The following is a 121,896-nucleotide window of genomic DNA, read 5'->3' as shown; positions in this document are numbered from 1 at the left end:
GGGGAAACTCTTTATTCCAGCAGCGCCTTGCTTCCTGTGCAATGTTTTGAAGTCCCAACACCTGGACTTCAAAGCACCAAATCACCTGTGACATCAAACTTGCCAAAAAAGATCTGGCCTATGCAGCCAAGTAGGTCACTCCATCCCCTAACTACTACACTAAGCAGGCTCTCACTTACTTAACGTGGCAGAAGGAAGAAGCCCCCCCCCCAAAAAAAACCAGATCCAGTTGGGTGATATTAAATTTTGTTTATTACACGGATACAGAGTTAAGAACAGACGTAACCTGAATCATAATGTTTACATCTTTCACAGGTCAAACATACAGTACATTTAGAGAAAGCAGGAAACAGCGAGGGAGTCGGGGACAGCATGCCGAAACAAGAACAGAAAAACAACCTTCCTATCACATTGTTATTTCTCTGGAATGGCCACAGAAACCCACAAACACCAGGGGAAGATGATCGGGGGATGGGGTGGCGGGAGTTGGGGTGGGGAGTTAGGGTTTTATTTCCTAAAATTTTTGTTTTGTTTTAAATTTCTATTAATTCTCCTCTCTTTAAAACCTCTTTGCAAACACCCACACACACGCGCACCCATGCCCGTCTGTACAAAGCCACGTCCTCCCCTCCCTCTTCTTCACAACACCCTCGGATTCAAGTATTGCACGGTTCTAAATGTGACACACGCTTCCCAAACACCCTGAGAATGGTGCTTTCCTCAGCCTGGCGGCTGCAGGGCTCACATGCAATGCCACCGGTCCGTTTTGTTTTTGAGTCTTTTGGCTGAGCTGCTCCAGGAACAGCAGAAGGCCCAAGAATGAGCCACTTCTCGTCCAGATGCTGCATCCCTTCTGGCCAAGAAAGGAGCCAGCCTTGGGACATACGCCAGCGAAAAGAATCAAGGAAAGGAGTCCTTTGGTTCCCCCAGAATTGCTTTGATTAGGTCATATCCACAAAATTTTGGTTGGCCTAATAAAGGTATTGCCCTAATATGGACTGTGTGAGTATATATATATATATCTTTTCTCATAGCCAACAAGGCCACCTTAACTTTATTTATTTTTAAAAAAGAAATAAGCAAAGGCTGGCCAAGGTTGTGTATGCATTCTAGAAGGATTTGAACCAAGTTCTCCTCCATAACCACTCCTGAGCCTGGCATTATTATTATTTTTTGGCTATAGAACTGTTAGAGCTGGAACAGTTCTCAGAATTTTGCCCATATAATAATGAGGTTGAACAGAAAGTCTTTAAAGCTAGATTGGCCTTGCGTTTATCTTTCTGCGGGGCTTCTCTGTACCTCCGTTTCCCCTCTCCTCCCATTTGCTTCTAACTCTCAGAGCAAAGGCTTTCCCCCAAGAAACCGAGGACCAGTGATAATGATGATGATAATGACACCTTTATGTCTTAATGTGTGCCGAAAACATACCATGGGAAGAGCATCTGTTTCCAAGGCAATGTGGGTGACCTCAGGTCCTCCTTTCAGAGTCTGACCCCAAAAGCACCCTCACTCAACACACTCAGAATACATCCTCCGGTTCCCACATTATATTTTCACACGAATTAAAACGTGGGGGGGACGGGGGACGGGACCCATCTTTTCAAAATATTCACCTGCATGATACAATTATTTTGGGGGGGGGGGAAATCACATATACCACCATGCATATTGCTTGTCTCCTGCCTGTTTGTACTGCGGATGAGGGGGCAAATTCGCAGTCTGAGCATTTGTATGGCAAACTGCATGGGAGGCGGGTGCTGTCGGTGGGAGGTGCTGAACATCTCATCACACCATCTCTTGGCAAGCAGAAGTAGAGAGGGGCATCAGTGGCAAATGAAGCACCACTGTTTGTCAATGGACCCGGTTTAGGAACATAGGAAGCTGCCTTAGACAAAGACCACTAGTCCATCTAGCTCAGTATTGTTCACAGTGCCTGGCAATGGCTCTCCAGGGTTTCGGGCAGGGGTCCTTCCCTGTCTGACCTGGAGATGCTAGGGATTGAACCTGGGATCTTTGACATATAAAGCATGTGCTCTGTGACTGAGCTATGGCCCTTCCCCATGTTGGTTGCTAGGGATGATGAAGCCTGCACACACACAAGAGACATTCGGTGCTTCGTTTCATGATGACCCTGGGACTGTATGTACAGAGCAGGTGAGGCCAAGTCAAGAGAAACAGCAGCTGGATGGTCTTTCAGAACAACAGATGGATGGGACAGAAAATGAGACTTGAGAGGAACCCAAAGTGATTATAGTCGGTGAGCATGGAGAAATAGTTTTTTGTTCCCCAGGTGGTCAGGCCTACAAAATTTTGGAAGTATCAGGGGAGGGAGGGAGGGACCAAAGTAGATTTTATAAGAATCAGCACCCAACCAAAGAGTGTGACCTCAAAAGATACCTGACATTTTGGTCAAAGGGAAAATTGGACTATCAACCCCCAATTCAAGAAGTTAAGAAGGATGATCAGTTGGCCATGTTTCAAGACAAGTTGCCTCTTTTCCATGGAACTTTGGTGCCTTCAACTGGCAAGACAAAAGAATGGTTCCCTGTGTCCATGTTCAGCCCATTTCTCAAAGGTCACGAAAGGCAATGTGAGCCACAGGGTGAGTCACAGTATAATTCTGTGTGAATTGGATGCAGCCTGTCCAAAAGGTCATGTCTGACATAGACATCCAGCAGGTCAATGCTGCCGTTCAACCAACTTTGGTTGGGAACAACATAAAGCATGCTGAAGGGGTTGAATTTGGAAGAATGCCACAATGTAACTGAAATTAAAGAGAGGGCCTCTCAGAGAAAGCATCTTCACAAGGGATGCTAAGGATGGACCTGAAGTTTCCCATGGACCTGAAGTTTCCCATCCTTTCTGTTAAAAAATGTCTCTCTTCTACTTTCTACTTGGATTTACTTCTGGGTAAAGCATGCATAGGATTGGACTGTTAGCTTCATTTGTGTGAACACCCAAAGACTATTGGGAGAACATTTCAATGAAAGAAACCATTTCAGCTTGTTTTTCACCAAGAATTCACCCTCCACCCACTTTTTTAAACCAATGGGCACGTTTGGGCCAATGGACTTGAGGATGCTTCACAGACATTCAAGGCCATGCTCTCATAAAGACAGAGGATGGGCTGCTCTGGCTTCCCACTCCTGTAAGTTACAAAGCCATCACACCAGTTAATCCAAGCCTTAGTGATCTTCCTCTTTGCTTCTCTCCCTAACTTTGTCAGAAAACCATTGACAGATGCTGGCAACCTCCTCACCTCTCACCTGGGACACCCATGGTCACATACCCATAATTAGAACCATGTGCTCTGTCTTAAATGACTTTGAAATAGTTGCCACCTGCTGGCACCTTATTCAGTCTAATCAGAGTTAAGGGTATGACAGGGCGATTATAAGGAATTAAGGAGCGTTCAGAAGAGCTTGGCTGCTGGATCAGGCCAGTGACTCATCTAGCCCAGCATCCTGTTCTCACAGTGGCCAATCAGATGCCCCTGTGGAAAATCTGCAAGCAGGACCTGAGCGCAACTCCACTCTCCTCACCTGTGGTTTCCAGCAACTGGCATTCAGAGGCCCTCTGCCTCCATCAGTGGACTGTGTTACTATAGATCAGCAAATTGACAAAGGAGTATCTTGGAGAAAACCACACCTGAGTGCAGAACCACCTGAAGAGGCTGTGCCTCCATCCATCGTCACCAAACAGCTTTTTCATGAAAGGCCTAAAGGTTCTAACGTAGGGTTCATCCACACTTCCTCTTGTCCCACTGCTTTTCCCTGAGGAAAACCACTCTTTAGCATTCACTTGGAGCAAACAGCAATTTGGGCTTTCTCCGGATTGATGTTTACTCTGATTTCGTGCTAAAGAGCAGATTTTATCTAGGAAAGGAGTGGGGCAAGGGGAAAACCGCTTGGAGCCATGTTTTCTAGGCACGGGACAAGTGGAAGTGTAGACAAACCCTTAGGGTGCTACCAGAGGGGGACTTAATTTGCAAACAAGTCATGGAGATATTGCAAACCAGGTCAGCGGCAGCAGACTTTATAGCTTACTGAATTCCCCCCAGAAAGGTCAAATCTGGAAGCAACTTGAAGAGGAGACAGATCACAAGACAACCCAGTTTTAGTGCGGTGGGGGGAGTGGTTCCTTCCCTCCTGGAATATCCACCTTCTCCAAGTCTCTTACACCTTCCGGCAGGGTAGGTGCCACAGTTTGAGAAATACTGTCTTAGCTCCATGCTTTGTAAAAACTGGGCCACCTCTTCAGCTTTACAGAGGTGACACAAGTGAGGCCATGAACAGAAGCTGTCACAACACATGTCTCTAGGAATACTTGTGCCATCATGCAGCCTGCCCACTTTACTTAGAACAAATGGCTGTGAAGTTCTCAGTATTGGAGAGTTCTCCCTGTCTGATGCTATTATTAAACCCACCCAGCTGCTTTGTGCTCTGGAGGGAATACCACTTTTGCAGTTGGCAGGTAGGGAGTGGAATCTGAAAATGAGCAGGATGCGAAGGGCAGACACATTCACGAAGTAGAAGGCCTCCTTGCCTGATGCAGTTTGGAACAGGAAATCTCACAGAAAAATGACTTGGAAAGCAAGCCACCCCCCACCCCGTAACAAAGTAAGGAAGCCCCCCCATTGAACAATTAGCATTGTAAACGAAGCCCTTATTTGACAACAGAAACACTTGCATTGGTTTCAATCATGGAAGATCAAAGCCCCACCTCTGCCCCTTCTTTTATAGCTGCCTCCCACTTTTTGCTTGTTTCTTGTTGCCCACATGGGGGGGGGGCATCATTTTGGAAACCATTGAGATGAGGGTAGAGAGGAAAACATGCATACACCAGAATACCATACTTTAAAGCTATCAGATTTGGGACAACTGTTTGAGGCTCTGATGGAGGCAATCTCCCTCCTTTAGGATTTGGTTTGAATGTAAGCTTATTTCATTCCTTATCCATTGGTATATTGTTAAATTCCTAAAGGATTTCTTCTGTCTGTGGTTTCCCAGCCAGTCAGAGGTAGCATTACGAGGTCCAGAGATGCAGAGCAGACGAGAAAAATGGCCTGCACAGACAGAAACGCCGGACGTGACCCCCGTAATCATGAGATGAAGTTTTGGCAAACTAAGGGATGAGCCAATGAGCATATCTGAAAACACTCCATTTATATATTACCTCTTTGCATGAGAAAAACAAATAAACAATATACACATATAGTGCAGAGAAACAAGCAGGACACCCTTACAGCAAGAGGCTGAAATTCAGATCCATTTTGTTGTCTGTCTGCTTCTAAACAACCCCAGCTAGAGGCAGGCAGGCAAAGCAAGGCCCTATGAACCACCATGCTGCCACTTCACTGCCATGTGGCAACAGTGGAGGACTGCAGTTGCAAAGGGGAAGATCTCACAGGTTGGGGAAGATACCTATCTCACTCAAAACCAGCCTGCTGACTGGGGCTGATGGGAGTTGTAGTCTAAAACAGCTGGAGGGCCCTCTGGTTGGGGAAGGCTGGGGAAATTTTAAAAAATCGCCTTGTAACAAGGCTGCAAGGGAGGAATGAAGCAGTTGCAAGGGGAATTTGGGTTTTCTCTCATTCAGAGGCCTTTGGCTGCATTTACAGCAATCCCACAGACGCATACCTGGAAGTAAGTTTGATTGAACTCAATGGGATTTACTTCTAGGTAGACATGCATAGAGTTGCACTTTAAAATACCAAGACTGCTCAAACAAATTCCCAGCAAGGGCTCCAGACTGGTTCAGACACTGGAAGTAGCAGGCCCAGCTGTTTTGCAGTAGACAGCTGCCAACAACCAGCTTGCACATTCTTTCCTGCTTTCACTGCCTCACATCAGCTGTCTCACATCGATAAAAGCCTCTCCTGCCGAGACCCTGAGCAAAACGCACCAGATCAATGACATGTTGGCCTACTGTAGCTGCGGAGGAGACCTTTGGGTGTAAAAACAGAAAAACACTTCCAGCGATAGTTTTACAGGCACAGCTACGGTCACAGGCGGTGTAAGCAGCTAACACAAATGGGGCAGCTCAGCCCAGATGACAGAAGGAACTGGATAGCATGCTGCTTATGTGACAGAAGAGATTTCGGGAGGAGGTTCCTGCCCACCAGGTAAAGCAATGCTGTACTACTGGTTTTGCACGCATGGAGATGGAGTAAACGCAATAGTCCATCTACCCTAGACCTGTTGTTCTGAGTGGCAACAATTCTCCAGGATCACAGGAAAGTACTGCCTCAACACCCAAAATCTTTGTAAATGGAGATACTGACAGGACCCTCAGCATGCAGATCTACTGCTATCTTCTTCCCCTCTCCTGGTTTCTGGAGAGCGCAAAGAAGATAGCAGGAGTTACTTTGAAGATGGAGTGGCAGAAACTAAACATTCCATCATGCATTAAACAATTGTCCATTCCATTTCCCCACCCCAAGGCAGCTACTCCGTAGGCTACTGACTGCAGCAGAGAGCTGTTGGCCACAAACTGGAATGCAGGTCAGGAGGCCAGAAATTTGGTTGCACAAGAGAATCATCTCATCAAGGAGATCAGTTTGTACTCTTCTCTTGCCTGCTCCTTGCAATGAGACCCTTGTACTCCATGGCACAATATAAAGCTAGGGTTGCCCAGTGGCTCACTTTTAGAGCAGTGCCTGGCAGCTGGATCAGGCCAATGGCCCATCTAGTCCAGCATCCTGTTCTTACAGTGGCCAGCCAGATATCCCAATGGAAAGCCTGTAAGCAGCACCTAAGCAAAAGAGCCCTCTCCCTTCCTGTGGCTTCCAGCAACTGGTATTCAGATTATAATCCTCAGTTTGACGTTGGACTTGATTTGGAAGGCTATCTGGCCCAAGTCTGGTTTAAAGATAAAGAACCCCAAGAAGGGAGAGCAGAGAGCTATCCAGGCCACCTGCCTACAGTCTTCGGCCATTGTGGTGAGATGAATGGCATTTCTATTTAACTCCTAAAAAATATTTCAAAATTGGCACCTACACATGAATTGGCATATACTCTCCCCTTTGCAAATCTGTGTCATCTTGGATGCTGTTCCAGTGGCCACTCTAGAGCAAGCCTTACATGGTTTCATAAATGAGAACAGGACCTCACTTTTGCCCTGGGCCTTTTGTGCTTTTAAAGGAGAAGGCTCAGCCAGGGCTCCCCTGTTGGGACCATGCCACACCTTGCAGATCTGTCTTCAAGAGGCTGAAGCACCACCAGTAACATGGCTGTGCCTTTAGGAGGTTGTCTCGTGGAGCCAACATTGAACAAACAGCAACTGGCTATAATAAATCCCTCCAACATGCAGGGACACGTGAATGATCTGCTCTCGCCTTCCTCCTCCCTTGTCAATTTTTTTGTAATGACCTAGAACCAAGGAAGGGAATCTTGAAATTGTCAAATCATGGATCTGCTACGTAGAAAAGTGGAAAGGGATTGAGAAAGGAGAGAACGAGTGGAGGTTTGTAGAACTTAGTATCTTCCCTTCTCATTTCAGCTGTAGTGGAGCCTGGTCCATTGGGGCAGGTGTGGCACCACCCCTCCAACCTCAGTCTGCTGCCACCTACCTGCCTGCCTTATTTACCACCAGTCCAGTTGGCAGCACTGCCTGCCAGTGTCCTCCCCCTCCTCCTTAGGCTCAGTACTGCCCTTGTTGAACAAAGCAAGGAGGATGGGAACAAAGCTAGAATGAGTTGACTCCGCCTAACATTGGCTCTGGTGCCATCTATAGTTGGGCCTCCTGCCTTCTGCCCTACCAGCTCCAATGGCCAGCCATGGCCACTGACTCCAGGCATGCCTTTTTCCTAGGGCTGGGGTGGGGGTGGGGAGAGAGATGGAAGATTACGTAGGTGATACAAAAGTGGGAGGGAGGGAGGGACCCAGAGGGAGAGGGAGAGAGAGTGGTCAAGGGGAATATGGGTGGGGCAGCTAAAAAAAGGAAGAAGTAGCTGATATAGCCTCTCTAGGCCCATGGTTCAATTGTCCACAGTGCTGCCATATGCTGGGACCTGGCCCTTTCTTTCAAAATCCCTCCTTTGGAAAAAAAGAAAAGCACAAAGTATTCTGTGAATTCCGGAAAACTACACCTCCTAATGACCCCGTAAGTTTGTCTTTCTTTGAAAACCTATTTCCCAACTGTTAGCATACTTTTAATGGTTTGTCTGTGTGTTTTTTAAATTATTTGGCAAAAAGTCTCATTATTATTATTATTATTATTATTATTATTATTATTATTATTAATTATTAGTATTTTTGGACCTCTGCAAATACTATATACATTCACATTAAAGGTACAACGTTTCTGCCCTGAGCCCATGGCTGGGCAGCCTCCATGAGGGTCCCCCGCCCTCCGTCCCTACAGCCGTGCCATTTCCCCCCATATTGCACTACCGTCCTCAGCGCTTTGTACAACGATGCATGAAATGTGACAAATCGACATTGTCTTCTCCTCCTCCATCATATCTAAGGACAAGCATCTGTTGGTTTCCTCCCAGAAATAATTGTAAAACCCAGTGGGAATGGAAGACGAAAAGAGGCCTGAGGTGGGGTGGGGAGAGCAAAAACATACCAAGAGAAAGGGGGTAAGGGAAAAAGAAAAGAAGGGGGGGCAAAGATGTTTTTTGTCACAGGACATTTGAAAGATGAGACATGTACACACACACACATAACGAGAAGCCAAGGGGTATCTACAGGCCATGGACGTAGGAGGGAAAATGAAATACTTCCTTCGATTCTCGTGGGTGTTTGGAAGAAGTCAGGATGACAAAACTGCAAAAAGAGACCGCCTGGAGTTTGGGAGGTTACGGAGAGCAGAGAGAGGTAGTGGAGGAAGGGTAGAAGCTCCAGGCGGAAAGCCCTGGGTACAGTTATTTTCTGCTCAAGAACAGGCAGAAGACGATCACAGGTTTTTCTGGAACAGTGCTCTCTCTCTCTGGAACAGGCTGGGTGGGTGTGTAGGTGGCTGTTTATAACTCTTTTTTTTTTTTTTTAAACAAAAAAGCTCTTTGAGAGAAAAAAAATGCAACAGATTTATAATCCACCAAGGGAGGAGGGGCTTCCAAGAGTCACTTCTGCCTCTTGCACACACACACACACGCAAACACACACTCTCCGCACACGCACAAAGTGGTGGATTGAATATAATTTTTTTTGCTTTTTTTTGCTTTATTCTACGAAAATTTCTTTCGATCCCACAGTTGCACGTCTAAGTCCTCCTTCAAAGGGTATACATCGGAACGGTGAAGGTCCAAGTGCATGAAAGCCCCCTCCTCCCACCCCCAACTGCCCACCCCCCTGCCCACCCCCACCCCATCCAAGAACGCAAGGAGTTGAAATGAAACCCAGCAGGAATTGCTGTCGGTCAGAACGGCGCAGTTGGCTCTCCGGACCTGCGATGATGCGCATGACTCCTCGGTTCGCAAAAAACCGCAAAAATAAATAAGAAGCCCCCCAAAAAACGAGGAGAAAGAGGGAAAAGAGGAAGAAACCAACCAACCGAAAACGAAAACGAAAAAGAAAGAAACTTTGGCAGTGGAAAAAAAGTTTGGATTTTTTTTTTCTGTTTTTGGATTTCCTTTGGAGCAGAGGTGAATCTGGTATCTTCTTGGCTAGCTAGCAAGGTAGTTTACAGGTAAGCTTCCTTCACTTGGTTTTTGTTGGGTTCTTTTTGGATTTTATCTTTTCTTTTCTGTTTTACTTAAAGCCAAAGAGTTTGATGATTTTTTATTGTTTATTTATTTTTATATTTTTTTTTACAAAAAAGAAAAAAAAACTTGCTTTTTGTAACTGAAATCCTTTCTCTTTTCTTTTCTCTTTTTTCCATTTCCCCACCTTCTCCCTCTTCTCCTTTTCAGGGAAGAGGGGGGTTGTTTTTGTTTTTTTCCAGTTCCTTCATTTCCTCGAACACATCTCCAGCAGAAGGACGGGCAGAAGCACCTTTTCAGTTCCCTTCTCCCGCCCGCCCCCTTCCAAGTCAAGATGCACGACGCTTGCAGACAAATTCCTCATCCAAAAATAAAAAATAAAAAATAAAAAGTAATAATCATAATAATAAATTTCCCCAAATCATATCTGTAAGAAGAAGAATTAAAAGCAAAAAACCAAAAACTGACGAGTGAACGGAGAAGGTTGGTATTTGCCTTAACTCCACTTAAAGCCCAGGTTTGAGGATTCGTGAGGATTTCGTGTGAGAGATAGAGGTCGTTTTGGAGGTCAAATACGTGTCAGGTAGCTGAGGGTTTGCATTGAATGCAGTTTTTTTTGTTTTTGTTTTCATTTGGAGAGAAGTGGTAGCAGCAGTGACAGTTGTTGGTCGGCTCCCCGGTTCCCTTTCCCCTTCTGCCCGCCTTAGCGGGACGCCGTGTCCAGAGGAGCCGGCGTGGCCGGTGTGCCGGAACGCGAGGCGGCGGCTGAGCCGGAATCGCTGGGGCTGCCCGCCACGGCTACGCTGGTGATGGAGGTACTCACAGCCACCACGTCTGGCTGAGCCGACGCTACGCCCAGCCCCGAAGAGGCTGCCCCGGCAGAGGCCGGGAGGCCTTGGAGAGTCTGCCCACACACGTGGTGATGCTTCTCCCAATCTTTGTGCTGGCAGAAGGAGCCGCAGTAGCGCGCCGTGTTGCATCCGCTGCAGGTCTCGCTTGCCTTGCGCCCGCAGTTCCAACAGCTCTGCAGGAGAAGGCGAAAGCACACAGATCAGCGCGGACCGAAAGACAAGCGCGGGGCTAAGGGGCTCTCTATACTCTCTTCACCGGGGCCACCGAGCGCAGTCTCTCCCTCTGGCTGCATTCGCACTGGGCTTTGGCTCAGGTCCAGATGGAGCTCAACGTCATACATTTAAGGAATGGAAAGTTAGGGGGGGAGGAAAAAAGGACCGTCCTCACTGTTTCCAGCCCACTACTCTGGTGCCAATATCCACGTTGGGAGAGGGTGTCACTACCTCACTGGAGTCCTCCTGCTGGTTAATGACGGTCAGCGCATCCTCGGAGGCCTGGCGCTTGGCTTCTGCCAGGGCTCGCTCCATCTTGGCTCGCTCCGTCGTGATCAGCTCATGGGCTTTCCTCTCCGCGTCGGACACGGCCTTCTGGAGCTCGGACATGGCCTGCCGCTTCACCTCGTTCACAGCTTCTTCTGAAAGGAAGAGCACAGGGCAAGGCAGGAGTCATGTAGGGGGCGCTAAGCAAGGGGCGGCACACTCAGTCTGCAGCCCAGGAACTTCAATGTTGGCGGGCAGCTCGCCGCTCTTCCTTAGACTGGACAGGCCTTCAAACAGAGGGCCGTCCTCTGCAAAATAGGACACTTGGCCACCCTGAGGAGTCCATAACTGAATGCGTCTTTTCATTTAACTTCCAAGGTTGTGTGAATGCTAGGGATAATGACCAGGATCACAGTAGGGATCTAGGAACTGATGGATTCGATGATTTCTGGCTCCAGCTATGTAGTGCAGGAGTTAGTTCTGTTCTTAAACTATTTCCTCATTTCCCAAAAAACTCACCAGCTTTCCTCCAGATTTCCTCCGGCATGTAGCCAGACAGGGGCCTGGATACAAACTCGCGGTGAGCATCTGGGAGAAAGACAGATGGAGAAAATGCTGTTAAGAAATGCTAAACATTCAACCTGATTTAAAAGCAAAACAAAACACGAAAGCCTAGCAACATCCTCAGCAGATCAGTGGTGGGAGAGCTCTGGCCTCTACACTTACCTTCTCGACACCTGATGCCATGTATGGCATCATATGTGGAACAGGTAAAGACACAAGTGGGCCAGTTCCCCCCCCCCAAGCCCTATTGCACTGTGATTTGCAAGCACTAAGAATCAGCTGATCCTTGGGGCTTGCAAAGCTCAGTGCACAGCACTGTGCAAAATGCCAGGTGACTGACAGGCAGGTGGCCCTGTCTATCTGTTACACCTGTCCAGCCAGGGGATGGGGCATGCTTAAGTTATGACTGTGTGTCCAGCTGTTTGGTACAGGACTATCTGTCCCCAAAGCTAATGGTGGATGGAAGCTAGTTTTATGGCAGGGGGCCCCTCTGCCCCTGTGCAAAGTCAGTGGCACAAAATGCCATGCAGTGAGGAAGAGGGATGGCCGGGATTAGTCTAGGAAGCAAGACTGAGAATGTTAGCGGAGTCTTGCTGGAAGAGAGCAAATGAGGACCCAGCTACTCTTGCATCCCACAGTGGCCAGCCATATATGTCCAGGAAGCCCAGTGGTGGGGAGGGAAGGCAACAGCCCTCCCTGAATTCTTTCAGTGCCTATCATCTTGTATCGATGAATGGACTCAAATAAAAGAAATATATCCAGAGGCAAACTGCCTCTAAATGTGGAGATTCCATGCAGGCATCATGACTAATAGCCATTGACTACCACGAATTTGCCCAACCCTCTTTTAAAGCCATTTAAGGCAGTGGCCACCATCACCGGCCCTTGTGGCAGTGAGTTCCACAAGTTACTTGTGAAGCAGTACTTCCTTTGGTCCACCTGTAACCTCCTCGTTCCTTTCATTGGGTGATCCCCAGATTCCTGTACTGTGACAGAGGGAGAAAAGCTTCTCTCCATCCTCTCTTTCTCCATAGGTTCTCTGTTTGTGATGCAGTCATGACAGATGTTGGAGAGGTTGATTGGAAGCTGAAGGAAACTAGCTCAGGGGCAGAGCACCTGCTTGGCATGCAGAAGGTCCCACGTTCAAATCTATGTCACCTCCAGCTTAAAGGCATCATGTAGCAAGTGATGTGAGTGACTTTTTAAAAAAAACAACCACCTGAGATCCTGGAGTGCTACTGCCAGTCTGAGCAGGCAGCACTGGACAAGATGGGCAGAGATGGACATAGGAAGCTGTTTTATACCAAGTCAGTTCCTTGCTCCAAATAGCTCAGTGTTGCTGGCACAACTGGCAGCAGCTATTTAGGGTTGCAAGCAGGATTGCTTCCAGACCTACCAGGAGAGGCTGCCAGGGATTGAACCTGGGACCTTCTACATGCCAGGCAGCTGCACTTCCCCTTGACTTGGGGCACTTCCAGCCTGTCACTGTTTTGGAGGTGGGATTCAATCACATCCCTGCATTTTCAATCTGCACAATTAAAGCTGATTTGCAGCTCCTGCAGAACAAACCCGCTTCCCTCAGAGACTGGACTTTTTGCAACAGGCGGGAAAGGCACCTGGAAGCGTGTGATGAGTCTCGCATTGAGGCCACGTCATCTAGCCTCCCTACAAACAAATAACGGGAAATGCTCATTCATTAGCTAACATCGTGTAGTCGCCCAGCAAAAAACAAACCAGGCCGAATGCTTAGGAGCCCAACCTATCCCTCGCATGGATACCTAGAGGGGACGCCTCGGTGTTGGCAGTGCTATTGTGAGGTCGCGTGGCAGGGCTGGGCCCCTTCTTCATGTCCTCGGCGTCACTGTAGCGACGGATCCAGTGGTTCAGCTCCTCGCGGTCGGCTTCCTGGCAGCGGCGAAGCACGGTGAGCGAGCGGCGGGTCTTCTCCACCATGTCCATGATGCAATTCAGCAGCTGCTGGGTGGAAGGCCACAACATAAGATCTTGGGTAGCCTGGGGTGGGGGCACCCTCCATAGCCCTGGCCTGGTGGATCTGCCCAGGCACCATCAACCTCTACAGGCCGTGGTGGCCTACTTTACAGGGTTGCTGTGAGGACGGCAAGAACTAAAACCGCATCCGCAGCATGCATTTAAACCACATTCACACCACTTTCACAGTCATGGCTCCACCCAAAGAATCCTGGAAACCATAGTTTTCTCACCCACGGAGCTACAGTTCCTAGCACCCATGAAAACTATAGTTCTCAGGATACTTTTTTTTGGCAGGGAAGCCATCTGCTTTGCATATAGGTTTGCATACGGGTCACATTCCCCTACCTCCTTTTCCAGATAGCTTTTTTTTATTAAAAAAAATTACATTTTCCTTTTGAAAGATCACTTTGATCCTATTTTAAATATGGTGGCCAAGTCAAGTTGCTCCTGCTGTTTCCTCCTTGAAAGTTTATGTTAGGCTGCTGCCGTTTGTTCATTTGTGTGCTATTTTTATTGTCTATTACTGTCTTTTCGCCTGATCTGCTTTATATGTTGCATTTGCTAACAGTTTCTTTATTGCTTGTAGGAGGGCTTATTTCAGTATTTGTTCTGGGCCCCCCACCCAGAACAACACAAATAAAAACATACTAAAACATCAAACATTAATAGTAACAATCCGATCCAATATAAAGTCATAATAAGAATTATGACAATATTAATAAACAATAATAATAAACTACTTTAAAACTCAGAAGAGCTGGTATCACTGGATCAAGTTCAGCAGTTTTGCTGAATTAATTAAACTGAATAGTTTTAATTGGATTTTGAATAAATGTGCAATTAATTGTAACTTTTTTGAATTTTACTGTGTTATTATCCTCCTTAGCGGGTCGTGGAAACTGCTATTCTGAATAATGCTTTTTATAGGGTGGAGTTGGGGGCCCCAGGGGTGTGTTTGTGAAACCAAGGGGATGGTGGCCTGAAAACATCTGGGAACCGCTGCTCTAACCACTACACCCCTCCACTGCAGGCAGGTGTGTCTTCCCTGTCACCTGTTTTTCCAGCCAGTGGATGGTACCTGGAAGAGCAAAGCTAACGGGTTCTTTTTGTCAGATGGCCAGCAAATGTTCTCCAAGGCACAGGGACATCTTGTTTGCCTGCCACCCTGGCAAAAGCTAGCAATGAAAAAGTCCAAAGTGCATAAGTGACTGGATGCTGGCCAATACCAAGGGAAGGGTCTTTATCTCTGTGGCCCCTGTGCCAACGCAGCATCCTTCTGGAGCACAGCTGTGTATCAATCACTTCCCTCCCCTAGGGGTTCAGCAGGCAAAACTGTTTTAGTTGCTCAAGCTGTCCTAGGGATATAATTATGCTGCTTTATCACGTGGACGCCGCTCCTCTGCCAATTTCTGTCCGGTTAATTGTTTGGTGTGTTTCATCCCGGTGTTGTCCTAACCTGTTGCCAGCCTCCCTAGGGATTGTGTGATCGGAAAGCAAGGGCGTAGGTCTTGACAATCAATATGTTTATATAGAAAGGTCTGCGCTACAGCTTCTGCCCCACACCCAGATTCCATCCCAGCCACCGCAAGCCATGCGGTGGGATTTGGTACATACATTGTTGAGGTGCTTCCATTCTTCGGCCCACTCTCTGTCTGTTAACCTGTGGTCGATGACTTCCTCCTGCCGGGAACTGTGCACAGCTTAAGGGAGAAGAGGAAAATATCACCAAACAGGAAGGCAGGTGGCACCTTAAACTTTTGGCATCAGGCCCTTGAGAGCAGTTGCAGAGGGGTGGGCCTGGCCACCCCACATGACATGCCCACAACACACCCACACATATAGGGCACACACAGGTAGGGATGGGCCAATATGCCAATTCAGTTTTTCTCTGTTTCTCCCTTTCACAGACCTAAGTTCAGCTCTCTGCTGTTCCACAGTTTGCAATATATTAAAGTTATCACAAAAACTTACCAGCTAGCTAGTGTAAATTTATCCTAGTTCAGAATATACATTTCTGAATGCAGTTTTGCCTAATATGCACAATTTTTGCAAAGGAAAAGGTTATTTCCACTAATGTGTGCATTTATATGCAGACTTTACCCCAGCACATGCATTTCTGTACACGTGGCTCAGCTGGAGAACTGCACTGCAAAATTCAGCTACATTTTGGTCTGCATACTGTTTTAGAAAGTGCAAATTGGGTAGACTTGCCTTTAAATGCAAACTGAATCAAATTTCTCTCCCCCCCCCCCGTCCTTATCCATGGGGACACAGCAGCTCCTGGGTCCAAGTGCCCCATCTAGGCTCCTCAGGCATCCAGAGCCTTAAAAGCAGAGTCCTCTGGTTGGCACCTGGTATTTTGATCACTTCTTCAGGAGCAAGCATTGGGGAACATGAGGGTGTTGATCCCCAAAGGGATCTGGCCAGGTTGTTGTCTCCATCCTTTGATTGGCCGAGGGTACTGAAAGACCGGCCTCTGGCTGCCCTCGTTCTCTGCTCTGTGGTTCTTGAGCTTGGATTAGAAATGCCAGCTAACTGCCCACTCTGGCTATCAGCTCAAGACATAAGGCAGGGATGGGATGCTGAGGATTGAACCTGGGTCTTTTTAATGCAAAGCATGCTAATTCCCTTCCACTTGCTAGACCTGCTTCCTCCAAGTTCTTCTGTGGGCTCAGCCTGGCCAGGAATGGATAGCGACACGTACCTTTAAGACCACATTGCTTCAAGGGACATGCATTTACAGTAAATTTGTCTCCCTTTCTGGCTGACACTCTGTGACAGATCCCTCATGCCTCGTCTAAGGATGGAGGAGAATTTCATTTGGTCAAGTTGTTAAGCAAACCAATTTGTACCTCCTGAACTAATGCACAGATCAGAACATCATTACCCTTCAGATTTCACACCCTTCCAAATGTTGCTATACAGTTCTCAGCTGAAAAACATCCCCAAATGCATTTTTTTAAAAAATAGTAATATGGATTTTATGGTAAAGTACATTCAGGAATACATACACTGAGATGGATTCAAGATGACCTTAACAGAATAGAGAACTGGATCAAAACTAACACAATGATTTCAGCAGGGGCAAATGTAAGGTTCTACACTTTAGCAGGAATAGTTAGATGTGCAAATATAGGATGGGGGACACCTGGCTTGATAGCAGTGCATGTGAAAAGGATCCGGGGGGTCTTAGTAGACCACAAACTTAACATGAGTCAACAGTGTGATGCAGCAGCAAAAAAAGCTAACACTATTCTAGGCTGCATCAACAGAAGTAAAGTGTCCAGATCAAGGGAAGTAATAGTACCACTCTGTTTTGTCTTGGTCAGGCCCTCACAGTTTAAGAAGGATATTTAGAAACTGGAATGTGTGCACAGGAGGGTGGCCAAGATGATGGGGTTTGGAAACAAAGTCTTAGGAACAGTCAAATGAGTTGACTGTTTAGCTTGGAGAAAAGAAGACTGAGAGATGATAGGATAGCCATCTTTGGCGATCACTCGTAGCCAAGTAAGATTGTCTTCCATTAACATGGTCTTAACACTGAGTCCGTAAGTGACTGTGGAGGCCAATTCCGGATCCACACGTCCTTCCACAGTGGGGACATAGGTTTCTGGATGGGAGTTGATCATGGTGAGGGTTTGCCAAACGAGGCTTCGTCTTAACACGTATCTCCCTTTCGTCCTGAGTTCAAGTGTCTTCAAAGTCCATGACACCTTTGGTAAAGGCTGTTCTCCAACTGGAGCATTCACAGGCCATTGTTTCCCAGTTGTCAGTGTTTATACTACATTTTTAAAGATTTGCCTTGAGAGAGTCCTTAAACCTCTTTAGTTGACCACCAGCATTACGCTTTCCATTTATAAGTTTGGAATAGAGTAGTTGCTTTGGAAGATGACAATCAGGCATCTGAACAACATGACCAGTCCAATGAAGTTCAAGTTGAAGAATCATTGCTTCGACACTGGTGATCTTTGCTTCTTCCAGTACACTGGCATTAGTTTGCCTGTCTTCCCAAGTGATGTGTAAAATGGTTTGGAGACACCGTTGATGGAACCTTTCAAGGAGTTGGAGATGGCGTTTATAAGTGGTCCATGTTTCACAAGCATACAGTAAGGCTGGTAGTACAATAGCTTTGTAAACAAGAATGTTGGTTTCCCTGTGAAAGTCTTGGTCCTCAAACAACACTCTGCACTTCAATGCTGGTTTTCGGCATCAATGTCGGCCCTTGTGGAAAGATAACAGCCCAGGTAGCAGAAGCAATTGACACTTTCCAACGTTACACCATTGAGTTGGATCTGTGGTGCTACAGAGGGGTTGTTTTGTGCTTGTTGGTGCAGCACTTTGGTTATTTGGATGTTAAACAATAGGTCAAGCTTTTTGTAAGCTTCTGCAAAGATATTTAGAATGGTTTGGAGGTCATCCTCTGAGTGTGCGCACAGTACGTTGTCATCAGCATACTGAAGCTCTATGACAGAGGTTATGGTAACCATACTCTTTGCTTTCAGCCTACTCAAATTAAAGAGCTTTTCATCTGTCCGATATATGATTTCTACTCCGGTGGGGAGTTTCCCTTCGACAAAGTGTAGGATAATGGTGATGAAAATAATAAATAGAGTTGGGATAATAACACAACCCTGTTTAACACCTGATCCCACTGTGAATGGTTCACTTTGAGAGCCATTGTTATCTGTGATTGTTGCTGTCATATTATCATGGAGGAGCCGAAGGATGTTCACAAATTTATCTGGGCAGCCAATTTTAAAGAAGGACAGTCCACAGGGCATTAAGATTTACTGTGTCAAAGACCTTAGTCAGGTCAATAAACACCCTATACAGGGGTTGGTTTTGCTCTCTGCATTTTTCTTGAAGCTGTTGAGAGGTGAAAATCATGTCCACTGTCCCCCTAGAAGGTCAAAAACCATTTTGGGATTCAGGAAGGGTAGCCTCAGATATTGTTAGGAGATGGTCTGCTAAGATCCTTGCAAGAATTTTGCCGGCTGCAGCTACTGAAGGGCTGCCTGAACCTTGTTTTCTGCTCCTACGGAGGGTAGGACCTGAACCAATGGATTCAAATTACAAAGATAGGAGATTCCAACTAAACATTAGGAACAACTTTCTGATGGTAAGAGCTGTTTGGAGTGGAATGGACTACTTTGTAAAGGAGTGGACTCTCCTTCATTGGAGGTTTTTAAGCATTGTTTGTATGTCATGTAATGTCATTGAGATTCCTGCACTGCAGGGGGTTGGACTAGATGACCATTTGATCCCCATCCAACTCTACAATTCTATGATTCTGTGAGTTAAAATAAGTTTGCAAATACATTTTCTGTGGTAAAATTTAAAATTAAAAAAGATATTGGTAAAAGAAATTTTTTTTGAACGGTTAATAATAATAACAAACAGATAACTGTGAAAACTAGGATGGGATGGGCACAGAACAGAAACAGGCAGCTCCTCCCATCCACCCCCCATGCCACTTACCAGCTTGCCGGTGGCGTTCCCTCAGCTCCCGAGGGTCAGGGTGCCGGTAGGCGTCCCGGTAGTGGTGTGCTATGGCCATGTCCTCGAGGCGGTAGTGCTGGGGAGGGGGAGGTGTAGGGTGGGGCAGCCCATTGGGCTGGTGGCTGATCCCATTGCTGGGACTGTAGCGCTGGGCGGGGCTCATCGTGCATGGCCTTTTGGTGAGGTGTTCTGGGTGCAGAGGGTCACGGTCCAAGCCATTGTCTTTGGTCCTGTCCCGGAAAGAGGGTGGAGCGTCAAACGGCTTTTACAGAACCAAGCCAACCTTAACCAATAGTTCAGAATAGTAGCAGCAGGGACAGAACTAACAGTCAGTCCTCAAGAGCCAGGCCCACTTTTTGAAAGGAGCACAGTCCGGGTCTATGGATATAGCACCTTCCTTTGGAGCAAGAACAGCCAACCTGGTGCCCTGTGCTAATGTGGTTAGGGGACTACAACTCCCATTATCCACAGCCATTGACCAAGCTGCCTGGGGCTGATGGGAGTTGGAGTCCCACAATATTTGGAGAAAAGCATGCTGCCTTTTCTTGCCCCAGAGTCAAAGTTGAGGATGCTGTGGAACAAGACTCCCATTAGGTTGGGGGGAAAAAGGTGTCCCATCCCATCTAGAGGGCACCAGATTGGCAAAGCCTGAGCCAAAGGCACAAAAGAGTGGTTTCCTGCATTTTGCACTTCTTGCTCCAAGCTGCCTTGGAGATCCTTTGATCGAAAGGCAGCCTGCAAAACGTTCCCAATAAATAAGAATTTGTTGGGGCCAAGCCTCCACCCAGCCTAGCACACCAACTCTGGCCAATCCCACCCCCTGGCTTTTTACCCACGGAGGCCTGTACCTGTCTGGTGTCCTTCTTTTGCCCCCCTCGTTGACCTCCAAGAGCAGCTCTGAGGAGTCGATGGGGGAGGAGGCGTTGGCGTCCAGGAGGAGCTGCTCGTGCTGCGCCAGGTATTGTGCCGGCGTCTGCTTGGCCATGCGGGCGCAGTGGAGGAGCTCGCGCTGCAGCAAAGGCAAGTTGGCCTGGAAAGAGGGCAGAAGGTGGAGAAGGTGAGGAGCGCTCTCCTTAAGAAGGAAAAAGAACAACAGGCTGTGGTTTCGGTATAAGCAACTATAGCCTGGTCTGGATACTGAACGACACGGCTTGGCATTTTTTTCAGCAGGGGGCCAGTCCACCTTCTCTGTCATGAATTTGTCCAGTCCTCTTTTAAAGTGGGAGGTCATCAATGTCTCTCGGAGGAATGAGCTCCACAGTTTTAACCATGCCCTGAGTGAATAAATACTTTCTTTCACCTATCCAGAATTCTCTAACATTCAGCTTCATTGGATGTCCATGAGAGAGAGAGAGAGAAACTTTCTCTATTCACTTTCTCCATGCATCACTTCTACCATGTCACTTCTTTTCTTTGAACTTAAATGGTCCAGAATCTGAAGGCTTTCTTCACAGTAGCTCCAACCCCTGGATCATTTGGGTTTCTCTCTTCTGAACCCTTTGCAACGCGGCAGTATCTTTTTTTTTTTTTTTTTTTTGAGATGAAGGGCCCAGAACTGTACATAGCATTCGAAATGTGGTCATGCCACAGATTTGCATAATGTCGTGACGATATGGGCAGTTTTATTTCCGGTTCCTTTCCTAATCATCCCATAAACGGGGAGCCACTGCTGAAAAGGCCCTCTCCCCTTGTAGTCCTCCTCTGAGCCTCCCTGAAAGAAGGGACTCGTACTGGAAGTGGGCCTAGGAAGGGGCAGAGCTGTGTCAGGTCCTGCAGCCTGGGGAATGCGGAGTTCACTTGAGCGGGGGCTGCTCTCATTGCTCCATTCAGAAAACAATGCCCCCTAGACAGCCTCAGCGTCTATCAATGAGACTGTGCTGGCTCTGCTCCAGAGAAGCCTGCGAGGGTCCCATGGCCCTACGAGGTCGTTCCCATCTCTCCTTTGCACAACGGAAAGTGTTTGTAAATAAGCTTTCTCCCCTTTGCTCCTTTGACTCCTCACCCCACCCAGCGAGTTTCTCACGAAGCTCCAGCCCTCCAAGAAGAGCATCCGCAGGAGCAGGAGCAATTAAGCAAGCCCAGAGCAGAGCTTTGTGCCATCAGCCAACCCTGGTTTCCTATTTAGGCAGCTGATCGCCAGCCAAATCCCCATCTGTTGGACATGTTAGAGCGAGGACTGATGAAATCCACTGCTGTGGATTCCAGGGCAGCAAACATCCCCCCCCCTCCGCTCTGCCGCCACCCCCCCCTTCGTTCTTCCTCCATCTCCCTCCTTCCCTCTCTCCCCTGCCCTCTCCACCCCCCCACCCCCAGTCACCATCACATTTCAAGAAAGAAAAACAATGAAAAGAAATAAATAACATCTCTGGGAAAGGCGCGCCGGAGGCCGCCTGGTTGCAGTTAGGGTAATGAGAAGCATCTGGAGCCCTGGGTGGAAACAGCTGGAAGCAGGGTGGGTGCCGGAGAGAGGAGCAGGAGGGGAAGAGATGGGGGAGAGGGCTGTCAAAGGGCTCCTTTCTCATTCAAAACACTGAGTCTCTCTCCTCTCTCTGTCTCTCTGCTGGCAGAAAGGCGCCAGGCTTGTGGTCTGCCCCCCAAAAACTCTGCCAGGAAGAGACAAAGTGGTGGTGGTGATGGGGTGGGGGTGGGGGTGGGATAACGGACCTGTTTTCCCAGGAGTTGCTCAGCATTAGAGCCAAACCAGACATGGTGTTTGATGCAAGGAATGACTTTGCGCTGTTTGGCCTTTTTGCTAAGGAAAAGAAAATATACTACAAGCCCTCTTTCTCCCTCCCCCCCCCCCACCTGAATTGGGACTTTAGTCTGGGGTTAGTGGGCTTTAAATATTTGCCCTTGCCACAGCCCCAATGAGAATTGCATTGTCTCTCCTCCATGGCTTGCTATTTGCAAGTGGATGAAAGCTTCCATTGGTGGGAAATGGATTTTCAACGGATTTGAGTGTGGGCTGGGTGGGCTGCCATGGTCCCAGTCTGTCTCAGACCTCTTTGCACTGGTTGTTTTTTAAAAAAACAAAACCACCCAAAAAACATTACATGCAGGGCCACATCAAGTGACAAATGCCCATGCTTTGGATGCAGAAAGGTTTCAGATTCAGTCTCCGAGTGTGCCTGGGAATGACTTCTCTGCCCCTGAAACCCTGAAGAGCTGCTGGCCACCAGTTTTGGCAACACACTGCTAGATGGCCCAATGACCGGACAGGGCTTAAGCCAGCTTCCTATGCTCTTAATGGTGCAGCTGATAAGTTGCTGAGCGTGTACAACAGTAGAAAAACCATAGCATAGGCATCCCCCTAAAGGTCATGTGCAGAGTGTCCTTCTTCTTCCCCCCAGGGATCGAAAACCTGCCTGGAAGCCATTCCATCCTCATTCTAGACATACAGTGCCTCTCTGTGGTTAATCGCATATCCTCCAGCTTCCCGCTGATCAAAATCGGGACACTTGTTTTTTGGTCCCAAGCTGTCATGGGAGCCAGGTGACCTTCGTGAGAGCGAAAAATGAGCTTCTTTTGGTCTGGCACTCTGCTTGCACCAAAGCGTTGGACCAAAAAATGGGACATTCCAGGATGTAACCAGAAGTCGGGATGTCTTCTGTAATTCCAGGATGCTCCACTTAAAATGGGACAGTTGAAGAGTATGTAATTGGTGATGACAAAAATGCACTCTGCACATGCTCAGAGGCAGGGCTAAGCTCTAGCAAGTTCCAGTTTGCCTACATCTGAAGGAGTTTGGGTTTCTGCTTAGGCCAAATGGCACCTTATAGCAAGCATTCAGCTAGCTATTGCGTGCTTGTTTTCCTGTCTTAAATAATAGCCTTGAAGGAGGCAAGGCAGGGAAGAGATGATGAAGACTGGGGCCCTAAGGCAGGTAAAGGACATGTCATTCCCTTGCTTTCCCGCTCGGCGGTCCCGATCCTGATCAGCTCCCTCCAACTGCTATTCAGCAAAGACTGCACATCGCTACTTACAGGCTTAACGTAACATGTGGTTTGACCCTGGGTCAGCATTTCTGGAGGGGCTACATGGGTCAGCAGGAAACCTTCTCTGCTCAGGAAATATTTTTTTGCTGCTTCTCTAGAGCCATGGAAATCACAACCCCATATAAGTGGGAGGGTGGGGGGTGGGGAAGAGGCAAAAGGCAAGTCTTCTGTCTTTCATGCCTCTCTGATAAACAAGGGCAGCTGAGAGCAGCCTTTGCAACTTCTGCTAGAGAGATCCCGTCTTGCTTGCTTCTACAGAAATGCCAGGGCTCAACAGATCCTCAGATTGCAGGATGGGCCTGGCACTAAGCAAGAGAGACACATGGGAAGACGCTGATCAAAGCTCAGAGACAATTGCTTGATATATTCTCTCTGTCCTGGCCACTGCAAAGAGGATTTGTTTTCTGAAAACAGCAGACTTTGCTATGCAGCAGAAGTCAGTGCGGTGGGAGTGAGAAGGAAAGGAATGAAGGGTTGGGGGGGGGGTCACGGCCAGCCCTGGCATTAGACAGTGAGGCAGATCTTACCTTTGAGATGACACATCCTGAACATTTTTAATTGTGTAATCAGCTCCAAAGCTTGAGGTAAGCCTCCCTCGGGAGCTGCTGCCAGTCTCCATAGGAGAAAACAGCCTACCCATCCAATCCCTCTCACAGAAAGAGTCATAGCTCAGTGGGAGAGAAGGTCTCAGGTAGGGCTGGGAGTTTCCCCTGCCTGAAGCCCTGGAGAGCTGCTGCCAGACAGTTTAGATAATGCTGAGCTAGAACAAGAGTCTGACTCAGTAGAAGGTAGATTCCTCTAGTCCCATTTTAACCAGTCCTTTCTTGAGAACCATGAGGACTGGAATCTTATTATTCTGTTTGAGGGTAGAACATCTGCTTTATATGCTGGTCTAGACAGTACATAACCAGAAGGGGCACTGAACTGGCTCAGTGTAAGATAGCTTCCAATGTTCCAGGACATATCTTGACCCATCTAGGAAGTAGAGAACCAACCAAGCTTTATGTGTGGATGATGGTTCCTGGAAACCATCAACTTCTTCCAAAGGGAAGGACCTGCCAGGACCTGACACAATGGTGTCTAGGTGCCTCTGAGAGAGAGAACAAGTTGGCCCAAGCATTCTACGATCCAACTTGCATTCAGTTGTGTGAAAAGGTGTCTATGCAACAAAGAACCTTCCCAAAATTATGAAGCTGGTATAAGTTCAAGTCGTGCAAGACAGAAGTCTTATAAAAGGTCTACCTTCAAGAATGGGATGACGAAAGGACGCAGAGGGAAGTTTGTGGCCTCCTGGAGCTTGGAGTGGAATTCCTCAATGGTCAGCGTGGAATTCTGCAAAGTAGAAACAGCACGGGGTCAATGATACTGAGGACTGTGGATTCATGTCCAGCAAATTCTCTTCACTGGTCTGGCTCGTACCTTACTTTAAACCACTGCAGCACCCTGGTGGAATGGAAGTGTGGCAATTTTCTCTCCATGCACCAGCATGCTTGCTCTTAAACCATAGTTAAGCTGAACTTAACTTTGGAGAGGGGGCCATGGCTCTCTGGTGGAACATCTGTTTTGCATGCAGAAGGTTCCAAATTCAAACCCCGGCATCTCCAGGTAGGGCTAGGAGAGACTCTTATCTGAAAACCTAGAGAGCAACCTCCAGTCAGTGCAGACAACACTGAATTAGATAGACCAGTAAAAGGCTGCTTCCTATGTCTCCTAAATGTGATTTAAATGGATGCTGTCAATCATATTGGGGTTCTTTAATCATGTGCTGCCCCATGCCCCCACCGCCGGTTTTTATCAGAACCGCATTGCATAGGGAGTTTTTACTGTGTATTGATGTAAACTGATGCCCCTGCCATGCTGCAATTAGTGATATGGGGGAAAGCCCCCAAGGTGCCAATGGGGGCTTATTACCTGTCACTAATTGCAGAACTGAGGGGGTGATTTGGGCAGAAATCATGGCTGGGGAGGAAAAGGGGGAAACTCCTTTCCTCCTTATAAGGTGAGGGCCCATTAAAAAAAAATCCCTTGGTTGATTGTTAAGGAAACATATACAAGCAATTGGAAGTCACGCATTCAGTCATGCCTCATTAGGCCCTCTGTGTTCGTACATCCTTACACATCTCTGCCAATGACATTCCCTCTTCCACTGTCCCCCACATCACCCAGAGGTCTCCTGCTCTCCCTCAAATGACTCCACCCTTTCCCTCTTGTTTTGCCCAGCATGGATATCAGCACAAATCACTGGCTTACGTTTGCAGCTCAGGGTGTTGCTAAAGGCACAAGAGCCACCAAGAAACTGGCAACACCCCTGCCAAAATATGGATATGGTTTGCTTGCCTTGCTGACAATTTGACAGGGGCAAGGGCACTTAATTTTTTTTGTATCGGATGACATAACCCTGTCCAGCTAAGCAAAGAAATTAGCGCTAAGTAATATCAAGCTGAGCAAAGTATTACAACATTGCATGACCATAACTTTCAGACTATGAATCTGTTGCAGCGCAAATGACAAAGAATATTGGGGGTTAGCATGCATCTGGTGAAAGGGACCCCAGATTACGCTCTAATAACTGGTATCCGAGGCAGTGGTGGGGAACACTTTTTAGCCCAAGGGCCAGATTTCCTCACATGCAATCTTTCGGGGACCACATGCCAGTGGAGCCAAAGGCAGGTGTAGGTGGAGTGACAGATGTGACCTTCGTGTGGTCAGTCAGAGGTTTGTGGATAATCCACACCCCACACTCCTCCCATCCATGTAAGCAAGAGGCAGGATCCCAGTTCAGGGACACATTCCAGCCAGTCAATGCACTCAAACAGGCTGCAGAGTAGGACCATTGTGGGGTATGCCCTAAGAAGAGTCCCCTGAAGGGCCATATTTTCCCCCTTGCCCTGACATTTCCCAGCCCTGCTTTAAGGTGCCCCAAATCTCCACAGTGCACCTGTAGCAGGTGTAATGAGCAGAGTAACGGCATTGCAGTTTAACAGCACCCACTGCTGCCTTCTTTGCAAAATGTATTTCAACCAGCTGCAATGGCTACCAGGTCCCCCCCGCCAGCAAAGGATCTCTGACTGAAGACAGGGATCTTGCCACCAAGGGCAGAGCACACAGTCTGCGAGCTTACCACGAGGCCCAGCACCAGGGCACGAACACGCTCCCCGATCTCCGGCGAGATGTCGTTGCCGAACTGCTGCAGCGTGGTCAGGAAGCGCTTCAGTTTGCTCAGCTGGCGTGCCCCGCAGGCCGGAGGGAGTTGGTGGTTGGACAGCGAGGCCGTGGAGGAAGTCGCAGGCCCATTGCTGAAGCCATTGGGGGTGGAGGGCGCACCGTTAATCGCCGTCGGGGAGTGGCTGCTTCCATTCATTACTGCAAGGGGGAAAGGGAGAAAGCGGTAATAAGAGGGGGTTTGCTATTGCAATCTTGCATACAGTAAGGCACTGTGGGATAAGGGGAACAATCGTAGTGGATCCCAGAGGCACTATGTTAGTCAACAATGGGACAGAGTTGCAAAAATGGCTATGGCCCTTTGGGGAGAGGTTTTGCAGGAGGATCCCAGGCAAGGGGAAGGCTAGGTCTTTTAGCACCAACAAACCCCATGAGCTTTTCAGGTGGAGGCTAAACCAGTTGGAAAAAAAGACCAAGCAAGATTGGCAGATGTGCATCCCCATAAAAAGGAATAAGATCAGCGGAGTTAACCCTGGCTGGTTCGGAGTAGGGGTTGGCTTTTTACCTGAAGGGGTTTTCTGTGCATGAAAGCTAGGTCATTTGAAAGAGGCATACTTTTACAGTAAATCATTTTGCAGATGCAAACAAGCAGTTATTTTTTCCTCCTCCCTGAAAAAGAGAGCAACCCTAAAGACACTCTTCTCAAATGGGTTTCTCTCAGCTCCACAAGACCCCAGCTGCTTCCCTTAGTCAGTGAGGGTGGAACAAGAGGAATGAAACAGTCTTATCCAGCTGGAAGGAACGCACAGGGTTAAATCCTGCTCAGAACTGTCAGGCTGCAGAAAGATGTCCCAAAGGCAGATTACTGACCACTGTCTGGTCCTCTGCAATGTTACTAAAGTGAACGGGGACTTGTGCAGGAGACATTTTCTGGTGGATTGGGACCCGGCTGCCTAACACAAGAGAAGCAACAGTGCTTTAAGAGTCAAGGCAGAAACTGTAATATCCTGATGCTGAGATTCTAAAAAGCCAACACACCCCATTTACTAGGGAGCAAGTCCCATTCTTGGGCCGATGTGCTTCCAAGAAAAGGAGTGTTTTTCCAAAGAAGCAAGTCCCTCCAGCTAAGTGTGGATAGGATTGTGCCATAAATATCCTAGAATCATATTCCAAGGCTAATTGTCTTCCTGACGAGCCCTATGGCTTCCAAGACCTTTCCACACAAGATGCTACACCCCCCAACGCCCAGCTGACCTCCCCACCCTGAAGCAGTAAACAAGAGCTGAAAAGCCGGCCTACAACAACAAATCTTACTGCGCTGAACAGAGGCAACATATTCCCAGACTGCAAAAACTGCCTTCCAGCCCTGTGCTTTAACACGTGTTCTTAGGCCAGAGACTAATGACAGATTTTGAAGCGGTATGAAAGAGATGTTGTGGTTCTCTCTCTCTCTCTCTCTCTCTCTCTCTCTCTCTCTCTCTCTCTCTCAACTTTTGATCCTCTCAAGTCAAACAGGTGTTGCAGGTTTTAAAAAACACACCACAGGAGCTCCCCTGCAAAGCCTGTTTATCAGAGGTCAGAACCTAACTTGTTTGCCCATCCCCTTGCAAGCAGCCATCCCTCCTCCCCAAGGACCCTCAGAAAATGTCGAAACGCCTGTCTCTCCGCAGTCAGGGCTGAGAAAGAGCAGGCGACAATGTGCCCCGGGCAGACACTGTCCCCTGCCTTGGAGGGAGAGCCTCAAATCCCAGCATCCTTCTTGGGAACAAAAAGAGATCCTGGGCAGTCCTGGGAAGGTGCCAAGTTTGCCTTGCCTAGTTTCAGTCGTCACTAATCACTAACCTTTCCCACTGTGGCACTGACACCTCCTTGGGAAGCCGCAGCCGTCGGGGCTTTTGCCGTGTGTTCCTGGGCTCCTGCTCAGTCTCTGGCAGGGCGAGAACCGCCGCTTGCTAAAGAGGTGCCGAAAATAACCGCTCGGCCACAACTGCTTTTATTCGAGTGACAGGTGTGTTACTAAGTTAAACTCTGCATATGTCTCTGACGCTTTAGGGATGGGGGCTGCGTTTGTGGGTCCTCCTCGGCGGAGAGCTGCGTTTGTGGGTCCTCCTCAACTAAAAGAGGGAAAGGATATTTGGAAAAAGTGGGGCATGTCAGCCGTCAAGCTGCCGAACTGCCCTAATTGCACTGGGGAAATAATGGAAGGTGTCCTTAGGCTGCACCTGTGCTCAATCTGCTCTGAGGTCGAAGAGGGCCTGTGTGCTGCTGCCTCTTTGCAGAAGTGAAGGCATATGTGTCAGCTTGCAAGTTTGGCAGGCGGTGGGGGAAGGCAGGCAGGGTTCAGGCGCTTCTCTCCTATGAAACTTTTTTTATTCGCAAATTATGCAAATTAAAAAATGCAAAGTTCATTTAATACTTTTGTATCCTTTGTTCAGGTCGTGGCTCTCCAGTGTGGCTCCCAAAATATATTTGCATGGACAAGTTTATATGCATAGATGCAAATTTAGGACTGTACCAATGGGAATGCAATAAATCTCACCGCAGAGGGGGAAACTGGCCAATGAAGTTTCCTTCCTTCCTCAGTGCTCTATTACACACACACGCGCGCGCACACACACACACACACACACACACACACCCCTTCTGTATTATTTTCACAGAGATCACCAGCAGTGCTACAGACACAGCTATTATTCTGCAATAGTATGCACAGGAAGTAGAATGGAACACCTTGATGACTGTTCTAATTGAAGTCACAGAATGGGCCATGTGCTACTGCCACGACTCTGTGTATGTAAGAAAAACTTGTAATTAGACACTGTTCTTTTGAAGTGTTAATTTGAACCAAGACCTATTATCCCTAGTCCATATTATATACAGTGGTTCCTCTGGTTATGAACTTAATTTGTTCCGGAGGTCCATTCTTAACCTGAAACCATTCTTAACCTGAGGTACCACTTTAGCTAATGGGGCCTCCTGCTGCTGCCGCCACACGATTTCTGTTCTCATCTTGAGGTAAAGTTCTTAACCTGAGGTACTACTTCCGGGTTAGTGGCGTCTGTAACCCAAAGTGTTTGTAACCTGAGGTACCACTGTATTGCACATGCAGTGGTTAATCCCCTTGACACCAATTGACTGAGCTGGTGTGATGACGGCACAGAAAGTTTGCAAACATTCTGACTGGCCTAGGCAAGCAAGGCTATCAGAATGCTTGCAGTCCAATTTACCTGAGGGAAAGGTACATTGTCATTTTGACTGGGATTAAAATTCCACACAGGTCTTAGGGGCAGGCACATCTTTGTGGGGTGGGATAAGAAGTTGGAAAAGATCCTAGACTGATGGAAAGATTAGGAGCAGAGGGCCCAGAGGCAGGGTACTTGAAGAATGTGGAGCAAAGTAGGCAACTGACTTTCTGAGTGGAATATTACTGAAGTAAATAGAGAATAAGAGAAAGGAGCTGAATTTCATTTTTTGATTTGGACTAACTAGTCCATTCTGTGGTTGAAGGCCTCTATCAGGCAGTAACAATAACACAAGCAGGCGCCTCAGAGCATGATAAAAGTTTCCCCACTTTCTTCACTGACCAACCACAATGCTCCCCCTATACCTGAAGCACTGGGAGGTGGTGCCTCCAGGACAGAAGGTGCAGCTTTCTTGTTGTCTGTCTTTACAAAGATTATTTACAAATGATTTGCCATTGCTCATTTGAAGATGCCAACTGACTAAATGTACGCAAATTTAAAATTGCCTACCCCTAACACTGAGGCAGGTGAAATGAGATACACCCAAAGGACACTACAAAGAGGTAGGAAGAAGAAGAACATTTCCTGTGATGCTGGCCAACTGGGAACCCTCTGAGAGTGAAATGGGGGGTTTGCCAACCTATGGGGCAGCATCCTATAGACAACACTGCCTGCGCCAACTCCAGCAAAAGTGCATTTGCTCCCCTCCTGTATTTACCTAGGGGAGAGGTGAGCAACCTCAGATCTGGGGGACAAATGTGGCCCTCCAGACCTCTGTGTCTGGCTCTTGGGACTTTCCCCCCAGGCCACACCCTCCCTAGCCATACCCTCTCTGGTCTTGCTTCAAACCCTTATTGAGCTCCCCCCCCCCCCGGCTGGAATGTGTCCTTGAACTTTGATCAGGCCTCCTGCTTGCCCAGAAGGCAGATCATGTGAGTATGTGTCAAAATTTGCCTACTGTACAAAGGTCAAATCAACATGCATTGTTCCACCCACTTTCGTCCACCACAGGCATGCGGCCCCTGGGAGGTTCCCCTGAAGAGAATGTGGCCCTCGGGTTTCCCCCGCCCCTGCTCTAGGGGAAGCAAAGCTGAGCTACAGCTTCTGCGTCTCTTGCTGACGGGCACGTTTCATTTTACTTACAGAGACACACCATGGACCATTTCAAGCAACCATGAAAACGGCCGCGGGGCAGAAACATCGGTGGCCCAGCTTCACGATCTGCAAGCAAAATAAAACATACGCTATCAGGAGAGACCAGAGGTGGCAGGGCGCTTCCTTCCTGAAGTCCCTGATCAGGCCTGGGGCAGTAGCCAGGCAGGGCCTTAAGCTTATCCATCTTGGCTGGGAGATTTCCTTCCAGCGTGTGAGTTTAGTTGCAGGGGCAAAACTCTTAACCAATACTGTCCCTTCTGCCTGAGGGTGTGCTGGAAAGATATGGGTTGGTCATGCAATGCCCAAACAAAGACTAAGGTTGTGCGAAGAGGCTTACGCTAAACCAGCTTCATAAACTGCAATGCAGATTGAAGGAAGCCACTCCCAGCTTCCTAGATTGCCAAATTAGTGTGGCTTCCCTGCCCATATTATAGACCCTCCCTATTTTCCTGGGACAGTCCCAGATTCACAGAAGCTGTCCTGGTTTCTGATTTGATCCCAGAATGTCCTGCTTTTCCTTAGGACGTACCTATTTTCATTGGAGAAATGTTGGGTGGCATGGTGTTATCTCAACTGAAGGAGCCGGGGGCTGACAACTCACTGTCTTGCTGACATTGGAGACTCACAAATGGTTGCTCTTTGGCCTGCTGATTAGGGGTGTTGCTGCCAGATACTCAAAAGGATTGGGGGCCCAAATTTGCACAGGTGCCTAGAGTGCCTGTGGGCAGGTGGAAAGGGTGGGTGGCATCTCCTTTAGGCCTCTGTATCTGGCCTGAAGAACTCTCCCCAGACTACACACCTCACTGGCATTGCTTCGCACCCTGGGAAAATATTTTCTCCAGCTGGAATGTGTCCTTGAACTCTGATAATGCTTTTTGCTCATCCGAATGGAGGCTAGAGAGGGATGCACTAGTAGAAAATTGCCTACAGTAGAGTGCTCATATTTGCATTTGTTGCTCCACCCACTTTTGCCTCTGGCCCCGCCCACCAATGGCATACAGCCTTTGAGGTTGTCAGGAAAGGAATGAGTCCTTCAGACTGAGATAGGTCCCCACCCTTGATCTATTGCTATGCATGCCATAAAGCCAGCTCCATCCTGAAATGGAACCTGTTCTAGAAAGGACAACCATGTGGATGTGTTTATTTGTTTTCTAGATGAGAAATCTGCCTGGCAACAACCCACTTTCCAGGTTAATGGACTTTGTGCTGAAGCCTGGTGAACAGCTCTTCAACAGCTGTATTGGGTTTTTTTTTTATTAATTAAGTGCATGTATCGGTCGCTTTGTAGAAGAGTTTCAAAGCGATTTAGCCAGATAAAATACAACAAATAGAAGCAATTTAAAACCAGAAAAGATTTATAACAACGAACAATGCAAAATGCATACAGTGCTGATCACAAGATAGGGCCGTGATCGTCAGTATTAACAAACACTTGGAAAGTATAGAATAGCCTTTCCTGATCTGGTATGCTCTAGCTGTTTGGGACTACAACTCCCATCAGCCTCAGCCAGCAAAGCTGGGGTTGATGGGATATGTGGTCTAAAACAGCAGAAGGGTACCAGGTTGGCGGATGCTGTATAGATTTAAAAACATACAACAGAAATTAAGAGAAGGAAGGGGCGTGGGAATGTAGAGCACCTCTGATTTCCACCAATGTGGCAAAGAAAATCTACAGAGGGTGCGTGGTATCCTCCCCACCCCCACCCCTCGCTTCCTCATGCAACAAGCCTGGCTCACTATGACATAAGAACAAAGGAGAAGGACTGGCTTGATCAGAAAGGGTCAGATGGATTAAGGGAACTTGGGCTACAGAACTGACAAGCATGTCCGGTTCAGAACCAATTCAAGATGTAAGAACATAAGAAGAGCCTGCTGGATCAGGCCCACTAGTGGCCCATCTGGTCCAGCATCTTGTTCTCACTGTGTCTAGTCAGATGTTGCCGGGAAGCCTCCAAGCCGGTCCTGAGCACAGCAGCCCTCTCCCCTGCTGCAGTTTCCAGCAGAAGGGGAGGTAGGACATCATTAGTAACCATTGCAACTTGCTTGTTGACATCAGAGCTGGAATAACAGGTCCGAGGTTCCCATGCCCTATGGTGTAACGGTAACTCTGTAAACAAGCCTTCCTTTATGTAACTGAAACAACCATATATGGCTCCCCTTTTTGCCCCTGCCTCTCCTTCCTTCAAATTCACCGGTGTCAAATTTCTTCACTGTATGCTCCTTGGGCAGGGACCTGCCTCCTTGTACACTGATTTCTCCATCCCTGGCTGACAAAATATCTTTAGTGAGCTTATAAGGGCTGGAAAGATAACTCTGGCATCTAGCTTTCCTTGGGAAGATTCCCATAATAAAAAGGATCTGGGGAGAGAGGAACCAAGCAGTTCATAGACTCCAAGTCCTCCTTTGCACATCCGTGTGCTCTCAGCAGCCACCATCTGGCTGGGAAATCCGCCCCTGGCGTCTTGCTCCTTGGCTGTGGGATCCTGAGATGGGCCAAGTCTCTGCCATAGCTCTCGGGTGGCAAACCATCAGGCTAGGTGGTTATTAAAGCCGCCCAGTTTAGGCTGAACATCTTAGCAGAGCTCTTAGTAAGGGCACAACACCAGCTGTTTGCTAATATCCACTCGAATTAAGTGCAAAAGTCACAGCTTCCAATCCTTCTCTCTTCCCTAACCTCTAAGCGCTTTAAATGCATACACAGCATCACTGTGGGGTGGTGGCGGGACGGGGACTGGGGGGGGGGAGGAAAGGCTAGTCCTCCCAGGGTCAGCTATTGCAAGAAGGGTTGTTGTTTTTGAGAGGGGGGAGGGGAGAGCAGCAGCAGACCCTTTTCAGAAAACACAGCAGACTGGCTCAAAAGCGCCTTTGCATCTGCTACCGAGAGCGATTAAAAGCAAACCCCATCAGATCACAGACGAGCAGAATCCGATTTCTAATTAGAGAACATCTGGCTCCAAAAGAAAAAAGAAAAAGGCTGGACCTGACTTGGAACTGCCACCCGGAATCGGGGAGGCAGGGGACACAGAGAGAGACTATCCCCCCGCCCCGCAAGGTGCAATACAAAAAAAGGCATTTCTTTTCAGAAGGGAGGAGACTTTGCAGCTCAGTGTGGAAGGTGAGGGGGGTGGGCATGTGTTGCTCTTTCTGATTGTGAGCAAGAAGAAGTTAATTTTGACCCGGGCTGCATGGCTTCCTCGCAGCTGAAGGGCAAAGGAATCTGGGGGAGCAGGCTATTATAGTCACAACTATTTCAGGGCTTTCGGCATCGATGTGCTGCGCCTGCGGATATAGCCGCCCATCTGCCATTAGATCTTTTATCTGTGGATGGAGGAAAGGCTCCCATCTGTGAAGGGAGTGGGGGGGGCGCAGACTCCCTTCCTGCTGCTTAGGCTGCACTTGTGGCACTCCGGGCGTTTCGCGGCCCAATGCAAACTGTGCATTATGCACTGGCGGGCAACTGGACGGGGTGATTCTCTGCCTTGCAAATGGGGGTGACCCTCAGGAAAGAGAAATGCATTTTTGCTGCCCGAGGCAAAGGAGAAGATGGTGTCTCACACACGCAAACACACACACACCTGCACATACACAGGCTGCCTGGACTAGCTACTGAATCCTCCTTCAGCCCTGGCAATTTGAAGGCAGCAAACTAGCTTTTGGGTTGCAGGCAGGGCCAAACTGAGACAGCCGTGGAATCACAAGAGGTGAGCCCCCTCAGGAGCCCCAACCACTCCTGTTGCCAGAGAACTGAGGAGAACTGAGAAGCAAGGAGACATGGTTGTGACTTCCGGGTTCTGGCGAGATCTAGCAGAACTCCGCCAGAATATTGCGAGGAACCCAGAAACTGCAGTTGCATGACCCTGGTAAGCAAGGATTTAGCAAGCGCAGTGTGTGTGTGTGTGGGGGGGGGGGAATAGTGGGCAGCCGTGTGGGTGGCACTTTCTTGTTTCACCTCAGGAGCCGTGTTCGAAACTCCCATTGTTCTAGGCGCATTTTGCGACAGGGAATTTCATTAGCGCGAGCAGTTTCTGAGCTCTGGGCGCAGTACTGTGCCTAAGATTTCAGATTAAAACAGCAGAGTGGAAGGAAAGGAGGAGCTTTTTCTGCCCCCCCTCCAGCTACTCTCTGAAGACTAGAAAAGAGACCCTCTTAAGAATATTAGGGGGGTGGGCAAGGAAAGACTGGACGCTGAACATAATATTTTAGCTGCAGTTCATTCATTTTCAGCTTTGTATTCTTGTTATAAAAAAGTGCACCTAGTCATTCCGTTGTTGCACCGATAACCTAGGTTTAAGGCACCATTTAGCTCCTAGCTTTCATATCTTGGTTTCTAACACTGCTCAGGAGGCAAACCAGAATGGGTCATTCCTGGGTGCAGGTTAGGTGACACAGTTCTGTCCTCTTATCAGAAGGAAACGGCCTCGGAGGCTGCTACTGCTGCCTCACCAGCACCTGCTGCCTGAGTTAGTTACCCTGCCTAATGGTAGGGCAGGCCTTTGATGAGTGGTGGAAATCCCATAGGGGGGTTTAACATGGCTACAGCTAAGCCATGCAATGCTCAACTTTACTGTTCTGCAGCCTTGTTTAAACAGGGTTTGGAATCTAGTTTCAACACCGGGGCTCTGGTGAAACAATCTTCTCTCTGAGCATGTGCAAAGTAGTTTGCTCTGCCTGTAGAATATCCACACAGTGAAACATAGAAAGCTGCCTTATATTGAATCAGACCATTGGTATGTTGAGCTCAGCATTGTCTACACTGACAGGGAGGGCCCCTGCAGGGTGTCAGGCAGGGACTCGTTCCCAGTCCTACCTGGAGATGATAGTGGAGATTGCACCTGGGACCTTCAACATGCAAAGCAGATGCTCTCCCACTGAGATCTGCATCACCTTACATTGAAGCTCAGAGGTCTGGATTCTAGCAAGACCTGGGCCCCTGGCACCCATCCCTTTTGAAAATAATCCTGAGTGCTGCTGTTGCCTTTGCTGTCTGCTTGGGGTTCAACTGCCCTCTCCCTTTTTGCTTCCTTATGCACCTTCTGGCTGCGAATCGCAGCATCGCTCACGAACAGCAGGAGCGGAGACGGCTGGCATCCGCATCAACGGGGAAGGGGGAGGGCTGCTTTCCTGGCACTCCAAATGTGGTGCCATCTGGCACTGCCATTCGCTTGAAAGGCGATGCATCAAGAGGCGAGAAGCGGCGAGGGTGGAGGTGGACAGCATCCAAGCCCACCCACCCGCCCCGGCATCCGAAGCAGCTCCGGGTCCTGATGACAACCGGAACCTCCACGCCAGAGGAAAAGAGCTTGGGGATAAAGCGGGGAAATGGGTCTGGCTAGATTCCGTTTCTGCAAAGTCCTCTAAAGTGCAAAGTCCTCTGCTTGGGTCAGGTTTTTGTTTTTTTGTTTTGCCTCTCGGAAAGGCTAATGAACAGCCGCAGCTCACAGTTCCTGCTGTACAGGTCATTGCAGAGTGGGAATAGCATGTGTGCGGGAGGGAGCGTATGTAAGTTTTTCAGTCTGCTTCAGTTCTGGAAGCAAATAGGCCACAAGGATAGAGCGCAGGCAGATAAGTCAGCGATGGGGAAGCTCAAGCCTCGCTTAGCAGAATTGTGCAACTGCTGCTTCCAGGTTCCACCAAGACCTTGCAAGAGCCCCATAATGTTGCATGGAGGCCTTTGGAGACCCTGGTAAGTGAGGGGCTCTGCCTTATATACTGTGGTCTCAGGACGATTGTGCAAGACCTCTGAAGGCCTCTAACAGGGCTCTTGCGGGATCTCACTAGAAGCTGGAAGCCACTGCTTCTCTAGCTGGGGTGCATACCTGCTAAGGCGCCCCTTGGAGTCTGCCACTTGAGGCAGCTGCCCCCTGGTTCTTGTGCAGATAAAACGAGGAAGAGAACTATGTACATCACCTTGAGCAACTTGGAGGAACGACAGGGTGTAAACATAATATAATAATAATAATAATAATAATAATAATAATAATAATAATAATTGTACACCACATCAGGAGAGACCTTTGATTCCCCACCTCAACCCCCTGGCCCCTGTTTCTGTTTCCTTTGCCATTTTTGATGCCCATCACTGGGCATGGTGTTGACTTGACTACTCACTAGGGTTTGGTGTGAAGGTGGGGTGTCGCGTTGCTCCCTGCGTGACGGCTGGTGACGGCGGTGGCATGTTGGGGGGTGTGGATCGGGACTGCGTCTTCACGTCGGCCGGTGAGTCAGGCATTGTTGCTGCCTTGATCTCCGTACTACCTGCAGAACAGAGAGAGGGAGGGGAGGGGAGGAGGTACAGGTGAGGAGAGTCAGAGGCAAAGATACTGCCCAGGAAACAAGTAAGGGAATATTTAGGATGGAAGCCCCCAGGGAAGACATGATTCATGCTGATGCCCGCTTCAGCCACATCAGGGATGGGGAAGCATTTTCAGTCTGAGGACCACATTCCCCCCTGAGCAGCAAGCAAACATGCTCCTAGACAAACAGCTCAGCAGCCATGGGAAATTTCCCAGCGCCAGCTGAGAAATAAAAATGCTAACTGTGGGGGGGGGGGTATGTGCAATGCAGTATCCCTGATGAGGGCAGGTCTGGCTGGCTCATTAGCAGGCACCCTGAACAGGAGCACACTGCAATGTTTTGTTGCGGATCCCATGTAGCAACATCAAAAGCAATGTATATAATGTATATATAGAGCCCTTCTCAAGTAGACCAAAGCCTCATCTAGTCCAGCATCCTACATCCCACTGTGGCCGACCAGGTGGTCCTCTCCTCCTGAGAAGCTCACACAAGGAAGCCCCAAAGGCAATGGCCATCCCTTGGCGGTAGCCCCTGCCCCAATTCGGTGCCATGCATCCTCTGAACCGCTCAGAGGTTCCAAAAAGCCACCCTGTTTTTGTGGGGTGATGAATGTAAGTTGTGGAAGTGTTATCAGGATGGGAGGGACGAGGTGGGCTGGGAGACGAGAGGTAAATGGCAGAGGAGCAGCCAGCCCACAAGAGCAGCTGCCGGACTGTAAGGAAAGGCACCTGCCTCTGACTTTGGAGGCTGCCAAGTTCATTTCTCTCTCTCCTAAAGTGAAGAGGATGCAGTTGAGTTTGATGGCTCAGCGCAAGTGCGAGGGCAGCTGTGGCGCTCCGTCACTGAGCCTCGCGCCGGCAGGGCCCTGCCAAGACCCAGATGAGGACCAAAGAAGGAAAGCCTCCCCTTCGCCGCCCTGGCTTGGGGTCAGCCAGCATCTCCTCGAGGTGACACTGCCTCCATGAGACCAGCACAGAGCTTCTCTGCAGACGGTTGCGCGGCTGATAAAAAGTCTAATCTGTGGCACATTCCAAATGCACTGCAACTGTTGCACGATTAATTGAACACACACACACACACACACACACACACACACACACACACACACACAATGTGCACAGTCCAGGCTAAATAAAGCTGTGATCTTAGCCAAAGGAAGATATCACTGGGGTTCGCAGAGGAGGCAACCTAAGCTGGAGCTGAACATAAGTGATCATACATGATCGTATGGCAGGCTCTCTGTTATGGATACAGGTGGCATGGAAACCCTTCACATGGAGAAGTCTGGCTTCAATGGGCTTTCATGAAGGCTTGACTCCATGCAAGGTATATCTTTCTCTTAAGAACCTGGGAACACAGAAGCTGCCTTATACCAAGCCCAGACCACTGGTCTGTCTAGCTCAGTATTATCTACACTGACTGGTAGAGACTCTCTAAGGTTTCAGCCTGGGATATTCCTGGTCCTACGTGGAGATGCTGGGGATGGGGCCTCGGACTTTCTGTAGATAATCTGCAATTGAGCTCTCAGTGTCCCCAGCTGTCCTCCCCGATCATAATTCCAGGGTTCCTGAATACAACCCCCCATCTTGCAACATTTGGTTTTTAAAATTTAAAATATTGGGTTGTATGCAATGTTAGTCCTATGTAGAGTAGACCCCATTTCTAAGCAATGGCCTATCAGAGGTCCATTCATTTCAGTGGGTCTACTTTGAGTAAAACTTAGTTGGCTACACCCTTTATCTTTAAACAATTTTATTCATATCTATATCTACCTACCTACCTACCTACCTACCTACCTAAGTTTCAATTGTATAGTTGTGCAAATCACCCTGGGGTTGCTTTGATGAAGAGTGGTTTAGAAACTGTATCAATGAATGAATGAATGAATGATTGATTAACATAAACATGGGATCCATCTCTGAGGTACCCACAAAATTTTATTATTTTATTTCATAATTATGGCTCTTACAGTTTCTCCTCCCACAATGATGTGGCAGTGAGGGGGAAATTAAGGGGTGGAAGAATTTGACCATCTCGGTTTCCCCCCATTTTTCATTTTTCAAATTCTAAGTTTTCCACATTAGTTTGCCATTAAAAAAAAATTACCAAGAAAATTCATTAGTATATTGATGGGAATTTCTCCTAATATACCTGTTTCCATATGCAGTTTTGGCTAATATACCCTTTTTTGCAAAGTGATCTCCCCTAAAACAATGCATTTCTATTTTCATTGATATTTACATTTTCATGGACACTTTACCCGAGTATATGCATTTTTGTGCACTATATTTCAACTGGAGAACCACACTGCAAAATTTAGAGAAGTGTGGCTTTCGAAGGATTGCTATGTTTCAGTTTGCTTATTTTTTCACATAGTGCAAATTAAGCAGGTTCGCCTTGAAATGCAAAATGAATCAAATTTCTCTCCCACGCGTAGGGAAACCCCAGCAACTGACCATCATCTCAACTTGAGAGCCACTATAGAATGCTGGACTAGGGCCTGGGAGAGACCAGGGTTCAATCCCCACTCAGCTGTGAAACCCACCAGGTGACCTTGGGCCAGTCACTAGCCTACCTGACAGGGTTGTCAAGGGGAGGAATTGAGGAGGGGGGAAACCATGCGGGACACCTTGAGCGTCTTGGAGGAAAACGCTGGGATATCAATGCAACAGGTAAATAACTAACAGCTCCCTTCAATGCTTGCCGTTTTAAAAATTCACCATCCGCTCACCCAGCCAGTTAGAAAGAGCCCCTCTTGCCAGCCACCCTTGGATTGCCTCCCTCTCGCTCCTCCTCCTCATTGATGAGCTCTGTGTTCCTTTGCCAATAAGCAATGCCAAGGGCGGAAGGAGCCAAGAGTCATCCTTTACTTGTCAATGAAAGTGATGATGAATAAATTGCCCTGATCTCGACTCTGCGAGGGTGGGAAGAGGGGGTGGGGGACTCCTGGATATATCCCTGAACCGATAACTTGCCTTGCACAAAGCTCTTCCCAAAATGCCAAGCTGCTGTCCACAATTCCAGGAGGTGCAAGCAGCTTCCCCAGGCATTGGCCACCCCATCTGCAAGAAACCCCCATGCCGGGCCTTCAGTGTGGGTCATTTCCCATATTTGCTGAAAGCTCCCCCCCCCCCCGCCCCGCATCCAAAGAGTTACACGTTGTGGAAAGAACTCTGGAAAGGAGCCAGGGAGAGAACCACCTCAGCCCCAGCAGGGCCGCCTTCCTTCTCAACGCCATTCCCAGCATGCAGCTGAGTTCGGGCCAACAAACACGAGCTTTGCCGGCTATAAATCAGCTCCGAAGGCAGCTCCGGCTGAGGCCAAGGAGACGGAGAGGAGACTCCCCAGCCTTGCTAGGAGTCCCTTTGGCTCCGAAGCCTTTCCTGGCATTGCAAAGCAGGCCTGTCCTCTCTGCAGCGGCGGGAGGGGGGTGGAGGTTACATACCACAAAGTTGCCTTAATCTGTTCCCGCCATGGTTACGCCAGACACAGGGCTTAGGGCAGATCCACACTAGACATTTTAATAATAATAATAATAATAATAATAATAATAATAATAATAATAATACCCCGTTCATCTGGCTGGGTTGCCCAGCCACTCTGGGCAGCTTCCAACACATATAAAAAGCATAAATATAATCAAAACATTAAAAACACATGACTTCTCCCAAAGAATCCTGGGGACGGTATTTTATCTTCACAGAACCACAACTCCCCAGACCCATAACAAACTACAGTTCCCAGGTTCCTTGGGGGGAAGTCATGCACTTTAAATGTGTGTCAGGTGTGTTTTAAATTTATGGTTTGGACCTGCCCTTAAAATGTGAGCCAAGTCAACCCAGGGGCTCAGCCCCAGAACCTGTTTGCAATTCCACAGAGTTCAGCCTGAAGAGTTATGCCAAATCACAACACTTCTGAGCAACGTCCAAAAGAGGTTCCTTTTATCACAGAAGCCTTGTAGCCCCCTGACCACGCATACTGTGTTGTAGCCAGTGCTATTCTTGCTCAGGGTAGACCCACTAAAGTTAATGGGCATAATTAACGTAGGTTCATCGATTTCAGTGGGTCAGAGGGTTCAATTAGGTTCAATTTCAATTGCTGAGGGTCTTGACAGACCTTTTCATTATTTTCTGTCTGCTGTGGCAATTGTAATGCATTGTGCTGGACGTTGTATGTATTTTACCTGTATTTTTACACACATGCTGTGGACCACCTGGATGTCTTTCACGGACCACAGTTTGGGAACCAACAGACTGAAATAGATCTGGGTCAAGTTTGAAATAGACATGGTAGCCTGAGAACAGTATGCTTTGGTTAATAGGGACAATTGGAATGTGTGCTAGGGTCAAACAGAAAGCAGATCTTTCTGCTTGCAAAGCCCGCCTGCCTTTTTCGGTTGTTATTCTTTTTCCCTAGGCAAAATGCTGGCTGTGTATCCCCCGGCTGCAATTGCTTCGCAGAAGCAGCTGACAGTGGTGGAAATGTGCACCAGACATGTCTGAGCGAAACACACCCAAGGGAACCAAGCCACGAGGTAAGGAATGGCTAGTTTCACACAGGAAAGGTTTGGGGGCAGAAAGATGTTATGCAGGGACTGTGAGACAACACAAAGGACATATATTATGGTTGCTGCAAAGTTTGGCCAGCATACAGAGAAAACAAGGCACAACATCACGGGGCTGGGATTTAGGCACTCGTTTCTCTCTCCAATGTATGCAGACTTCTGCAAAGGGAATACGGGGGAATGGAATTGCTTTGACCTCCCCGCATATATGTGCTCTGCAGGCAGCATTTCTTAGGCAAGCCAGTCCAATGAGCAGCACTGGATGAGGCAACCATGGCTCATCAGACATTCACATCTGGGGAAGTGCTGGAGCTCAGTGACAGAGCATCCTTTGCATGCAGAAGTTCAATCCCCAGGATCTCCAGGTAGGAAAGGGAATGTCTGCTGCTTGAAACACTGGAGAGCTGCTGCCAGTCAGTGTAGGCAATCCTGAGCTAGAGGGAGCATTCTGGATCTCACCACAATGTACTTGGGAAAGTCAATTTTCACTGTGAAAGTTTGCTTGAATACAAACCCAAAGTGCTTGAGGCCGGGAGGAGAGCAAAAGGCTCATTCCCATTTAGAGCCGAGGCTCATTGCGTGAAATGAAGGAATCTATTTGTCTATCTGAGCGGCATGGGGACAAAGGAAGCTGCCTTACGGGAAGCTGCATAGGAAGACAGGAAGCTGACCACCTAGGACAATATTACCTGTGCTGGCTGACAGCAGCTTGCCAGGATTTCAGAGAGGAGTCTCTCCCAGTCATAGAATTGTCCTACCTGGAGATGCCCTGGATTGAAGCATGTGCTCTACCACTGAGCTACACCCTTTCCCCTAAAATTAAAGTAGGACTCCAGCCCTCATGATGCTGAAATAAAAGGGGCTCATTTAGTGGGAACATAGGGAGCTGCCTTATACTGAGCCAGACCATTCATCCATCTGGTTCAGCACTGTTGACACCAATCATCAATGGCTCTTCAGGGTTGCAATCATGGTCCATTCTCATCCCATCCCAAGTGGAGATGCCAGGGACTGAACTCTGGATCTTCTGCGTGTGAAGCAGCTGCTTTACCACTGAGCTACGATCCTCTTATGTCAAGTTGGCTCATCTGGCTCAGTCATTTCAGCTCTTACTGACAGCAGCATCTCCATGGTCCAAAGCAAAAGAAGGGTTTCCCCCGGCTCTACCTGCAGATGCTGTGATTCAACCTGGGACCTTCTGGAAGCAAAGCAGGTGCTCTCCCACTGAACGGGGACCATTCCGCAAAACACAATCAATGTGCACGTTTTAAAAAATGTCTCCTGCTGAGCTATGTCCCCTTCAAGACTCTGTGCAGACTGAGATTTACTGTTGAATTTCTAATCCACTTGAGAGTGCAAGAGATGCAAACTTTTTTTTTTTTTTTTTGCCATGGCCTGATGATTATTGGCTTGTGGTAACACAGAAGCAGGCTTTTTCACTGGTGGCATGAGTGATGTGGAATGCTCTCCCTGTCTGCTAAAATACCAGAGGTCCCATCCGTACTGTCATTCTGCTGCTCCTTGAGGACACACCTGGTTAGATAAGAATTTCCCAGCTTGAGTCTCCTGCTTTGCTTGTCGTTTTTACTGTTAAGCTGTTTTGAAAGCCTTGTTTATCTTATACTTTAAAGACTGATGTTTTAACATCATTGCTTTTGTATGTATTTTAATTAGACGTATTTTCGATAATTGGTTTTATTCTTATTATTTTTGTGTGTGTGAACTGCCTTGGTATTTCCCCCCTCTGAAATGTAAGTTGGTATATAAATTCCTTTAATGGCAATAACTCGCAAGACATTGGACTTTCAGCCTGGGAAACCTTTCACCTCGATCCCAGACCTTTGGGAGAGCCATTGCACTCTGCACATGCTTGCATGTCTCAGGGCTAAACACTGCCATTTAAAATATTCCAGGGCTCAGCCTTAGCACCAAGCTTTGGCAGAGTACTAAGTCCTTCTGGGGCCCAGATCCTGTTTGTTTCCAGGCTGCTCTGCTCCTATAAATGTTCCACTCCTCTCTGCTATCCCGTGCTGTTTTTGGAAGTGTTGAGGGGTGAGAAGCATCATGTGAAATACTGTGCATCGCTCTGACTGATGACAGCATTCCTGCGACTATCGATGCCTGAGAATGGAGCCTGGCATGGTGCAGGGCCGCTGACCCCCCCCCATGCTTCCTGCTTTATTTATAAATACTGTCCTGAGTGACAGTGCAGAGCCAAACAGCAGCTGAGAGCCTCACACAGCAGATGGGAGCCCACAGAAGCCCTGGCATGTCCAGAGTCCTGTCATCCTTGTGAGACAGCAAAGAGGTAGTGGATCTGGGACACGGCAAGAAGAGCCAATGCAGCTGGGAAATGGGATGCTGCAGTCTGCATCCAAAAGGATGCAAGATCGGAGACTGGCTGGCTTAATGGTCAGGGCCTGAGCTGGAGCACAGCATGTTTTTTATAAAAGTATTTATGTACTGCCCTCTTATGTAAGAACGTAAGAAGAGCCCATTGGATCAGACCTATGGCTTATGTAGTCCAGCATCCTGTTCTTACAGTGGCCAACCAGATGCCTTGGTGGGAAACCCCCAAGCAGGACCCAAGCACAAGAGCACTCTCCCTTTCTGTGGTTTCCAGCAATTACTATTCAGAAGCATTGCTGCCTCCAACTATGGAGGCAGAGGACAGCCATCATGGCCAATAGCCATTGATAGCCCTCTCCACCATGAATATGTCCAATCCTTTTTTAAAACCCATCTAGGTTAGTGGCCATCACTGCCTCCCATGGCTGTAGCCAAGAGCGGGTGGGTGGGCGGGGGCATCAAGTAAAACAATAGAAATACTTAACTAACTGGCCAATCACGTCGGTCCTGCCCCCCCCCCCAAGTCCTGGCTACACCCATGGTGCCTCCCATGGAAGCGAGTTCCATAGTTTGAACTATGTGCTGATGTAAAGACATACTTCCTCTTCCCTATCCTTACAAAAGATCAGAGTGCTGCCCAGTAGCGTGAGATTAAACATCGAACAATTGTTCAAATCACTCAGGAAAATTGTAAACAACTGCACAGGCCTGTCAGCATAAAAAGGTCTTCAGCAGATTTCTCTCAGTTAAAAGGAGGGGTGCCTACTGATTCTCTGCAGCATGGGATCACTGGTTGAGGTCAGTTGGGCCTCTGTGGTATGGGGGACAGCTAAGAGCATTCTTCCAGATGATCTCATTCAGGGGTCAGCAAACTTTTTCAGCAGGGGGCCGGTCCATTGTCCCTCAGACCTTGTGGGGGGCCAGACTATATTTTGAAAATAATAATAATAAACGAATTCCCATGCCCCACAAATCACCCAGAGATGCATTTTGAATAAAAGCACACATTCTACTCATATAAAAACATGCAGATTCCCATACCATCTGTGGGCCGGATTTAGAAGGCAATTGGGCTGGATCTGGTCCCCGGGTCTTACTTTACCTATGCATGATTTCATTGATCGGGCTGGATTGTAAGAGCTCAGGTGATCTGTGTGACACCTGCCCGGTCTGCTATGCAGGGTTGTTGTGCAACTTCAGAGTCCCAGCTGCTAGCCCTTCTTAGAGTTCTTTTTCTACTTCACTTTGACGGGGGTAGCCCTTCAAACAGAGGACTGTCCTCTGCAAAGTAGGGCACACTGGCACCTCCTTCTCCCACCCTCATCTCCTCTGCTGGGGATGCAGAGGGTCACCTTTCAAGTTCTGATCTCCTTCTCCATTCCACACATTCCAGAGATGCCTCCCTATCAAGAAGCCACTTTGAGCAATTAGCTTCCATATAGAGATAAAAGCTGCCCTTCCTGGACCATTAAGGAATATTAACATTCTTTTGTCTGATCCCAGACTCTGATCAGGCAGTTGCAAACCACAATGGAAAGGCTGATTCACAATATTAATGTAGCAACCTGCAACACTTCTTATATTTATATCTTGCCTTTTGTCCAAGGAGATCCAGACAGTATACATGCTTCTCTCTTTCTCATCCAACCACAGTTTGACCCTCTACAACAACCCTGTGAGGTAGGTTAGGCTGAAGCAGAGAAAGAGAGTAAGGGGCCTGCATCACCCAGGGAGATCCATGGCTGAGTGGGGATTTGAACTTGGTCTCCCCAGTTTTATTCTAACCACTAAGTGACACTGGTCCGGTAAGTCCCTCCGTCCGCTTTTGGAGGTGTGGTACCAGTGATCCAAGGCAGGACTTCTCATTTGTGACATCCCAACTGTGGAGCATCTCCCTGGAAAGGTTCACCAGTCCTTGAGTTTTTCAACATGCAGAAGCATTTCTTAATTTTACTAGGCTGCTTCTCACTAGGTGTTTTAGGTGCCACAGCCCAGCCAAGGTTTGGACTGGTATGTTCTCTGACCTGGGATCGTGGTTAAGGTCATTCCTTAACCATAGCCCAAACCAGGGCTACAGATCAGGGCTAAGGAGGAGAGATCTTACCTACAATCCCATGTTTGTACAACGCACCAAGTCAGGCAGTTCTACCCCATACATTTAAAGCACATCCAATGCACATTTAAAGCCCATGGCTTCGCACAAAGAATTCTGAGAACTGAAGTTTGTTTGTTTATTTAAAAAATTATATGCTGCTATTCCTTTAAAAAAAATATCACAGTGGTTTACAACAGTTGTACATCAAACCACACAATAAAACAATCTTAAAAGTTAAAATCAGAAATCAGCTAACTATTGTGGAAAAAATGTATTCTTAATTGCTTGCATAAGCCTGATAGAATAGAAAAGGATTCAGCAGGCATTTAAAAGTTGAAACAGAAAGTGCCTGCTGAATCTCTGTTGGCAGAGTATTCCACAATACTGAACTAATGACACTTAAAGGCTCTGTTTCTTGTAGCTGTCAAATGAGCCTTGCCTACTTGACAAATGGCCAGCGACGCTCCTGCAGATGATCTCAGTGATCGACCTGGGATATAAGGGCTCGGGTGCTCCCTGAAGCACCCTGGGCATAAGTTGTCCAGAGCTTTGTAAATTAATACAAGGACCTTGAAAGAGGCTTGGTAGTAGATGGGCAGCCAGTGAAGATACCGTAGCAACAGAGTCACATGTTGTCAGCCAGATGCCCCACCAGCAATCTGGCCGGCACATTCTGCACCAGAGCTGGAGCTTCCAAATGAGGTCCAAGGGCAGCCCCACAAACAGCGCATTGCAGTAATCCAGCCTCAAGGTTACCAACGCATGGGCTACAGGCTATCCCTGTCCAGGAACTCAATAGCTGGTGAACCAGACGAAGCCAGTCAAAGGAACTCCTAGCCACAGAGGACACCTTGACCTCAAATGGCAAAGATGTATTCAGGAGTACCCTCAAGCTATGCAGTTGCCCTATCATAAGGAGTGCAACTCCACCCAGAACAGGTAACCTGCCTATCTCCCAGACATGGGTACCACCAATTCCAAAAGCTTCTATCTTCCCAGGATTCAAGCACAGTTTATTGGCCCTCATCCAGCCTAGCATGGCACTGAGACACCAATCCAGAGCTTTTGCAGCCTCTCCTGATCCAGATGTTTTGGAGAAGTACAGCTATGTGTTACCCACGTACTGGTGGCACCCCTCACAGAGCTACAAGCCCCAGCACCCTTAACAAACTACAGAACCCAGAATTCTTTAGGGGGAAGTTGAATGTTTTGAACGCACACTGGATGTGCTGTAAATGCATGGGGTGAATCTGCTAGCCCAGCCTCGGCTTAGCTGCCAATCTGTGCCAAACTAAAAAGCTGGGGGCGGAGCAGAGTAGGTGTCAAGTTCCTCTCCAGAAGCCAGCCTATTTGCACCATCAAGGTAAGCCTGAGCTACGGTGCCACTCTAACCAAAAGACCTTCTGTTTTGAACCCGTGCTCACCTGGGCTTCTCTCCAGAATCTGTGCCAGGGATCAGACCTACAATGTTTGAAGCATTTATTTATTTATTCCTCAAGTTAAAAGAGTAGGTGTTCCTCCACTGAGCTATGACCTCTTTCTCTCAACCCTCAAAGGACGGCATAGGGCAATGAGCTTTGAACTCTTGCTCCCTGATAATCCACCTTCTCTCCAGCTTTGGAGGTTTTGCGTAGCATGACCCATGAGAGCTAGAAGCTTGTTCAGAATCTCACGGTGCTGAGTTCTGTGGCCGTGTGTGTGTGTGTGTGTGTGTGTGTGTGTGTGTGCTTGCAAAGTGGCATATATACATGCCTGATAACAACGAGCCATGTGTTAAAGCAGCATGTTAAGGATTGTACTGGAGAGGTGCCAGCCTCGTTTGCACCAATGAGAATTTGTGTCATTTCCCTTTGATTTCAGGAACCTCGCCTGCCTGCCGTGATGATTTTCTGAGCTTCTTTTTGCTTGCTTGCACACTGGGCCGGTTCCTTAGGAGCCCTGGCTTCAGCCATCCAAGTCCAAGCAGTTTATGCACCGTCTGTGTGAGATTAGCAATCGTGATGGGGACTTAATGGTGCAGAGTGGAGATCCTGTGCATGAACTGAAAGGGGGTGCCTGCAGAAACAAAACCCCAAACCTAGAACGCTCTCATATTGGGAAGTTGGGAATGAGTCTCGCTTCTCCTTCTTTAAAGCAGGAGTTCTAAATGTCACCACGATTCCCCACGATGGCTCAGAGGCTGAAGGAATGAGCTGCCTCTTACTTGGGGTGGGAAAGGAATTGGGGAGTGGGGCTGGGAAGAGGAAAAGAGCCGAATAATTTGTCCCAACTGCGGAGAGCTGTGTGTCTGCCTTCTGACATCTGGTTTCCATTAGCAGCTGCGGAGCTTAGGCAGAGAAGGCAAGGATCTAAAAATGAAAGGATTTCTATTTTTCTCCTCCTCCAGACCAAGGGGGCCGCCCATCCTCACCCTGCACCTCCCAGTGGGAACAGAAGGGCAATTCCCCATCTATCTCTCTCTCCCCCCCACCTTCCCCCTCCTCATTCATTCCACTGTGATTGAAAGGTTTGCTTCAGTCAAGGGTGGGTTTCATCCATTGCAGCTGGGCTCCTTTCAGCCCCCAGCCAGCAGCTGGAAGCAATACCAGAGGGTGTCCACACGGTGGTTATAATAGAGGACAGATTGTGTTCAAGGCATGGCCAAATCTGACAGTCTAATCTGCTACATCCTTGACTGGGGTCCGGTCAGTCTATTATACCCCAGAAGGTAGCGATGGTGAGACCAGCATTGTGGGTCAGAGTGTTAGGTGGTAGACCTTTTTCAGCTCAAGGGCCACTTTCCTTTTCATGCAACCATTTGGAGGCCACATGCCAGAGGTGGGTGGGGCCAGAGGCAAAAGTGGGTTGAGCAGTGCATGCAATTTTTCCCCTTTGTGCAGTAGGCTTGTGTATATACATGCTCACACAGCCCTCTCTACCCTCCATGCAAGGAAGCAAGCAAGAGGCATTATCAGGGCTTAAGGACACATTCCAGTCAGGTATTACAGTCATCTCCTGTATCATTTCAGATTTCACCTTGTAGTGCAGCAGATCATGCAGGAGAGTAAGCTGGAAGAACCCTGAGCTGGCGAAGGCAACTGTACTGCTTCAGGCTGAAGGCAGGTAGCAGCAGTTAAAACCAAAACCAAAAAGGCACATAAATTCCCTGCAAGTAAAGATCTAGCCCATTGGTGTCAGCCCAGATCACTCCCTGCTGCACTAGCTTTCAGTGTGAAAAGAGAATTATTCACAATATAATAATAATAATAATAATAATAATAATAATAATAATAATAATAATAATAATAATTTCATAGGAAAGCACTCTATACCCACCCTAACACCAGCATCCTGAAATCGTATAGCCCACTCTAACATCTCAGGTTTCCACCTCCTCATTCTGTTGGATTTGCACAGCCTAGGTGGCTGCATAAATCAACCCACTCTCACTGTAGCCCTGCAAATGGCTTGCTAGAAGCTGCATTGCATTCGATGGCTTGACCCTCCCAGTCCTCATGAAACTGAAGCAATGACTTTGGGGTAGCAGTCTTTTCCAGGTTAACGTTAAAGCAGCCATGTGCAGCCCATGGGCATAGCCAAAGGGGGCAGCTGCCCCCCAATCCAGACAAAGCTGAGGTTCTGCCCCCACCCCTAACAAAAGCCTGCCCCCCTAACAAAAAATCTGGTTACGCGCTTGGTGCAGTCTGAGCAATGTGCTCCAGCCCCATCCTTTGCAGAATATGAGAAGAGCCTAACTGCTGGCCAAAGACCCATCTAAGCCAGCATCTTGTTTCCCAAAGTAGCCGGCCAGTTGCCTATGGGAAGCCTACAAGCAGGACCTGCATGCTGCAGCAACTCTCCCCACTTGTGATTGCCAGAAACTGGTATTGAAAGGCTTACTGCCTCCATCCATGGAGACAGAACATCGCCATAATACCCAGTAGCCATTGGTAGCCTTCTCCCCCATGACTTTGCCTAATCCTCTTCTAAAGCCAACCAGGTTGATGGTCACCCCTGCCTCTTGTGGGAACAAATCCCATAGTTTAACTATGCCCAGGATGCGTGCATGGAGAGATGTCTTAGGCCAGGCTGCTCCTACTTGCTGCCCACCAGATGGCTGGGGCTGCTGGCCATTTTAGTCCAAAACTTCAAGTGGGCTCCAAGTTAGGGAAGACTGTCTTGAACCCTACGCCTTGGCCACCACGAGCAAAACATCCTTGGGGAGGGGGGAAAGTCCTTTCCCTCTTTCTTCCTCCCCTTTCCCCTCTTCTGACCCTGGGGGAGGAAGGGAGGCAGGAGGAAAGGGTTAAACCGGCACTGGCCTGAAATCCCAGCATCGTTTCATGCTCTGCAAATGAAATCCAGATGTGGGGGTAGGGGGGGGAGCACTGGGTCCACTGCCTCCTTCCAAATAAAGGCTGTGCATTCCTGCTCTTCAGCTGCCGGTGCCAGCAGGGCCAAGAACAACTCCCCGATATGCTCACCAGGGACGGAGCTGCTCCATCTGGATCGTGTTAGCTCAAGCACTCAGTGCTGGCGGCAAACTGGGGATGAACTGCAGACCACTCCATGTGGGAAAAGATGGGGGAGGGGGGAGGGGGCTCAGCCTGTCTCCCAAACCTTCCTCAGGAGCCCCCTCCTTCCCCCCCCCACAGCTGGGGCAGCTGGACCCAGTGCCAGGCTCCTCCAGCAGCCTTTCCCTGTTAAGGAAAACAACGCGGTCTCCTTCCTTGTTTTCCTTTCGTTTCTTTGGAATGACTGGAGTGCATCTCCAAAGCTTGGCAGCTGCTGCCCTTGGCACCTCTGGGCCACCTCGCCTCTATTTTCACCCCCCCATAGGCAGCTGGGGCACATCAGCCCTGCCCACCTGCCCATGGCCCCTGAAGAACAGGGCTGGCGGAAGCTTCCAACAGCTGCACCATGCATTAGAAACACATTGAAAGCCCAGGACTCCCACCCCGGGAACTGTAGATTGTTTAGGGTGCTAGGACTGTGAGGGTAAACTATGGTTCCCAGGATACTCTTTGTGGGGAAGCCACACAGTTTAAGTGTATGGTGTGGAGGTGACCAAACTCTGGGTTACATCCTGCAGCATCATAAGTAGCTGATGCAGAACAAGCTACATGCCAAGCCAAAGTGTCTGTGCTCTCCTTTCAGGGCCATAGCTCAGTGGCAGAGCAGATGCCTTGCATGAAGAAGGTTCCAGGTTCAATCCCTGGTATTTCCAGTTAGGGCTGGGGGAAAGCCCTGTCTGAAGGCCCCAGAGAGCTGCTGTTAGTGAGTGCAGGCAATACTGATGAGGGACCATTGGTCTGACTAGGTGTATGAAGGATGTGATCAAAGATAAATGATGCTCCATATAACTGGGAGGTTCAGAATACACTGTTTGCAGGCGTAATTTGACTACAGTGAGGAAAAGCAGGGAGGTGCGGGGCAACTCTTTGAGGAAGTCCTTTGAGGAAATGGATGCAAGGGGATTCAGAAAAATGGGGACATGCAGTAGATGAGAAGCTGCATTATACCAAGTGGGACCGTTGGTCCATCAGGCTCAGCACTGCGTGGCTTCTACTCTGACTGGCAGAAGCTCTCCAGGATTTTAGGCAGGGGCATTCCCAGACCTACCTGGAGATGCTGTGGACTGAACTATAAATGAATGGTGCAAGAAGGGGCATGAAGCAAAATGGGGAATTAAAGGGAGACAAAGGGAAAAGAGACTGGGGAGCTGGCATAAAGTGGGCACAGAAGGAAAAGCTTCCCTTCCCTTTCTTGCACAGGCCATGAAAAATGTGCCAGAGAATTTCTCTTTCTAACCTGTCCTGGGGACTGGAGAGGAAGATACACCCCTTCCTTCCTTCCTTCCTTCCTTCCTTCCTTCCTTCCTTCCTTCCTTCCTTTTGGGAATTCAAAACCCACAGAGCTATTAGGAGATGCTCAGCATCCCAGTATCAGCGCAGGGCTTGACAGGAGTGATTCAGTATCTGCTGAAATGGAAAATCACAGTGTTAAAGAGCAAAGACGGTGCTTCTTGCCCCCTCTTCGATATTCATTAGGATGTGATGCCAAGTCTTCCTGGGACCGATTGAGGACTTAGCACACCTGAGACCAGCCTGCTCTCCCCGCAGCTGGGCTTCCAGCCATCTGGTCTTTGCCGGCAGGCTGCCAAGGCCTCTTTCCAGCAATAGCCAAATGTTTCAATATCACATTTCTTATCTGCTGTGGGCCGTGACTCTGGGAAAACTGAGGTGTGCTGAACCCCTTTGCGGCAGAGGCAGAAGCCATGGACCTGCCCATGGCTAGGAAGTCACAACATACAAACACCAAAGGTCAGACCTTCCATTCAGAGTAGGGTCACTTCAAGGCAAACTGTTAGCTGAGAACTTGTCTTCATTTATTTGCACAAAATTTGCAGGGAGATTATACAGTGCTGCCTGTTTACCAAGCATTCACTGTGATTTGTCAGCAGGGAGATCATATGACCTTGCATCAAGCAGTTGCCATCCCACACTTTCCAGTACAACCCCCTCCATCACTTTTCCTTATTGCTAAAGTCTGGTTTCCTTGCACAAGAGCTCCCAATCAACTTTAATTTTGACATCTGAACTTGCCAATATATGACTGAATCCCATCCAAAAACAGAGCAACATTCTGGATGGGCCCTAGAGCTGCACCAGGAGGGAGGAAGACCTTCTGAACAATAAAAGCATTTGGGGTGGGCAAGACCCCCCTTTTTTTCATGGATAATATATCAGGTCTTTCTGGCCTCTGTGGCATGGATAGTCAAACACTCCATGCAAACATGTGGGGCCTAGCTATCAGTGGTAGAACACCTGTTTACATGCACGTTCAATCTCCAAATACGACTATGGTAGACGGCTGACAGAAATTCTAGAGAGCTCCTGCTAGTCAGTGTGGGCAAGACTGAGCAAGATGGATTAATGGTCTGGCTCTGCAAAGGGTGGCTTCCTATGTGCCAAGGAAAAAGAAACTAAACATTTGGTTCACCAGCTCAAATCAACATTCCTCTGGATACCAGAGGGAGGACTAAATCAGGGGTCGACAACCTAAGGCCCATAGGCCACAGGCGCCTCATGGGGGTCGTTTAACCGGCCCATGGACCCCTGCTGCCTGCTCGGTCGCAGGGACCGCCTTCCGCGACGCTGGCTGGCTTCCTATTGGCTGCAGAAAGCTCCTGCAGCCAATGGGAAGCTGCGCACTCCTCCTCCACACTGGAAATAGCATTTGTGTGTGCGTGCATGTGTGCATGTGTGTGCATGCACTGCGGTGTCTGCGGGACCATGAACTGGCCCAAGCCACAAAAACTTTGCTGACCCCTGGACTAAATGGTCCCTCAGCATGGTGCTTCTTATGGTCTTCATATTGTGACACTTAAGTTGCAATCCTGTCTTGGGAGGAAGCCCCTCAGTTGGGGCTTATTTTTGAATAGGAATGTAAAGTATTAGGTTGTCAGCCTCCAATGCCTACATCTTGCTATCTGCCTTCTCTGGCCTCTGAAAACCAAAGGAGACTCGACCAGTCTCCCCTCCATGTCTTGCTGGTCACTATCCCCAGCTTTTGCCTTTACAAACCTTGACCATTACATGCAATGATGCATCCAGAGTGGCTGTGTGTCCTACTCTGCGGAAGACAGTCCTCTATCTGAAGGACTGTTCAGCCCAAGTCCAGTTTAAACCTGAAGAAGCGTGGAAAAGGAAGAGCAGGGAGCTGCCTCCACAACTATGAGTGCCTAGACAGCTGACTGAGCAGGCAGGCAGCTCACCTGTCACCACCTAGCTTTTCCATTTAAAGGTTATTAATTGCTTCTAAATCTGCCTTTACGCACATAGATCAGCATATGCAATTTTTAATGCAAATATGCATCAATATTTGGGCTCTTTTTGCTTATGTGGACACCTGACCAGCAGCCCTGTAAGCAAAGCTAATTTTTAAAACAGCCTCTCTCTTTTTTTAAGGGAGGGAGGAAGCAGCAGCTGATCTGGGGACCAGTGGAAAAGATCCAGGGTCCAGCCCTGCTCTGTCACCCTGCAACAAAATCCCTGTAGCTGGCATGCAATTAAGAACGGGGAGGAACACATCTTTGGAACGGAGCCTCAGTCCCTGGCACCCTGCACAACCCCCAGGTGCTCTCCATCAGTTTGGCCTCAGGCCTGATGAAAAGGAGCTGGGAGAGATGGCTCAGATCCTGCTGCTGCATGTGGAAGGAAAAACACCCTGTTTTACAAGCCTTCGTTCACTATTGTTTATATAAACAGGTAAATTGTTTCGTATCTCAATTAAAAACATCTGCCACATAAATGAATACCAATTAACTCATCCTGTTTTTAATTACTCTGTTAATTACACACAGGCAGCAGCAAGGATGGCATGGGAATAAGGGGAAGCATGCAAGCGAGAGAAGTCTCTCTCTCTCCCCCCCACCCGCCGCTGCCATACGCACACCAATTCACTGTTGGCTCCGATCTGAAATATGCCCAGCTAATGATGGATTAAGGTGGTGATGGCTTGCAGCCATTAGGAAAGGATTGGAAGGCACTACTCGGCTCTGCAGATGAGCTCAGGATAAGCGAACAAGTGTTTTTCCTCCTCTTCCCCTCTTGTCCGTGCCCTCCCTACATCTCCAGAATATGCATGTTTCACCTTCCCTCTACCACTCTCCCTACCCGCCTTTGGGGATGAGCTGCCTGCTTCCAACAAGCTGCAGACGGCTTAAAATCACCTTTTGACTCCCTGGATTACACGGGACTTACACTGCGATATTTGCCAAAGCCTCTCCCCTCCGAAGGGGAACTTCTTGAGCACAAGCCACAGCGCAATGGACGGGAGCTGCACATGAGCATGTTCGGTGCGCAAGAGCGGGGGTGTTATCCAGATGTTCAGTTTTAAGTCTCCAAAACAGCTGAGTTCACTGTATAGCCTATGCGTTCTACCCAGACACTATCTCTGTGGCTCTTCTGTGGTCAGGCATTTTATCAACTCCCCCCTCCCCCGCCCCACTTTTCATCACAGGGGAACTGACAAAGCGCCCTCCAGATGTTATTGGAATCCAATTTCTGTCAACCCCAGCCAGCACGACTGATTATCAGGGATGATGGGAGCTGTAGTCCAACAACATCTGGAAAGTATCTACCCCAAACATTGTAGTTGCACAGGCCTGGCCTAAAGGCAGCACCTTCAGGCTGCTATTGCCCTTGTGGAGCAGAGGTTTGCAGCACAAGTGCCATCATTTCAATTTTGTTTCACTTTTAGTGGCATGTGTGTTTTGTGTGCTGTTCACTGGCACACCTATTGAAACCAGGGTTCTGATGGGTTGGCTACAGTGTGCAAGGATAGCCTTGTAAGGGCACCTTCCACATAGCAAGTGAAGACATCAAGGAGGTGTCCTTGGTGGCCCAGCCTTCTGTTTTTCCCAGAATGATGGCAAGACTTTTCTGTTAAGAGATTATTAGGGGATTCCTTGCAAGGATAGCTAGTTTTTCAATAGAAAAAAACAAAGCGCCCTACATTTAAGTCCTTTACTGTAATTTATAATGTCACCCTGTAGGAACTGGATGGGTTAAAAAAAATCTAAAAGCACAAGAATGTGCGCAGGGGATCGTTTTGCTGAAAGGTGTAAGAGCTCTTTACTCAGCAAAGAAGGCTCACTTATCTCCTCCCATATATTTTGCCTTTGCAGGAAGTGGGCAGAAGCAGTTGTGGAGACAGGTTTCCCCCTAACCCTGTACAGTGGTACCTCGGGTTACATATGCTTCAGGTTACATACGCTTCAGGTTACAGACTCCGCTAACCCAGAAATAGTACCTCAGGTTAAGAACTTTGCTTCAGGATGAGAACAGAAATCCTGCTCTGGTGGCGCGGCGGCAGCAGCAGGCCCCATTAGCTAAAGTGGTGCTTCAGGTTAAGAACAGTTTCAGGTTAAGAACGGACCTCCGGAACGAATTAAGTACTTAACTCGAGGTACCACTGTAATAGTAGAGCGTGATGGCACTGATGGACATTAGATTCAGGAAAGACAAAAGGACTTCTTCACATAGTGTGCCTTTGGCTTATGGAATTCACACTGCCAGGAGATGCGGTGATGCCTTCAATGACTCACAGAATGGTAGAGTTGGAAGGGACTGCAAGGGTAATCCAGGCCAACCCTCTGCAATGCAGGGATCTTTGGCCCAATGTGGGGCTCAAACCCACAGCCCTGAGATCAAGAGTCACATGCTTTACTGACTGCTTTATAAGGAAGCTTGGCAGATCCACTGAAGGGGGAGAGAATCCTTCAATGGGGATGTGTTAATTAGCTTAGCAATGCCTCTGATACTGGAGATAAAGTGTAGTCAGGATGACAAGCAGCCATCGATAGCCTTTTCCTCCAGGGATTGGCCTAATCCCCTTTTAAAGCCATCTAGGTTGACAGCCATCATCCCTGCATCTTGTAGTACATCTTTGTCGTGGTCTTCCAGATGCTGTTGGACTCCAGCTCCCATCCGACTCAGCCAGCATGGCCAGTGATCAAGAATGATGGGAGTTGGAGTCCAGAAACATCTGGGAGGCTACAGGGTCCCACCCTTGTAGTAGTGGCATCTGGATGCAGCTGCTTAACTGGAAGGTGCTTTTTAAAAGAACTACACAGCAGTATGAATCTCACCTAGGCAGATTGAGATGAAGGCCAGGAGGGGAATTTCACATTCCAGTTAAACGGAGCCCAACTTAACCGGTGCACAGCCTGGTGTTTCTGAGTGACCTCTCAGGCTGATCCCTCAGTGGGGCTGGATTTCCCCCTAATCCTTTTCTTTCTGCAGGCATCCCAATTGTGGGAAGCATTCCAAGCAAGCAGACGGAGCAGTTGGAGTCAGGGTGTTATGGGGAGGGGGGAGGAGAGAGGGAGAAGAGAGCAAAGCTGTTGCAGTTCCTAGCATCAGCATCAGGGAAGGAGACAAAAGGCTATTCACACCCCTTTACCCCCCCCCCAATTATTTTGCAAGCAAACAGTTTCAGGCTTTTCAGCTGTATCTAAAAAATCATTGAAGGTTTGCAGTTTTGAAATCATGCTTCACACACACACACACACACACACACACACACACACTGTTTTTTGTGCACAGGAGACATAAAACACATTACAATCAAGGAGTGGTGATAGAAACCCTAGGAGGAAAGGCGTAGGGAGGAGGAACTTTTAAGTTTGGGGTGGGGGAGTGAGTAATGGGGGCTCACAGGCGTATAAAATGCCGACTGTCATGGATGAAGTGGATCTCATAATATTCTGGCCCATCCAATGATCCTTCAGATTCAGGGCTGGCAAAAGAAAGCACAGCACAGAGCTAAACTATAGAATTCACTCCCACAAGAGGTCGTGATGGCTTTAAAGAAAGTGAGACAAATTCATGGAGGGTAAGGCTATCAATGGCTGCTAGTCACAATGGCTGTGCTGCACCTCCCCTGTTGGAGGCAGGATGGCTCCAGATGCCTGTTGCTGGGGCTCACAATGGGAGAAAGCATGGTTACCCACAGATTCTGCTTGTGGGCTTCCTGATAGGGGCATCTGGTTGGCCACTGAGAGAAGAGGATGCTGGGCTAGATTTTGTCCTGGACCGGCAGGATTCTTCATCTGGTCTTATAGTGCATCTATGTACTATGCCGAAAGGGAGCAGCTTAGTTCCAAAAGGTTTATTGAGATCATTATGACTAAATGGCAGAAAGTACTCACACTACCAGCTGCGCCCAGGAGGTGCAGGTTCAGCCCTACTAGCATGCCATTAACCCCCCCCCTGTTGGAGTTCTGTCACCAGGTCTAACAAGACTGGGAGACCAGGGTTAAAACTGCCCATGGGCTGTGAAGTTCGCTGACTCTCAACCTAACCAACCTCACAGAGCTGCTGTGGGGACTAAATGAGGAGTGGCAGAACCTAGTGAACCACCTGGAGTGACTTGGGAGGAAAAGGTGGGATACAAATGAATTAAGGACATGAGCAAAAGAAATAGAATATGCTGAAGTGTGAGATTTTGAAATGCAAAGTCATTTGGCAGCTAGACTTTGGAGGCACTGAAAAGCTTACATGTTTCCCTATAATAAAATGCAAACAAAATATGATTCATAAAATGAGAAAGAACAACAAGGGGAAGAAGTGTTAGCTCTGAACAGCTGCAGTGAGAAGCCCCCAAAATTCAAGAAACTGTTAAGCACATGAAACCCAAACTTCCTTCTTTTCAACTCTCTTTTATCAGGATTTGGCCCTATGAGGATCAAGCTAAACTTTTCCCCACTGACTGTCTTTTGGCATTGGTCCCGAGGGAAATGGCAGTCTTTGCCAACCTGGTGCCCTCCAGATGTTTTGGACCACAATTCCCACCAGTCCTTGCTAGCACAGCACACCAGGTTGGCAAAGACAGCAACCTTAAAGCATTCAAGAACAAAGCATCTCAGCAATCTCTTCAGCAAGTGCCAAATTAACCCACATGAATTTTCCACCCTGGAGAGCCAAAAGCTCCAGTAGACCACTAGCAAGTAAAGGTTACTTGCCTGGATGCCACACCTGGAGGTCTGCTGGGTAGCGAGGAAATGTCCATTCTCCTCAACCTGCTAACAGGTGCTCCAAGTTGTGTGAATAATACGGCTCCATTTCTAGCGGGAGCATCTTCCTGCACACGGTGCGAGTGACACTGTGGACTGACAGACGTATCTTGGGTAAAGGCCCCTTCTGCGCCACCATCTTGTCAACTGTTACTAGGAAACGGGAGGACCAGGCAGCTGGGCCATTTCCTGTCAGAACAGGTGGGAAGCTGAGCCCTTAATGATCTCCTCACTAGACAAAGGAGCTGGCTACCCAGCCAACACCACCACTGTTTACCAGCTGTCTTGTGCTCAGGGAACGCGAACATCCTCCCTGACCACCAAGAGTAAACAGAGCAACACGATCTGGCCTGGCCCTTGGGTGCAGCTGCAGGGAACCAGAGCAAGCCCCAACACGCTGGCTGGATCTGAGGTGGGACAAGGCACCTGTTTCCATGAGAGGCGCAGGGATGTGGCTCAGGGGTAGAGCATCTGCCTTGCATGCAGAAGGTCCCAGGTTTAATCCCAGACATCTCCCGGTAGGGCTAGAAGAGAGCTAGGTCTTAAAACTTGGAGAGCCACTGCAGGTCAGTGTAGATAATACTTAGTTCAATGGATGCAGTACAAAGCAGCTTCCTATGTTGCTAAAATCAAGTGATGGAAAACTTAGGAAAGTGCATCTAAATACAGATGCAGGTGGAATTCATAATTAAACACCAGCTTTTGTTATAAAAAAGGAAAGGTGCTCATGGACCCAGAGAAAAGAACTGAAAATGGCAGCTATGCTGCTTCTCCTAACATTTAGAGAGTGTTTTCTCTTGAGATCATAGGTCTTAGAAGTGATCTCAAAGGCCTGCTGGTGCAAGAGACCCACTACAACATCATCCTTGTTAGTGTAGGTCACCCAGCTTCTGCTTAAAAATGTATAACAAAGGAAAACCCACCATCTTCAGAAGCAGTCTGCTTCACTGTCAAACTGCTTGTGATGTTGCAAAGTTCTCCTTAACCGTTTTGTCTCAGTCAGGAGTAGAATAGCTGGGGACCTTCCAGATGTTGTTGGACTCTAACTCCCATCAGACCCAGCCAGCATGGCTAATGGTCTGTGACAATGGGATTTGTAGTCCAGCAATGTCTGCACGGCTCACATATTCCCCCAGCCTTCATCTAAATCTCTGTTCTTCTAGTTTGAAGCCATGGGTTCAGGTCCTACCCTCTGCAGGATCAGAAAAGACATTTGCTGCAACACTGATGTGCCCTTCGCCTAGCTGTGCTTAGAACTAAGACAAAGGAAGGGAAGAGGAAGAGGCTTGGTGGCTGGGGACAGCTGGAGAACAGCCATAGGTCTGGAACACAATATGTCACTGTTCAGGGAGAGTGGGGTATCATCCTGGGAGGAGCCCCAGGTGCCATTATTTGCTTCCCATATATTATCCATCAGTGGTGAAAGGTCTGCTTTCTATATGCCTCCTTATAAGGCAAGGGTGCAGGTTTGATCCCCATAACGGAGAGCTGCCTATTCCTGCATTGCAGGGGGTTGGACTAGATGACCCTTGGGTCCCTTCCGACTCAATGATTCTATGATCAAATGCTCGTTTTATTATTAATTAGTTAATTAAATTATTTATTATTTAAATTTGTATACCGCCCTTTATCCATAGATCTTTTAGCTCACAGCTTGGACCGATATGCCTTTTATTTTTTTGCTGGAAACACTGAGGATTTATTTATATTTATCCCGCCAAGTGACACACATGGATCTCACACTCCCTCCATTTTATTCTCACAACAACCCTGTGAGGTAGGCAGGCTGAGAGTGGCTGCGACTGTCCCACAGTTACCCAGTGAAGTCCACTTTGAACCAGGGCCTCCTTGGTCTTAGTCCAGTGCTCTAACCCAGCTTCCGTCAGCCTTCAAACCATTGGCTGGGTATAGGATAAGGCTCTGACAACACCACCACATTGCCTCCATTACAAAGGCTTGGGTTGCTCACCCAGGAAGGCCTCCTTGTCTCCGTGGGCACTGCATTGGTGACCTGTGAACTATGGGCTAAATATGGGAGCAGGTTTTTTTTGCATGCAGTGCCTGCACTCTCCTGCAGAGCTAATGCAGACCCTCTTCCTCCACTCAATTGTCATGAGAGCCCAGGCTGCTGCCACGGAATCTGTGCTTGCTCAACTCCTTCCTCCTACCCACAGGCAAGGTTCTGTTCCTGAGCCATATGCTGGGAATTAAGTGAGACACAATTTCCCCCTCAACATGGAAGTGGGGGGGGGGGGGGAATCTGAAAACAAAATGAAGCAGCAGAGTGCAAAGCTCTGTTCCCTTGCTCTGACCTGGCCTCCACACATTAGCAGAGGAGCTGAAGATTCATTTCAGGGTGGTGATGATGAGCCCCAGTGACTTGTGGAGGCAGCTCTGGTTAGGCAGAGGCAGTGATGTGGAAGGGAGCCAGGGGCAAATTGGGGTGGGGGTGGATCATAGATCTGTTTAAGCCCCAGAAAGAAACCAAAGCAATATATAATTGGAGCGGTGTGTAGTGATGGATGAACCTGTCACTTTTAGGTTCCCTCATTTCCCCCTATCTTAAATTCAGCTCTCCACATTTCAGCAGCAACTTGTGATTTTTTTAAAAAAATACACATGAAAACTCATCAGCATCTTTAGTACGAAATTCTCACTTTTTTTGCATGCAGTGTAGCAAAATTTTTGCAAGCCATTTCCCCATATGAAATGCATTTGTATCTCCTTTTCACTAATGTGTGCATGTTTGTCCACAATGCTTAGCTAGAGAGCTGCATCACAGAAATATGGGGGGGGGATAGTTGTGTTTTGGTTCATTTATTGATTTGAGGAGTGCAAATTAGGCTGTTCCTCACTACAATGCAAACAAAATTGAATTTCTTCCCCATCCCTAGGGGTGTGTCTGGGCAGAAGCAATGAAGGCTGGTTGCTTCTCGCTTCCTCCCTGATTCCTGCCTGCTTCTTTCTGTCAGCCTCTTCCCTGTGCTTAGAGCCGCCTTCCCCAGCCAGGGCCCTCTGGCTATTTTGGATGACAACTCCCAACAGACCCAGCCAGCATGGCCATGTTGCCTGAGGCAGATGGGAACTGTACTTCAAAACAGCCAGAGGCCACCAGGCTAAGGAAGGGCGGCTTAGAGATGGATTCTTCAACTTTGCCTTCCCCCACCCGGATGTTGTTGGACTGCAACTTCTATCACCCTCAACCATTGGCTAAGCTGGCTGGGAATGATGGGAACTGGAGTCTAACTATATCTGGGGACTCAAGATTGAAGAACTCCTTGCCTCTGTTCAGCCTGCTGCCCCCCTCTTTATCTTCCAAGCCCATCAATAAACTCTTCCTCAAATTAGGAAAGCTTCTGATACTCTTCTTCCACTATTATTATTAGTTACAGGTGGGTAGCCGTGTTGGTCTGCCGTAGTCGAAACAAAATACAAAAACTAAGTTTGTTATTGGTATGAGCTTTCGTGTGCATTATTTAATTAATTAATTTATATAGTGCTCATATCCAAAATAACTCCTGAGCAGTTGACAACTATAAAATCAAAACATAATTAGAGGATTGTAGAATTGGGACCACCCAAAAAATTCAACCTGCTGAAGGTGGGATATGACTGCTCCATTGGATACTGAGCATTCCCTTCCGCCACTACCTGTCCGCCTCACCTGTGACTGTCTGGTGCAGCACCTGAAAAGTCTCCAGAGGAGGGGATGCTGTGGTTCCTGCATTGTGTACACAGCACCTGACCCACCAGTGGAACTGCATCAAGACATAAGTAGTAGATGCCATGTTCTGGGCAGAGGGAGAAGGAGCTCCTAGTGACCCTGGCAAAGGGGTGGTTCCCCAACTCACATCTGCCAAGGTGAGGTGCATTTCCTTCCTTCCTTTATAACATTTGTGCCCCAACCTCTCCATCAGAACTGATCCTCAAGGAGGCTTGCTAAACTTGAGAACAATCTGCTGAAAAAGCACAATGGAAACAAACCCATTGAGAGCAGCCTAGAGCAACACTGTTCCTTCAAGAGCCCACCAAATAAAACTGTGTTCAATTGCCGCCTAAAAGCCGAGAGACATTGGGGAGGTGAGAGAGATGGCGCTGTACGGATGTATAAAACTATGCCTAGTGTGGAGAAAATGCATAGAAAAAAACACATTTATCCTTCTCAGAACACATAATAATAATAATAATAATAATAATAATAATAATAATAATAATAATAATACTTTATTTATATCCCGCCCTCCCCAGCCAAGGCCGGGCTCAGTGCAGCTAACAACAATAAAAGTAATACAATTTACATAAAATCACTAGAACCCAATGGAGCCATCCAAGAAAGCTGAATGTTGGAAGATTTGGGATAGATGAAAGAAAGGACTTCTTCATGCAGCACATAGTTAAATTGTGGCATTTGCTGCCACGTTGGCCACTAACTTGGGTGGGTTTACAAGAGAATTAGTCAAATTCATGGAAGATAAGGCTACTGAGGGCTACTAGCCACAATGGCTATGTTGTACCTCCATTGTCAGAAGCAGTATGCCCCCAAATGCCAGTTGCTGGGAATCACAAATGGGGGACAATGCTCTTGCACTCAGATTCTGCTGGTGGGATTCCCAATAGGGGCATCTGGTTGGCCACTGTGAGAACAGGATGCTGGACTACATCAACCTTTGGGCTGAACCAACAGGGCTTTTCTTTAGGGGTATTTCTGGAGAGAGGATTCCTTAACTGGGGAGCCACCACAAAGGAAGCCCTGTTCCAATCTCCTAGGCTCTGAAAATGAAGCAGGCCCACTTATGACCACATCATAGGAGTTGGACAGGATCTGGTCCAACCCCTTGCTCAGTACAGAATCTGCAACTACAGCATCCTTGACAGGTGGCTTGCCCAGCCGCGCTTATATGCTTCCAGTGAAAAAGAGCCCACCATATCCTGAGGCAGAATGTTCCACCATTCCAGAAGTTTCTCCTAATGCAAGAGTGACCCAAGACAACTTACTACCACTAAAGCAGGACACCCACACCGCAAATGCTGAGTGCTTTATCTCATGCACTGAAACCAACTGGACTGGTTGTTAGATTTTACTTCAGCACTGGTGAGAGGACAGCACCCTTAGGGACTAAAGGCCATTAACACAGTAGCCCACACAGCTCTTGTTTTCCAACACCTCCCTGAAGCTCCAGCTCCATCATGCCGGCTCCATCTTCTCCATGACAGCCCTTAAGATATTTGGAGACTGCTTTCATGTCTCTCCCATTCCCCCACCCCCTTAAGCTTCTCTTCTCCAGGCTAACCACACCCAGCTTTTTCGCCCATTCCTCATCCAGCCCTCACCACCCTGATCACCCTCCTCTCAGTCAAAGTCCTTCCTCAAATGACCTGGATACAGCACTCCAGATGTGTCCTGTCTAGTGCAGAACAGAGCAGAGCTATTACTTCCCATGGGCTAAATGAAGGGTTTGTGTGAGAGATGGCAAACCTGAGACAAACACAGGGGTGGAGGAATTTGTTAACAGGTGCTTGATTCTTCCATTGAGTCATCCCTGCAAATGCCCTTCTCACTGCTTGGCTTACCTCTGTTCTAACAGCACAGCTGGGGATCATGAATGGGGGACCCACAAGTAGTTGAGACATATGCAGCAGGGGAGAGTAAATAAACCAACAACTCTTGCCTGCTGATTTCCCTCTCCAAATGCCCCTGCAATTGTACCACCTCCTTAGTTTGATCTCAGAAAGCAGTTCCACCATGTGCTGAAAACCAGGAATTCACCTCTGTCATAACCTTTGCAGGTCCTTTTAAGCAAGGCACTTTTCACTCTCAGCCTATGCCCTGCATGGGGGGTGGGGGCAGGCAATAGCACCCTACCTTACAGGACTGTTGTTAAGATTACTGAGATAATGTAAAAGGGGAAGCATTTTGCACACCAGAAAGACTCAACAAAAATGCTCGGAATTTAAGGAAGCAGAGGCTGGTGCAACAGAAAACATTCATCTCTTTCCCCACACAATGGAGTGTTCCAAAGTGACTTCCAGCATAAAATACATTTAAGCCCTGCAATAAATAAAAATAAAACACATGACTCATCCATGAATATTTATAAAAGGACAAATCCTACCCAACCTGGCACCAAAACAACACACACACACACACACACACACACACACACCCCTTCCATATTATTGGTCAAAGGCCGGGGCAAACAGAAATTATTTAGCCTGATGTCTAAAAGAAGAGGACCATGGTGTCAGGCAGGTTTCCCTGGGGAAAGCCTTCTGTCAACTGGGAGTCGTCAATGAAGGGCTGTTTCTGTGTTGCCACCCTCTCTACTTCCCTTGAAGGGGGCAGACAGGCGGACAGAGAAGGGCCCCTGTGACAAATGCAGCATCTAGGTTGGTTCATATGGGGAGAAGCGACCCTGAAGGTACTGTATTGGAATCCTGAGCTGCCTAAGGCTTTATAGTCAGGAAAAGGTTCTCTAGGTCTAGACACTTGCCTCACTACAGCATTTGTGGAATATTGTCTTCAAGATGGAACAATACATTTCTCTACAGTCCAGAGTGTATCTGTTACAGCTTCAGTTTGCACATTCTCTTTGAAAGCGCACACACTTCTAGTGAGTTGAGAAGACTACATAGAGTATTGCAACCATTATTGCAAATGTTATTTTGCATTAAGGTACCTTAATGCTTAGGATGTCTGTCCAATTGCCATATGTGAGAGGGGACTATCTCCATGTCAGAATGGCTAATGATGATCTCAAACATTTTATCCTCTTCCAATAGAACGCAGCTTGGCTCACTTATCTGAGTGATCTGGATTGTCTGCTCAACCGAAAAACCTCAACAGTAGCCAAGCCTAAGTTCTTGCTGCTAGTAACTACTGGTGTTCACCTTCACCATTCCTACCCTTGTTTTCCTTTCTCTGCGTTCCCTTTCTTCTGCTATTCTACCCACTGTGAAATTGTAAACTCCCAGAGGCAGAGACCTGCCCTATGGAACTCTGTTAATGTACATTGATGGCACTACATTTTCATGTAGTGTAAACTTGTCATCTTCCTTCCCGCCCCTTCTGATTGTGGCATGCTAGCTAAGGCAGGTGACATGGCAGTGCAATAAGTGATGATCATTTTTGGTGATGGCATCCATCTATGGAACTTTCACCCTGGGAAGTTTTCCCAGGAACCTGTTATCTTACCTTCCTAGTACGAAGGAAACCATTTTTCATTTCCCCAGGCTTTTTAAACCAAGTTGAGCTTTGAAGTTGTTCCTTTTTGTGCTGCGTTTTTTTCTGCTGTTCTAAGCTGCCTTCCTACAGCCACTTACAGGGAATCAACCCTGCTGAACTCAGTAGGACTTCTGGCTAGACATGCCTAGAATTGCACTGTTAATCTTGTTCTTTTATTGCTTTTAAAAATATTTTGCTGCCGAACCTTGTTTAAGCAGCCTTGGAAAATTGTAGTTGAAGTGCAGGACAGATGTTTATTCATATTGATAATAGCAATAGCAATATGGATTGCCATATGATCGGGAACTTCCTCAATAACTAGCAACAGGACAGGGAAGGAAAAGAGGAGGGCAGTGATCAGATCCTTGTCGGGAAAAGAAAGACAAAACAAATTGAAATAATGTGTGCTATTTGTAAAGCGTTCTAAGCCTGAGTGCAGCCATCTCTCACTTTAGAAACTGTGACTGCAACCCCGACCTTGTCTACTCAGAAGAAAGTCCCACTGGATTCAATGGGTAAGTAAGGTTAGGATTACAGCTAAGTCAGTCTCCAGGGGATGAAAGTGACTCTCTGTCCACAGAACCAGGGCAGAAAACAGCACTATGAACAGGTGGAGGAATTTGTGGAGAGCCAGCTGTTGGGCTGGCAGGGAGATGATCCAGGCAGCTGAGCCAGAACTTCAAGCTGGGATGACCCAGGACCATGAATTAAATACTTCTGAAGACAACTCTGCACACAGCTGGGCATCTTGGCTCCTTATTCAAATTAGGCCCATCTGCCCAGGACTCTCCCAGGAGCTCACGTAGGAAGCTGCAATATACGGAATCAGAACATCAGCCTCTCCAACTCAGGCTTGTCTACAGGGGCCTTCAGGCAGGGGTGGGTCTCTCCAAGCCCTGCCTGGAAATGCTGGCACATGGGACCTTATGCATGCAAAGCTGATGCCTAGCTCCTGAGCCGCAGTCCTTCTTCAAAGTTAAGTTTATGCAGTTGTTGCTTCAGCCTGATATGGATCTTGGAGAATAACAGGGACGCTGTTAATGGTCACCCACAGAGCACACACTTTTAAAAAAGAAACAAGCTGAAATCCTGACCCCTTCCAAAACAATGGGGAAAGGCGGGGGGGGGGGCTTTCTCTAATTGAGCCTGCGAAATGTGCACAGAGACAGCCCGCCCCTGGCCTCAACAGCTGCATTTCATTCATTTCCCAGCCCAGCGGCAACCCAGAGAGAGCCAAAAGTTATAAATAGCCATTATGTCATTGGGAAAAAAGAGAAAACTCTCAGCCCCCACCCCCCAGAAAGCAGGGCTCTGTGCAACAACACAGGATCTTTGCTAGGTCCCCCAGCAGTTCAGTATTTGCTTTGATATTGCAACAGCCACACCCAGTATCAATCCTTATCATCGCAAGTGGAAAGAAGGAGGATGGAGGCCTGTTTCCTTTGGGTGGACTTTGAAACATGGGGTAGGGGAGAGGGATGAATGTGGGGGGGGGGGAGAACCTGACAGACCATGTGACCAGATGCCTAGTTCTGATTGGTTTCAGAGATGCAGGTCCTTTAGTGCATCCTTGGAATGCGATGTTAAGCACTTTCTGCAACCTATAGATTCCTGTTCTTCCCATTGCCGCCATTGAGGCTTAGTTCATCCCCTCAACAAGACTTTTGAAGACTTTGTGTTAAGCGTAGTGTCTCAGAGATTATGGCTAACAGCTTCAAAGTTAACAAATTTATCACAGCAGAAACTTTTGTGGGCTAAAGTCCATTTCACCCAGTTCTGAATTGGTACGCATCCACATACTATTTGCAACGGAAAGGCAGGCCTATGACACTGGGGTCAGCCAAAGTGTTATGGGCCTGCTTGGCATGAACCAGTACAAGACACCTTTCTGCACAGCCCACAGCACTTGCTGCTTATCCTCCAGCACTCAACAGAGGGGAACAGGATGTTTATTTTTATGGTGAGGGATGAAAGGATATGAGAGCAGAGCACAGGAATGGAGAACCTTAGACTTGGGGGCCAAATGTGGCTGCCTTTCCATCTTGCCCTCAGAACTCTCTCTAGGCCACAGCCTCCCCAACCCTGCTTCACACCTTCCTTGAGTGTTTTTGCCTGGCTGGAATGCATCCTCGAACACAGAACATGCTTCTTGATTTCCTGCAGAGGGGTGAGTGAGTATAGAAACAAGCTGAGGTAACATTGTCATTCATTGCTCCACCCACTTTACCTCCGGCCCCTCCCACCACTTACGAGTGACCCATGGAAGGTTACCAAGAAAGGTATGTGGCCCTCAAGCTGAAAAGATTTCCTCTCCTCGGCATAGCCCAACCACCACCTGTTCCTACCCACTGCTGCAGTGCACAGCCATCCTGGGATGCCCCCTTCAGCAAGTCCAATGCATGTGCCTCTTCCAGAGTTCTAGTAGGTTGTCTCTCAAGATGCATTTTCATCATCATGCAGAACAGCACACACTTCTGAGTGAAGATTTCCCCTGTTTGCACACTCTGTGGTCATGCATCTCAGTTCTAGGCGGTTTATAACTATGCTTGACCTGCTTGCCAGCTGTCAGGCACCACAGAATCCTTTAACACGTGTAACTCCATGCACACAAAATGACCATTGATGTGGCTTTTCCCAGGGAATGAAGAGAAAAGTCACACACCCCAAATACTCCTAAAACACATACCCTCCAACTTTTCTCTGATGAAAATAAGGACGTCCCATTCCATAATTATCATTTTACTATTTATACCCCACACATCTGACTGGGATGCCCCAACCACTCTGGGCAGCTTCCAACATATATAAATACATAATAAAACATTAAACATTTAGAAAACTTCCCTACAAAGGATTGCCTTCAGATGGCTTAGGGGGTTGGATAACTCCATATCTTCCAACATTTCTCCAGCGAAAATAGGGACATCCTACCATACTCTGCAACATTTCTCCAATGAAAATAGGGACATCCTAAGGAAAAGTGGGACATTCTGGGATCAAATCAGAAACTGTGATGGCTTCTCTAAATCAGGGATGTCCCTGGAAAATAGGGACACTTGGAGGGTCTGAAAACAACAAATCCTTGTATTGTACAGTAATTCCAACCAAACCTGTAAAATTTAAGGAATTTCTGTACCCAGCCCAACCTAGCCCAGCAATGGAAAGCACAGCCCTTGACTTACCTTCCAAAGTTTCCTCTTCTCCATCTGGCACACTGCCATTGCTAGAAGGTCTTTATGCTCAGGAAACAGGGAGGATCTCTCCTTCCTGTTTCCTTGAGTGCTAAGACCTTCTAGCAATGGCATTGCCATTGCACCAGAGGGAGAAGAGGCACCTTTGTCAGTAAGGCATAAGGGTGAGAGGAAAAGGTGCCTGATTTTGGGAGAGGGCTGGTAGGCCACTGGAACTGGCTTCATGAGCTTGATGCAGCCCACATGCTGACTGCCCTTGATTTAAGCTTCCCACATTTTCTTCCCAGTCTTAGCTGCTGCCACCCAGCTTAGCCAAGAATGCTGCCGCTTGACTCATTTGCAGAGTGTGGTTGCTGAGTAAAAAAAAAGTCTATCTTCTCAGCTAATTAACATATGAGCCATTTTTGAGCAATGAATTGAAAAGCAATCCATGTTGTCCCTGTGTTCTCATGGAAGCTGCACCACAGTGAATAATGTCCTTTACCCACTTGGAGGGTAATCAGCTCTCATCCCCAATGCTCTTCTGGGACCACCACAGCTTGCAATATATAGCCATCATATATTTGGAATGCCAAGATTCAGCCCACATTGGCAAAACTGACACGGTGATGCTCGGCTCCCCAGGAAAGTTAGTAGTGCGACTCAAAAAAAATAAGTGTTGTTTGCTTGTTTGTTTGTTTTTCCCACATTTCCCATTGAAATAAATGGGATAAATTCACCATGGTTGACTTAACCTTCTCCAGATTGAGGTTTGTGAATATCTCAAATAGGGTTAGGAGGGTGCAGTCTGCTCATTAAAACTGACACTTCAAAATCCCAGCAAGAGAGCTTTGCCTCCTTATCCATCTGGGACTGGCCCAAATCCCTCCATTTCATTCCTACAGGAGTTGCATGGGAGAGTGTCCCAGAGATGGCGTGTCCCCCTGGGTTTTCCACGACCCTTGAATAGAAAGGCAGCGTTTTGCTTAGAGTGCTTGTGGGTTTTTGGGGTGGTAGATGAAATCTACTCCCTTTGTTCTTTAGAAGGGCAAAAATATCTGGAACTGGAGATTTGGAAAAAACAAAACAAAAAGAAAAACACCAACCCCAGCCTCACAAACAGATGTGTAGCTAATTTACCGAGACTGCAAAGGATTTAATCTAGAGTGGTTCATGACACAGATGCAGAGTCCAGATTTGTAGCTTGCAACCTAAGTTGTTTTGCTGGGCTCACAACTCCTTTGTCCCAGAATTTATTTTCAGTTACAAGACTGAGCCCAGGGATGGGGGTAGCCACAACAAAGAAGACAATACCTCTGAGCATGTGCAAAGTGAAAAACCCCTTTCCCAGTGCAGCAATCACAGCCAGCTCACTCATATGGGATTATGGGGTTGTGAAATATAATTTCTAAATAGTATTGAGCTTGACGGTGGTGAATGAAGGGAGGGACTCCCTTCCACCCCACTTCCTTAAGCACATTGATTTATTAATTCTGCGAAGTCATAATCATGGAGGTTCATTTGCTCACATTCTGCAATCCTGCCCCACAGACAACCCCCTTCCTATTCACAGACACGTTGCGCCTAATTTCTAATATGGAAAGAATTGGGATTTTAAGACTCTGGAAGTCACATTTTCTGGGCTGGAAGTTCTGCACCCTGCACTGGGCCTGGGAGTTACTTAGGCCTTGCCCATTATGAGGATGCAAACCTCTCTGCATATGCTCAGGGACATTTCTTTGATTTATGTTCATGGGCTCAAGGTCTAAAGCTGCGAGCAAGTCTGGCAATGCAGAAAAAATAAATCAGGTGTAAATTGGGGTCTGTTAGATATCTTCCCAGGCCTGGCAGTGTGTGTATGTGTTTTTTAAAAAAACCAAACAAGACAAAACCCTAGCGCATGGATGATTACTCAGCCAGGATACTTATTTGAAGTATGCAACGATCATTTCCTAAAAATTACACTGTCTGGACTCAACTTAGATAAGAAGCTCCTCAGGCAACTTGTAACCAGGCGGGTGGGAAAAGTGAGGCAAGAGTTGTTCGTCTTCCTTGCACAAGGTTCACACAAAACAATGTCCGAGTGGCTTTGGTGGCCCATGCTAATTAGTGGCTCATTTGGGTTTCCTGCCATTCTGTCCTCTGCCCGATGGTTCTCAGCAAGACTCCCTAAAAACCACATCGGAGGTTCTATGAAAACTGCACCCCACAATTTCAAAGCTGCTCACCCCTGGCTCCTCCACCTCCAGCTTTCCTTTCCCTACAGAAGGTTTGAGTTGCCAAATCACACAAGTTAATGTCATCCAACTAGTGCAAGAGGAAAGAGGCACCAGGCAGGTCTGGGTCAGGCTCCATCCACTCACCCTTCCAACCATGCCAATTGATGTCCCTAAGAAACTCTATCTGCCTTCCCCCACAAAACACACAAGCACATTCTGCACTTGGACATTTCCTCTAAGGAATTAACTATCCCGCTAAATGAAGAGGATGGTGATGTCTGCGGAGCACTTAACACAAGGGATCAAACAAAGGCGTCCTTAGACGGGGCAGAAGTGAGCTTCCTGCAATGGGAACGGAACCCCCCTTCTTCGGAACACTTAAACCTCTCTCCGTCTGGGTGGAAAGAAAGGGGACGGAGCTGCGGAGCGGTCAAGTGTCGGGAGCTTCCACCGACCCTCGACAGGGACCATATCAGCTTCTCGCCTTGGCTGCGCTGAAGCGGCTGTCACTTGGGCAGCCGCTGGGTCTATAGCAGAGCGAGCGAGGACCACAAAAGTAAGACACGGTCTTTTCTTCAGAAAACAGCCCCAGCAGCAGCAACAGCAATTTTGGGGGTACATCGAGAGACAAGGAACAGGAACCATCACCAGGTCAGGGGGCACCAGGCGCGCGCGGCTTCCCAAGCCCAGTCAGGCTGTTCTGCCGCCCCGTGTCCACGCAGCCCCTTCCCCACAGTGCATTCAGGAGACCCCATAGCCAACCCTCGGGGAAATCGGTGTGGAGTATTTGGCGAATGGCAGGGCGGTTCAGGGGCGCACATCTGGCCACCTCTCTCTCTCTCTCTCTCTCATATCTCTCCCCCCGCTCCACCCTTCGCCTTTGTTTGGAAGTGGTAGGATAACGGGTGGTGGATCCAGCCCGGTTTTGTTTTTGTTTTTGCTGGTTTGCGCCCCTCTTGCCCGGTTGAGATCCGGACAGAGGAGGAGCGCAGTGGACCTCTTCATCTTTTGGGACAGTTCAAAGAAACCACCACGACAAGCATGCCCGAGGAGTGCGAGGTGGGGGGGGGGGACACAGCTGGGACACTCAGAGGCCAAGGGATGCCCGTCTCTCTCTCCTCCAACCGCAAAAACTTCACCAAAAGGTCAAAATAACAAAGGCAAGAGAAAGAGAAGACGCGAGTGCGTGCTGGGGGGGGGGTCCCCTCTCGACTACATTTCTTCGGATCAGGCAACTTAACCGACCTCCCACCCGCAAATCGCTCTGTTCCCTCCACATCCCATCGCATCGCTACAGCCGGAAGGCTAGTAAGCTCTGTAATAGAGAACGGAGCGGAACTTACAGTCCTGAGGTCGGTGGCGAGGTGAGGTGAGGTAATAGTCCCAGGAGAAGTCGAGGAAGGTGGCCAGGCGTCGGACAGTTCCCGGAGAACCCAAAAAAGGGGGATGGGGAGAAAGAAAGACGGAAAAAAGAGAGGGAGGGGAACCAGTTAATCCAAACGGGGTTCCCGGGCCCCCAAGAGGCTCATCGACTGGGGCGAGGGGGCGCCCTGAGCAGGTGCGATCCGAGTCCTGGCGATGCCCGATGCGCCCCTCGACGTCCCAGCGGCGCGCCCTGCCTAGCGGTCCCTTCCGCCCGCCTGCCTTGGGAGAGGAGCTGTCCGTCTCTTTTCCGGAGCCCCTCCAAGCGTGGCTCCCGACCCAGAAGCGGCGTCGGAGGAAAGCGGGCGTCGGCGCTTGGCTAGCGCGCCTACTCTCCGGCTCTTTGGTAAATGGCGCTCCCCACGCCGGGCGCCGGGCTCTCCGCTCACCGGCTGCTGCTGTCGCTGCGGCCGCCGCCCTCCGCTTGCCCGGGCAGAAGCCTGGCCGCCGCTGGACGTGGCCTCATTCTCGCTGCCCCTTCAGGCCTGGCGCTGAGTCGGGGCCATGGGATGAAGCCAGCCGCGCCGGGTCCCAGGTGGGGCAGTGCGCAGCGAGGGATCAGCTGGGTCCCTTCCTCGACGGCGGGCGAGTGGCCAGGCGCTGCTCCCTCGCCGTCTTCGTCGCCTTTTCCCTCCTCCTCTTCCCTGAGCTGCCTTCCAGCTACTGCAGCCGCCTCCGCCTCCTCCGCTCGCCCCTTCGGTGTGCCATCTGGCGAGGGACACCCCGCCCCCCCAATGCCCTCTCCGCCGCTCGGCTCTCGCTCGCCGCCGTCCAACAACGCAGCTCGCCGCCTCTCTCTCCTTCCCGAGGGCTCCGCCACCTCCCGGGCAGGGAATCCTCGGAACCCGTCCGCCCCCTCGCAGGAGGACGAGCCGCGAGGGTGGCTCAGCTGGGCACGACGGCGGCGGGCGCTTGCCTAGCGGAGCGCGTCGCGGGAAGCCGCTCGCTCTCCGCCTAAGGCTCCCGGTCTCCCTCAAAGCCTGGCCAGCGGCTCCGGGCTTCTCTTGCGCGGCGGCGGCGGCGCTCGGGCTCCCCGGGACATGGCAGGCGGCTCTGCCTTGGCGGGTCGGGCGGCTTCTCGGCTCCAGCAAGCCGGGCAGGCGGCGGGCGGGCTCCTGGGAGAGGCGGCGGCGGCGGCCCCCCAGCCCGCCTTCCTGCCTCCGCTCGCTGCTGCTGCTGCTCCCGCTCTGATGGAGCCCAGCCCTGCCGGACGCGCCGCGTTGGATGCAGCGCCTGGCAGCGGCGGCGCCTTTCCTGCTGCTGCTGCGGCGACGGGCTTCGCGCGGCTCCCGGCAGGGGGCGCTGCACCCCTACTGCTGCTGCATCAAGTCCAGCCCGGCAGCAGCCTGGCCAGGAGGCGCGATCCGACGCCGGCTTCTCCCACCGACTCTGGCTCCTTCCCAGCCTCCCTCTTCTCTGCGCGCCGGATGGAATCGCGCCTCCGCCACTTTGCCTTCCCGGGCTTCGCTGAGAAGGAGGCTGGGCGGCTGCTGCTGCCCTTTACTTGCCTTCCCGCGCAGCTCCAGCGCCTGCCTACTCGGGAGTAAGTGCCACCGGCATCTCAAAAGGCTTCCTCCTTCCGAAGCAGGGATCCAGGAACTGTGTTCCCTCGTGGAAATCGCTAGGTCAACTTTATGCCCGTTTCCCTCCCAGAATTATAAAAAACCCCCTCCTAAGTAGAGCTGCCCAGGTCCATTAGGGTTCTGAGAGAACATAAGGCCCACCGAAGGGTCACTGGAGGGGAGCAACCTTCTCCATCCTGGCGCCCTCCAGATGTTTAGGACCAGAAGTCCCATAGGCAGGATAACTGTCAAAACAGGCCATAGGCCAAAATAACTGTCTGCTGCTGAGCCTGATGGGAGTGCAGAAGCTGACTGGACCAGCAGTGGAAGCAACACATCATCCACTGTGAAGGCTGAACCCATTATTTTATGGGGTGCATGACAGGTTGTGTGACATTCACAGCACTGATCTCCAAAAGTGGGGAATGACTCAGGGGCCATATCTGTGCCTTCCACCTGAGGCTGCTGCTTCACTCTGTGTGAGTCATCTCTGTGTGGGACTGAGGAAAGAAGCAGAAGATTGTATTGACCAGGAAGCTTTTACCAGCTTGCATCTTCCTTCCTGCCTGCCTGCCTCCCTCCCTTCACCTTATAAACTCAGGTTGAATATTGCAGTTAACCCTGTTTACTCCTTGAGAAGCTTTTGTGCCTACCAGAACTCCCGGTGTTTGGTTTGGGCACATTTCATTGGTTGTCATAAACGAAATGAAAGGAAAGAAACGTGTGTTTTTGCTCCAGCGGGAAGGGCTGGCCTTGACACACCACTTTTAACTCTCTTTAAAAGTTATTTTATTTTTATTTCGTAAAATTTATATGCCGATTGTAAAATACACTCAAAGTGGTTTACAAAAAGAAAGTACTGAAAATCTCCAAGCCTGATTTACTGCATAGACAGAAGCCCCGTCCTATTGAGCCTCTGTAGCCCAAAACATGACAACATCTAGGTGAGTATCCTGTTCGCACAGTGGCCAACCAGAAGCCCATGGGAAGGCCCCCACAAGCAAGACTTGAGTGGAACAGTGCTCTCCCCACTGGAGATTCCCAGGAACTGGGACAGTCTCCAACAGTGGAATGGAAACATAACCATTGTGGCTAAATGCCTCATCTTAGCTGGATTAAGTAGTCTAGGGCTGTAGTTTGAGAAAAGCATTATCTATGGGCTCAGAGGCATGCTGCCTGCAGCACTGCAAAGAAAACCAAATACCCATGTGTGGCATAAAAAAAACCTAATATCTGGGACCTCTCTTTTGTGGCCAGACAAATGCTGCTGCTGATTTTTATTCCTTGGGCTGGAGAGATCAAAAAGCATTGTCACACCATGCCCACTTTCTAAAGCAGTGAGGTCCAGATTGTATCTGTTGGGAGACAAAGTACTGGAAACTTGGGGTGCTTTTTATTTGTAATATTTTGATTTTTTTAAAAGCTTTTTTAAAAAACAAAACAAAAATAGAGTTTAAGTGGAGGCAAGGAGGAGAGGAGCAGCTCCAGTCAGGCAACACACCTGCTACCTTGCACCAGATCACCAGTGAATGGCAAGTCCAGACTGAGGGAGACTGAGATGGCAACAGGTTAGGAGGCAGTGGCAAAAGAGCATCCTCCCTTGGTGACCACATGATGTGGAAGAGAGACAAGAGAGAGGCAGCTGCAGCACGTGCTCAGTCAACTCTTTATGTTCTGGCCAGACCCTGCTTATTAGAATAAGTGGGTGGCCATAGAAAGACTCTCTGGTGTTCCAGACAGGGTGTCTCTCCTAGCCCTACCTGAAGATGCCAGGGATTGAACCTGGAACCTTCTGCTTGCAAAGGAGACACCCTACCACTGAGATGCAGCCTTTCACTATACTGGTGCTAGAAAAATGCTAAAAAACCACACAGTGACACCGACTTATTGTTCTTTGGGATCTGGCGATTTGTTCCTAGGAAATATAGCAAACAGGACATCAAAAAATATTAAAACAACAAGAAGCATGATTAATATTTTTATTTAAAACATTCCAGCCAGTATGATTAAATTCCAAATTTGATCTTTCAGTTTTCATTTAATTACAGCAATGGGTATTGAAATGTGTATCTGGATGTGAAATGTATGAGATGTAAGTATTAATAGTATCATGTCCATTCTCTACTCCACCTCCTCACCTCTCTACTGATGTAAAACACCTGTTGAAAAACCTATAATGAGAGAATGTATATATATATATATATCTGTAATCAAACAGGCTACCTTGCTAAGCTATTCAGTCTTGTATGCTTAAGCCAAGAAATTGTCTCTTCAAAGATATGTAAGTACATAATTATGAACTTTTGCATCAAAATGGATTCTTTGTGTATAGTGGGGGGATTTATATTTACTTTGTATTTAACTGAACACCTAGAAGTGTATTATGTTGATTCTGATAAGATTCCGTTTGGATTATTATCAGTTAGCACTAGTAGACGCATCAATGGCACGAGAAAACTGAAGAAGGCCAGAAAACTGTGCTCAGGGAGTGTGCTATCCGCCAACCCCAACAAATCAGCCCCACCAGGGGTGAAACTGCAGCCTCTCAACTGCATGGACTGCTAGGGTGAAATGGGGGTAGAACGCTGGCACCCTGTCTTCTTTATTACTTCATACGCTGCTTCATCAGCGCCTCACAGCTACCAGGAACAATGTTGAACTTACCCTTTTCTTGAATCTTCTTGAACTTATTTTTAAAAAACCAAGAAAAAACCAAAAATCTGAGCCTGTAAGAACCTAAGCTGGACCATAAAGAAGGCTGATCGCCGAAGAATTGATGCTTTTGAATTATGGTGCTGGAGGAGACTCTTGAGAGTCCCATGGACTGCAAGAAGATCAAACCTATCATTTCTTAAGGAAATCAGCACTGAGTGCTCACTGGAAGGACAGATCCTGAAGCTGAGGCTCCAGTACTTTGGCCACCTCATGAGAAGAGAAGACGCCCTGGAAAAGACCCTGATGCTGGGAAAGATGGAGGGCACAAGGAGAAGGGGACAACAGAGGACGAGATGGTTGGACAGTGTTCTCGAAGCCACAAACATGAGTCTGACCAAACTGCGGGAGGCAGTGGAAGATAGGAGTGCTTGGCGTGCTCTGGTCCATGGGGTCATGAAGAGTCAGACACGACTAAACGACTAAACAACAACAAAAGTAAAATCTGATATTGCAAAGTTCACTTTATTTTAGGTAGTTTGTAAGTTTTCATGGCACTTTGTAAGTAATTGTCTCTTTCTCACATATTTGATAAATGGTGTAAAATTATTTTTGAACAACTGTGTGAATATTTGTCTCCAACGTGCTGTACGAGTTGCGCTTCACTGTACTGAGTCAGACTTTGGGTCCATCTAGCTCAGTATTGTGTACACTGACTGGCAGCAGTTCTCCAGGGTTTCAGACAGGGAATATTTCCCAGCCTAACCAGGAGATGCTGGTGATTGAACCTGACCTTCTGCATGCAAAGGAGGTGTTCTGCTGCTAAGCTGTGGCTCCTCCCATCCACTCTGAGCCATCAACACATAATGGCAGCTATGGCAATGTATTAATAATATCTGAGTCCACATGTGCCAGTCACCAGAGATTAAGGCTTCAAGAACTGAGGCTCAGGCCTTGTTGAAAGCAAACCAGATCAGGCACAAGGCTAGAGAATCAGGGCCCTTATTTTGATCCTGCAGGGTTTTGTGTTTTTTTACCCAGTGAGCTCACACGGTGCTACTCTTTAGGGACCTCTCTTTTCATCCCATTACGGAGGCAGGCTGCAAGGTCAGGTGAAGGAAGGTTGCTGGCTCCCCATCTGCGAGGAGACAGATGACATTTCCTGCACATTGCCCACTGAAAAGGCAGAAACAAAGCTTTTGTCTGGGAGCCTCAGCACAGCTCGCGTCGCCTGGTCCACGGAGAGCTGATAGGGAATGCCAGGCAGCGGCTTGAATTGCTGCTACGCACAGATGATGGCTTCGGCCTGATATGACATTTATCTCCCTCAGCAAGGAGATGGATAACTTATTCACGGCTCCCCCACTCAGGAGTTATCAGGTGTCTCCTCGTGAAGAAAGATATCTTCTCCAATCCAGGCCTTGCTGTCAGGATCAAACTGCTGGTGCCACTGCTGGGCTGCTGCCACTCCTGGCAGGAATTTGGGTGTCGACAGGAGATGTTGACCACATGCATCACTCAAAAGGCCTGTCAATCAAATTGGTTCTCCTGCTGGTGCCAAAACAGTGAGCACCTTTATGTGCCAAGCCAGAACACTGACACGCTTAATTATTGCCCCCCTGCCCTACACTTTTCTAGTTGTGAACAAGCCCTTAAGAGTAAACAACATTGCCAGTTAATCAAAGAGGAACCAGCCTAGCCTGCCCCCAAGCCTTTGACAAGCATTTCATTTTCAGAAGCCACATGGAGATAAATGTCACCTCTAATGCCTGCAAGTCAAGCTGCTGTGTGAGGTACATAGGAAGCTACCTTCCACTGAGTCAGCCCATTGGTCCAGCTGGCTGGTATTATCTGCAGTGCCTGCATTTGTCAAACTTGGGTCCCCAGCTGTTGTTGGACTACAACACCCATCATCCCTGACCACTGCTCCTGCTAGCTAGGGATGATGGGAGTTGTAGTCCAACAACAGCCAGGGTCTCTTCAGGCCCAACCCTATCTGGAGCTACTGGAGATTGAACTCAGGACCTTCTGCATGCTTTGCCACTTAGCCATGGCTCTTCCACTTGAGTCACAGTTGTACCTCTTCCTTGCCTAAGTAGAGACTGGAAAGTTGTGGACGGGTGTAGGAACCTCTGGCTTTTGCATGGCTGGAGTGTAGCCTATTGGACAAAGGTAAGAGTTCCTCCATCACCTCACCCACTTTTGCCTCTAGCCCCGCCCACCACTAACATGCGGCCCTCAGAAGTTTCCCCACAAAGGAATGGGGTTAAAACCCTTGGGGTTAAAAAAGATGCCCAAAACCTGTGCTAGACTACAGGAGGCTAGCTAGCAACATAGGCAAATATTCTGACCTTTTATAAGGCAGCTTTCCATAAGAGTTAAGTCAGGAAAGTGAAAAATGAAAAATAGGAAGTTCACACCAACTTTTGATCATTTATTATGCTATTGTTATGCTGGTCTGCATAAGATGAAACCCAGCAGAGTGGTGGTGGTGGGGAAAGTGTTACTTCACAGAGAACTGACCCGAATGGGCTGATCACATAACATCCCTGCTTCCCCAACCTACACTGCTCTGATATGCACACATGAAAGACCGGTATATCTGTTAACATTGTTTTCTTTGCATTTCTCACTTTCCCCATCTTAAGTTCAGTTCCCCAGAACATCAGCGTATGATTCCCCCCCCCAAGTCCTCATGAAAATCCATGATCATTTTGCTGCAAACTTCTAACATACACATTTTCGTCCGCAATTTTGCCTAATATTTACAATTTTGCAGAGCAGTTTCTCCTAATACAAAGCATAAGAACATAAACAGAGCCCTGCAACTGGATCAGGCCAATGGCCCATCTGGGTCAGCATCCTGTTCTCACAGTGGCACAACCAGGTGCCTCAATGGGAAGCCTGCAAGCAGGACACGACCACAAGAGCACTCTTTCATCCTGTGGTTTCCAGCGACTGGTATTCAGAAGCATGACTGCCTCTGACCACATTTTAGGACATTATTTACACTAATAGATGCACTTTTCAGCACACTTTAGCATACGTTGATTAGGAAGGCTTGCATTTCAGTGCAAACTGAATGGCATTTCTCTCCCTCTCCTCCTGCCTTGGTGGTGGTGTGGAGGGGAGAAGGGAGGATTCCCTACACATCCACTATCACTGAGCCAAGGAGCAACTGGCGAGGCAAGTGATCAATATCCTCCGGATACAGAGGTCTCCTGCCATGCTGATGGCAGCTATCGACTGAGACACAGACTCACGAAAGGGCTTTGTCAAGTGCAGGAGAGAAGCCCCTTCTGACACGACGTTAGCAGAAGATGAAACTGCGGAAGGGTGGCCTTCGCCTCGCCCAGGCTTCCAAACCTCACCCGCTCCAGCCCCTGGCACTGTGCAGAATAGACAGAAGTTCCTTCTTGGCTGGCAGATAAAACCACAACAAAAACTGGCCTCTTGGCTGAAGACAACTTGACATGTTTTCCCTCCCCGCCCCCTCCCACTGCCCTCTGAATGTCAGTTTGGACTGCCAAGGTCCCCCCCACTCCCCAATTTATGCACAACATGGGCTGTAATTTCAGCCTGTTGAAATCATAATTTACCTCCAGGAGAAATAACGGTCTGCTTTTGCTGGTTTTGTTCCGGGAGCTGTGTAGGAATGTTAAATGCACGGCATGCCACTTTGGTTCAATTGCAACTTAACCACAGCTTTTATCCAGGGGTGGATAAAGGCATTTGGGGGGGGGTTGCAGAAAGGGGTTGCATTGTGCCAGCAGAGAACAGGCTGGATCTATCATTAGTTAAAGTGAGGTGACGGCCTCAGGAAGCAGATGCTGGAGATGGGGCAGCAGTCGCACCCCCTTAGTTGTTCTTTCCAAGACTCCCTGCACCTGCACACCACCACAGTTGTGGGTCCTGCAAAGGGATGGGTGGGAGGAGAAATTTGATTCAGTTTGCATTTAAAGGTGAACGTACATAAAGCATACTTTCCAAAACAACACAGTCATAGCTTGGGTTGAAGTTGCTTCAGGTGGAGCATTTTTGGGTTGCGCTCCGCGGTGACCCAGAAGTAACGGAAAGTGTTACTTTCAGGTTTTGCTGCTCGCGCATGAGCAGACGCTCAAAATGACGTCACGCACATGCGCAGAAGCGGCAAATCACGACCCATGCACGCGCAGACGCAGATTGCATTCGCTTCAGGATGTGAACAGTGCTCTGGAACAGATCCCGTTTGCATCCAGAGGTACCACTGTATGTGAATCAAAACATGGCCAGTGTTTGAAATTTGCACTTCTCTGAATTTTGGAGTCTGGGTTTGTGGCCAAGTCGTGTGTACATGCATAAAAATGCATGCATAAAAATGCAGACATTTGTGTCATGAAAATACCATACAAAAATGGGTTATATGAGGGGAAACATGTCTATTAGGCAAGATCACATACCAAAAAATGTGTATATTAGGAGAAATTTGCATTAAAATGCTGGTGGATTTTCAGGAGGATTTAAGAAAAAGAAAACTTACAAACTGATGTGGAAATGTGAAGAACTGAATGCGTGAAAAAAATGGGATACTTAGCAAAACTGAAATAGACAGATTCCACCACTGCCACCACATCCCTAATCCTACACGGCTTATCCTGAGCAACCTAAACTAGTTTACTGCCTCTGATATAGTGGAGGGCAGCATCCCACCATTAGTACTGAAGTAAGATTCTACTGTCAGTCCAGTGCACAAAATGGCCAGGAAGAGCCATTTGTCTTCTACCTCAGGTAGTGAAAGGTCTTATGCTGTCCTTAGCAGAGGTGCACTCTGGACAACCAGTCCAGAGGATGCCCCTAGTTGCCAGCTTCCTCTTCCTTAGTCTCAGTGTTGCCCTTGTAGTACTCAGCAGGGAGGAGGGTGGGGCAAAACCTGAATGAGTTAGCTCCACCTCTCTCACAGGCTCTGACTCCGCCTCTTGTTGGGCTGAGCTTCCTGTCACCTCACCCTCCAAGCCCAATGGGCACCAGCCACCACTGCAACTGTGGAACTCGGGGAGATTCACTGAAGTTTGAGCTTGACCATCTTGTGGCAGGACTGTTGAAGCCTTGTGATTTGGGGGTGATGCCCATAAATGGGTTTTAACCTTGGGGAGGTTTAGCTAGCTAGTCATTCCCATATCTCTTCTGTTTTGTGTATTGGTACTCGGAAGCTTGTGGGATTGGCAAAGCTTTGAAAACCGACATAAATATACTCCCCTCTTCCATCGAATCCTGCCAACCTGAAACTTTCTCCACATTCACCATGCACTTGGTTCCCTTTGGGGAGCAAGGAGAGGAGAGAGAAATGATAAACCACTGGGGAGAAATGTTCTCTGCATGGCCCTAATGCATTGTTTGAAGGCCTTCCAATACGCCAAGGCAGAGAAATATTAACAACTGAAAAACTGGGAACATGAGGTCTCCGGTTGAATTACTGGTTTGTGCCACCCATGCGTGCTGGCAGAAAACAACCTACTTTCTTCCCTACATGAACATTGCCTTTTTATTCCACTCATCAGCCACAAAAGTATCCCAAAGTGGACTTCTGCAAACATAGAGTATGAGAAATCGCTGCCCTTAGTACACAATCTAAAAAGCATGACCCAAAAGGAAAAGGGACTGGTACAGAGGAGGGAAAACCCAAACCCAGGCACTATTTCTTAGTTGCATTGCATGCATGTAGAAATGTGTTGTGTTGCATCAGAGCAGAATAAGAAAAGAGACATGCATCTTCATGTTACAGGAAACAGTGGTACATAACATGTATACCTGCAGCATCTGTATTGTTTTAGAAAAGTTGGGCAGATTTGGAAACACCCGCAGCATGTGCAGTCCCAATGCACCTTCCCGCTCTAGGGCTGCACTAGTAAAAAATGGTGTGGCAAATTGGCAGTATAAGCTGGCCGTGCACAGTGCTGATTGGCCCATACCTGTGTGTTGCCCTTTGCATCCCTGGAGCTGAATCACCTGAGGAATAAGATGACAAATACATGAATAAACAGAATCACATACAGTGTCCCCCCCTTTTTTTTTTACAAAAAGAAGTTTAAAGGCAACCAGCCTGGCTGGAGCATATGGGTTGTAAGGCAGCATTTAACTTGCTGGGATGCAGTGGCAGCTGGTGATCATTGGGACTGATAAGTTGGAAGGCAGGGAGACCTTTATAGCAGATGAAGTCAGAACCAGCGACAGGCAGAACCGCCCCCTGACTGGCTTTCAGTAAGAATGGGCTGGATGTGATCAGTGGGACAGCACCCTGTCTGCCTAATGGACCAGCCCCCATTGTTGGGGTGCACACCTGTCATTCTAGTTGTGAAGCCGGGAGGAAGGATGCTCTTACATCCTATTGTACCAGCCCTGCCTTTAGCCTAACATGCAAGTGGCCCTGAGATTGATGGTCTGCCTGTCTAGCCTGAGACTGTCTTCCCCGCTTGGCTAATGGCTCCCTGGTGACTCTGTCAGCCCTGATGTTGACAGTCCTTTTAATGGAAGATATTGGGGGGTGGGATTGAACCTGGGTGTTCCTGTCTCTCGCCTGCATGAGCCTACAGGTAGGGATGGGCAAATCTGTTGGTTTTCATTTCTCTCTGTTCCTCATTTTTCCAAACGTAAAGGCAGCTCTCCACAATTCTGCAGCAATTTGTGATATTGTTGTTGCTGCTGCAGTTGTTAAAAAAACCCTTAAGACATTTCACCCGCATTTTAGTCTGAATTTCTCTGATCAACACCTTTTTGTATGCCGGTTTGACCAAAATGTGCATTTTTGCATGTTGTTTCCCCCAACAGAATGCATATTTGTATGTCACTTTCAGTAACATATGCATTTATAGACACACTTGACCCTAATATAGTCATTTTTGCACACATTGCTTTGTTGAAGAGCTGCATTGCGAAATTCAATAAGCTGTGAACTTTGAAGAAGGGCTGCATTTTGCTTTGCCTTTTGTTTTCAAATGTGCAGATTTTATGTGTTCACTTTTAAGTGCCGTCTGAATTGAATTGCTCTTCCCATCCCTACTTACAGGTCCTGGGGTCCTCACTGCTGCCTTCTTCCCTGCTCTCGCCACTGCCTGTTTTTCCCCTTCCAATCCTACAACCATCAAAGGGTCTCAATTCTGGGACAGCAAGTGGGCAGCCAGAGTGTGTGGGGGGTGAGAAGGGTGGGGGGGAAGTGTTCTAATGAGTTTCTGTCAGTCACCCAGACACATGATTGATGGCTCCCTGTGCAAGGATTGAGCTCTGGAGATTAAGGGTACATGTTCTGTCAACTTCTCCTCCCTCTCTCCCTCTCTCTTCTCTCTCCCTCTTCTCTCTCCTGCACTTTGATATTTTTAAAGGGAAGCCTCGCTTCCTCCATCCCTCAGAGCCACCCACATTAAAATTAACTCCTCTTATGCAAATCATCAACTGCATAAAAAGTTTTTTTTAAAAACCCCAATGCCTCCTCTTTGTTATTTAAACAAAAGCTTCTATCCTTACTAGTTGGGGGAATACGGGGAGTTTTTAAAACCGTGTTTCTTGCCAACAGGAGCCAGCCTAAAACTACAGACTTTTCCTTCTGGGATTTGTGCCCACAAAGGGGTTTGCAACCACCAGAGAGGTGGGCACAACTCAGGGTTCAGTTCCCTGCAACCTAACGGGGCAACGGATGGTGCCCTTGTTTTCTTTTCTTTTTCTGACGATGTGCATATTGCAGGGGACATATGGTGCCTCTCAGCGGGGCTTTGGAAGAAAGCGGCTGGCTGGGTGCGGATCTCTTTTAATACTAAGCAGATCCCTAGACTCACTCATCTGTCAATCTCTGAGCTGTGTCAGGAGGATCTTCCAAAATGGAAGAGGGAAGGAGGATGCCTCTCCAATGTTGTTCTGGGCCACAACAAACAAACAAACAAACAAACAACCACTCCTCGGTGGGTAAATGATCCAGGCAAGGAGATGCAGTTTCCCCTGAGAAGGGTGGGGGCGGGTGGGTTGTACAGCCTGTGGGTGTTTAAACTGGGGGTGGGGTTCCAGAAGTCCTTTTATTGTGCATTTGTGGCATCTGGACACATGATCCTGCTATCAATATTATTCACACCTGCAAAAGTTTCAGGGACAACATTTCCAATCAAGTGCATGTCTTGTAACATCCTGCTGAAATCCTGCAACTTTTCATACCACAAATATACTGTCGCTTTTTTTGGGGGGGTGTCCCACTTTCATTGTATTATAGCCCTTTTGGACAGTAATAACATGATAACATTGGGGAAGCACCGCAGAACAACTAAAAAAGCAGAACAAAGTTGCCACTGAGGAGCTATTCTTGTGCCAAAAACATGATGTAGAAAACACCCTCAATAAAACACTGGTCTGGAAAGGGGCTGGATTTGGGGTTCCAGAAAAAATAATTGCATCAAGTGAGAGCCCTGCTCCTCTTGCCTTGCCTTGTCTCTCTGAAACTCCGAGAGAGAGAGAGAGAGCATCACTCTCTCTATTCCCAGCAGAGAAGTCGTAAGAACAGAATAAGAGGAACAGGCCAAGGGGGCATCTTGTCCAGCATCCTTTTCCCACAGTGGCCAGCCACTTGCCTTTTCTGGGAAGCCCACAAGCAGGATCTGATCACAAGAGCACTCTACCCTCCTGTGGTTTCCAGCAACTAGTATTCAGGAGCACGACTGACTCCAGTCACGGCAACAGAGCATAGCCATCATGGCTAGCAGCCATCCATAGTGTTCTCCTCCATGAATTTGCCGAAGGCTCTCTTAAAACCATCCAAGTTGGTGGCCATCAATATCTCCTGTGGAGCGAGTTTCTTTTATCTGTTTCGAATCTCCCTTTAATCCTAGACTGCTATTAATGCCCAACATTAAAGAAACAGTTATTTTTAAATGGCACTATTCTCTATGTCTTTTACTCAGAGATGCTCCAGGCCTTGAGTTCTGATTGCACTACTTCTTCCCCGCCAGAAAACCTCTCTCCGAAGGTATGATGGACTATCATCTGCTCTCTCCCTCCTCCAATAGAAGCAAGAGAAGGTGACATCCTGTGTTCTGCATTAAACAGTAGCTGGGTGGCCTTTGGTGGCCTGTCTCTTTCTGAATACTGAAGGGGAGAGAGAGAGAGAGAGTCAGGGCTGGCCTCCAACTTGCTGCCACTCATAAGTGGCAGCCTGAGAATTGTTCTCTGTGCCTCATCATATCCAATTTCTTCCATGATTTTGGAGTCTCCCTCTCAAAGTGTGCAGGCCTGCTTTGCTTCAGTGCTAACAACTATTGGGACAAATGCCTTTAAGAGAGAAAGTGGATCTCCAAAATCCAGCAGGTAAAAACCTCATCACGGCATGCAGGTCAATGCAGATCATCTGCTCCTTGCTGCAGATCAAAGTTGCTGTTTAAAGGCATAAGAACAGAGGCAGGCTGGAAGTTGGCAACTCTCTCTGTCGTGCCCCCAGAAATAATACTGCCCCAGAGGCCTTTGAAGTGGGGAGACAGGGGAGAAATCCAGGCTTCCCTTTTTCTTCCTCAAATGCTGAGGCATGTTGGCCAGAGACAAAGCCAGCAAGAGAATTTAGAAAGGAGGACAGTGTGGCCAGATGTCCAGGGCTGACCTGAAGTCTCCAGGTTTACCTGGCTCCCTTCAGGTGGTAGGCAGAGGGCTCGAATTTTCAGGTGAGTGAGAGTGCCTTTAATTGATTTATTTTTATTAAGAAGACTGTATGTGCAGCTTGCAGGCATCATTAGCCAGGCAGGATCCAGCTGAACATTATTGCATACTGTATATTCTCAGCTGGGGGTGGGGGTATCTGCTCCCCTCATCTCCCTCCTCCCCTCTCCCAATTAACCTCCATTTCCAGGGCTCAGTGGTGGGAGGGCATGTGGATGAAGAATCAACAAGGGCCGTCCCCATGATATCACCAGGGGCTGCCTCTAGGTCTCAGGTCTGGGCTCTAAAATCTCAGAGTCTGGGATGATCCTGACCTACTAAAGCAAAGGAAGACTGTGTTTCAGGTCAAAAGCACCAACCTCTGCTTTGCGCAACATTTGCCTGGCGTGTGCAATAATCCTCTGCAGAGGAGACAGACAGGAGCTGTGGCTCTGGTGAGGCAGTGGGGTGCGATGGCATGGGCTCCACCCAGGGCTGACCCAGCCTGAGGCTCTTCCTCTTCTTGTCCTTGGGCTCAGAACCTGCCACCTCTGTGTCTTTGTTCCTCCTTTTTGTTTTCCTCCTTTTCTTTTCTTGCCTGCTAATTTTTCTTACTCCCTTGACAGCTCCCGCTCCAAGTTATTTGCTGAGATCATAGAGTTCTGAGTACACAGTGAAGAGCTGATTGGTATTCAAGCCACATCTTCCTGCTCATAAGTGTAAGGGTGGGTTTTTTTGGTAGGTTTTTTTTAAAGAGCCGGTGGCATTAATTTATCACACTTTCTTCTGCACAACACTCTGGGAATCCTCCCCCTGTTCGCTGAGTGCGGCTGGCTTCAGCAGAAGAGTCAGCCAGAAAGAGCCAGATCAGTGCCACAACAAGGAAAGAGAATTGTTAAAACCTGCTCCCCATTTCTAAGCCTGGATGGAGGCAGTGAAATGCAGACAACAACATGGTGGTGGAAGTCACAGAGCCATTGCAGGGCTCTTCTGGACAGCTCTTGGGGTGTGAGAGCACAACAACATAAGAAGACCCTGCTGGATCAGGCCAATGGCCTATCTAGTCCAACATCCTATTTTCACAGTGGCCAACCACATGCCCATGGGAAGCCCACAGGCTTCTTGTCTCTTGCAGTCTGCAGCCCAAAATATCTAGAAATTGCTTCCTGGCAAACTTGTGAAACATTCCAAGGGATTCTGGAGATGGCCTCTTAAATCTCTTGAGGTACAGCTGCTTGGTGTCTTGATCAACTCTGCAAACAGATAGTTTTGCCTAGGGCAGAAATTAATGAATTTCTTACACAGCATTACACTTTTGCACTATCAGAACCCTCAAGGAAACAGAAGTAAAATCCTAGGAGAGGCCATAGCTCAGAGGGTAGGGCACCTGCTTTGCACACTGAAGGTCCTGGGTTCAAACCCCAGCATCTCCTGTTGAACAGGATCAGGTGGGAGGAGGACTTTGGACAGCTACTGCTGGTTGGAATAGACAACACTGCTGAGATGGATGGATAAATGATCTGACCTGGTGTTAGGTCGCCGTTACCAATTGGGGTAATCCAGTACTAACTCTGCTGTCAATACTATGAGACACCAGAGCTATCACTGCATCTGTCTGTAATGCCAGTGTCAAGACCCAAGCCAGACCCTTTCTGACCCTGATTGTGGGCTGCCTCGCCTTTCTCAGGACCTCTACATGTCTTTGTAATATTAACATCATGATTCTTCTTCTTCTTCTTCTTCTTCTTCTTCTTCTTCTTCTTCTTCTTCTTCTTCTTTGATTTATTTATTGGCCTTTATCAAAAGATCGTAAGGCAGAGTACAACTTTAAGAACACATTTTATGGAGCATCAATAATAAAAACACAATAAAAAGCAGAATAACAGACAGCATAACAATAATAAAATAACCATAATGATACATTAGCATTTATACCAGACCATCCACACACCATTCCATTTGACTACTTCTTCTGTGATTTTCTTCCCCAATGTTAGCATGTTATTGCCATCCATGCTTATGCTCTAAAGAGCCACCAGAATAAACTGGAACATTTGTGGTGTGATAAGCTACAGGATTTCCACAGGAAGCTACAAGGCATGCACAGATTGGAAACAAAGCACTATGTCCACCCCGAAACTTTTCCAGGGACAAGGAGTATTGAAAACAGGGCCATGTATAACTGCCCCAGTACCATAACAGGTGCAATTCATCATGAATGCACAATAAAAAGGATGTCTGGAGAGGCCCCCTGTGGCAAAGGAATAGAGCTTGTTGCTAGAGCTGTGTTATTATCAGCAGAGCCTTGAAGACCCATCTTGGACCAGGCTCAAGGGAAGCCCTGCAGAAGATGCCTAATGGGCTGCGCATGGCTATGCATGCGCTGTGCAAGCAACTTGCAGAACTGCCCCATTGCACAGGCAGCCAGCCCACTGCTCCTGTCCTCCTTCTGCTGCCGCATAACACTTTCCCTGCTGCCCAAGGTGGGCAATTGGTATTCATGAGGTGGTGCCTTTCCCCGCACTCCCACCCCCTTCCTCCCCATTGATGCCTGGGTGTGTTTGTCTTAATCTCAGTGTCTAAATCCAGCTCGCAGCTAATCCCAAGAGCCAGGCTGCAGAAGGGCATGTTGTTGCCTTTTTAATTTCATTTGAAACAGAAGCGCTCTCCTTTCTTGGCTTTTTTTTTTTAAAATTCAGGGTGGAATGCACGGAGGAGATAAGGGACTTGGAGGGAACCAGTGGGCTGAGGAAGGCAGCTCCCCTGTGCTCTGGAGTTATCGCCACTTGCAGCTGCTTCCGCCTGGGTGACATCTGTGAGGCAGGAAGTTCCACTTGCCAGTTCTTGAGAAAAGTGTGTGTGTGTGTGTGTGTGTGTGTGTGTGTGTGTGTGTGTGTGTGTAGACAGGGTGGGGGAAGGAGCTGTCTTGTTTTGTGATTGCCAGTCACTTCCTCTTATTCGCTTCCCCCTCCCAAATTTGTTTGTTTGTTACCTAGAAAGGGCCTTTGCTCAGTGGCGGTAGAGCATCTGCTCAGCAGGCAGAAGAAGAAGAAGAAGAAGAAGAAGAAGAAGAAGAAGAAGAAGAAGAAGAAGAAGAAGAAGAAGAAGGAGGAGAAGGAGGAGGAGGAGGAGTTTGGATTTGATATCCCGCCTTTCACTCCCTTTAAGGAGTCTCAAAGCGGTTAACATTCTTCTTTCCCTTCCTCCCCCACAACAAACACTCTGTGAGGTGAGTGGGGCTGAGAGACTTCAGAGAAGCGTGACTGGCCCAAGGTCACTCAGCAGCTGCATGTGGAGGAGCGGAGACGCGAACCCGGTTCCCCAGATTACGAGACTACCGCTCTTAACCACTACACCACACTGGCTCCTGTGTTCCAGAAGGTGTTCCAGGTTCAATGGCATCTCCAGATAGAGCTGCAGGACTCCTTGCCTGAAACTCTGCAGGTCACTGTACTCAGCCTGATGAACCAATGGTCTGGTGCAGGATAAGGCAGCTTCCTATGCTCCTAAGATCAAGTGATGGCAAGCTCAGAGAAGAGCATCTGAGGCAGATGCAGGTGATGTGGACCACAAAAATGCCAGCCTTTGTTTCAAAAAGAAGGGTGCTGCTAGTCAGCATGGACCCAGAGAAAACCAAGTAAATATATATCCCCTAATTTGTTTCTCCTAACCATCAGAAACCTATCCTACTTCTAAGGTCTTGGAAGGGATCTCACAGGCCTGCTGGTGCACTACTACACCATCCCGGATAAGCAGGCTATCTGCTTTCAGCTTATAAGCCTCTGACAAAGGAGAATCCATACTGGAGTGCTGCTGCCAGTCAGTGTAGACAACATTGATCTTAGATGGACAAATGGTCTGAGTAAGAAGAACGGCTTTTCTAGGAATCTAGAAGCTGCCCCAGATGGATTCAGGCCATTGGCCCATATAGCTCAGTATACTGTCTACACTGACTGGCAGTGGCTCTGCAGGGTTTCAGGCAGGAGTCTCTCCCAGCCCTGTGTAGAGTTGATGGGGATCAAACCTAGAACCTACAGCATACAGGTGTGATGTAGGCTAGAGAGAAGGGGCAAAAGAGAAAGAGACATGACCAAGTGTGAGTTTCATGGTTGGGAGAGATTTGAAACTTGGCTTCCCACAGCCAAACCTATTGCTGCATCCTAACAGCACTCTCCCCTCCCTTCCCCCTTCTGCCCAGCTGTGGCTTATCATAATCTATCATCCCCCCCCAATCCCAAAATGGCCCATCTCTGCTCTGATTGGAGAATGTGTCAGCCAATCCCGAACTCCCACAGCCTCCTGCCAGCTCTTAACTTTGGTACTTGGGGACCTTCCTTGCCGTCCCTCCCTGAGAGTGGCAGGACCTGTGATGGACATTGGGATCGGGGCAGGGCTCAAAAGCCTTTCTATTCTTGCTTAGCCCTGTGGCAGGAGGCTTGCTGGGGTTTTCTGAACCCTGTGGGGTGGAACGGGCTGCAGGAGGCCTTTTAATGATGGGGTTTTAATTAGCTTGTGTTGCGCTTCCAACACCTCCTGTTCCTGCGAAACAAATCAAGATGAATTAATAGCCGTCAATCTAGCCCAGCCAGACAAGGCTCTGGGTGACGTATTGCGGCAGGGAAGACAGCTTTATCAACCCTGGTCTGGGCAGGGAACTCTGTGGCTGGTGGAATTGAAGGAAAGGTATTCCTGCAAGGAGAGCCCAAAGGAAAACGGAGGCTGAAATGTGGGTGAGGTACCCCCCTGCCCCACTCCCACAAACCCTACAACAAGCATTACATGGAATGTCTCAGAAGATGGTACCCCATGACAACAGAAGAGGTCAAAACGTATTTCACAGAGTTGTCATTGGATAAAAAGAACTCTTAGTTGTTTAGATAAATTCTTCTGATACTGTAGCAGAAGCAGCAAGCTGGGTTACTTGCATTGCATGAAGTTTAGAACTGTACACAGCCCGATGTGGATTATAAATGAGGATAAGGATATAAGGAGGTTTTGAGAACAAATATAGATAAGATAGAATGGCCTGGTCATCCTTACACTGAATTTTATAATGATCTGGTAGTTTGAAATGATGTTAGTGAATGTCCAGTCATTAAATTAAATGTATGATAAAGGTAAAGGTAAAGGGATCCCTGACCATTAGGTCCAGTCGTGGCCGACTTTGGGGTTGCGGTGCTCATCTCGCTTTATTGGCCGAGGGAGCCGGAATATAGCTTCCGGGTCATGTGGCCAGCATGACTAAGCCGCTTCTGGCGAACCAGAGCAGCGCACGGAAACGCCGTTTACCTTCCCGCCGGAGCGGTACCTATTTATCTACTTGCACTTTGATGTGCTTTCGAACTGATTAGGTTGGCAGGAGCTGGGACAGAGCAACAGGAGCTCACCCCGTCACAGGGATTCGAACCGCCAACCTTCTGATCGGCAAGCCCTAGGCTCTGTGGTTTAGGTTGTTGTTCAATAACTGTTGTAAGTTGGGGATGTTTTTGGCACATCTAACGATAATAATAATTATAATCATGACAATGCAAACATTATTTGGGCAGTTTTCCTATTCCTGCTCATTTCACTGGGTATTGTGCAGAGGAATTTCTACAAAAAGGAAAATAAATATGAGTTGATTATTGGTATTAATTACCTACACAATAAATAAGTTACCTGTTACCTGTACTTGTGCTTCTGGAGACTGGCATGCATGGTGTTGGTTTTTTAATGGTTTGACTCTTCCACTGGGTTTGGAGAGCTTCTCTCAGCCTGCAGGCACATTTCTTTGCAGTCCATGTACCAGAGGCATCATGCTAGTGTTGAGCAGGGCCAGAGGCAAAGGTAGGTGGGGGAAAGGATGTGATGCTTACCTCTGTTTGGCAGGCTGCATTCGAGTAACAAACAAACAAACAAACAAACAAACAAACAGGAAAAGTCAAAGGTTTCTGTATGTACACCCCACATCTCTCCATCTTCCATCCAGGCAAGCCAGAGGCATTAACACAGTTCAAGAATGCTTATTAGTCAGTCAAAAGAATCCAGGGAGGGTATCATTGAAGGGCTTGGCCTGGGGAAAGTCTCAAGGGCTTGCCAAGGAAACTGGGGGGCGGGGGGCGGGCTGCATTTGGTCTCTGGGTCCTCTCTCTCTCTCTCTCTCTCTCTCTCTCTCTCACACACACACACACACACACACACACACACACACTGTGGTTTGCACAATGATTAATAATAACAATAATTTTATTATTTATACCCCACCCATCTGGCTGGGTTTCCCCAGCCACTCTGGGCGGCTCCCAACAGAATATTAAAAACAAGATAAAACATCAAACATTACAAACCTCCCTAAACAGTGTTGCCTTCAGATGTCTTCTAAAAGTCAGATAGCTGTTTATTTCCTTGACATCTGATGGGAGGGCGTTCCACAGGGTGGGCGCCACTACCAAGAAGGCCCTCTGCCTGGTTCCCTGTAACCTCACTTCTCACAGGGAGGGAACCATCAGCAGGCCCTCAGAGTTGGACCTCAGTGTTCGGGCTGAATGGTGGGGGTGGAGACGCTCCTTCAGGTATACTGGGCCAAGGCCCATCTTTCCTTTAAGTAACTCAAGATGACACCCGTTATGTTTCTGGAATGATATGCAAACTTTAAACATAGCCAGCTGTTGAAACATTATATTAGGGGGGAAATTCTTTGCAAAATGTGTCCATTAGGCAAAGTGAAGTGAAAAATGTGTATATTAGTAGAAATTTGCACTGAAATGCTGATAAATTTTCATGAGGACTTAAAAAAAAACCCCAACAAAAACAAACTGCAGACTGGTGTGGAGATATGAAGAACTGAACTGAACGTTTAGAACTGGAAATGAAAAACTGGGATAAACAAAACTTTGCAAATTCGCCTGTCCCTGCTGTTGGGAATGTGAGCTCAGTGTGATTTTGTACATGTTTGAAATGTGCACTGCTCTGTAGTCAGGGTTTCACTCAGACCATCGGGCCAATGCCTATCCCTAGCACCATTTTGTGAATGGAACAGAAGAGAAACGTCGTGGGAAGCAACAGCGTGGCCTGGCCTTGGCCACCTGCCCCATTTCCAAGTTCCCAGGCTAAAAACAGGGCTTTGTTATCAGTGGCAAAGGGGCTGTGTCCTCTCAAGTCTGCTTCCCTTTCCCCAGCCCCACCCTGCCTGCTCTGGTGCGCTCATGGAGATAACAGGTTTTCTCTCTCTCTCTCCCCACTGTGCAGCCAGGATGAAGGGTGGGCCAGGGAGGAATACCGTTCTGCAGAGGGCCACAGGGTGGGGTAGGGGGGCGATCGGGAAGTTTGCTGAGCTGCTCAGCTAGTAAGACAAACACTTCTCTTGTCAGCATCCAAACGCTGCCCCTACAATCACTGCCCCCAACGTTTGTAAGTCAGCCTGCTTTCCCCTTGTGTGTGAGTTCTCTTTCCTAGCCCTTGGTGGGTATTAAAGGCTTGGCAGCATTTATTTATTTTATAGTATTAAGTTAACAGGATTTATATACCACTTAGTAATCAAAACCTACAAGTGTTCTAAATTAAACTACTAATAAACTCAGATGTTAGAAACAAGTTAGCCTTTGCAGAAATAATAAAGAAATGAAAAACAAATGTCGCAATAGCAGCGACACCAGAATTATAGCAGCGACACCATTATATCTGCATATGGGAGCAAACCAAGTTGGTACTTACAAGCAATTAATGGGTTTTCTAGAATGTTAATAGCCCAACATTTAATAGCCCCTAAAAAGGGTGATCTTGGCTGCTGAAGGGGAAGCCTGAACTGTACCAGCTTTAAGAATTGTTTAAGAATTGGTGCCTGAGTCTCTCCTCCCCCCTTCCCTCCCTGTCCCTTTTTCCTTGTGTGCCCTGTTTGTTTGGTTGGTTGGTCGGTTTACAGATTGCAAGCCTGTGTGGGCAGGGGCTGCCTTGTTTTAACTGTCTGCATGTAAGCCAGTCTGGGAGCCTTTTTGGCTGAAGGGCAGGCGACAAATGCGCTGGATAAAGATAAATAAATTGGAAAGACTCAAAAGGACTTACTGTACTCTGGATCATTGGTACAACAAGGGATGGGACATAGCCTTCTAGGGGGCCTCGCCAGCTTGCCCGCTCCCCAATGCCGCAGTCTCCCCTCTCCCAAAAGTGTAAACCCAAGACTTCATGCAAAGGCAGGTCAACTCAGGTCCAGCAACTATGAGACTCAGGGCTAGCCAGTGGGGCCCAATTTGAAGCAGCGGGGAGCAACTTGAATTTTTGTTTGTAGGGCCCCAGTTCACAGCCAAAGTCTGCAAAATCTTATATAAAATCCATCTAGATTGCCCTGGTGCGGGGACCCCTTAGGGGCGGCATGCAGGGCCCAATTTGGCCCAATTGCTCCAATTGCCTTAAGGTCAGTCCTGATGAGACTGTGCAGGGGTTGGACTGACAAGTCCTGCACCTTCTAGGTCCCTGGTGTCACCATTCAGAGTACAGACTCAGGGACTTGTTATGGAAATAAAGGGACAACCTTCTAAGCTGGCCATGTGCGCAGTCTACACAACCTTGGGAGCTGTAGTTCATTAAGGGTGCTGAGAATTGCAGCTCTGCAAGGGACACACTACCATTCCTGGGATTCTTTTGGAGGGGGAATGTGCTTTAAATATGTGGCGTGCATGTAGCCTGGGTCTTCCACTCAGCCTGGGCCTGTGCATAGCAGCCGTCCCCTCTCCTCCCCTCACCTTTGGACAATAGGCACACCTCCCACCTGCTCTGCCAGGATCTGCCACTTGAGCCGCGCCGTGTGTTGTGTTTGCCGTGGCCAGCTCCCTTTCGGCTGACACCTGTCAGCCTTGTTGGGACAGGCCACCCTTCTGCCCTGAAATACTGTTTGATATTTGGGAAGAGTCAACAGCTTGGCCCTGTGTGTGCGTCAGCAGAGTTTGATGACTCTGATGCCCAAGAGGAATGAATGGTTTGTGTGTGTGCAAGGGTGGACAATCTGAGCTGGTTTCTTCCTTATCTCACAATATTTTGTAGAGAGGACACTTGTTCACTTTGGGGTGGGGCTGAAACTCAGTGGCAAAACACCTGCTTTGCATCCTGCTTTAACCCTGCCCAGTGGCCTCTAGCTATAATAATCTCATGCTGCAAGCGAGGGGCAAGATCTCTAGGAACACAGGAGGCTGCTTGATGCTGAGTCAGACAACTGGCCCTCCTAGTTCAGTATTGTCCACCCTGACTGGCAGCGGCTCTCTAGGGATTCCCAGCCCTACCTGGGGTTGAAGCTGGGACCTGCTGCATGCAAAGCAGATGCTCTACCTCCGGGCTACAGCCCTTTTCATGAGACCCTGGAGCTGCACCGAGAGCCTCTCTCAGCATGAAAACTGCAGAGCCGCTTCCAGTCAGGGTGCTCAGTGCTAAGCCAGATGGACTAAAGGTCTGTCCTGATAATAAGGTGGCGTCACAAGGCCTTTGACAGTAGAGGTGGAACATAGCAATAATAATAATAATAATAATAATAATAATAATAATAATAATAATAATAATAATAATTTATTATTTGTACCCTGCCCATCTGGCTGGGTTTCCCCAGCCACTCTGGGCGGCTTCCAACAAAAATTAAAATTGCATTAAAATGTCACACATTAAAAACTTCCCTGAACAGGGCTGCCTTCAGATGTCTTCGAAATGTCAGGTACAGTGGTACCTTGGGATGCAAACGGGATCCATTCCGGAGCTCCGTTCGCATCCAGAAGCAAACATAACTAGTGTTGGCACATCTGCGCATGCACGCATCGCTTTTCGTCGCTTCTGCGCATGCACATGATGTCATTTTGAGCGTCTGTGCATGCGCGAGCGGCGAAACCCGGAAGTAATGTGCTCCGTTACTTCTGGGTTGCCACGGAGCGCAACTCGAACATGCTCAACATGAAGCATATTCAACCTGAAGTATGACTGTAGTTGTTTATCTCTACGACATCTGATGGGAGGGCGTTCCACAGGGCGGGCGCCACTACCGAGAAGGCCCTCTGCCTGGTTCCCTGTAGCTTTGCTTCTCGCAGTGAGGGAACCGCCAGAAGGCCCTCAGCACTGGACCTCAGCGTCTGGGCAGAACAATGGGGGTGGAGACGCTCGCCTCCTTTTCCATGATTCTGCCTCTGCCCCCTCTTTTAAAGCCACCCAAGTTGGTGGCTATCACTGCCTCCTGTGGAAGCGAGTTCCATAGTTTAACAGTGCACTGCCTGAAGAAGAACTTTATTACATTCTTACTGGTAATGCCCCTCCATTAAACCTCAAACGTCTAGCCAACTTTTGGCCCTCCAGATGTTGCTGGACTACAGCCCTCAATGTTTCTGACAGCAACATCTGGAAGGCCACAGGTTAGCCACCCTGCCCAGCAGCCTTGCAGGACAGCTGCCTGAACCCCGTCTTCTGTCCCAAAATGCTTTCTTCCCCTTGCTGCATTTATTTACTCAGCAGTGCTTTGTCCTGCAATGGCTTCAGCAGCAAGTGTGCCTGCAGATGGAGGCTAACAGTTTTATTTAAAAGTGAAGAATGCTTACTAGAAGGAAGGATTACAGGCAGCCTGATTGTATGAACAGGTACCCAGAAGTAAGGATGCGTGGAATTGCAGCCTTTGCCTCACCCCCCTTTCGTCTCAGGATAAGTAACCACAGTTGAAATCTAAACTCCTCCTTTGGAGTAAGCCCCATAGAAGTGAATCAGTCAATTCTACTTTCTCTCACTTTCTCTTTTTTCCAAACTTAAGTCTAGTTCTCCACCTTTCCAGATGAGCTTGTGTTTTTTTTAAAAAAAACTAACAAGGTTCTCATTGAAATTCATCAGCATTTATTGCAAATTTCTCCTAATATACACATTTTTGTGCAGTTTTGCCAAATGTAATGCATTTTTCTGCGTGTCTCTGAAATATAAATTTTTATGAATACTTCCCCCCAGTGTGTGCATTTTTGTACACATCACTTCGCTAGAAAACTGCATTGCAAAATTCAGAGAAGTGCTAATTGTGAAGGGCAGCTGTGCTTGTGTTCATGCCTTGCTTTGGAATGTGCAAAATGTATCAAATTTCTCCTCCATCCCCATTGGAATGCATGTTCTTCCCTGCTTCTGCTACTGCTGCCTGCTCAAGGGCCTAATTGCCAAAGCCTTTGCCACTGGGGAGCTTTGGAATGGCATTTGAGCACAGCGGTGCAAAACACAACTGGAGGTGCAGGGTCTGCACCCACTCCTGTTCTGTTCCTGGTCATGCATCCCAGCAGAAGGGGGACTGGCAAAGGGTTGGCACCAGCTGTGTGGTCCACAATGAACTTTCCTGTCACTTGAATGGCATGGCAGGCAGAAATTCAGCAGAAGAAACCGGGTGCCTCAAGGCAGTGAACAGCTTCACCTGTTGGATTTCACCCCTTTCGTGTTGTTTTCGATGCACGGGAGGCCCATTAGAAACACATACGCAGAGAGAGTTGGCAAGCTGGTGCGCACAGAGTTCGCAGGCTGGATGTGGGTTGTGAGATGGAAAGAGGGTCATGCCCCACAGCGAGAGGGGAAGGCAAAACAGCTGCATTGTGGTGATAGTGCAGAAGGCGGGGGAGGGAAGACAGCTGCGCCATCCTCTTTCCCCCAACAGGAACCATCTGTGTCAGTGGGCAAGTCCAGCTCCACAAGCCCTACCAGCCGTTCCGGAGCGATTTCCGAACAACTTCCCCTTTGTACTTCCCCAAACATGGAAGCAAGGCCTGAGCTGGGGACAGGCAGGCGAGCCAAGAATTCTCCATCCCTCAGCCATCAAGAGCAGGAGGAACGGGCAGAGTAGGAGGAGATCCAGGTTCCCCCTCCCACTCGATAGCCAGGTTAATGTGTGGCATGAGAATGTAAGCCTTTGATTGTGCCTTAATACCACTTGCGAAACAGCAAAGTAATTTTATACTCCGGACTTAATGCCCTGTTGCAGTGGAGGGTTTATAATGTGCACTTACTTAAAAATGTGATGAGCCACCCCTGTTGTGTTTGTCTCCATCACTGCTTCCCCTCTGCTCATTCTTCTAAGCAGGACTTGAGAAGGCAAGGCTTCCAGGCAGGACACCCGCCCCCCCCCCCGCCAACTGGAATATTTTCTCAAAGAGGGCCCCAGAAGACGAAGAAGTGGAATTCTCCCATATCCCATAATTCAGGGACATCCAATGAATGTTGGAAGATTCAGGGCAGGCAAAAAAGGTTCTCCCCCACCCCCCATGCTCAGAGCATATACTGTAGATAAACTATGAAACTCACTTCCACAAGAGGAAGTGATGGCCACTAACTTGGATGGCTTTAAAAGAGGATTAGATCAATTCATAGAGGAGGAGGAGGAAGCTACCAATGGCTATGTTCTCCCTCTTATCGGTCAAGAATGTGTAGGAGAGCACCAGGGAGGCAAGAGAAGGGGGCACTGGAGAAAGGAAGTGGCTCGTTTGAGAGAGAGAAGTGAAAGGCTGGAGGAAACGCACATTTAAAGTAGAGCACCACACGCCCCCTGACGCTCCCTTGAGATGCACCACTGGGGGGTGGGAATGGAAATGGAGGTGATGGTGACCTGCAGAAGATGCTTCCCTTTTGCTTCCACGTTCTGTAGTGGTGCCAGTTTGACTCCCCACTAAGCGGGCAGCATGACATCTGCACCTTGGGGAGTTCTTGCAACAGGTTATTGGCTCTCTTCATTCCTTGGCTCATGACTTGGGGAGGGTCTGTCGCCACATGGTAGAGCACAGGCCTGAGGGTGCTGTGCTCATTTAGTAGCATCTCCACTTAAAAGGAGCTAAGATGCAGGGTTCAAAAAGACCCTGGAGAGATACCGATAGGCAGAGACAAAGGCACTAGGTGGGCCAGTGGGTTGCCTCAATAGAAGGTGACCTCATATGTTATGGAGAGGCAGGACAGGCCTCTGAACACCAGTTGCTAGGAATCAAAAGAGCAGGGAGTGCTGCTACACACAGGTTCGGTCCTTGGTATCTCCAAGTCAAAGGATCTTGGGTAGCAGGAGTTGATGGCAAAGGAGCCTCTCTGTTTGATAACCCACCCCGTACTCATTCTGCTACATGCTGAAGACCTTTATTCCACCCCCCACTCCATAGGCAGGGCACTTGCTGGCTTTGGGGCATAGAGTTTTGGTGTTATGGTTTTAAACTAGGGGTGGACGAATGTGCCAATTTTAGTTCATCTCAGTTTCTGATTTTTCCAATCCTAAATTTAGTTGGCCACATTTCTGCATCCATTTGTGTTTTTTTGTTTTTGTTTTAAATCCTCTTGAAACATTACCAGAATTGGATGGGATTTAAATAAGAAAGCAAGCAGCTGGGAAGTGAGCTCATGGCAAACTGAGGCTGGTGGGGACAATGCCCCCTTCACCCTAAGAGCCTGTCTTCCACTGCCTGCAGAAGTGTGGACTGTTCTGGCGAGAGACAGTGTGATGTAGTGGTTAAGAGCAGTGGACTTGCAATCTGGTGAACAGGGTTCGATTCCCTGCTCTTCCACATGCAACTGCTGGGTGACCTTGGGCCAGTCACACTTCTCTGAGGTCTCTCAGCCTCACTCACCTCACAGGGTGTTTGTTGTAGGGGAAGAAGGGAAAGGAGATTGTTAGCAGCTTTGAGATTCCTTAGGGTAGTGATAAAGCGGGATATAAATTCCAAACTCCTCCTCCTCCTCTTCTTCTTATTTTGGCAGGTGCCCAGCCATGCCTACCCCTGACCCTGTCTCTGCCTCTGAATTTATCTCACCCTTCCTTAAAGCTGCTTCCATTGCAATTCTGCCACCACATCTGATAGCAAGGAGGCCATCCTTGCAGCCTTTTTGGAGTGTACGTCTGTGTCCCAATAGGGCAGGCAGCTGTGTCTCTCTGCATTGCCTGCCTGTGCCGACACCTGCAGCCTATTTCATTACTCTGATCAACACCAGTTTCCAACTTGGGATGCCCCCTGCACCTGCTGGGGCCTTGCTCCTCCTGATGCCCCATTTTCTATGCATCGGTGACTGGGCCGCAAGACAGATTTGTTCCAGCAGCCACGCAATGAGCCCGGCTTGTTATTTTTGGGTGGGGACCCCCCTCCCGGCCCGCTCTAGTTTCATTATGAACAAGAGGGGAAGACGTTTTGTTGCTCTCAGCAGAACGGAAAACCCCCCTGTCAGCTCAGAGAAGCTGCACCGGCTCTCACATCCTCTCCCATGAGTCAGGCCCAAAGAGGGAACAGGGCTGGGAGGGACACCCCCTTCCAACAGCTACCAGGCACTTCAGTTCACTTGCTGCCTAACAGGGTGGATCTGGGACTTTGCACGTGGTGGTAGCCTTCATTTACCCAACAACACACTCTCTCTCTGCTTGGGGAAGGTCAGATAAGGTGGATCTGCCACCGTTAATCACAGAACTAACACAGCCACTTCACTGATCAGGCCATAGGCCCAGCTAGTCCAGCTTCCTGTCCTCCCAATGGCCAGCCCGATGCCCCAATGGGAAGCCCGCAAGTAGGACAGTAGGAGCATAGGAAGCTGCCTTCTACTGAGCCAGACCACTGGTCCATTTAGTTCATTACTCTCCAGGGAGATGGCAGTGGCTTTCCAGGATTTCAGGCAGCACCTGAAGATGCCAGAGATTGAACCTGGGACCTTCTGCATGCAAAGATGATGCTCTAGAATGGATGATGGTCCTTCTGAGTTGAGTGCAACAGCACTCTTCCCAGCCAACAGTATGCAGAGCAATACTGCCTCCACTGTTGGAAAACATAGCCATCATGGTTAGTAGCCATTGGTAGCCTTCTCTCCCATGAATTTGTGGAATCCTCTTCTAAAGCCATCCAAGTTGGTGGCTGCTCACATGGGAGCAAATTCCATGGCTTAACCGTGCTGTTGGAAGAGGCCCATCCTTTCGTCTATGCTGAATCTTCCAGCATTCAGCTTCATGGGGTGATTGCAGGTTCTTGTAATATGAGAGAGGGATATTTTATTTTTATTTTTTAAAACTCTATTCATTTTCTCCGTGCTATGTCAGAATAATGGGGGACAGAGGCAGAAAAGCACATGAGGCATTCTCTCCAAGCCAAAGTGCAAAGTGCTTTGGGGCCAAGATATTTTGGCACTTGAAGAAGAAAATCCTACAACTGCCTCTCCCTGGGAGTAAAAATATACTACCACCACTACTACTAAATTAAATAATAAACCATGTGCTGCTCTTTCATGACACATTAAGTCAACTGACTGATGGCAGTATAAAAATCAATAAAAATGAACAAATAAACAAACCACTGAGTGAATGAAAAAAAATCAGGCAAATAAATAAAGCAGGTAAAGTGTGCTTTAGGCACCTGGTTAAAACTATTTTCTGTGTGTGTGCTTTAGTGCCACTTTGATATTTCATCACTGTTGTTTTTATCGTTTTATATTATGCTCTGCTGTCCAGTTTATTTTATTGATTGTGGATTTAACTGGATTATAAATACTCTTTGCTATGTTTTTGGAAGTGATTTTTCCCTAACACAATGCATTTCTGCATGTTATTTTCACTAATATATGCATTTTTGTGCACAGTCATTAGCTGGAGAACTGCACTACCAAATCTGGAGACGTGCAGATTTTGAAGGATGGTTGTGTTTCGGTTCACTTCCTGTTTTTCTGATAGTGCAAATCAAGAAGATCCACCTTTAAGTGAGAAGTGAATTGAACATTTCTCCCATCTGTAGCTGGGAGCTTCAGCCAGTGGTCCTCTACTCCTTTGACATTCTCTACTCCAAATCTCATACAGCCAGAGGTCTTATGGGGAAGGCTGCAATGCAGTCCCAGAGCATCTGCTTTGCATATGAAAGCTCCTGGGTTCAATCCCTGGCATCCCTAGGCAGGGAAGGGAAAGCAGCCCAACCTGAAAGCCTGGAAAGCAGCCACCTTTCAGGGTAGACAACACTGAGCTAGAGGTGTTCCACCTTCTCCTTCCTAGTAAATTCCCTAATTTTATAACCTCATTAACCCACCAGCTGGAAGGCAGGAGAGAGAAAATTCTCCCAGATGCCTCCTCAGAAAGAAAGAGCAGCATCTCTCTACCTTTCCTGCCACCTTTGACAACTTTCACAGATAAACAAACCAGGGCAGATGGCGTTCAGGAGTCTTCGGCTCGAGTGGTTGAGTTTGCATTTGCAAGGGTCAAATGTTGTATTAGCACACATGCATAAAGACTGCACAAGAGGGATGCATTCTGGAACAGAGGACTGACTTCGGGAAGCAGCTCCTTAATGCTTCACCTTCAGGCTTTATTCTAGTTTTGCTCAAAATCCCTCCCCCTGGCTAGCTGCTTTTCTCTCCAAAGATGTGGGAACCTCATTGTCCAGTGAACTGGGCCCTCACTGTCCAGAATACAAAGGTGTGAATATATCTCAAGTCCTCCCGTTGCTGAAACTTAACACAGGTTTGGGGATTCCTGTTCCTCATTTCAATTAGCCCTCCTTTCTGTGTTTTGCATTACCTCAATTCCCTCTCATACTGACCTTGTGCTGCTGCCTGACGTTGCCTCTGGATCAGGTTTCAGACCTAGACTGGTTCTCTGTGCTTGACCTTAGAGAGCCAGTGTGGTGTAGTGGTTAAGAGCGGTAGTCTCGTAATCTGGGGAACCGGGTTTGCGTTTCCGCTCCTCCACACGCAGCTTCTGGGTGACCTTGGGCCAGTCACGCTTCTTTGAAGTCTCTCAGCCCCACTCACCTCACAGAGTGTTTGTTGTGGGGGAGGAAGGGAAAGGAGAATGTTAGCCGCTTTGAGACTCCTTAAAGGGAGTGAAAGGCGGGATATCAAATCCAAACTCTTCTTCTTCTTCTTCTTAGTTAGTTTGGACAGTGTTGCACATGCAACCCCACTCTCGTTGTTGGGTATTTTGCTAACCCACCTGAGAATTGGACCCTCACCCCTGAGGGCATCTATTGGAGCATGACATTATTCCAGTTCAAGAAGACCAGGCAAAAGCACGAAGAGCATGCAGAGCTGGGATGAGAGATAAAGAGGTCCTCAGGCCTCCTCCTGGTTTTTTGCTTTTGCTGTCCTTGTTTATGAACCGATCTGATTGCCAGTTGGTGTTCCTTGCTTTCAGTGCTCCAGGGGTTGAGGCTGAAGATGTGTTTGTCTGCATCTAAGTTTGCTAAACAAATACTTTAGGTTTTCATTTAAAAAGTGATTCTCAATAATTACCCAATTCTACTTTTTTTTCTGGATCGTTCCCAACTTCTCAAAAACAAAAACAACTATGTAATGGACGACTGCAAAAGCCAAGCGTGCATTTGGGATTTGCCGCTTTGCTAGGCATCTCTGTTTGATTGTTTTACATGGCGCAGTTTGCTAGCCTTACCCTTCTGGTTTGCCCAGATAAAACAGGGATTGCCACTCCTTCAATCTCTGCTCTGATACTGGCAGAGGACTCACTCGGAACCTTTCCAGCGCCAGGCGTTCCAGCCCTCGCTTATCATACAAAGCTATTCAGTGGCCTGATGCAGAGAAAGGCAGAGCTTTGGTTCATCTAGCCCAGGCACAGATTGCCTGAGTTCATTTTAACTGGAGATGCCAGGGATCAAACATGGGGCATTCTGTATGCAAAGCAGCTGCTCTCTGCAGCCATCTGGGGAAAGTTCAGACAATCCTTCTACGTTCTGGCAATGAGAAAGTTGCAGAACTTGTGGAGTTTTCAGATGGGAACTTCCAGTAACAGAACCATTACCTGGGCAATACCTGGAGGGGGCAGAGTCTGCAAAGGGGTGCAAAGCCGGATGGATTTGGTGCAACAATCTCACATTGTATGTTCCTACTAATGTTCTGATCTGCTGTTTGGATTGGTGGGCATCAATGTGCTTAGCAGCCTAGTCCTTTTGGAGCTGTCAGGGGTCAGGTTAGTGCTCTAACATCTCCAAAAACAAACCAACAACCCTCTCCTGCAAGCAAGTGCCTTTAACAACTGTCGTCACATTTCCAGAGATCCTGGCCAGCCCACTCCAGCTGTGGAAGGTGCGCCGCTTTGATGCCAGAACCCAGGCACCGTGTCGCACTTAATCTCTTCACCATCGCAGGATATGATTCCCATGGGAATCTGAGAGGTACAAAGTCACTCTTGAAGACATGAATTACTAGGCTGGGGAGAAAGGAAACAACAGGCAGAAAAGGGACACAACAAACTGAAATAAATTATTCTTTTTTTTAAAAAAAAGTAATCAAAGGGAGGTTTGGAGTAAAAGATAAGAGGGAAGACAGAAAGGGGTGAGCATAAGGGAGGGAAAGAGAAATGAGCCTGGAAGAGAGAGGGAAGGGGTGAAAGCTAGAAGATGAGAGCAAGAAAGTTGGGGGGGGGGGTTTGAGGTGGCCACCCCATCACCAGCCACACACCCAGTGCCTATCGGCCCTCTCCATCGCATTAGCCCAACATCGAGTAGTTTTTCACCAAGATTGGAGTGATCAGGTAGTCTGGCCCTTGCAGCTGCTGCTAGGCTGGTGAATAAGCACCTGCTTATCTCTGCCCAACGGCTGTGAGCAGCTACAGATTGTGTTGGGGATGAGGTGTTGGCTGTGCACTGCAATTTCCATATCAGTACCCTGCAGCCGCTCGAACCGAATAAACACAACAGCCACGTGGACAAGAGGTTAATTATCAATTTTCAGAGAGAGGAAAGAGGAGGGGGAAGCACAGAGAGGGGGGAATGGCAGGGGCAAGAAAGGAAGTGCCAGACCAAGTGTGGATTTCTGAGTGCTGGTGCAGGGGACCCCGTTGGAAGTGGTGCAAAATTGACCCTTCGGTGGGTCCAGCTTGGTGCACCAGGCTGGTGACTAGCAGAATATTTTGAAATGAGTGGGGACTTTTCCTTTTTCCACATCATACATAATTCTGAACACCTCTGTCAACTCTTTTTATCTAGGCAGAAAAGTCCCAAATGTTGTAACCTTCCCTCCTATAGGGGTTGCTGCAGTCTTTGCTCATTTTGATTTCCCTTTTCTGAACCTTTTCCATCTCTACAATGTCTCCCCCCCACCTTTCAGGTGAGTGGCAACCAAAATTATGCACAATATTCCAAGGGTGGTTGTGCCATTATTCTAATGGCATTATGATATTGGCAGTATTCACATGTCAAGTCATGCCCTCTACTTTCTTCTTTGCCACAAATTCATGACACAGTCTGTGCAATTTGAAATCAAGTCTGTTTTCAGTGGTCCCCATTGAATGGTCCTAAATCCATCTTCTGCTGGAGACGTGTTGCTGCATACTCAGGCTTCAAAGGCTGGACTGTGAATTCACAAAGGGAACGAGTTCCTCCACAAAGTTCAGGTTGGCAAAGTTTGTAGAGACTTGGGCTCGTACTGCGCCTTTTGTTCACAATCAGAGGGAACCTGTCAAACTGGAACTCCGGACTGGATGGGTTGGCATATAAGAAGGCTGGTGAATAGGTGGTCTCACCTTAGAGACAGAGTTTGAAATGCATAAATGTTTGCTCCCTCCCTGCTCTAGAAGTTAGGGCTGGTTCACACGTGCATTTCCACCACCTGACAATTGTCAGCGGAATGTGTACACAGACTTTTAAAGAACATTGGTGTACACCTGAGGTCGCCCTCCCTATGTCTATGAATAGCCACAATGGCTATATTTTGCCTCCATTGTTGGATGCCTCTGAATGCCAGCTGCTGGGAATCAAAAGTGGGAGAGGGCTGTTACACTCCACTTTTGGGCTTCCCATGAGGATCTAGCTGGCTACTGTGAGAACCAGATGCTGGACTAGAGGGACCATTATAGTCCAATAACATCTAGAAAGCACCAGGTTAAGTACTTAAGGAGAGCCCTGCCAAACTCCCATTACCCTCTGACCCATTGGCCATATGACTTGGAGCTGATGGGAGTTGTAGTCTGAAACACCTGGAAGGCACCAGTTTGGAAAAGGCTGATCTGAAGTGGCATGAAAGTTCTCCCTCTGGTAAGGTAAAGGTAAATGACCTCTGGATGGTTAAGTCCAGTCAAATTTGACCATAGGGTCATCTTGCTCATCTTGCCTCAGGCCAAGGGAGCTGATGTTTGTCCGCAGACAGCTTTTCCAGGTCATGTGGCCAGCATGACTAAACCACTTCTGGCGCATGGAACACTGTGATGAGTGTCAGAGCGCACAGATATGCCATTTACTTTCCTGCCACAATGGTTCCTATTTATCTACTTGTACTGGTGTGCTTTCGAACTGCTAGGTTGGCAGGAGCTGGGACAGAGCAACGGAAGCTCACCTCGTCAAGCGGATTTAAACCACTGACCCTGCAATTGGCAAGCCCAAGAGGCTCGGTGGTTTAGACCACAGCACCACCGGCGTCCCTTCTGCCTCTGGTAGCTCATGCATACACATGTGTGTGAGCCCCTCTGCCATGCTGCAGATCTCCCAGTGGCAAACATTCATGAAAGCCAGTGTGGTGTAGTGGTTAGAGAGTCAGACTAGGATCTGGAAGACCAGGGTACAAATCCCCACTCAGCTATGTAGCTCACTGGGTGACCTTGGGTCAGTCAGTCTCTCAGCCTAATCTACCTCACAGGGTTGTTGTGAAGATAAAATGGGGAGAATGATGACCACACATGCCACCTTGAGCTCAATGGAAGAAAGGTGAGACAGAAATGCAGTTCAATAAACTGAAGTAGCTTTGAGATCCCTTTAGTTGCCCAGGAAGGCAAGACTAGAGTAACCATCTTCACTCCTCACCATCACAAAAAGCTAGCTTGTCAAGGATTGTGTAGAGCAGCCTTACAAAACCTGGTCCTGGCTGGGGCTGATGGGAACTGTAGTCTAAAGCCAGGCTGGCTGAAGCTGATGGGAGTTGTAGTGCAAAACATCTGGAGGGCACAAAGTTGGGGGGTGCTGATTTGGAGTGTGTACATCTGTGTGTTACCCTTGTGTTACCCAGGTTTGCTCTGTCTGCTTCCTCCCTCCTCTAAACCCCTCACAAGAGTGTCCTTGTCCTAGTATAAACGGGGTCTGTAGCAGATAAGAGCGAGGCAAGTGCTTTCCTCACCTCGTCTTCTGCCATCCGGGATGCTCATCTCTCAGCACACAGACCACCCTCTTATCATCAAACCTTTGCTGGATTTATGTCCCGTCAGGCCAAGGGTCACTGATAGAGAGGATGGAGGACACAGATGGAACAAGGTGCTCTGGCTTCTGAAGCCCCCAGACCTCCTGAAAGAGAGATGTGCATTAAAGTTGGCTGGCAGGGCTTACATTATCTCTTGAGTGCGGCTGCTTGGCTGGCCTATAATCCTATTGCTCCGAGTGTCTGAAGAACCCTCCCTGCCTTCTCATCCTCTCGCCTCTCTAGGCCAGAGATGAAGGAGTAATAAGCCATTAAATGGGGCTATGAACCTTGCCTGCTTTCTCGCCACCGGGAGAGCTTATTGGGGCAAAGGTCCATCATGCGAGCCACTAAGCTGGTTACCTTTTGCTTCTCAACAGGACTTTCTTTTGAAGGAAGGCATTGTGTGTGTGTGTGTGTGTGTGTGTGTGTGTGTGTGTGAGAGAGAGAGAGAGAGAGAGAGAGAGAGAGAGAGAGAGAGAGAGCCCTTGTGTCCCCTTCACCTGTAACTCTCTGGCTCATTTTCTCCCATGCACATAGAAGGGTGTAAATGACAGTCCAACCCTTTCTCAGACACAAATGTAGTTCTTTTTTCTCCTTCTTTTGCTACCTGCCTTCTATTAATTCTCTCCGGTGGGTCCTCCCTAAGGCCTTTCCTCCTTAGTGATGACAGCCCCCTAAACTAATTGTATTAACTGGAGTCCAGAGCGCTTACTTCACCTGGAATAAATGAATGGACCATTACTTATTATTTATTTTATGGGTAGAATTGAGAGAAAGAGAGAAAACACACGAGGTCTGGATAGCTCAGTTAAAGCGTGGTGCTGATAACACCATGGCTGCAGGTTCGATCCCCGTATAAGAAAGCTGCATATTCATGCCTTGCAGGGGGTTGGACTAGATGATCCTCAGGGTCCCTTCCGACTTTACGATTCCATGATTCTATGAATGTGCCATCACTGATTAAACTGCTGTAAATATCTGTACATGTATAATGCATGCAGTTTATATAACTTAGAACTGGATGGTGAGGTGGGAGGGATCAATAACCAAATCCCCTCCTCTCGTAACACCAGAACTCCTAGACATCCAGTGAAGCTGAATGTTGGAAGATTTAGGACTGATAAAGTTCCTCTTCATGCAGTGCAGAGATAAACTATGGAACTCACTCCCACAGGAAGCAGTGATGGCCACTAAGCTAGATGACTTTAAAAGAGAATGAGACAAGTTCCTGGAGTAGAAGACTATTGAAGGCGACTAGCTGGGATGGCTGGAGGCAGCAATGCTTCTGAATACATGTTGCTGGAAACTGCAGGAGGGGAAGAGTGGTTTTGCATATGGGTCCTACTTAGGCATTTCCCCCAGGTATCTGGTTGACCACTGTGAGAACAGGATGCTAGACTAGATGGGCCATTGCCTGACTCCTCTTATAAAACCAGTGTTGAAGCTTGTGTGCATGGGTATGTGTGTTCAGGCATGTTCTCCAGGCTAAACATAGATTGCTCACCTATCAAATTTGATACGTGATGGCCCAGTCCTGATAAGGATTGGAGTGTGGATAGGTTACTCGCAGGGGAAGTTGGTTTGCACACTTGGTCTGCACTCCATGCAGCAGAAGTTGCACCTCCAGTTTAGCTTAGCCCTCATGGCTAGTAGTTACTAACAAAGTAGTCACCAACAAAGAGCCAGTGTGGTGTAGTGGTTAAGAGCAGTAGATTCGTAATCTGGTGAACTGGGTTTGCTTCCCCGCTCCTCCACATGCAGCTGCTGGGTGACCTTGGGCTAGTCACACTTCTCTGAAATCTCTCAGCCTCATTCACCTCACATGGTGTTTGTTGTGGGGGAGGAAGGGAAAGGAGATTGTGAGCCGCTTTGAGACTCCTTAAGGTAGTGATAAAGCGGGATATCAAATCCAAACTACTACTACTCCTCCTCCTCCTCCTCCTCCTCTTCTTCTTCTTCTTCTTCTTCTTCTTCTTCTTCTTCTTCTTCTTCTCCTCCTCCTCCTCCTCCTCCTCCTCCTCCTCCTCCGCCACGAATTCTTTCTAATCCTTTTAAAAAGACATCTAAGTTGTGGTCATCACTGTTTCCTGTGAAAGCAAGTCCCATAGTTTAGCTATGTGCTGCATACAAATGGGCCCCACAAGCTTTGCACAGGATCAGGTAGAGGCTGAGATCATGGGAGCACGCCATGGGGATTGGTTCTGGAAGGTGGAATAAGAAAGAGTCAAAGACCAGGGACAGGCCATATAGTTTACACAGCAGATGGAAGCATCTGATTGAAGTGGACAGAGTTTATGTCTGCCACTTGGATCAATAAGGGAGCTATGTAGTTTGGCCAATCAGAAGCCCCTGGCTTCCTATTGCTTTTCTCTCATTCAGCCATACTTAAAGACCTGGGAGATACGGGTCACTTCCGGATGGCCTACATATGGAACGTTCATCCAGTTTCATTTGCACCAAGGTTTTCAGGTGTTTGCCTGGTGTTTACTGTGCATTCATTCTGATTTGTTTGCAGGGAGGCGAGGCAATTTCCATTCAGCAGTTGTTACCCTACACGTTCTAGTGCATTTTCCTTACAGGAAAAAAAGCCTGCTTGGGGAGAGCAGATTTGTCGTGCAAGAGAACCAAAACAGCTTTAGTTGCTGAATTTAGACAATTTCATGGAGGAGAAGGCTATTGATGGCTACGAGCCATGATGGCTATACCCTGCATCCACATTTGGAGGCAGTAGTGCTGCTGAATACCTGTTGCTGGTATTCAGTTTCCCACAGGCATTTGATTGGCCACTGTGAGGACAGGATGCTGGACTAGAGGGGACAGTGGCCTGATCCCACAGGCTCATCTTATACATTTGTGACTGAATCGCACCAGAAAATGGAAGGGCCCCTATGGTCTACCGCCCAGACTCACAATTTGCAAGCAGAGGCAGCACAGTGCCACACGCCCTTCCCTTCAGAGGACAGCCTCCCCTGCATCCTGCTCATTGTGGTACTCCTGATTAGGGATTAAATTCAGGAAAGGGTGACAATGGTTGGTTTTCAATCATCCTTGGTGTCACAGGCGCTGTCCAATAAGAGCCCCTGACATTTGGGCAATCCTGTGTATTCAGTATTCACAGCTGAAATGGTGGTGGTGGTGTTGCAGTTCAAATGCTGTAGAAATGCAATAATCAAGCAAAATACTTGAATAGATGATTTGGAAAAAAGAAAGAAAGAAAGAAAGAAAGAAAGAAAGAAAGAAAGAAAGAAGAAAATGATCAGTGGTGGAAAGCTTGCTGTTGCTCTCTTGTAAACCATTCTAGGCTGCTAGCAGGGGGAGACTTTGGTCATCTTTTGTAATATGCTGCTCTGAGGAAGGCCAACATTTGGCACTCCCACATGGATCTTCTCAATTGTGGATCTTCACAAGTTAGCTACTGGCTTGCTGATAATGAGGAAGAAGAACGAGCACCTGCAGGGGTGGAATCTGCAGAAATGCATGTTAACAGAACCATAAAAACTCACCATGCTTATACATTGACATAAGACGAGCCTGTTGGATCAGGTCAGTGGCCCATCTTCTCTGGCATTCTGTTCACCACAAGGACCAGCCAGATGCCCATGAGAAGCATGCAAGCTGGACATGAGCACAATAGACCTCTCCCCACCTGCAAATCTCAGCACCTGGTATTCAAAGGTATGATGCTTCTGATAGTGGCGTAAAGCCATGCCTAGAATGCCTTCCCTGACCCGGGGCTCCCCACTTGTTGTGGACTGCAACTCCCAATGGCCCCAACATCATATGGCCATGCTGGCTCATGGCAGGGGGACACTGATAAGAGCTACAGTCCCAAACAACTGGAGGACACCAGATAGGGGAAGGATGGTCTAGACAGAGGAAGCAAAGAGTGGCTAAAAGGCATTGAATAACCCATTTGGCATCTTAGCAAGGCATGATCTGGGATTTTGTGTTTGCAGAAAGTCTTTCGACAAAGTCTTTCGACATTTCCATTTGCAGGTTATTTCAGTTGATAACTGAAAACGACTCTGACTGTTTTGTTTTCCATTTGTTTTCCTCTCCTTTCTTTTTTGTTAACAGGCCTGCTGCTGCTGGTTGGAAGTGTCCTCTCTGCCCATCTGTCTCTCTTCAAGCTGTCCCTTGCAGCCAGCACTGCTTTCCCCCCACTCTCTTCTTAACCTCAAGTTTGTGCGTCTCTCTCTCTGTGTGTGTGTTTTTGGCAGAGTCCCTTGCAGCTGGTTCCCTAGAAACTTTGCCCAGAAGGCACAGTGGATCCCTCCCAAACAGCAAAAACCCCTGGCTTTAGATGCTCAAAACAACCGACTAAAAATAATCAGAAACCCGAGGAGCGTGTGAAAAACCCTGGAGCCTGTGGGCTTCCTCCTGCTCCACCCCCCCATCAATCCATCTCTCTGGCTCCCCCACCCCCACCACAGTTTCCCAGACCCGTGCAAGGAAGCCTTGACTTGCCTTGCTTTGCCGCGGTCTGACCCTCCACTTCCTGCCTGAAAGCTGCATGTCTCTTCTACACCTGCGCTCTGCAATCAGTTCACATCAGCTCCTAAATCTAACCGAATCCAAAAATATTAAAACCAGGGCCCATCTGTTGTCCAACTGATCAGAGCAGATGTGCCGAGGATTTCAGAGGCTGGCTGGCAACCATTCAAAACTGTCAGAACTTGCACCTGCCGCACCATTACTGTTCCCCTTTTCGATTTAATCCCCTCACTCTCCCTCCTCCCAATTTTGCAAAGAAAGGGAGGGGGAAATCCTCACCCCCAACCAACCAACCAACCCCCACCCCCCAAGCTAGCTTTAGGAGATGTGTATCGTAAACAGATCTAATCATCCCCCCTCGGACACACTGATGCTGTTGACAGCCTATTGTATAAACACGAACGGGCAAATATGAAAATACGCTGGGGGAAAGAATATATATGCCAGAAATGTGGTTCCCCAAACCCCACCCCAAAGTAGATGTACAGCTGTTAGGAACAGGGATTGTCACTCTCGTACAGATGCAACAACACTTGTAATACCAAGAGCGTCTGCATGTGCTGGGAAGACAAAGGCAGATCAAAACACAGGACCGGCATTTGCTCAGCACTGCTTATTGGGGATTTGAACATGGAATCGTGGAATTGTAGAGTTGGAAGAGTTCCCCAAGGGTCATCTAGTCCAACCCCTTGCAATGCAGAAATCTCAGCTCAATAATCCCCGGCCATCCAATCTCCGTTTAAAAACCTCAAGTAAAGAAGAGCCCACCACCTTCCGAGGTGGTCTGTTTCAATGCCCATCAGCTCTTAGATTCCCCTTCTTTATGTTGGGAAGGAAAACGCTGCGTCAGAAATGGCTCAGTGATGCAAACACCACATTGCTGGAAAGGCTCTTCTCCCGAAGATCTGTGATGCTCACCAGGGCTCCATCAGCTCCATCCTTTGAATAATTCCACCATAAAAGCAACTGTATGCAAATAACACCCATTCCCTTTGAAAGATTCAGGGCTCATCCAGAATTCCTTTTGTGCTGAGTTTCAAGGCAGTGACGCAGGTCTGGGTTTTAAAGTTCCATGTCCATGAGAGGGTGTTTTTTGATGGAAAACCCGATGGCCATTTGCAGTAAAACATGGGTTTTCCTGTGGAAAGTGCCAGGATGGGGGCGGGGCGGGGCGGGGCGGTGATGCTCAGACACAGAGCTTTACAGTGCTGACCTGTGCCTGGAAAGCAGGGTACAAAAGGAAGTCTGGATGAGTCCTAAACTATGCTGACTATGGCATTTTTCAACGGCACCTTTTGGCATGGCCTTCCCCTTGTGGCTCAGCAAATCAGTGCTGTCGGGACCAACAGAAACTCACCCGTCCAAAGTCTGCCCTGTCTCTCTGCCAATGGTTCCATGGGAAACATCATTCCTAAAAGGTTTCTTAGCGAGCCTGTGACAGAGCATTTCCCCTGGGTTCCTTGAGGAATGTGCTGGCTATTAAACTAGATTCAGTCTAGATTTGGTCAATAGTGTGTACAGGAATAAGACTTCAAGTAAGGCCACGGGCATGTTTAAAAGAAGCAAACCTGCATGTTTTAAAAAGGGACTATCTAACCCAGATAGAGGTGGACATATGAGGTATCCTTGTTGTCTACACTGACTGGCAGTGGCTCCCCAGAATATCAGATAAGAGAAATTCCCTGTCCTACCTGGAGACATTGGGGATTGAACCTGGGACCTTCTCCATGTAAAGCATATGCATTTTACCACTGAGCCATGGCCCTTCCATCTTGAGAGGCTAGTTTGCTTCATGTTAGCTAACAGGGCAGCACACACAGAGACAAATTAAGGTGACTATTTTTTTTTTTCCTTTTTGTGATTGCCTGGTGGGGAATCCCTCAGCTCAGATGGTGACCCCGTAACAATCCCACAAGCCCCGAAGTGAATAAATGCCAGTAATCCCCTTTTACCGGCAGCCCCTTGTGGGGAGGGGGATTAGAAGCAGGCCCAGCAGTGCTGTTCTGTAGGGTCTCCGCTCTGCCAGTTCTGCTGTGTGGCCGTACAGATATGCCGTCAAGAACAGCTCGTGGCCGGACCTGGTGGTGGCCACGCCATCTGAAGGAGCCCCGTGTGGTGCAGGATGATTAGGATTAGCTGCCCTGGGGGGTGAGTTGAGAGAGAGAGGTGATCATGATGGGGCCCTTAGGGGATGGAGAGGGATTAGATTTCCTCTGGCTTTCCAAAGGGGTTTCCATCTGCACATATGGCCATGTGCTGCCCTTCTGCCCAGGAATAAAAAAAAATCCAATGAGGAGTTTTGCTGTCATTTGGAAAGGCCTCAAGGATTTCAAGTCCACTCAATTTGGCCAAAGAGAAAATGTAACAATGTAAGAAGAACCAGCTGGATCAGGCCAGTGGCCCAACTAGTCCAGCATCCTGTTCTCACAGTGGCCTCAATGGGAAGCCTGAAAGCAGGAACACCCTCACCTCCAGTGGTTTCCAGCAACTGGTGTTCAGAAGCAATACTGCCTCCGACTTTGGAGGCAAGGCATAGCTCTTGTGGCTAGTAGCCTTCAATAGCCTTCTCCCCCTGGGATTTGTCCAATCCTTTTTTAAAGCCAGCAAGGTTGGTGGCCATCACTGCCTCTTGTGGCAGCGAGTTCCAGAGTCGACTACATACTGTGCAGCCCTCCCCTCCACACACATCTCTCTCCATCCTGGCAAGGAAGAGGCATGGCCACAGTTTCAAGGACTCACTCAAGGAGGGTGCAGGGCTGCAGTAAGGGGTGTGGCCTCACAAGGGGGTTGAGTCTAGAGAGAATCCCAAAAACTGAGCTTATATAAAATCTCCATCTGGGCAAGTGTGCAAACTTCAGAACAACTAGTTTAAGGGTGTGAAGAGGCAGCAAAGCCTGTTATTACAGGAGAAAATATTAGATTCATGGTATGAAGGAGTGCTTCCCAAATTGCGGCCCTGGAAGCAGAAAAGACTATCAGCCTTGGAAAAACTGGTATCATTGGATCAAGTTTTAACTGGATTTTGAATAAATGTGCCTTTATCTGTTACTATTTTGAATTTTATCATGTTACTAACTTCCTTAGTGAGTTGTCCAAACCGCTATTCTGAATAATGCTTTCTATAGGACAGGTTAGAGGGCACTAGAGATGTGTTAATGAAACCAATGGCCCCCAAAAGTTTGGAAACCACTGCTGTAGAGGATCTAAAATTATGGTTGTGACTGAAAGCTTGGGGTGTAATTGGAGTGGCAGGAAATATTGAGGGGAGCAGCGCTAACCCTTCTTGTAGTCCCCTTGTAGTCCCTGTGCAAATACCACATTGAGGGCATTAGCAAATAAACCCACAGAGTTTCCTCCAGGCTTGCTAAACCCCTCAGGCTGCACTAGAGCTCTGTAGCTGCTCCTCTGCCGTGGACATCTGCTCTCTTGCACAGGATCCTGAGACTTTCCTCATCCATGTGGACAATGCAGCCCCTTGGGTTGGATCAGTGCAATGCTTTGCACTGCATGCTCCTTCTCCCGATTCACCTCCTATGCCCACAAACCTCCTCTGTTCCTCCCAGGCTGCGCTTGGCACATCGACTGCCAAGGCTGAAGTGATACATAAACAGGGGCCACCTTGTCGAGGAAGCAGATGGAAGCCAAAGGGACCCGCTGGTGCACCTATCAGCAGATCCCACCCAGCTGTTCCTTCCAGGCTGACAGCTCTGCCACGCTGCTGCAATGGAAGAGTGGCTTCACTGGCGGGGCCTGGCAAGCGGGGCTCGGCTGGAGACGGCTGCCCAGAATCTGCCTCCAGGCGGGGCGGAGAGCCAAGGCAGCTGGCCAAGTTCCCTGCCAGGGAACAATAGGCTGGAAAGGCAGGCGGGGAGTGCGAGGCATCAGAGGGAAGCTGTCGACTTCTTTCCACAGGACGAGGATGTCCCCCGACCTTCTCTGGGGTCACAGCCAGGGGAAGGCCAGCCCAGGCAGGTCAAGGAGAGAAAAGCATTGGCGGCCTGGAGGAAAGGTGCCAGAGATCCTGTTTCCACAAAGGCCCGGAGACCTCCCAGCCCCGTTCAGCCAAGATGCAAATAGCCTCCTCGTGTGGTAAAAGAACAGGGTTTCATTTTTATTTTTATTCTTTTTTAAATGCCTTTTACATTACAGTGGTACCTCTGGTTGCGAACGGGATCCGTTCCGGAGGCCCGTTCGCAACATGAGCAGAACACAACCCGCGTCTGCATGTGCGCGGGTCGCGATTCACCGCTTCTGCGCATGTGCATGACATCATTTTCCATATCTGCGCATGCACATGCGGCGAAACCCAGAAGTAGCCCTTTCTGGTACTTCTGGGTCGCCGCAGGACACAACCTGAAAATGCGCAACCTGAAGCAAACGTAACATGAGGTATGACTGTATTTCTATTGCTATGGTGTCACTAGGGCAGGATGACTGAGGTACCTACCCAGGGCGTAATGTGCAATTTCAAGAGTTGCTGAGTGCTGAAAGAGTCAGGGCAGATTTAAAAAAGCATTTCTTCACAGGGCACATTGTTCAACTATGGAACTCACTCCCACAGTGAATGGAGGAGAGCGCTATCAATGGCTCTTAGCCATGCTGGCTATGCTCTGCTTCCAAAGCTGGAGGCAGTAATACTTCTGAATACCAGTTGTTGGGAACCTCAGGAGGGGAGAGTTCTGGACTAGATGGGCCATTGGCCTGATCCAGCAGGCTCTTTTTCTTAGTTAGAGCAGCATGGTGCACAGAGCACAGCACCCACCTGGCTCCTCAGTGGCCCTGTGTTCGCAGTCTGTCATTCAAAGCACATTCATGCATGCAGTGTTAGTGGCGGAGGAGCAGAAAATTGGAGTTATACGGTTGTTGTGGTATGTGAGTGCTAAACAATGGCTCCTTAACAGGAGCAGTCTATCCGAGAAGTGAAGACTTGGCATTTCAGCAGCTGCATCCTTAAATCTCTGCAACCATTCTTAACGTGCTCCAGTGCTGGTCATGTTCAGGAGGAAAGGAGCAGGAGATTGTGAGCATAGCGAGAGCATTGATGAAACTCATTACAGCCCCAGCTGCTTGCTGACCTTCCGTAAACATTCTAGATAGTGATCTGCTTTGCGGGAAGGAACCTATTCACTTTGTCCTTTTGCAAAGCACTTAGTATATATTTAGCCTTTTAAAAAGGAAAATAATGAGTAAGAATTTTTTTTCTAAGGGACTAAACTGAAATATTTCAGTGATGCTATCAATATTTGTCAAAAATACAAGCAACAGCAACACCCACCCACTAACAATGATTCCTCTTTGCCATAAGATGTGTTGGGGTTAGAAACTAGGGGAAGGTCTTCAATTATCAGGCAAGCAAAATTCTGCAACAGCATCCAATAGCATGAAACTGGCTCACTTCACTTTTTATGCCTGCTACCCTAGGGCAATACCAGAAAGAGAAAATATCAGAGGCTGCTAAGGATGGGTGAGGCTTTCAATCAAATTCACATTTAAAGGCAAACCTATCAAATTGGCACTTGATGAAACAATGCACAACCCAAACACAGCCAGCCTTTGAAATTTGTACTTCTCCAAGTTTTGCAATGCTGTTCTCCAGCCAAGTAATGTGCACAAAACACATCTACCAGGGTAAAGTGTGCAGGTATTATTGAAATTAACATGCAACATTACATTATATTTGGGGAAATGGGCAAAAACTGTACATTACACAAAATTGCATATAAAAATTAGTGACTATTAGGAGAAAATTGCAATAAAATGCTTCAGAAATGTGGAGGGATGAGTTTAAGATAGGGGGGGGAGAAACCAAGAGGACTGAAACTGACAGATCTGTCCCTCTCTAATGGCTGCAGCAGCAAAAGTGCTTTCCTTCATACAGCACATAGCTAAATTATGGACCTTACTCCCAACAGGAGACAGTGATGGCCACTGACTTGGGTAGCTTTAAAGACAATTAGACAAATTCATGGAGGATAATCAGTGGCTACTGGCAAATTGTCTTTGCTCTCTGCCTCTATGATCAGAGGCAGCATGCTCCTAAATACCAGTTGCTGGAAATCATGAGCAAGATGCTCTTGTGCTCAGGTCCTGGTTGTCGGTTTCTCACAGGCATCTGGCTGGCCACTGTGAGCAGATATAGGAACACAGGAACTGGGGCAGCCCAGCCTGAAGCGAAATGGGAAGCTGCCACTGCTACTGCCTCTCTGCTGCTGAAACCTTCCTAATCTGGGTTGCATGGTGGCACCCGCAAAGCAGCAACAATGGCAGGTTCTGGCGAGATCTTGCCAGAAGCCTCTGCTCCTTTCCTGCCAGCAGCGGGGCTCCTTCAGAGGTGCTGCCTCTTGGAGTTCTGCCACCTGAGGCAGCTGCCTCAGCTTACCTAATGGGCGGGCTGGCTTTGAAAAGAAAGATGGCTTTGCCTTGCCTATATTGTCTCTGCAATGACTGTGGTTTTCAAGTGGGGTTTTCCCCAGCCATACCTGTGAGGCTCTGAACCTGGGACCTTTTTAACCTGCAAAGCACCTACACTGTACCACTCAACCACAGCCCTTCCCCTCTCTTTGAACTGGGGTGTTTCTGGGTCAACTCCAGCTCCTTGTCTGTTCCTCTCCACTGGCAAATCCTTGCAGGGAGACGAGCACGTGTCCGGGTTGTAATTGTGAGAGAGAATGAAGTTTGCAAAAGCTTTAATTGAAGTGCTGGCTGCTGTTAATTATATTAAAGAGTGAGAGAGCGAGAGCAATGGGCTTTTTATTAGCTAATAAGGATTTCCATTTTTCCGCCCTTTGATGTTTTAGAAGGCTAATGGCTGCTAAATTAAAACGGTTTGGTTTTCTTTCTCTCTCCTTCTCTCACTCTCCCCCCCACCCCAGCTTCCTTGGTTAAGAGCTTGTGAAGGCAGTCACCTGGGTTGAAGCTGTGGGGCTGAAAAGTGGGGGGGGGGGGAGAAGCTTAGGGAACTGAGCAGGGAATTGATTTTGTATAATGAAGTGATTTTACCCTTTTAGCATCTCTGGTGTGCTCAGCAGCAAAGCCTCTCCCCGCCCCCTCCCCCCCCCCCCAGCCAAAGCCTGCACTTGTGCATAAAGAAAATGTATAGTAACTGTGCCATTAAAATCATTATTCAGCTGAAAAGGTTGCCTCTCCTCCTCCCAGGACACTGCGCTGTGGTTTATAGGGCAGCGCATTAGGCCCCAGGGACCTGGGCTGAGGGGCATTTACTCCCATCGTCCTGAGCATTCTCCAGGCACCACCAAGCCCAGGAGGAGACCAAGGCTGGTGCCTGACCTTTCTTCCAGAATGGACTTTGTCAAGCTGATCAGAAGGCAAATGAAGCTGATGGGGGAGAAAGGAGGAGTGGGGAAGGGAGGCGGGGAAAGGCCACCTTGCCATTTTGTATTATGTAAAAGGACTGCAGGAGAAAATGCAAAAGATGGATTAACGGGTACCTCTGTGGTTAAAGAAACAGTCGAGGAATGAATGAGCAGCAGGGGCGCCAACTATAGGCACTTGTTGTGGGTGCTCAGCACCCACACCACAGGGCCCCTGGCGCAACTTCCGAGGTCTCGCAAGGCCTTGGACAGCATCTCTGAGGCCTCCCAAGGCCTCCTGTCTTGCAGTTATTTATACTTGAAGCAGACTTGGATGGACAGCCTTTCCAACAGAAGTTAATTTCCAATAGAGGACCACACACTGTAAAGTACGGCACAGCCACACTAAGGTTGGACTATCGCTGAGGCGGGGAACCTTTATGGCCCAGCAGGCCAGATCTTTATCTCCTCACCTTGCGGGCCAAAAAGGGCAGGTAGGTGGCTCCACCCCTGCCAGTCACCTGACACCAGAGGCGGCTCACCTTTCTTGGCCTGCCCCAGTCACCCTTTGGCACATGCCAGGGGTGAGTGTGCCTCCCCGGCACTCTTATCCCGGCAAACACACGCATAGGCACACAGCTCCCCTCCTCAGCTGATTTGTCCAGATCAGCTGACGGCTGTGTATGTGCAGGGCAGGGATACTTATCAGGCCTCCTTTGCTCATCAATCCAATGACCAGGGAAAGGGTAATTTGCAATCCCCACCAGAGTGCATAGTAGAGAGATGTAAACCTCTCCACTCACCCCAGAGCTGTGTCTAAGTGTTTTCCACCCCTTTCCCCTGCAGCCAAAATGAGTGTTTTGGATGGGGACAGAATGCTCCCTTGAGGCCTGAATCAGTGTCCTAGGATAGAGATTAGCCTATGCAAAAATCAGCTTCCTGTGTTCTTAACACCTGCGGACGGGCCCTCCCTGCACTTGCCGCAGAAGCCCTCTGAGTCACCCACCTGTAAAGAACCAGCAGTCAAATAGATTTCTGCCACTTTCTCCTTCAAAGGTGGCTGTGAACTTTCTGCCACTTGGAGAAGGGGGTGGGGGGCAGCAGCAGCAGCAGCAGCAGCAGCAGCAGCGAAATGGGGGCCCAGCGCTCAACTCTGCCCAATCTCAAAGAGAAACCAAGCTGGGGAAAGCGGTTGACAGGATAATTCTCTCTCTCTCTCTCTTAAAAAAAAAACAACCCTTCTCATCCTTTTCTTTGTGCCTGCAATGTGGAAAAAAAATTGCAAGGAGTGGGAGGGAAGGAGGCAGAGAAACCTTAGCTATCAATGGCCCTGCCTTGATGGGAATAAAATATGCACTGAAAGACATTAAAATGGAGTAAATAAAAGAGATAAAAATGGAACGATCAAGCCGGGAACTTCTTCTCCTCTGATTAAAAAGAGAGTGGAGGTGGAGGGGGGGCTGATGGAGGAGGGGGTGCTCCAGCCCTTGAAGAGGCAGGCTGCTGCAAGAACAGGAGACTGATAAAGGGTCTGCGGCTGCCTGTTTGTGAGAGATAAAGCCTGAGTCCCAGCACTTGCTGTCCTCAATCCAAGTCTTACCATCAATGTTAATACAGCCTGACAAACTGGCATTTAAGATAGAATAAATATAGGCTGGTTCTGCTATTACCTAGACCTTATTAATCTGCTTGCAGGCATTTAAATGGCGTTAAAAATATGGAGTTTACTACTCAGTGCTTCAATAGCTCTCCAATTCATCACATTTCTCTCTCTTTCTCTGCTCCCCTCCCCCGCCCGCCCCCATCCCTTGAGCTATTGTTTCCAAGTCCCAGGTGACCTGTATTTTTTCCCTTTTAAAGCAAACTTTCTGATAGGATGGGAAGGCAAAGGCACTTCTGTGGCTGTGGGTGGGTAGTGGGGAGGTAAGACAGGTGGTAGCTGGTATGCTGTGGCATCTGAGAAGCACATTGGGTGCCCTGACCCAGCAGGGAGGCTGCTGTAACTGGCTGGAGGCTGAAGAAGAGTGGAGTTGCTAGAACTTTGGAGACAGGGCCATAGCTCAGTGGCAGAGCAGTTGCTTTGCATGCAGAAGGTCCCAAGTTCAATCCCCAGCCTCTCCATGTAGATTGCTGCCTGAAATCCCGAAAGGCAGCCAGTGTGGGCAATGCTGAGCTAGGCAGACCCAGTGGTCTGACTTGGGTTTTCATTTTTTATTTATTGCACTTATATCCCACCTTTCCTCCAAGGAACTGCAGAGGATGACACCAGATTGATTACATGGCTCTTCTTCTCTCTCATTTTATCCCCACAATGACCCTGTGAGGTAGGTTAGGCTGAGAGACAGTGACTGGCCCAAGGTCAACCAGTGAGCTTTGTGTCTGTGTGGGGATTCAAACCCTTGTCTCCCAGCAGTGGCGTAGCGTGGGTTGTCAGCACCCGGGGCAAGGCAAGTAATTTGCGCCCCCTAACCCGTGGATTTGCGCCCCCTAACCCTAACCCCCAGATGTTGCGCCCGGTGCGGTCGGCCCCCCCTGCACCCCCCACGCTACGCCACTGTCTCCCAGGTTCTCACAGTCCAGCACTCTAACCTCTACACCACACTGGCTCTCTATAAGGCACATTTGCATGTTCCCTATATTGCCTTTGTGTAGTTCAGTGGAAAAGCACCTGCCGAGCAGATTTA

The 121,896-nt window shown here is 48.3% G+C and overlaps 1 protein-coding gene and 1 long non-coding RNA gene across 11 annotated transcripts; one reads left to right on the top strand and one right to left on the bottom strand.

Annotated features, from left to right (window-relative positions):
* Positions 1-234: 234 nt before the first annotated feature.
* Positions 235-73,910, bottom strand: CBFA2T3 (CBFA2/RUNX1 partner transcriptional co-repressor 3). Of its 10 annotated transcripts, none has more exons than XM_083513661.1 (12): positions 72,402-73,687; positions 36,695-36,841; positions 30,575-30,652; positions 26,149-26,390; positions 24,270-24,359; positions 19,881-20,062; positions 19,012-19,262; positions 15,148-15,233; positions 13,320-13,518; positions 11,497-11,565; positions 10,942-11,132; positions 235-10,670 (listed from the first exon to the last, which is right to left on the bottom strand). In XM_083513661.1, the coding sequence occupies exons 2-12, from the start codon at positions 36,813-36,815 to the stop codon at positions 10,350-10,352; spliced, it is 1,830 nt and encodes a 609-aa protein (XP_083369787.1). In that variant the 5' UTR covers positions 36,816-36,841; positions 72,402-73,687; the 3' UTR covers positions 235-10,349. The 10 variants fall into 10 exon arrangements, with proteins under 10 accessions (XP_083369787.1, XP_083369790.1, XP_083369789.1 ...); XM_083513664.1 differs by having other exon boundaries at positions 10,942-11,129; XM_083513663.1 differs by having other exon boundaries at positions 13,320-13,515.
* Positions 43,697-54,178, top strand: LOC310711689. Its single transcript, XR_014528587.1, has 3 exons — positions 43,697-43,752; positions 48,897-48,990; positions 53,842-54,178. It is a non-coding gene; the product is annotated as an uncharacterized lncRNA (long non-coding RNA).
* Positions 73,911-121,896: the final 47,986 nt, after the last annotated feature.

The sequence above is a fragment of the Podarcis liolepis genome (assembly GCF_965112155.1).
Source record: "Podarcis liolepis genome assembly, chromosome: 7".
Taxonomy (NCBI): Eukaryota; Metazoa; Chordata; class Lepidosauria; order Squamata; family Lacertidae; genus Podarcis; species Podarcis liolepis.
This window is presented reverse-complemented; position numbering and strand designations above follow the sequence as displayed.

Bases quoted from the DNA above. Each gene is read 5' to 3' on its own strand.
- CBFA2T3 (XM_083513661.1), bottom strand. From the start codon at position 36,815: ATGCCTGACTCACCGGCCGACGTGAAGACGCAGTCCCGATCCACACCC. The intron at 26,391-30,574 runs GTAAGTAAAATG...TCCCCCTTGCAG, and splicing joins ATGGTCCATGGTGTGTCTCT to TAATGAATGGAAGCAGCCAC. The intron at 10,671-10,941 runs GTAGTGACACCC...CTTCTCCTGCAG, and splicing joins AGCAGGAGGACTCCAGTGAG to AGCTGTTGGAACTGCGGGCG.